Genomic DNA, 144,179 nt, shown 5'->3' with positions numbered 1-144,179 from the left:
GTAAATTCCGTTTTTTATGACTGGATTCCGCGATTCTTGCAAACGAAACACACCACGGCGTTCTCTTTATGTTTGCCTGAGCCCTCAAATCAAAACACTGCTGACTCCTTGCAGTCTGCGATTTCTGATCTGCGTTTTCCTTATCCCGTTAAAAAAAAAGACATATTACAGTAACCATATTCCTTCCGTTCTAAAAAAAAAAGCAGAGATCACTTGACCTGGTTGGCCTGCTGCTGTCAGCGACAACTGAGAGGGGCCCCCTTGAGGGGGATCCCGATAACAGTGTCATTACATGTTACTGCATTGACGATCAAAGGGGCGCTCACACGGTGTCGTTGCATTTTATTCTTAACCAGTCGTTGTCTTGGGGCCCCAGGTCAGTTCGGGGCCCCAAGCAATTGCTTGGTTTGCCTGCCTTGTTGCGATGGGCCTGACTGTGGCCCCACATATGTGTTTGTTGATGATTGTTTTACAGAGCTTCTCTAATAGTGTTCATTTTTATCTTGTTGTTGCGGCGTGTGCCGAGCTCGTCGCCTATGCCTGAACTTTCAGGCGAGATTCTTCCAGCAGTGGAGAAGTGGGTGCCAACCTGCCACTTCATCATTCTCGTCAGCTTCTGCTTGTAGCCCTTGCATGCAAAAAAGTAAACAAAGGGATCCAGACAGGAATTTAAGTTCATAAGACACACCGTAATATGCAGGGATATCTGAAAGGACTGTAGCTCCGTGCAGTCTGGAGCGTAGAAAAGTTTTCGGATCATGTATTGCAAAAGGTCTATATGGTATGGGCTGAAGCACACCACAAACACAAATACCACTCCCGCGATCACTCCTCTTGCTTTTTTGGTTCTTCCAGAACGTTCTGTCAGTCGGTTCGACTTTGCTGCTAGACGTAGTTTACGGGTCAGAATGGAATAGCAGGCGATGATTGTCACCACTGGGACTCCAAAGCCTAAAACTACCCCCACGATCAGCATGTAGGGCAGCCCTTTGAAAAGACCCTCGAAATTGGGGTATTCCATACAGGTGATGCTGTTGTCATGCTCCGTTTTGGTCAAGTTAATGGTCAGGAGAGGCAACGTCTGAGCAAACACCAGCAGCCATATGGCCAGACACACCAATCGCACATTTTTCACCTTTCTCAGTTTCACCAGACTCTGAGGAAACACCATCGCCACAAAGCGATCGACTGCCAGGCAGGTCATGAAGTTTACTCCAGCATAGCAGTTCAAATAGAAGAGCAGGGTTATGGCTTTACAGAGTCCTTCCCCCAGGGGCCAGTGGAAGCCAAGGCCGTAGTAAACAGCTCGGAGGGGAAGCGACAGGCAGAACATGATATCGGACACAGCCAGGTTGGCGGAATAAAGCGTGATGGAATTAATTTTGGTGATGTTGGAGAAGATCACATGAAGAGCCAGGGCATTGCCTAAAAGTCCCACTGGACATATGATGGAATAGGCCAGAGGTATGAGGACTCGGGCCACTGGACGATGGTCATACAAGTTGGTGCAGTTCTCTAAATCTGGGCTCATCATAGTTATACACAGGAGAAGTCACTGCAGAGAGAGTCAAATGGTAAAATAGAAACCAGTGTTAAAAAGATTGAGTTTGATATTGTTTGAGATGCACATTAAACACCAAACATTAATTTATCTTTTAATTATTGAAAATTAAGCAAACTAAAGTTTTTGTTAAGAGCAGTCCTGTAGATGTTGTTCATGTGTTCACATCCTTATTTAGTGAGACATCAGACGCGAGACTGAAATCACCGCGAGCGTCACGCGCGCTTCTGCTCCTTTCATTAACAGAGACACGCAGAACATGCAGGATTCATATTTAAACAGACTGTTCCTGCTTAATATTTACAGATATTAGTCTGTATCGTGGTTTGATGTAAGTGCAATGACCTATTTTTAATTCATTCATTCAAAATTTGGCAAATTACGTGTCATTCTGCGTTAAACGGTAAATTCCGTTTTTTATGACTGGATTCCGCGATTCTTGCAAACGAAACACACCACGGCGTTCTCTTTATGTTTGCCTGAGCCCTCAAATCAAAACACTGCTGACTCCTTGCAGTCTGCGATTTCTGATCTGCGTTTTCCTTATCCCGTTAAAAAAAAAGACATATTACAGTAACCATATTCCTTCCGTTCTAAAAAAAAAAGCAGAGATCACTTGACCTGGTTGGCCTGCTGCTGTCAGCGACAACTGAGAGGGGCCCCCTTGAGGGGGATCCCGATAACAGTGTCATTACATGTTACTGCATTGACGATCAAAGGGGCGCTCACACGGTGTCGTTGCATTTTATTCTTAACCAGTCGTTGTCTTGGGGCCCCAGGTCAGTTCGGGGCCCCAAGCAATTGCTTGGTTTGCCTGCCTTGTTGCGATGGGCCTGACTGTGGCCCCACATATGTGTTTGTTGATGATTGTTTTACAGAGCTTCTCTAATAGTGTTCATTTTTATCTTGTTGTTGCGGCGTGTGCCGAGCTCGTCGCCTATGCCTGAACTTTCAGGCGAGATTCTTCCAGCAGTGGAGAAGTGGGTGCCAACCTGCCACTTCATCATTCTCGTCAGCTTCTGCTTGTAGCCCTTGCATGCAAAAAAGTAAACAAAGGGATCCAGACAGGAATTTAAGTTCATAAGACACACCGTAATATGCAGGGATATCTGAAAGGACTGTAGCTCCGTGCAGTCTGGAGCGTAGAAAAGTTTTCGGATCATGTATTGCAAAAGGTCTATATGGTATGGGCTGAAGCACACCACAAACACAAATACCACTCCCGCGATCACTCCTCTTGCTTTTTTGGTTCTTCCAGAACGTTCTGTCAGTCGGTTCGACTTTGCTGCTAGACGTAGTTTACGGGTCAGAATGGAATAGCAGGCGATGATTGTCACCACTGGGACTCCAAAGCCTAAAACTACCCCCACGATCAGCATGTAGGGCAGCCCTTTGAAAAGACCCTCGAAATTGGGGTATTCCATACAGGTGATGCTGTTGTCATGCTCCGTTTTGGTCAAGTTAATGGTCAGGAGAGGCAACGTCTGAGCAAACACCAGCAGCCATATGGCCAGACACACCAATCGCACATTTTTCACCTTTCTCAGTTTCACCAGACTCTGAGGAAACACCATCGCCACAAAGCGATCGACTGCCAGGCAGGTCATGAAGTTTACTCCAGCATAGCAGTTCAAATAGAAGAGCAGGGTTATGGCTTTACAGAGTCCTTCCCCCAGGGGCCAGTGGAAGCCAAGGCCGTAGTAAACAGCTCGGAGGGGAAGCGACAGGCAGAACATGATATCGGACACAGCCAGGTTGGCGGAATAAAGCGTGATGGAATTAATTTTGGTGATGTTGGAGAAGATCACATGAAGAGCCAGGGCATTGCCTAAAAGTCCCACTGGACATATGATGGAATAGGCCAGAGGTATGAGGACTCGGGCCACTGGACGATGGTCATACAAGTTGGTGCAGTTCTCTAAATCTGGGCTCATCATAGTTATACACAGGAGAAGTCACTGCAGAGAGAGTCAAATGGTAAAATAGAAACCAGTGTTAAAAAGATTGAGTTTGATATTGTTTGTAGTAAGATTGATACTGTTTGTAGTAAGTAAGTGTAGACTGACTTCCATTTCCCTTTTTTCACGTGAGGCTTGTTGCTATTTGTTTTCTGTTGTGTTAACATGTTTCTGCTTTGTTTAAGAGGCATTTGGAAATGTGTTTTGAATGAAAACTGATTTATATGTTACGACTACCTTAAATTAGCATTTTGTAAAATAGATTTTGTAAATATTTATGAATTCAGTTTCATGTCTGAAAAAGGACAAATGCATACAAATTTGAAATGAAATATAATCAGTAACACTTTACAACGAAGTTCCACTTGTGAACATCAGTAAAGTGCATTCGTTCATATGAGCTAGTACTTAAAAATAGTAAATCATCAATTAATTTTAGGAAATGTTAATTTCAGTATTTACTGATACAATTTTTATCTTTCTTAATAACAAAGATAATTACCAAAGATTAGCTGAATAGCTGTTCATAAGCTTTTAGGACTTTACAGAAATTTGTATATTTTGAAAAAAAAAAAAAAAGAAATTATAACTTCACACATGGTCAACATAAAATTTTAATAATCCTTTACAGATTTCTTTTTTTTTATGTTTGGGATTAATTTCATACATTAATTTTCCAAAACGTGTATATTTTAATTAATTCTTCTCTATTTTTTTTATAAAAAATTACATGAATGCACTTACCAGATAGCAGAGCAGATTTTCAGACATTCAGACATTGATGCTACTCTAAATTTCTATTTCTCACTTCAGCGGTATGAAATGCAGCAAAAGTGAAAGTTCAGCATCTTTTCGTGCCTCTTTCTCACTGTCTGTTAGTCTCTTCCTCTCTTTCCTTTTATAGCTCTCTCTCTCTCTTGCAGCGTGGTGAATCTGCTTAAAGTGAGACCTCACCTCAAAATAATTCTGTCAGCATTTACAACAGGATGTTCCAAACCAGTATAAATGTATTTCTTCTGTTGAACACAAGAAAAGATCTTCGTTGGTAAGCAAGCAGTTGCTGGTAGCCATTAACTTCCACAGTATGGAAGAAATATGGAGGAAAATCAATGGCTACCAGCGACTGTTCGTTTACCAACAGTCTTCAAAATATCTTCTTTTGTGTTCAGCAGTAGGAAGAAATTCATGCAGGTTTGAAACAACATAAAGGTGAGAATATTTTTTGGGTGAACTGTCTCTTTAACTCTATGGGGAATTGAAATTATCTTGTGGCTTTCACTGAGACATTTAGTCATTCTGATGTCAGACATAACAGTTACCGTTGATATGTACTGAATCTGCATTTAGGAACATGTTTAGACACAAAAAAATTACATTAAAACTAAGTAAGGAAACAGTACAAAAGAATTGAAGTACTAGTTTGGATAAACTGTTAACCCATTTGTCATTTCAGCACTTCTTAAATGGTTGATAGACCATATTCAGAATTTTGTAATGATTGTTGCGTCATTGTAATATGTTGTACTGAGGATTTGAAATTCATGTTGTTGGCTTATCTGCTTTACTTCACCTTGCATAAGCACTTCTTACCAGAGAGCTTACTTTGTCAATAGATACATTCTGAAACAGATACATTTTGCAATGCAATGAAACATCCTACAATTATGACCTCTTTTATTTCCACTTGTATGTGTATAAAAATATGTGAAGTGTTATCAGTATAACTATTAAAACAGGTTACTGTTCACCAATGCATTGTACATAACAGTGTTTTAGTCTGTTTTACATTAAAACATAATGATTAAAGGGGGGGTGAAATGCTCGTTTTCACTCAATATCCTGTTAATCTTGAGTACCTATAGAGTAGTACTGCATCCTTCATAACTCCAAAAAGTCTTTAGTTGTATTATATTTATAAGAGAAAGATAGTCTGTACCGATTTTTCCCGAAAAAACACGAGCCGCTGGAGGCGTGACGTGTGGGCGGAGCTAAAGAATCACTAGCGCCAGTAGGCTTTTGCGTTGAGAGCGTTTGGAAGCTGTGACATTACCGTGAAGGAAAAACCATCATCCAAAACAAACCATGGCTAACAGTCAGATTCAGAGTATATTTATGATCCAGAATCAGATCCAGAGGCTGAAATTTAACAAGAGCAGCAGCAACAACAACGTCTCTATGTGGTGTAACTGGATATATTTGCTTAGCGGTTTTGGAAAATGACTAAGTTCCACTTTATGTCGTCTTTTTTTTTGTTTGTTTTTTTTTTTAAGCTGTAACGTTACATGTGGAAAGTGCAGTTTGATGACAACATCACATGTTGTTTACTTGATGTGCTTACGCGGCGATAGCTAAGTTAACAACACAGAGATATTTGAAACAGTTTTACTCACCGCCTGCGGTTCCAACACACGATCGTGACCCTTTTTCGTTGGGACTGCATTAACCTTAAGAAATAAACGATATGCAAATCCGGCGTCAAACTGGGCCTTGTTTGTAAAACAAGCATCTTCGAAATGCAGGGAACAAACAAAAACACTTGCACAACCCTGTTGATGCTCTGTAAAAATAAACTCCATCCACTGGTCCCTTAATGCTGTTTCTCTTTAGGTAATCTGTGCAGGGTTGTCTTGCCCTGGCAACCAAAAACACACTCCTTTTGTGACAATTCGGTCTCTCGCCACAGTTGCCAACTCTCGCGAGACAAATAAGCAACTGGAGCTTCAAAAACAAGCCCAATATTATTTGATCATTTATTTTCCGCATTATCATTTATTAACAATAAATGAGCCTGCAACATATTAAACTGAAACCACTGCTTTATTAGAAAAGGATCAACTGATTAGGAAAAAAAGGATAAAAATAATTAAAAATCAGGGAACTGCAACAAAGCAGAGAGAACGCACTTTCCTCATCTCCGATCACCTGTGAGGCTGAATCGGATTGGAGAGATGGAAAAGGACAAAAAGACAAGAAGGGAAAGACAAGAGCATTAAGGGTAGCTATAACATTTAACTTAATAAAATGAAATTCTCCACTTCGTTGGAGGCATTGTTTGTAGAAATTGAAATACGTGTATTTCTGTAGATCATATAGCGCGTCGCCTGCATGTTGAACGTGATATTACTCCAATGAGGAGGATAAGGGGGCGGACACCACAGCACTTATATGATTGCACTGATTTGGCTATATCTGTAAGCAGACAGTGTCAACCAATGTATCAGTATCAATGTACACCATAGATGTAAAGAAAACAAAGTTACTTGTCAGATTTTCCTAACAAGCAACCATATATTCTTTAATAAGCCCCAAAAAACGCAACCCGCAACCCGTGCTGTTTTAACGCGACTTACAAAAAAATAAAGCCCAAAGTCGCATATTATAAGCAGACTTGGCAACTATGTCTCTCGCTCTGATCAGTGAATGTCTCTGCTCTCAGTGCTCTGCTCTACGGGAGCGCGCGCTCTTCCTGCAGAAGCGCCCTTAGGACCCATATAAGGAAATTCCGCTCCATCTACAGTCACACAGAGCCATACTCGAAAAAAACTTTCCAAAACTTGTGACAAACCGGAAGGAGTATTTTTGGAACAAATTGTTTGGTTACCAACAATCTTCAAAATGTCTTCTATGTTCAGCAGAAGAAAGAAACTCACACAAGTTTGGAACAAATTGAGGGTGAGTAGATGTGGACAGAATTTACATTTTTGGGTGAACAGTCTCTTTACTGATTACACAACATGACATGTTCATTTCAGAGTCACTTAATTTAAACATACGAATCCAGCATGTATACAAAGTGTATATTTCTAAGAGCTTGGCACATGTTGTTTTAAACTAGACTTTAAAAAGATTTTTCCTTTTCTTTGTCATTAGCACTATTTTATTTCATTGAAGATTTTCACAAATGCACATTTCAGTACTTTATTCTTATCTGAGTGTCATCCATCCCACGTGTTCAGGTCACTCAGCTGCTCGACCACATTTCAATCACAAACAAGTCTCTGACGTACATTGTGGGCGCACAGGTAAGAACAGACTACTTTCACAAATCATCTTCACTTTAGTTTTGTGTAGTTTTCAAAAAGATTTCCCATTCTGCAAGGTTATTGCAGACGCTACACTCAAAATTAAAAGCTATTGCTGTATGACATATGGTTTAAGTGGCATTTACACTCTTTTGACAAACAAGTGGAAACAAAATGTGAAGATCAAATGGCTAATAAAGCACAGGTTTTTTTACCCCTTTCTTTTCAAAAACAAGAGTGTTGCAAGAGTGGAAACCACAGATAAAATGTTTGTAGCATAACAGAGACAAGACATGACAAACTCTCTCAGCACCTGAGAACCTATTAATTGTAGACTTTGCTCTGGTCATGTTTTGAGCTGTTCTTTGATTTCAGTGATAAAAGATGAAGTTGCACACCCACTCAAAAAAACAAACAAAAAAAAAAACACTAAAAAAACCAAAGGTAGATGACTTTCTATATGCATTCACAAACATGGCTTTAACATAGCCACTTACACTAACTGTAATTAAATATCTTAATATTAAATAAATTCACTAGGTTTCATTAAGTTAATGTTCACAATTTTCCACTCCTGCATCAAATAAGATGTTTCTTTCAAACACTTGTTTATGGATTATTGTAAATTAGTGCTGCTGGTATGTAATGCTTCAAATATATTTTGTGGATGTGAAAGTGCTTTGTTCACGTTATTCTGAATTTCTTGTATCGCAGAAATAGCAGCGACTAGTTAGCTAACATTCAGTAGTTTAAAGGGCTAGATCACTCAAAAATTCTCACGATGCTAACATACTCTCACCAGAGTTTACGCTACACCCAGAGCCATATATAGAGAGAGAGAGTTGCGACAACGGAAGTTCGAAATGTTTGGTTGTCACGTGATTCGTGTAGACTTCAGATAGTTCCAGGAAGTGCGTTGGCGGCCATGATAGAGTATAGTGACAGAACTGCGATTTTTGGAAACAAGGAGTCAATAAATGCATTTATTTTATATATTTATATACACACCGACATATGTATGTAGCATTTGTATGTAGTTACAGCGATGCTGTTTTAAAAATATCAAATTAGGTAATTTTTGAAGATTAGTGTTCAATTACTGTTATTTTAAAAACTTAACTTCAGGCTAACGTTAAGTTGTATAAACACGTGTTGCTGTTGCCTTTTTACGTTACATATTGTTCTTTTTTTCACTGATCTCATGTTAACTAATGTCATATTGATGACTTTCAGTACAGAGACAGGTGATTTTCAGCTCGCACCACACTATGGGTCAATTAACTATTAGCAGCAGTAATTAGCATGTAAACGTAAAATGAAGCTTATTGTTTCCAATTCTTACAATTACATATAGTAATATAATTATATATTATAGATATTATATATCTAAATCTAATGTATAATTATTACAATACTTATTCATATAAACAATATATTCAACTGTCACCCCGTCCCGAATACGGGACGCCTATGTTTACTTCACTATATTACAATCAAATTTAATCTAATCTTGACAAACTATCGTTAGAAAGGTCTAAGACTCCCAAATATATATTTTACCAATGTTTTGGTTAAAAATTATGTAGGAAAAGTAATAGATCAATTTATGATAAGAGTGCACCCTCAAAAATTTAAATTATAACAGGAGTTTTGACCTTTGCTTTAAAAAAAGACGCCTTTTTCTCTATCACATTTTAGAAATCATCAGAAGTTATATATAAACTGAAAACTTAAAATCTCAAAATTCATCCTTTAAAACCAATTTTAAAATCAAACATTCCATTACCATGTAAATGGTAAATCAATATCATGCTACAAAATATTTTCAGTCTTGAAATATAAAAATTCAGGTTTGTATCATGCCCATTCTAGTCTATCTTCAAAAACGTGAATGACAGTTAAGGAGTTAAAAAAACTAAAACATTCATATATAAACGTTCAAAAGTAATGATGCTGAAAATTAGCTTGGCATCTGTCATGATCATTAGATGGAGTGCCCATGAGCTTCAGTAGAGGGCACTCCACTCAGGACCTTTCCACCCATCAACCACCAGATGTCACTTGGACACAAGCACCTTTCATACTGTTGCACCACACCCAAACTACATTACCCATAGTCACTGCATCACAATCACCCTGCTACACCTGCACCTCATTTACACACACATATAAGCAGCACACTCACTCTCACTCACTGCGAAGTCTTGATTTGCTGTGTCTGTCATTTCTGAGCGTTTCCCTTGTGTTTGATCTCTCTGTACCTGACCTTTGGATGGTTTATACCGACTCTGATTCTCTGCTGCCTGCCCCCGACATCTGCTTGTTCCTGTTTTCGATTCTGGTCATCCCTATATACCTGACGCCGTTGCTGATCATTGCCTGTCTGACCAATCTCATTAAAAGTTCTGCACATGGATCCGAACCTCTCTGTCTCATCATTACAGAAGACTTCGCCAAACCAGGATCCAGCAGCTTTCTTCAACCCCAGACCAGGTATGGATTCAGCTAACAGTTCATGCAACCCTATAAAGGTGCTATGCTCCATCTTTCAATATGGTAGACCAATTGAGCTCTTTGTGGATGATTTCATTCAGTATAGTCACCCTTTGCCTGGGGATGAGGATCTGGTAAAGGACTGTTTCTGGAGTGGTCTTGATACTAGGATAAGCTTGAGTTTACCGGAGGGAGACCCTAGCTGGACCCTGGGACAGTTTATTGACTTTGTGTTGGAGTTTTGTGGCTCTCCCTTTACAGTTGAGGAGGTTACTTCCCCAACGTATCCAGCTCCTATCTACAAGATGGCCGCCAGCCCAGCGCCACAGCACAAGATGGCCGCCAGCCCAGCGCCACAGCACAAGATGGCCGACTCAACGCCTGAGTCGCCAGTCCAGGTGCCACCGATTCACCGTCATAGAGGACGGAGGACGAGGAGACGGGCGCCTACTGTTCCTCAAGGCCTGGAGAGCGTTCCCGAGCAGGCCGCTGCCATCTAGGAGGACATTCCCGAGCGGACCGCTGCCGTCCCCGAGGTGGTGCCCGATGCTGTTCCGGTGACCGAGGTGGTGTCCGATGCCGAGGCGGTGCTCGTTGCTGTTCCAGAGACCGAGGTGGTGCCCGATGCCGAGACGGTGCCCAATGCTGTTCCAGAGGTCGAGGCGGTGGCCGATGCTGTTCCAGAGACCGAGGTGGTGCCCGATGCCGAGGCGGTACCCGATGCTGTTCTGGAGGTCGAGGTGGTGCTCGATGCCGAGGTGGTGCCCGAAGCGGTTCCGGAGGCCGAGACAGTGCCCGAAGCCAAGGCACCTCGGGTCTTCACAGACCCTCCAGAGTCGAGTCAGTTCCCAGTGGTCCCTCCAGAGTCGAGTCAGTTCCCAGTGGTCCCTCCAGAGTCGAGTCAGTTCCCAGTGGTCCCTCCAGAGTCGAGTCAGTTCCCAGTGGTCCCTCCAGAGTCGAGTCAGTTCCCAGTGGTCCCTCCAGAGTCGAGTCAGTTCCCAGTGGTCCCTCCAGAGTCGAGTCAGTTCCCAGTGGTCCCTCCAGAGTCGAGTCAGTTCCCAGTGGTCCCTCCAGAGTCGAGTCAGTTCCCAGTGGTCCCTCCAGAGTCGAGTCAGTTCCCAGTGGTCCCTCCAGAGTCGAGTCAGTTCCCAGTGGTCCCTCCAGAGTCGAGTCAGTTCCCAGTGGTCCCTCCAGAGTCGAGTCAGTTCCCAGTGGTCCCTCCAGAGTCGAGTCAGTTCCCAGTGGTCCCTCCAGAGTCGAGTCAGTTCCCAGTGGTCCCTCCAGAGTCGAGTCAGTTCCCAGTGGTCCCTCCAGAGTCGAGTCAGTTCCCAGTGGTCCCTCCAGAGTCGAGTCAGTTCCCAGTGGTCCCTCCAGAGTCGAGTCAGTTCCCAGTGGTCCCTCCAGAGTCGAGTCAGTTCCCAGTGGTCCCTCCAGAGTCGAGTCAGTTCCCAGTGGTCCCTCCAGAGTCGAGTCAGTTCCCAGTGGTCCCTCCAGAGTCGAGTCAGTTCCCAGTGGTCCCTCCAGAGTCGAGTCAGTTCCCAGTGGTCCCTCCAGAGTCGAGTCAGTTCCCAGTGGTCCCTCCAGAGTCGAGTCAGTTCCCAGTGGTCCCTCCAGAGTCGAGTCAGTTCCCAGTGGTCCCTCCAGAGTCGAGTCAGTTCCCAGTGGTCCCTCCAGAGTCGAGTCAGTTCCCAGTGGTCCCTCCAGAGTCGAGTCAGTTCCCAGTGGTCCCTCCAGAGTCGAGTCAGTTCCCAGTGGTCCCTCCAGAGTCGAGTCAGTTCCCAGTGGTCCCTCCAGAGTCGAGTCAGTTCCCAGTGGTCCCTCCAGAGTCGAGTCAGTTCCCAGTGGTCCCTCCAGAGTCGAGTCAGTTCCCAGTGGTCCCTCCAGAGTCGAGTCAGTTCCCAGTGGTCCCTCCAGAGTCGAGTCAGTTCCCAGTGGTCCCTCCAGAGTCGAGTCAGTTCCCAGTGGTCCCTCCAGAGTCGAGTCAGTTCCCAGTGGTCCCTCCAGAGTCGAGTCAGTTCCCAGTGGTCCCTCCAGAGTCGAGTCAGTTCCCAGTGGTCCCTCCAGAGTCGAGTCAGTTCCCAGTGGTCCCTCCAGAGTCGAGTCAGTTCCCAGTGGTCCCTCCAGAGTCGAGTCAGTTCCCAGTGGTCCCTCCAGAGTCGAGTCAGTTCCCAGTGGTCCCTCCAGAGTCGAGTCAGTTCCCAGTGGTCCCTCCAGAGTCGAGTCAGTTCCCAGTGGTCCCTCCAGAGTCGAGTCAGTTCCCAGTGGTCCCTCCAGAGTCGAGTTCCCAGTGGTCCCTCCAGAGTCGAGTCAGTTCCCAGTGGTCCCTCCAGAGTCGAGTCAGTTCCCAGTGGACCCTCCAGAGTCGAGTCAGTTCCCAGTGGACCCTCCAGAGTCAGGGCTAGTCACCGATGACCCTCCAGAGTCAAGTCAGGTCACCGTTGATCAGGTCCCCGCTGATTTCCAAGAACCTAGTCAGGTCACCGTTGATCATTTCCCCGTTGATTTCCAAGAACCTAGTCAGGTCACCGTTGATCATCCAGAGATGGGTCAAGTCACCTCTAACACCCAAGAGTCAAGTAAAACAACAGTTAAACTTCATGAGCACAGTCAAGTCACCCTTAACCTCCGTGAACTAAGTCAAGTCACAGTTGATCCTCAGGAACCAAATCAAGTCACCAACGATTTTCATGAGCACAGTCAAGTCATCGTTGATATTCATGAACTAAGTCAAGTCACAGTTGATCTTCATGATCCCAGTCAAATCACCACAGATCTACCACAGCCTCGTCACATCTCAGCCGAACTCCACGAGCCAAGTCACATCTCAGAGCTCTCGTCCTATCCCATCATGGCCACGGAGGCCGCTATTAACCTGTTTTTGTTCACTCTTTCAGTCCCACCTGACCAGACTTGCTTTCCTGTGCCATCAACTCCACTGTGGTGGTCCTCTGCTCCGCCCTGGTGGGCCTCTGTCATGCCTGTTCAACTATGGTGGTCGTCTGATCTCCATGTTAGGCCCAGTTCTGCCTGCTCTGCCCCAGTCCTCGACCACTCCACTTCCTCATGGACCTGGCCCTCCGTCCCTCCCCCTGTTCCGCCTCCGCTTCACCGCCCTCCTAGATTGTTTTGAGCGTCTGGAAGCCGCTCCTTTGGGGGGGGGGGGGTGGCTGGCTATGTCACGATCATTAGATGGAGTGCCCATGAGCTTCAGTAGAGGGCACTCCACTCAGGAACTTTCCACCCATCAACCACCAGATGTCACTTGGACACTAGCACCTTTCATACTGTTGCACCACACCCAAACTACATTACCCATAGTCATTGCATCACAATCACCCTGCGACACCTGCACCTCATTTACACACACATATAAGCAGCACACTCACTCTCACTCACTGCGAAGTCTTGATTTGCTGTGTCTGTCATTTCTGATCGTTTCCCTTGTGTTTGATCTCTCTGTACCTGACCTTTGGATTGTTTATACCGACTCTGATTCTCTGCTGCCTGCCCCCGACATCTGCTTGTTCCTGTTTTCGATTCTGGTCATCCCTATATACCTGACGCCGTTGCTGATCATTGCCTGTCTGACCAATCTCATTAAATGTTCTGCACATGGATCCGAACCTCTCTGTCTCATCATTACAGCATCACAGGAGTAAATTACATTGTAAAATAGAAAACTGTTATTTTAAATTGTAATTATATATTACGAGATTACTTTTTCTTTGTATGTTTATTTACATAAATGCATTTAACTATTTCCAGCAATTCATGAATACATTTCTAATAAATTTAATAGCATGCTAAGCATTTGGTATGTGTCCTTTATTTCATGTTGTCCTTGCATAGTGTTAGATTATATCATGATCTCTGTCAGAAGTATTTGTGAGTTTGTCTCATTAGCCGCGTTTCCATTGTCGAGCTTAAACCCGGAATTTTATCTGTCATAAGTCTCGTCTTGAGAGTTTAGCTCTGTGTAGCCTGTCATAAAAAGTATAATGTTTTTATAAAAATATAGAGCATCAGCATCGCGGATCATTTCAGAAAGATAACAGCTATAACACCAGTTCATAAAGGCAGTTCATCATTGAATTCAGTGATGTCATCTCTGTTCAGTTTAAATAGTGTCTGTGCATTTATTTGCAATCAAGTCAACGATATTGCTGTAGATGAAGTGACCCCAACTAAGCAAGCCAGAGGCGACAGCGGAAAGGAAACGAAACTCTTTCGGTGACAGAATGGAAAAAAAAACTTGGGAGAAACCAGGCTCAGTTCTGGGGCCAGTTCTCCTCTGACCAGACGAAACCAGTAGTTCAATTCCAGGCTGCAGCAAAGTCAGATTGTGCAGAAGAATCATCTGTTTCTTGTGGTCTTGTCCTGGTGGTCATCTGAGACAAGGTCTTTACAGGGCATCTTTACAGATCTGCATCTGGGGCTCTAGTTTTCCTGGTCTCCGCTCTCTTTCAGAGATGTTGAGGTCCTTTCTACGTGCTGATCCACCATCTGGTCTGGATACGTACTGGATCCGGGCGACTGCAGTGACCCTCTGATCTGGATACAGACTGGATCTGGTGGCTACGGTGACCTCGGAATAAGAGAGAAACTGTGACGATCGTGTTCAGTGAGAAACAGGAGAGAGTAGGTCCAATTGCAGATGTTCTTTATTTAGGATAATCCAAATCGTGGTCAAAAAAGCCAAGGTCAAAACCAAACAAGCAGTCCAAAATAAACAAACAAATAAACAAAAGAGGGAACAGGAAAGGGAACGGAACGGGAACTCTGAGGATGAAAGGACAAAGGAGAATCTCGAAGGAAGAGAAGACAAAGGAGAATCTCAGAGGAGTGCAATTACTGTGATGAAAGGACAAGACTAGAGGAATTCTAGTGCCTACGGTGAAGTGCCTAAAGGGAAGTGAGCCCACTAGTGGACACCCAGGGAAACAGAGACTAGACAGCATGACAGAAACCGACTAATATTAGCGTAGATGCCATTCTTCTAATGATGTAGCAAGTACATTGGGTGTTATGGGAAGTGTTCCCGGTTCCGGTTTACCTCATTTATGCAGCCTAAAAATCCTTTAACGGATTTGGATATTAAAAGCATATTAGTATGTTATGTGTAAGCCAGGTTAAAGAGATGGGTCTTTAATCTAGATTTACACTGCAAGAGTGTGTCTGCCTCCCGAACAATGTTAGGTAGGTTATTCCAGAGTTTAGGCACCAAATAGGAAAAGAATCTGCCACCCACAGTTGATTTTGATATTCTAAGTATTATCAAATTGAGTTTTGAGAACGTAGAGAATTATAATGTAAAAAGAGCTCATTCAAATACAGAGGTGCTAAACCATTCAGGGCTTTATAAGTAATAAGCAATATTTTTTTAAAATTTAAAATCTATGCAAAAGAATGTTGTGGTCAATTGTGTCAAACGCAGCACTAAGATCCAATAGAACTAATAGAGAGATACAACCACGATCAGATGATAAGAGCAGGTCATTTGTAACTCTAAGGAAAGCAGTCTCAGTACTATGATACAGTCTAAATCCTGACTGGAAATCCTCACATATACCATTTTTCTCTAAGAAGGAATATAATTGTGAGGATACCACCTTTTCTAGTATCTTGGACAGAAAAGGGAGATTCGAGATTGGTCTATAATTAACTAGTTCTTTGGGGTCAAGTTGTGTTTTTTTTTTTGATGTGAGGCTAAATAACAGCCAGTTAGAAGGTTTTGGGGACATATCCTAATGACAATGAGGAATTAACAATAGTCAGAAGAGGATCTATGACTTCTGGAAGCACCTCTTTTAGAAGCTTAGATGGTATAGGGTCTAACATACATGTTGTTGGTTTAGATGATTTAACACGTTTATACAATTCTTCCTCTCCTATAGTAGAGAATGAGTGGAACTGTTCCTCAGGGGGTCAAAATTTACAATTTTGGCTATATGAAGTTTGCACAAAACTAAATAATGATCTGATATATCATCACGTGGCTGCATAATTCCAACACTATCAACATCAATTCCATGTGACAGTATTAAATCTAGAGTATGATTTCGACAATGAGTAGGTCCTGAAACGTGTTGTCTAACCCCAATAGAGTCCAGAATGTCTATAAATGCTGATCCCAATGTATCTTTTTCATTATCAACATGGATATTAAAATCACCAACTATTAAAACTTTATCTGCAGCCAGAACTAACTCGGATGTAAAATCACCAAACTCTTCAATAAAGTGCCCTGGTGGCCTGTATACAGTAGCCAGTACAAACATAACAGGGAATTTATCATTAACATTTGTTTCTCTGGATAATGTTATACAAAGCACCATTAGTATTCACGGAGTTACAGTTCATTTTAATGAAATGTTTGTACATGACGATCAGCGGAGACAAAGACTGTAGACAGCGCACCTTGTTTGTTATCTTTATTTTATAAGTGCACAAAGGTTTTTTGTTGTTATGTCTGTATCCAAAAAAAAACTAGACCCTTTACAGATTCGATTGATGTATTGCTCTTATCTGTACGATTAAAACTGAGAGTGTAATTTAAGTTCTTTTCGGGGTTATCAGGTGAAAATGACTCAAAACGCATATATGCGTTAATCGACTCGAAAGGGTTAAAATGCAACAAGTCCTCCAACTCATACGACCGTATGGGTCGTTTGTCACTATCCATAAATACGACCCACACGAGCGTTCTCTAAATTAGCGCCCCTATTGGCAACAGGAGGTATGATAAATGAACTTTCGCCTAAATGCATTGTGGGTTTATTTTAACATGTTTGCTATTTGCGTTTTGAATTGTTTGATTTAAACTCTCCCAGATGTTCGTGGATTTTGATGATATGGATTTTAGATGACTTCGAGACATGTACAGGTAAGGTTTTCTCCCGTCTCATAAAGTAGTCGATCGTTTATGAATAATATGAGTTTTTATTTTCAAATCGATACTGGACACTGTATGTCCTATTAAACCAGTTTGACGTTCAAATCATTTAATCGAAATCTGCAGCTTTATAAAGTTAGTTTTCATTGTGATATTCGTTTGAAATTCGCCTGTGGTGGAAAGAGGTCATGTAAAAGTCGCGCATTTACCATGTTTTTACCATAGTAACATGTCGCTGAACCATGTCACGTGTTATAAAACCTCAGTAACCACAACTCAATGTATCTCCCGTCATAACTGTAGTTTTACTTTGGTATTTGTAGTATAAACACGTTACCATGCTTTTCACCACAGTAACTGTGCTTATTGTGTACTCTTTAGTTAAGTAACACATTTGCCATGCCTTTAATACCTTTTTGTAATGTAATTGTGATTCAGTGTTTTTTTTCTTTTCAGTTTTGCAGTTTCTTCATATCACATACATCTCCAGCTCCTACAACAACATTCAGTGTCCAGCAGCTCTTTATGATGCTCTCTCTCTCTCTCTCTCTCTCTCTCTCTCTCTCTCTCTCTCTCTCTCTCATTTTCCTTTCCTATTTTTCTGAACTGTAATTCATAAATAAGTCACACATATTTTTCTTTCTTTCTCTTGTTCATCATGGCATATTTTCACAGCTCAGAATCAGATTTTGATCAGTTCTTGTATTAACAGGGAACTTGTACTCGAAGCTCAACTTGAAGAAGTTTCCAGTGAAGATGAAGTCCTTCAAAGGTTCGACACAGGTAATGTTGAAGATATGTAGTTATAACTGATTTACTTTAATTAATTTATCCTTACTTTATGTTAATAACCTTCCTTATAGTCCTTCCTTTCAAATATTTTGTTCACAGATCATTTCTAACACACTGTCTAAACATGTATGTATTAAAACAACAACAACAACTTGTTACTTTTTCTTTATTCCAGCTGAAAAGGAAGACCATGGGCCTGTCAAACCTTGTTTGTGGAGAGGGATGAATTTGACCATCTTGTGTGTTTACGGAGAAGACCAAAAGCTGCTAAGGCAGATATTTCCAGAGGTACGTCTGTGTTGATCTGAGCACCTCGACAGAACTTTACTGCAGTTACATTTTGCACCGAATTTTATGTTTTTTACTTTTTTAAATACCTCACGACCCCATCAGTACAAACCCTGTGCTATGTCAAAGTATTAATAATTCAAACAATTTCAGCAAATTCATATGATATTGTACAAGCGTACTCTCCAGCTTTTCCTCCTGCTGTCATTGACCATCGCCTCAGCTCTCATGCAGACTGTGTCCATTTTAAGTAGTCAGAGCGTTATATCCTAAAGTTTATATTGAGTCCACTGTATTCTTTATTAGCACCGTCTTAACCCGTTCTAACAGTACATGATATCTGTCCGCACCTCACAGTCTGCCTTTATTTCCATGTTGATTTTAATTGAACACGTCTGTTTAAAAGCAAGTCAGGAAATGCTGTGTAACTTGTCATGTGACACATCAGATCTTCAGTTAATTTGGCCAAATTAGATCATTTAAGGCTGTTCACACCAAGAATAGTAACTACAATAACTATTTTAGCATCCACACCAACATCAACCAATGATAAAGTTATGTTTATTAATATACACACTGCAGCGACGTTGATGTCTGCCACTTTAAATGATCAAGCTTTTGAAATGTGCATTTTGATTGGCTGTTTAATGTTCATCAGCTGGAAAATATATTCCACTGATGTTGTTCCTCTGTGTCATTAAGTATGGACTCATCCTTGGTATGAAGAGGTCTTTAAACTGCTTACAACAATCCTGCTGCATGTTATAGTGTAGAAAATAATTGAGAATAATATAGCTTGAAGATACAGCTTTCTTCCCTCTCATTTTGTTAAACTCAAACGCAAGATTTTGCCTTTCTTTGCTTGTTTGTCTTCATCTTAGTCCTTTACTCTCTCCACTCACTCACACATTCTCTCTTGCTCTGTTGTAAGGTACAAACAGAGCGGATGGTTGCATGATGGCCTCTTTCAGGTTTGTCAACTGAATGTCTACTAGTGTGGCTCAGCAAGTTCCTGTCATGATCAGCCCTCTCCAAGAAAGGTTTGTAGAAAATTGTAATCAATATTCATTTAATCCTCTAACCTGAATCTTTTGGTGAATTTACTTAATTATATCTGTCTTAATTCATATGTAATAAGCAATAGTAATTAAACATGGGGTTAATAGACATATTTTTGTTTTACAGCTGAAGAGCAAAAACACAAAGAACATCAGTCCTGTTGGGGATGAGGAATGAACATGGCTCTATTGTGCCCAAACAGAAAAGAGTGAAAAGGTGCTCATCCCCATTGATGTGTCTGTATTCAAGCAATGCATTAGTACAGCATATGATGTTGATCTCTATTCAAGTCAGCAATTATCATTTTTCACATATACATCTTTTTATAAGTCCTAGAATGAACAAATCATCAGGGCATCATTTCTGGAATTTGGGCAGAAAATGACTGAATATGGTGAGTACTGACACCTGCACCTGTATTCACCAAAACTATTTTTCTTATGGACTTACAGTTTTTGAAGGAGGATGAAGTCAGTTGATGGAGAAATGAAGAACGAGATGTGTTGTATATGAAGACTTCAGATGCAAAAGCCTTTAAGTTCTGTATGAAATGTTCTTCTAAGAAGAATTTTAGAAGAAAACTTCAGGTGGAACTTAGATGCCTTTGCATCTGAAGTCTTCATATGTACTATGAGTTTTCAATACATAACTGATTTGTTATGACTGTTTTTATTATTTTCTACTTGTACAGAAAGACTGCAGTAGAAGGAAAGCTGGTACTGAGAACATTTGTCTTCACTCCAGACTAAAGAGAAGCGGGTCTGAGGCCAGAGATGGAGGAGTCAATGGTCACCAAATGCAGCGCTGCAGCCTGAAACTGTGAAGACTGAATTCCCAAACAGCTGTGTGACTGCACAGATGTTACGGCCATAAAAGAAACTTCACAACTGAGAGCCCATACCTCCAACAACCTTCAACAGGAATCAATGGTATGTCCATTACAACAATTCTAAATAATAATAATATATAATTGACACAATGATTTTGTCTCTCCAGGACATCTACGCAAGGTTTTTCTTTTGTTGAGGACCGTCAGAGACTCCAGCCACACGAGCCATGGATTGCTCTCAACATCACCATCAGACAGACATTATCACAGAACCAGCACCAGCAGACTGCAAAACAAGTTCCTTCAACAGGCAATCAGACTGAACTGAACTCGTACCAGTAACACCACACACACACACACACACACACACACACACACACACACACACACACACATACACACACCAGCAGCCTCATACTGTGTGCACTGCACTCTATCAGCTACACTGACTGGACTCTGACTCACTATTATTCTGCAACCTGATATTCTGTTTGCACTAATTCATACTGTACTGAAAGTGAAAGTGACGTGACATACAGTCAAGTATGGTGACCCATACTCAGAATTTGTGCTCTGCATTTAACCCATCCGAAGTGCACACACACAGAGCAGTGAACACACACACACTGTGAACACACACCCGGAGCAGTGGGCAGAGGTATATCTACAGTATACAGTGATTGTTGTTAATTGTTTTCATTTTGTTCTCTCTGTATAGTATAGTATTGCACTATATTTTCTACCTGTATTGAGCTCTTATGTATACGGTTTATATTTTTGATACTGTATATGTGTTGCAAATATATTCAGTACTTGTCATGCTGCAGTTTGCAGAAAAGCATTTTACCACCTGTATACTTGCATTCATGGTATTGTGATAATAAAATGATTTGATTTGAATTGGTCACATGACTTGTTCATCAGTTGTATTGTTGTGCTGGATAACAATTGCAAATTGTTTATGACTTTGAAGAAGATCATGATAGAGACATGGATTTGAAGAAAACCAGGAGAGCTCTGATGATGAGAAGGAAACTGGATGTGATTCTTTGGTGCTCAAGACATTTCACCATGCCTTCATCTGGGTTTCTTCATCTGATTAAAATAAAATGGTTTTAATGTAACCCATTTTTATTTCACTTGAATATAATTTGTCTTAATATGCTTCTTTATCTGTCTTTATGCTGCATCCTAGTAAAATATTGCGTATGGTGTTGGATAATCAAGTATGGTGAATATTCTGTACTAGAGATGGTTTTTTGGTAGATACACCATTTAATTTTGTAAACAACACATATAATCACCATGGTTGTTTTGATGAAGACATGAACATTTAGTAATATTAATGAAATTCAGTTAGATGAAGAGCTGCATTAGAAGAGACTGCATGGACTTCATGCACAACTGAAGGTGATGAATCAAGGAAAGATCAACATGAATCCTGTTCTGTATTATAATGAAGATGTTCATGCACATTACTGATGTCTAGCTCCTGAGCAGGACAAAGATGAGACATTCTTTACAGAGATTTATGAATTAGGTATTTTATATTATGATTCTTTAAATTGCATGAATTGTATGGAACCATAAACTGCACACTGTCACACATTGTCTTACTGAATGACACATTGGCCTTGTCTGATGAAATGTCAGAATATATGTATAATGTATTTGTTGTCTTTGTTTACTATTAGCACTGTATTATTGCTCTTGATCTTATGAAATAAATTGAGCTCTTTCCAAATGGGCACTTATGTTGATTTTCTGGTGTCTTAATTCTAAGATAACTATGACTTCCAATTTACATAATGGTATGCTTTTGAAAAGACAACCTACAAAATGTGTCTCAACAGTTTGTTGCCAATGATGAGAATAGAGCTGTGCATTTTTTTCCTGCCCTTCCATCCCCAGGGGCCCAGTAGAGTCCCCTTGAAGAGCAAAACAATTAACATTCCAAATGGCTGTAAATCAAAATCTGATTATAGTTTCAAAAAGAAAATTGGTAGGACAACTCATTATGCTATGTTTACTAAATAATGTTTGGCACAGCTTTCAAACATTCATAGAAAAGTGCTATACATGTGTTTATAAAAGTACTCTTAGTAAAATAAAAAATGTCAGCCTGCCTCTCACATATGTCATATAACTTTGCACAATAAACATGCTTAGATATCCCTTTGTTTAAAAAAAGAAGTATTTTTCACAATTTCATTATTAAACATTTTAAACTACATTGCCCATAAGCCTTAGCCATTCTATCGATGGAAAGTGAAAGTCATGGCGCTGTTTTTTGTAGTTCAATTAAGTTATGTTCAGGTTTAAGGTTAGGATCTCGGTAAAGAGGTAATTTCACAAAATATAGCAATGCACCATTGTTAACTGAAGGTACTATTGACGTAATAATTACAGCAAAATTTACTTTGCAACATTAAACGTTTTTTAATTTGGGCTAAAAGAAAGTCCAGTCACAGCGAGTCCTCGAGTGCCAAGTGGATTTCAAAGCCAATGAAAATCCAGTTGAGCAGAAGCGACACCCTTACTTGTCCATATACGGCCATTCATGACAGGCTTTTCCGGGTTCTTGTGGTGAATTTATTTTCACCCACTAAATATAAAACTAAAATGACGGATTAGCATTGTGGGGTAAACCTGATTCAGCAATAGATTTGTTGATTACAGTTATTTATTTTCAAACAAGGGCCTCATATTTGCGATTATACACATTCTTTACCCTAATATTAATGTACAATATTTAAGCTCAACATTTTTGCATATACTGTATGAAAAAATAATACTATATTTATATATTTATAGTGTATTAAATGTATACATTTAATCACTTGTGTGTTTTTTGGAGATGTATTTACAATCTTGCAATTTTTAGCTCTACCAGTTAAACTACAGAAAAAAAGGAAAATAATAATAAAAATAAATAAATAAATACAATTTAAAAAACACAGGGATAATTTTTTTTTAGTAATTTCCATATCAGTGTTTATTGATATGTCAAACTTTTCAGACAAACAATGCAAATAACACCATTCTTTCTCTCTAGTTTGTCACTATGAAGAAATAAAAACAAAAAAATAATATATTATTGTGAAATATAACAACTTTTAAAAATTACTGATTGATAAAGTAACTAATAGGTACAGACAGAATTATGTAATAGAAAATCCCTTTAAAACTAAATTGGCTAATATAAAAATATATATATAAAATAAAAAAAAATGAATAAATAAATAAAAATTGTCAATTTGTTTGCAGAGAAGTTTATAAAATGCCAAATAATATTTTTACAAACCAGGAGTTGCAAGGCACCAGCTGAAATCATATTCTTTTCTTTCATTTAAAAGTGATTAACTAATTAGAAAAATATTGTTAAGACTAATATTTCACATGATTACCTCTTAATCTCCTGTAATCACTGATCGCTTCTGTTGTGAACATATGCAAGACAAACTAAAACGGTTATTAATAATTATATTTTATAAATCATTTTCAGCTGGAAAATGCATTTCTATCATTAAATGACCTTAAAGGTCACACACACACACACACACACACACACACACACATATATATATATATATATATATATATATATATATATATATATATATATATATATATATGGCATATAGAATACAGTAGGTGGGATGGTGATAGTGACAGGAGTGTTCACAGTAGAGATGGGAGTGTTGACTAGAGGAGAAATAATACAAGTAGACATGCTAACGACTGAGAGCAGATGTGCCACACAAGAGAGAGTGATGTGGATGCTTTTGGAAGGGCTGCTATTGTGGAGAGCTGATGGAGAAGGACTCAGTAATCTGTCAGAAATCCTGCAAGACAGGAAAAAATTGAATTTATAACATGATGAATAATTAAAACATTGACAACAAATGAAAGTGACGTGACATACAGCCAAGTATGGTGACCCATACTTAGAATTCTTGTTCTGCATTTAACCCATCCAAAGTGCACACACACAGCAGTGAACACACACACACGGAGCAGTGGGGATCATTTATGTTACGGTGCCCGGTGAGCAGTTGGGGGCAGCGCAAAAAAAGTCGTATTGCCGGGCCGAGACTCAAACCCACAACTTTATGGTTAAGAGTCAAACTTTCTAAGCACTAAGCCACGACTTCCCCCTAGCAACAGGCTAGTGGTTAAAGACAACATAACTGCAGCGTGTATAATAATAAACAGAACTTTATAATTTGTTGGTAGCGATGCTAAAATAGTCATTATAGTTATTGTTCTTGTTGTAAACACCTTTAAATGATCTAATTTGGTCAAATAAATTAAAGACCTGGGGCCGGTTGCATAAACTGCTTAAACTAATCTTTAAAAAAGTTAGCCATATAATTTGATTTACTCTAGACTTGTCATAATTGTTTAAAGTCAGTTACAAAAACATAGATTGGTCCAATTTTACTAAGAAATATGATTATCTCTTGGTTAACTGCTAGTTGGTCACAGTCTTAACATAATAGCTATGTTTACGCAACCGGCCCCTTTTGTGTCACATGACAAGTTACACAGCATTTCCTGACACAGTCTGCATGAGAGCTGAGGCGATGGTCAATGACAGCAGGAGGAAAAGCTGGAGAGTACGCTTGTACAATATCATATGAATTTGCTGAAATTGTTTGAATTATTAATACTTTGACATAGCACAGGGTTTGTACTGATGGGGTCGTGAGGTATTTAAAAAAGTAAAAAACATAAAATTCGGTGCAAAATGTAACTGCAGTAAAGTTCTGTCGAGGTGCTCAGATCAACACAGACGTACCTCTGGAAATATCTGCCTTAGCAGCTTTTGGTCTTCTCCGTAAACACACAAGATGGTCAAATTCATCCCTCTCCACAAACAAGGTTTGACAGGCCCATGGTCTTCCTTTTCAGCTGGAATAAAGAAAAAGTAACAAGTTGTTGTTGTTGTTTTAATACATACATGTTTAGACAGTGTGTTAGAAATGATCTGTGAACAAAATATTTGAAAGGAAGGACTATAAGGAAGGTTATTAACATAAAGTAAGGATAAATTAATTAAAGTAAATCAGTTATAACTACATATCTTCAACATTACCTGTGTCGAACCTTTGAAGGACTTCATCTTCACTGGAAACTTCTTCAAGTTGAGCTTCGAGTACAAGTTCCCTGTTAATACAAGAACTGATCAAAATCTGATTCTGAGCTGTGAAAATATGCCATGATGAACAAGAGAAAGAAAGAAAAATATGTGTGACTTATTTATGAATTACAGTTCAGAAAAATAGGAAACGAAAATGAGAGAGAGAGAGAGAGAGAGAGAGAGTGAGAGAGAAAGAGAGAGAGAGAGAGAGAGAGAGAGAGAGAGAGAGAGAGAGAGAGCATCATAAAGAGCTGCTGGACACTGAATGTTGTTGTAGGAGCTGGAGATGTATGTGATATGAAGAAACTGCAAAACTGAAAAAAAAAAAAACACTGAATCACAATTACATTACAAAAAGGTATTAAAGGCATGGCATTGTGGTTAATGATTTTTAACTACAAATACCACAGTAAAACAGTTATCATGGTAAAAAAAAAAATATGGTAAGTGTTGTGGTCACTGGTCATTTCAGATTCGTTGCGATTGCCACACATTCGTTCACTGGCATTCACAACATATTTGTAAAGAAAACGTCAAACTGCACTTACTTTGACATTAATTGCAGACAATCAGAACAGTACCTTAAAAAATAAACCATAAAATAAAATTGTTTACAAACCTGGACAACAACGCATGGTAAGATGTTGGGTCACGCCTCCTTTTTTTGGGTGGTAACGATGGTAACGACAGTCAAAGGTCATTTGATGACGACACACCCGACAAACGAGACTGTCGTAATACGGCCGCTAGAGGGCGCTTGATTTTAAAACGTAATAATAGGTCGTAATATGCTGCTTGCACAAACGACCTATGTGGTCGTTTTTAAGAGGAGGACAGTCTCGAGTTATACTTGAAGCCTGCCCTCTGAGAAATCCTGAAAACGTTGTTATAAATTGAAGCAACACCTTCCCCTTTGCCTTTTAGATGCGGCTCATGTTTATAACAATAATCTTGGGGGGTGGACTCATTTAAAATAATGTAATCATCAGGTTTTAGCCAGGTTTCTGTCAAACAGAGCACATCTAGATTATGATCAGTGATCATATTATTTACCAAAATTGTTTTTGTAGAAAGGGATCTGATATTCAATAAGCTTTATCATTTGTTTATCCGTATTGCATCTGTTTTGTGTTTGTTGAACCTCAATTAAATTGTTAATCTTAACTTGGTTTGGATGGTTTTTGTATTTTCTAGTTCGGGGGACAGACACAGTCTCTATAGTGAAATATCTAGGTGAAAGAGTCTCTATGTGCTGAGAATTAACTGACCTCTGTGACGTGAGGCAGCTAGCAGATGGTCGGTTTAGCCAGTCTGTCTGCTTCCTGACCTGGGCCCCAGTTAGTCAAGTATAAACACTAAGACTATTTGCCATATTTCTAGAGAGAAGAGTGGCGCCACCCCAGGAGGGATGAAGACCATCTCTTTTCAACAGGTCAGGTCTGCCCCAAAAGCTCATCCAACTGTTTATGAAACCTTTGTTATTCTGTGGGCACCACTTAGACATCCAGCCATTGAGTCATGGCAATCTGCTATGCGTCTAATCACCACAGTAAGCAGGGAGGAGACCAGAGCATATTAAAGCATCTGACATTGTGCTTGCAAGTTCACACACCTCTTTAATGTTATTTTTAGTGATCTCCGACTGGCGAAGTCGAACATAATTAGCGCTGGCATGAATAACAATCTTACTGTATTTACGTTTAGTATATGCCAGCACTTTTAAATTTGCCAAGATGTCAGGCGCTCTGGCTCCCGGTAAACATTTGACTATGGTGGCTGGTGTCTCTATATTCACGTTCCGTACAATAGAATCACCAATAACTAAAGCACTTTCATCAGGTTTCTCAGTGGGTGCATCACTGAGTGGGGAGAACCTGTTTAATGTTTTGATCGGGCAGGCCCGTCGCAACAAGGCAGGCAAACCAAGCAATTGCTTGGGGCCCCGAGCTGACCTGGGGCCCCAAGACAACGACTGGTTAAGAATAAAATGCAACGACACTGTGTGAGCACCCCTTTGATCGTCAATGCAGTAACATCTAATGACACTGTTATTGGGATCCCCCTCAAGGGGGCCCCTCTCAGTTGTCGCTGACAGCAGCAGGCCAACCAAGTCAAGTGATCTCTGCTTTTTTTTTTTAGAATGGAAGGAATATGGTTACTGTAATATGGTTTTTTTTACGGGATAAGGAAAACGCAGATCAGAAATCGCAGACTGCAAGGAGTCAGCAGTGTTTTGATTTGAGGGCTCAGGCAAACATAAAGAGAACGTCGTGGCGTGTTTCGATTGCAAGAATCGCGGAATCCAGTCATAAAAACAGAATTTACAGTTTAACGCAGAATGACACGTAATTTGCCAAATTTTGAATGAATGAATTAAAAATAGGTCATTGCACTTACATCAAACCACGATACGGACTAATATCTGTAAATATTAAGCAGGAACAGTCTGTTTAAATATGAATCCTGCATGTTCTGCGTGTCTCTGTTAATGAAAGGAGCAGAAGACGCACTGAAGCGCGCGTGACGCTCGCAGTGATTTCAGTCTCTGATGTCTAAATGTCTGTCTGATGTCTGATGTCTGATGGTAAAACGTCTGATGTCTCACTAAATAAGGATGTGAACACATGAACAACATCTACAGAACTGCTCTTAACAAAAACTTTAGTTTGCTTAATTTTCAATAATTAAAAGATAAATTAATGTTTGGTGTTTAATGTGCATCTCAGAAAATGCTTTATTTAAAAACCCACCTGAATGGCACTTAAATGCACTTCATTCATCTGTCAACTTTATTGTCATTGTTCAAAGTACAAGTACAGACAGAGAAACAATTATTAATAATTAAATGTTTTTTATGTATGCATTGCATTCTATGCATTTAAAAAAAAAAAATCTAAAAAAGTGTAGCAGAAATGAGTCGAATCAGACAAATCAAAGAGTCTATCAGAGCTGTGTGCATTGAAACATGAGCTGAATTCCTCAGGAAGTCATAAATCAGTTCTAGTGCCACAAGAACCAAGCAAGATAACCAACCAACCAACTTGTTCACACAACAGCTTTCAACATTAACACCAATATAACAATTATTGACAATTTTAATTCGAAGAAGAGATTGTCAAATTTATTGTTCGTGATTGAAATGCAACGCTGGACATCACATGTAAACCCAGGAGATCAAGTTAAATACTTGCATTGACTTCCCCCCACCCAGCAGAACCAGACTGAAATTCCTAAGGGGGAAGGGCTTTAAACCTTTGTCTTCACAGAAAAGTCCTTTGCCAGAGAATGGCAAAGAAACCCTTTTTATACATTATATATGGACCAGAATGAACTCAAAAAAGACTTATGAATGAATCATTCCATTGCTTAACTCCATATTCATTTACGTGTAACCCACACATTTGACTATCATGTATAATCACTTATTGTGTATGTCTTTTGATAACTATAGGATACCTAGTCATGTCTAGTATTGAGGTAATCGAATTTTCTTGCTTGATATTGTCCTGACAATCATTTATTTGTAAAATATATCATAATCATGTTATAGGAATCATGTCCAAAATTAGACCCTGTGAGGCAAGAACCACATGCTTGGTAAGATAAACAAATGATTTATGATACCCCAGACTCAAGACCATATCTGATTGGTCAAGGCAACATTTGAGGGGTGGCCAACAAGGAAGTTTAAAAACTTTGGACACGATTAAGTCTGCTTTTAGTTCTAGTCTGCCTGCTGCTATTAGCCATGTCGGCTTTTAGTCTGCTTTTAGTTCCAGCCTTGCTCGTGCTATCAGTCATGCCTGCTCTTAGCTTGTAGCTTTGCTACCTAGCTTTAGCTTGTAGCATCTAGCCATGTGGTTAGTCATCATGGTTCTTTGAGCGCGGTTCCAGCGTGCCTGCCTGCTGCTACTTATGCCACAATGAGAAGGAACACAACCTAGTCTCGTCAAACTTTATTTCTTTTCTTTTCCGTTTGAGAGTTTCGTGTTCTGAGTTAAGTTTTGTAACGTCGACCTCGTCTGCGCGTTTGAACTCCGACCAGCCACACAACTCCAGCTTCAGCCAACGCCCAAGCACGGGCTCCCCAAGACGTCACTTCAGCCAACTGAACTTCCAGCCAATCAGCGACACCGGGATACCCCTTTCAACTGGAGTCCCTTTCATAGCAAACGAAGGCAACGTATTCCCAGATATTTGTTGTGCTGGTGTATCTAATATAATTTTAACCCCATTGAGGAACTCAATGCGAGCGCTAATTACGTGATTGATGGTTGTTCATGTCTATGCAATTTAACGTATTGCTGTTAACTTGGGATTCCATATTTCCATTCTCTTAAACTCATCTTTCCTTAACTTTCGACCTTCCTGCAACTTGTGTGAATGTGTGTGTGCGTGCGTTTATGTGTTAGATTAGTTTATATGTCTTAGATTTATCTAATAAAGCCTTATTCATATTGAAAAGAGAAGTATCTTGTGTTTTGTGCTTACAAGTTAATGTCTTAAACTGCCGATCTTGTTACTGTGCTAATTAATAGTGTTTTCACTATAGTTTGGATATTAGTATCCAGCGCAGATTTGATGTTAAACGGCTCGTTCACTGAACCGCAGGCGCGTCTCCGTGAACAGCCGTGAAACAGTGATTCTGTTCAAATTCCCTTTAAAATCTTAAATGATTCCCTTTGAGCTAAATTGACCTGTTTCCCTTACAAAAGGAAACTTAGTTGTTAATTTAACACACCCCTGAGCTGGTAATAGTGACCTCTTTCAATATGCTAACAGTGAAATGGTAAAACGTACTTCACAGGTAATTTCAGATTTTTGTTTCAATTATTTCCCAGCTACACCATCAACTTCATCCTCAACATCAACAGATGCATCACTTCTCAGTGCTGATTTTTCCGCTATAAAGCACAAAGTACCAAAAGCTCTATAATTATAGCTGATATCCTGCACAGCCCTCTATGTCCATTTTGCTTGGGGCCCCCAAATTCCTTCAAACGGCCCTGATCGGAACAGAATAGTGGTGTTCTGACCCATGACTACGCTGTCTCACTGTCACCCAGTTGCCCTGCTGCAAGGGCTCTGTTGCCGGAACCAAACAATGTACAGGAATCCCTGAGCTAGACGCATCCAAAGCCGTACCTAGAGCCCTAACATTCTTACTGTCCTCAATTAAAGTTTGGATGCGTGTCTCCAATTCTGAAATCTTCTCTGTCAGCCTAACTATTTCCCTGCATTTATAACATGTGAATCCCTCGTAGGCGACAGAGATAGATAAACTGTACATGTGACAAGAGGTGCAAATAACAATAGCAGGAGAAGCCATTACTCACCGTGCTTGATGAAATATTCTTACCACAGTTGCTTGATGAACTTGTGAAAAACTGGAGTGAAAGAGAGGAGAGGGGAAAAGAAAACAGCGATAGTCAGCAGTGAGTGTTTGAAATAATTTGATCTGATGTGGATTATAATCACCATACAAGGCAGAAATATTTATTAACGATGGTAAATATGACTTGAAGAAATCAGACGTCAGCTTCTTATTCTCTATCACATTAGTTTATTTATTTAGTAACTTATATTATCTGTCATAAGTCTCATCTCGGGAGTTTAGCTCCACGTAGCCTATCATAAAAATATAATAATGTTTTTTGTTCGGGAGCTTTTATAAAAATACAGATATTATCATTCATTCTAAATGTGACTCATAGGCTATAAATAAACATAAACAGACTAGACTGAATAAGCAGGCTATTTTCATAACGCTTAAGCATTAAAAATAAATAAAATAGAAATTAATATATTTCTGTGTCACTAATTTTAAGTACTGATAAATCAACTCATTATGATCAATTTATCACGTATTCTATAGTAAAACATCGATGCTTTTGAATTTAATTATTTAACAAAGCATGCAAACAAATGGCCACTTTTATCGTGTTCATTTTGTGATCGCACTAGTTCCAGTGACTTATTTCTTAGTTTTCTGATAACTTTTCTTTGTTGGTGAAATGATGAGGTTAGTGACGTTGTTCCTGAGAGGCGTGTAAAGGGCGTGTTTTAGTGAAGCTCAGAGGAGCTTCAGGCCCTGAGTGTGGAAACCCTGCGCTATTCTAGCCTCGGTGCTACTGGCCCGGCCTGTTTTAAGCCCTGGCTCGCACTGGCCCAACAGTGGAAACACGGCTATTGCAATCCCTCCTCCCTTCTTACTCGCTCTCTTTCATAGATGTTTCCTTTTAAGGTTGGGTGTGAGTGTTGTTGTCCTCTGCCTTCCCTTTCTGTCTCCTTGGTTTTCTCCCTCCTCCCATCTATTTCCTCTCTTTATTCTCTATGTCTCTTTACCTCAATGAATACCCGCATGCGCAGATGATACATAGAGTTGAATCGGTGAAGAGTGGTGGAGGATCCTTTTGGGCTCAGGTTGTTGAGTTGAACCAAAAATGGTTGGCTCAAGTCAGCAGGAGCAATCTAAATATAAATAAAAATTGCAACAACAAAAAAAATTTGTGAGATGTTTATACTTAAATTTATTTGCATTTTTTACATGGAAAAATTATTTACTAGAAATAAGGAACAAGCAAAGCCTTGCAAAACCCAGGGAGCTGAGACTCATGGTGAGGCATTGCAGGGAGTCATCAGTGTTACCTATAACTGTGCATTTAACCACTATGTGATATGTACCGTATGTGTGCAGACAAAAAAAAAAGAAAAAGTTGTGTGTGGAAACTAAACTCAAGTCACTCTGCAGGCACATTTTGAGACAAACCAATTTGTCATGACCAAAAATTTCAAGAGTAGGCTAAGACCAAGTGCTATTCCCACAATCTTTGTGCACAATGCACCCCTAGTCCTGTAAACATACTGCTGATCACAGCTATATTATTTCAGGTGATATATATATAACTAGTACAAACTTTTGTTTCTAGTTTTAAAGTGATGTGACATTTTCAAAATTTAAAATGAGCCATACCATGTATTCTGCCTATCGGTTATATCAGTTTCAAGGGTTGAGGAAAAAAAGAATGAGGACACTCAGAGAAGGGAAAGTGACTGTGAAATTAAACAGTAAACAGCAAGACAGCAACCCAGTGAACCATCAGCCAGTTACCTGGGTCTATTAAAAAAATTAAAGAGACAAGGAAAATATAAAAAATTGCAAAGACAGCACTAAGAAAAATAAAGAATGAAAATGCAGCTCTCAAAAAAATTGTCCCCTCAGCACTCCTGACCTGCATCATCAGTGATGCTCCATCACAGAACAGTTCAGTGGCACCACTAATCCTCCACCTACCACATTATGTTACAATAAGTTACTTTTATACACTAACAAGTTTAATTATATAATACAGTAGTATTATATAATATAGACAGGTAATAGTCAAGGAATCACAATGCCTAAAAACACTCCACTCATGTTTTTGCAAAATCAATTCACTCTAAATTTATTATTAAGGAATATAATTATTTAATATGTGTAATAAGGAACAAACTTTATAACTTCATTTTTACCACTTCCACTCACCACTGTCACATGCGGTCAAATCTTATATTTAACTAATATGTAACGTTAGCTTACTTTCCCCCCTGCAAAAAAAAAATATATATATATATATATATATATATATATATATATATATATATATATTTTTTTTTTAGACTCCTTTTCTCTAATTCCAAACACGATGGATAAAACTGAATTAAGAGAACAGATTTACAATTAATAGAGTGTTCGTTACTAACTTTATTCAGCTCCAATCCTAGTATAATCTGTTATCTGTTATCTGATAACATCCCTTAAACCTATTCATTTAATGAGTAATAATCTACTAGAAGGTTTTAATTTACAATTTTTTGTTATTAGATGCACTGATAATATACTGTAAAATCTTATTATTTAAATGTCTTACCTTTTAATAGTGCATCGCAAACGGTTTGTTCTGCTGCATCTCTACGGTGTGGCATCGGTTTGCTACTACTTCCGGGAACTATTGAGAGGCTCCACGAGCTGCCATTGCTGTAAACAAAAGGGTTCCATTGGAGTCAATGGAGTTGTCCCAACTCTCTCTATATGGCTCTGGCTACACCTATGCAATCTGCTGGAACGCCACTCTCTCGTGTACGCATCTATGACAGTTAGAGGAAACTAGAGATTACGGTTTATAAAGTTTTAAATATGGATATTGTTCTTAATACAAACTCATCAATTCGCTTCAGAAGGCTTTTATTAACTCCCAAGTGCCATGTGGAGCACTTTTTATTAGAGGTCAACCGATAGTGGATTTTACCAATAGCTAGGTTGGACCACACTGGCCGATACTGATTAATCAACCAATAGTTCTTTAAATGCATACTGAAAGACTAAAAAAGGAATTTACTATTTAAAAAAAAAAAAACATTAGTAAACCATACTTTGTATATGAATTAAAATATTAATATGAAATATTAAATATTACTGATATATTGATAAGTAAAGTTAGTCCATAGTTCATTAGCTAATGTTAACAGATATTGTATGTATACTCTCATACTTTAATTGTCTCTGTTCTAGAACACGTGAAGATTATCTAATCAAAATGACAACCTATTTTAGTCGCACACTGGGTAAAAGCACAGCGAACAAGTCTAGAGAAATCGCAGGTATCACACACATACACACAGGACGCGTCATGTTCAGTTCAAGCAGTGGTCTAAAACAGTTTATTTAATCATCAAATGGGCAAACGTTAACTTCAAGAATTATCAAAAAAGTGGCATAGATGAGTTTGATGTTTGGGGTTTTAAGAAAAAGTATAATATATATTATAGCTCTCTATATGAAGCATACAGACTTTTTTGGGCCACAGAAAAATAAACGTTTTACTGAAAAAAGGAAAATAGACAATTTTACAGCCCAGGGTGAAGTCATTATGCATACATAACAACAACTTGGGACAAATCTAATGTGATTTAATGGAAAACTGTGTAAGTGGTGTTCTGAGGCACAGCATATCAGTTCCCTGTCGATACTTCACTCGTACTGAGTCTGCTAAGATTGCACTATTTTCCAACGCATTTTTTATTAAAACAGGAACTTGGGTGAGAAGACTTTTTTATTTAAAATGAATAGTTTTGTTCTTGTCACAAAAACATACAATTTTCTAGTGCTAGTTGTGGTATCAGAAGGAAAGTCTCACTTTAAAAGCACTGGTTCTGTAAGCCAAATAAACTGCCGGTATGCATACAAAAACATGTTTACTCCATTTTCATGGAAAAGGAAAATATTTGTGTCAACTTTTAGAAGTGCACTTACATATACAGTAGATGGCTTCAGAGCTTGTAGACACGGGCTAAAAGCGTTTAAGTTTTTCATATTAGAGGTATAGACATCAAAATCCAGTGAGTGAACTAGCTCCATTTCTTTATTTCTGTTATTCATATTATTATTTGGATGTTAAGCGATATGTCCTGTTTTTCTTTTCTTTTTTTAGTCTCTCATAATGTTTCTGTACAAGAGGAAGTTAATGGTTTCCTGTGCAAAAACACAGAAAACCACATGTTTTCATTGCAGATTCCTGATAATATCACAGATCATTTGTATTTGATAAACATGAAACTGAAAATTTGAAAAGCTGTTATTTTCTGGAAATTATGGGAATAATTAGCATAGGACATTATTGTTATCAAAAGTTCTAATACTAGGTGTCACTCTTGGGAGCCCAGACACTTATGATATCATTGAGAAATTTACATAGCTGGCCACACCTCAGTCACCCCGGTATAAACAGGCCAGCATCTCTCTGTGAGAAAAAGCCCTTCATGCACCTTTTTATCTCCTCGTTATTGGATCTATAGCACAGGTCTAGGTCCCCTCCCCACACACAGCTTGTCTCACAAGTGTTGTGAGAGTACCCCTGGATGCTTCAACTGTGATCTTTAAGATCAAATTTCCTCCTGCAAGACTAAATTCTCAACAAACAAAAAAAGCTTCACGGGTGGAATCGTGTTTATATATCATACCTTTCCATCTGTGCCCTTTTGGATTCGGTTTCTACATCTCTCCCAGTTCTTTTCACACTTATTCACTCTCACACTGTCCTTCAGTTGACCTTGCTGATGAGTTTAAAAGCTCAGGGCGAGTCCAATTTCTCATTCAGGTGGTGTGAAGAGGATGAGCTGTCGATCGCAGCTTCAGAGGGTGGGCTAGAACCATCAGAATCTAATGACTTTACAGAACCGGTGACCTAGACGTCTTCTTGGTCAAGAGATGATCACCAACCTCTACAGTGGTCCAGAGAGGGGGTATGTGGAGGACAATCTTCAACCTAAAGTAATGGACTTGCTTGCTGTTCAGAATACCTGACCCTCAAGCACATGCAAACTTGTGTCAGGGACTCAAATTGGTTTGCAGCAATAAACCTGAAGGACACCTGCTTTCATGTTTCAGTCCTTCCAAAGCACAAGCTATTTCTTTGGTTTGCCTTTGGAAGGCAGGCATATAAGTACAAGGTTCTTCCCTTTGGGCTGTCCCTGTCTCCATGCTTCTTCAAAAAAAGTTGTGAAGGCTGCCCATGCCCCTCTCAGGGAATTGGGCATTCACATTCTCAGTTACCTTGATGACTGGCTAATTCTAGCTCAAAGCAGCTTTACAGTGTCAAACAGAAAAAAAGTTTTTCAGTAATGCAAGAAAAAAATACCAGAGTCATTTTTCAGCTAAAGTCAGTTCATTGATGATTCAGTGATGTCATCAACCAGTTCAGCTCTCATCGAATAGTGTCTGTGCAATCAGTCAGTAAAGCATCTCTAACTAAGCAAGCCAAAGGCGACAGTGGCAAGGAATCAACAATTCAGCGGTGACAGAAATGGGGCAATTCTCCAATGGCCAGAAGAAACCAGCATGGCGTGGTTTAATTCCAGGCTGCAACACAGGAGCAAAGGACTTGTCTGGTTCCCATGATCTTGTGGCGATGGTCATCAAATTGGCAAGGTCTGTCTTTGGGACGCATCAAGCTGATGTAGCAGGACATTGATAGAAGAAAACTACCTCTTCATATACAAGACTACGCCACCCTGTTTACCAGGGAACTATTAATCCTAATGAATTCAACCACTTACAAGGGGCACGCAGGAGCGTGGTTTTCGAAAGGAGGGCCAGAGACGTGGATACAAAAAGAAATAAAAAATACAAAAGCTTTATTTCAGTAATTAAACAGCAGTCTAAAAAAACCCAACAACACTTACAAATTGTGGTACCAGGTTAACATACAACATTCACGACAAAGAAACAAAAAGGAGGCAGAGGCTTAACAATGGCAGGTACATTATTTTAATGAGCACAGGGCTCCTATATCACTCTTACCACCCTGTGCACCGTCTCAACACACGCAAACCAATAAGGCCAAGCATGAACACACAGCACTCAATGACAGAACCTCCACCACGGCACGTGAGGGCCTACTAGCGGTCTGCCTTGAAGCCTTGGCTCCTCTAACGAAGGACAAAATTAGGGCTGCTCCCATCACGATCGGCCGATCGTTAATGCGCATCTCGTCAGTAAAGCCGGTTCTCTAATCAGCGGTAAATTCCATCAGGTGCCTGATTTCACATAGAGCAGCTGTTACTACACAGAGTCGTTTTGTTAACTGAGAAGATGCACAAATAAACGCTGAAAATGAACGTGGATTTGCGCAGCTTCTCAGTTAATAACGGCTCTGTGTAGTAACTCCTGCTCTATGCGAAATCACGCACCTGATGGAATTTACCGCTGATTAGAGAACCGGCTTTACTGACAAAATGCGCATAACGATCGGCCAATCGTGATCGGAGCACCCCTAGACAAAATTACCAAAAATGGTCTCAACAAAAAAACAAGGACACTTAATTACAAAAACAATGATAAACATTTAAATTAATAAACCAGAAAATCATGAAACAAACTATGATGATGTTCAGGATTTGGCACCAAAGCTGGATGTCTGGTCAACTCAATTTCCTTCTAACAGCACCCTTAAAGCAAAATAAAGATAAAGCAAAAACACTGCAAAACAACAAAACAAGCCAAATACAAAACTACTGAATGCAGCTAAGGAAACCAACCGAATACACAAAAAATAGGGAAAATAAATACCAAAAGCAAAAAAGCAAAATCAGATACAAATTATAGGACTAGTGAAGAAAAAAACCCAGCGATCACAGGTACAAATGCTGGAGAGCAGGTGTCACACAAAACACTTACGTTGACCACGCACATGTTGACGAGAAAGTTTTTCACAAGGAAAATCCGGATACACAAAGCAGCAGCACCAAAACAGCGTACCTCCCGAAGGCTTCGGCGAACAGCCAGTATTGGGGAACAGTCTATTCTTCCTAAAATAAAATGAAAAATCATATACTTACGCTCTAAACAATGAGCACTGCACAATAGTGGTAGTCCCACATACCTTCATTTCATAACTAGTCGCACATCCAAATCACACACACACCAAAGGATGCCACCACATCACAAAGCATGGGACTGCGAGAAGGGCATGTAAGGGAATAGAAGCCCACAACAGCGAACTATCCTCAACTCGTCAAAGATGAAAAGATCCAGAAGGGGCGGTCCCCAGGCAATGATGCACAACACAGACGGTAATCACACGCAAACAGTTACTAACATCCCCTTTTATATGGTCCCACACGATTCATACCTCGATTCATACCTCGAACCTTGATGATCCAAGAGCATTAGGTTGATTAGGGACGCAACCATTTATCCCACCACAATCTACCCCCCATGCTCAGATCATCGTCCCGACGATCCCAAAACCAGATCACAACTACTTAATCCAACGGCCTGTTATACCTTGTATTTGCTGAAGAGAAACTCCACCCATCTCTCCCACCAAACGGGGAAGGGGTTTTCAAAGTCGATTTGGGTGCAGCCCTGCTGTTACGGGTCTCGTTCTGTGCAAAACAACCTCATCAGCCCTAGGCAAGCCTTCAGGCTGGGGTTCCGGAGTACTAGCTGTACCTCCTTCTGGACACAATTGTCTTGGCCCAATCACAGGAACTGGTCCCATAGTATTGATCCACTCCTGTGGGCCCAGTCCCATCTCAGGTGCCCGCCCTATCGGCTCTGGTTCAACAGTGAATTGCACCACAGCCAGCATATCCACCTCATCCTCATCCAATGAGGACGGGTCCACAACTGGGTCATGCAAAGGACTACCACAGTCAACAACCACAGTGTCCTTACAGACGCGACTCTGTACCAGTGAACGGTGCACATTCCTGGTCTTGGTGAGGTCATCTACAGGTGCAATCATGTACACTACCCCACCCTCCTTAGGTGCCCTCATCACTTGATAAACCACTGGGCTCCACAGGTCCTGGATATTATGATGGCCCCTTACCCCATACTCCCGGAGGTACACCAGCTGACCCTCAACCAGTGGTCTCAGACATACTGATCGTGATAGGCCTTGCGCCTGTCGGCCATCACCTGCAAGCGTTCATGTGCACCTGCAAAGGCTACCTGTAGCCTGGTTGATGCTCCAAGACCCAGTCATGCACACTACCCTCTCTTGGCTGTGGGTCTCTCCCCAACAAGAATTCCACTGGTAGTCGCGGATCCTGACCGAACATCAGAAAGTGTGGTGATTCCCCTGTGGCCTGATGAGGAGTACTATTATAGCTGAACACTACCTGGGGAAGACAAGTTACCCAATCTCATTTCCTAGACACTGGCAGTGCGAGTAACAGATTGTGTAAGGTGCGATTAAAATGTTCACACTGGCCATTGCCAGCCGGGTGATATGGGGTCATACGGGACTTCGCCACACCATAGAGCTCACATAATTGACGGATTAACAAGGACTCAAAGTTCCGACCCTGGTCAGAATGGAGGCCCGGAACACCGAACCTATAAAACCATTCTGTCACCAGAGCTTGGTCCACTGTCTCAGCTTGCTGATCCCTTGTTGAAACAGCTAGGGTATTTTTATTAAAAACGTCTGTCATTACCAAGGTGCTTTCAATGACAGAGTGTGTGGACTCCAAAACAGTGAAGTCCACAGGGAGGATGTCATTTGGCCTAGATGACAATAACCGCCCCATAAATCCCTGAGCAAGTGGCTGGGTGTCCTTTGCTGCCTTGGCACCGATCACACTCTTGACACCAGCTTGCCACATCAGTACAATCCCGGCCAATAGCACCCCTGTCTCACTAACTCAAGGGTACGCTCTCTGCTCTGATGTCCGTGTTGCTGATGCAACGGTCTCAGAATCTCTGACTTCAAGGCCGCAGGTAATACTAATTATAACATCTCTTCCTTACCCGCAGGGCAGTGAACCCGCCGATAAAGCATACCATCTTGCTCAATCAGATGGTCCCACTGATGGAGCAACGTTAGGGCTGCCTTAGTCAGTCGGCGCCGTTCATCAGGACTTGGGCGGGTACCTCGTCTCCCAAATCGCAAAACCTCCTGGATAACAGAGTCGGCTGCTTGCAGCGAACCTAACTCACCAACTGAGTACCTGGGAAGCATAGAGACCACACACTGGGTCACTACCACAGCTGACTTAAACCCGACCAATGACCCAGGAATCGCAGAGCTGGGGGCAAACCCGTCCAACACACCAGGATCCAAGGGATCTCGCTGTGAAACAGCATCTGCATTTTTGTTACTCTTACCTGAACGGTACTTAATGTCAAAATCAAAGGCAGCCAGCTGAGAAGCCCAACATTGCTCAGTTGCACCAAGCTTTGCAGAGGTCAGGTGGCCAAGGGGGTTATTATCTGTGAATACCACACACTTATTACCCAACAAGTACTCGCAGAATTTCTCAGTCGTGGCCCACTTGAGCGCAACAAACTCCAGCTTCATAGAGCTATAATTGGACATTGCGCTCAGTGGGCCGTAGACTATGGCTGGCATATGCCACTGGTCTTACCTTGCCTTCATATTCTTGGGAGAGGACTTCTCCCAGACCCTGGTAGCTGGCATCCACCTCCAAGATGAAGGGTTTAGAGAAATCCGCGTATGCAAGGACTGGGGTGGTAGTAAGCTTCTCTTTTAACCCCTCAAAGCTCACCTGACATCATTCACTCCAGGCATCCGCAAAGACCCTTCCCGTCTGTTTACACTTTACACTGGCAAACTCTCCTACCAGCTTATGCAGAGGGGCAGCCAACTTGGCAAACCCCTCCACAAACCCCCGGTAATAGCTGAAAAACCCAAGAAAAGATCATAACTCTGTGACATTAGAGGGACGGGGCCACTGGGCCACAGCCTCTATCTTACTTGGATCCGTTGCTACTCCCCTAGAAGAAATAACATGACCCAAATATTTCACTTTCTGCTGGAGAAAAGCACACTTCTCCAGCCTAACCTTTAACCCTCCCTGCTCCAGCCAGTCTAAAACTACCTCCAAACTCTCCAAATGCTGAGCAATAGAAGTGGAGAACACCACAACATCATCCAGATATAATAGCAACGACTGGCACTGCTGGTCTCTGAATATCCTCTCCATAAATCACTGGAAGGTAGAGGGGGCATTGCACAACCCAAACGGCATTCGGTTCCATTCGAACAAGCCAAATGGTGTGCAAAAAGCAGTTTTAGGCTTATTCCCCTTTGTGACAGGGACCTGGTTGTACCCACTAGTTAGATTCATGGTAGAGAAGCAACAGGCCCCAGTCAACACATCCAGCGACTCCTCAATACAGGGCAAGGGAAATGCGTCTCATCTAGTCTTGCCGTTTAACTGACAGTAGTCCACACACAAGCGTAGACTACCGTCCTTATTTTTAACCAACACAATTGGGGAAGCGTACGGGCTACAACTCTCCCTGATTACCTGAAACTCCTACAGCTGATTAATGGGGGCCCTAACAACCTCGTACTCAGAGGGAGGTACACGGCAATGTTGCTGCCATACAGGAACATCGCCTAACACTGGGATATCATGAGAGATGAGACTGGTACAACCCAAATCACCATCATGTTCAGAAAAGTCTTGTTAAGCAAGGTCCTCACCTTTCCCTGCTCTGACTCTGGCAATGCGGTCAAGTTCAATGCTGCAATCTGCTCTGGAACAGTGGAACTAGCTACTTGAGTCCCTTTGAATAGGCACTAACTGTAATGGGTCTAACTTCAGTAATACCTGTCAGCAAACTAACAACAAGGGTACCCAGTACTCGACGGGGAAAAAGTAGGACATCAGAAGTGCCCATGTTGACCACCAGCACATAAACTGAGCCTCCAATCACTCGCACCAAGGCAGGAGAGGCTAACAACCCCTCAGGTAGCCCCAACTCAGAGGGCTCAAACAGCACTGTACTACCTGCCAGCTGTTTTGCACAAGTTGCCGCAAAAAAAACTTAATGGTACCGCCTGTGATGCAACATGCCCAAGTACGACGCACCCTTACTCTAGTCATACCCTCAACAGCAGATTGCTCACTACCTTGATGGCAGTGTTGCAAGGCTTGGAGACTGAAAGTGGCGCGTTAGAAGCCGGAGGAAAATTAAACAAAGCAGGGCCATGATGTCCAAAGAGCTCCTGGTAGCATCGCCCGAGTACGTTCATCCCCAAAACACCAGGGATTCGAGAGTGCAAGCCACCAGGAGGATCCCTGACCACCAGCACCCCACATCGTCTCACTATCCTACCACAGAGTTCGACGTCCAACTCCATATAACCAATATATGGGATGGAGAGCCCATTGGCAGCTCTCAGCTGCAACCATGAACATGACCTAAATTGCTCTTGACCCCATGGCTCAAAATGCTGAACAAAACAACTTTCCGTAATGGTTGATACCATTGAACCCGTATCAATTAAGCACTCCTAGAGACACACCACCAATTAAAACATCCAGATGTGGACAGGGGGACATTAAATTTGGAATAGAAATTAATTTCTTACCATCTGAGCCAATCTTTTCCCCAACCGAGCCGTGACTTTTCAGCACGGCAGGAATTCGTTTTCCGACACATTGTTAAATTGTGGCTTTCTACCTTCACCAACTGCCTGATCAGCACGAGGACAGCACATGACACGTTCCCCCTCACATTCATGTGCAATGTGGCCTGGTTTTTGACACTGCCTACAGATAATGGGCCCGTTACGGACAGTCTTTTGTGGTAGAAGTGAGGGTTCTAGCATATTTGTAACAAGGAGTTGAATTTGCAGTTTTTGCTACATGGAGTATACATAAGACTAGATAATAATCCGAGATATCATCACTCTGCTGCAGAATTTCAGTACCATGAACATCAATTGCATGTAACAGTATTAAATCCAAAGTATGATTATAACATTGAGTAGACTTTGACACGTGTTGTTTAACCCCAGTGGAGTTCCGAAACTAGAAATGCTGATCCCAATGCATCTTTTTTATTATCAACATAGATATTAAAATTACTAACAGTTAAGACTTTATCTGCAGCCAGCACTAACTCAGATAGAAAATCTGCAAATTCTTTGATAAAATCTGTATGCTGCCCTGGTGGCCTTTATACAGTATCCAATACTAACGTCACAGGGGATTTATCATTAACAATTTTTTCTCTGGACAATGTTATATGACGCACCATTACTTTAAACTAATTATATTTGAAACCAGATTTCTGAGAAACACTGCAAGAAATTTTAACAAGACCTCCTTCTTTACCTTTTGGACATGGCTCATGATTATAACAGAAATCTTCGGTTCCGGTCTCCAGTAAGCATTAATCCACAAATTACTTAAGTTATTTACTTTTTTAATGTGGCTAACACTCCCTCTGAGTCAAAATAATCCAATATCCCGGAGTAATTAATTTACTCAAACAGTACACCAACTGAACTGCTCTGAAGAGGGAACTGAAGATGAACTCGATGAACTGTTCTATGTGGACTCGGAGGAGAAGGGTCTGGCTGCAGACTTGCACTTGCACTCTCAGACTTGCATTCTCAGACTTGCACTCTCAGACACTTGTGCTTCCACTAGCGATGTCACTTGCAGTCTTTATTTATTTATTTCTATTTTTTTTCTATTTATTGATATTTTGTTTGAATCTCTCAACATTTTACAACAGTAGCCAGGTGGTGAAGACAAGAAAAAAAGAAACTAAATTACAATGTCACTTGCAATCGCTACTTGCTTTGTCAGACTTGCACTCTCAAGCCCCTTCCACACTGCACATTGGACCCGGCATATTGCTGGAACATTGCCGGGTCGCCTTCTGTGTGAAAGCAACCACGTCCCGGGATTGATTCCGGCATTGAACCCGGGTCGGGGACCTAGTAACATTGCCGGGTTCAACCCGGGACGAGCGCTGTGTGAACAAAAGCCAGATCTAATACCATGTCGAAGTGATGACACGCGTTATTGCGCGACTCTTTTACCGGCTGTTTTGAAGGAAGATCAACGTTCGTAAAAAAAATATGTGCAAACTGTAATGAAGCAGAGATCAGTTAGTTCCTCACTTTCTGCGCTGATGCCGAGATCGTTTGCTTGCTTCAGTGAAAGTATAACATGCCTTACGTTTCGACTCGTACATTACACATCACGCCCTGATGTCATGTGACGTTACGGGATCTTTACTGGTTTTTGTGTGAAAGCACTCACATTTCCCGCGTTATCACTGGCAGTGTGAAAGCGCAAAATCTAGCGACCCGGGAACAATTGCCGGAACACTTTACCCGTGTATTTGCCAGAATGGCAGTGTGAAAGGGGCTTCAAACAGTTGTTCTTCCGCTAGCAACGTCACTTGCATTCTTTATTTTTTTAACTATTAACTTTTTGAGTTCATTCTGGTCCATATATCTGTACGAAAGAAGTTTCTTTGCCATTCTCTGGCAAAGGACTTTTCTGTGAAGACAGAGGTTTAAAGCCCTTCCCCCCCTTAGGAATTTCAGTCTGGTTCTGCTAGGTGTGGGGGGGGGAGTCAATGGGACCTGTGCAGTACTCTCATGGGTTTTCATGTGATGTCCAGCGTTGCATTTCAATTACGAACAACAAATTTGACAATCTCTTCTTCGAATTAAAATTGTCAATAATTGTTCTATTGGTGTTAATGTTGAAAGCTGTTGTGTGAACAAGTTGGTTGGTTGGTTATCTTGCTTGGTTCTTGTGGCACTAGAACTGATTTATGACTTCCTGAGGAATTCGGCTCTCGTGTTTCAGACATCGCTTTGATAGACTCTTTAATTTGTCTGGTTCGACTCATTTCTGTTACAAACGTCACTTGCAATCAACATAAATCGTGCATGTTGCCAATGGAGAGAAGACACTGCGGTGGTGATTAAACGATTAAAACTAAATTAGTAGGCGTACTACTATAATGTACTGGGTCTTGCAAGAAAAAGACAAGACCGGCAAATCCGTGGCAACAGAACAGCAGAATTTGAATGCAATGCACAAAGTTTTTCGTTAAGCGTTTTCCTCCTGTAGAAAAAAACAAACACTTAATATGGCATAATGTATTAGGTTAAGTTAAGTTCAATTAAAAGACCAAATTCAATATATAGATATTATTTAATGTACTACAAGGCTAGCAGATGGCTATGAACACAATGTGAACGCTTAATGTGGCCTAATAACAGACTAAGATGATAAAGACAATTCAGTAGGCCTAGTCTGTATGTGTTGTTGTTGACTCTACGCATATACAGACCAGCAAATATGAATGTGCATTATGAAATGCATTAAGCGATTTTAAAAGGATCAGCTCTGTACAGGCAAGCAGATGAGTACAGAATGCAGTGTGTTAAATAAAATGCTGGGAAATTCAAACAAAAAGTACAAAAAAAATCAATCAAAATTTAGCAGAAGTGCAAGTGTCTGAGATAGCAAGTCTGAGAATGCAAGTCTGAGAGTGCAAGTACAAGTCTGCAGCCAGACCCTCTTGGCTCGGAGGGCTGCGCAGCCTGCACACTGTGACTACTCCGTGTTGTTTCAAGCTTATCATTCTACGCACAAGCACTCTGTGCAGCTCTGGCACCTTTAGTACAGGGTTCCCACGGATCCTTGAAATCCTTGAAAGTTTGTTAATCTGAAAAAAAAAAAATTAAAGGCCCTGGAAAAGTTTTTGAAAATAAACATACGTTGATGCAGGTCCTTAAAAGTGCTTGAATTTATTTTGTGCAAGAAGTTTTCTGAAAAAAATTCCATATCCCTCCTGCTCCCTGCAAACATTCTGATATTGCATAATTTTCGCGCATCAGGGAGCTGCTATCAATACACAGAGTATTTAAATCTCTTTTGATCAGCCATCTCTCTCTCCTCAACCCGCCGTGATCAGTCAAATCTGATTCATACAGCTCGTGCTGAATGCAGGGTTGCCAATTCTGTTTTTTTTTTCTTCTATGGCTACTTTTAAACTGTTAAAGGCCCAGATATACTTCAAACAAAGTATGTTTTAGTTATTAGTTTCGGGGCAAAAAGAAGTTCAAAAAGGCTGAGCGACAGTATACTGTTTCTGAACATTCTGAAACCCCTGCGCTGCTGGAGGCTGGGAGTAGATTACACAACAACAATAAAATGAAGAAGTGTAGGCAATCTGTGAGATGTGAGATGGGCCCCAATGGTCAGAATATTATAGACAAAAGAATAATGATTAGCAGCAGTTCAGAGTCAAGTATCATGTTTGCAATACAAAAGAACCATTCCATAATCAGTCTATTATGGGAAGTGTGAATGGCTCATAGTCTTAAAACTTTAGAATTATGTATTGTGAAATATTGGAATCAGTTAGGTGCTTTATTTGATTAGTGTTCATTTATTTTATTAAACTGTATAAATTGTTTTGATAAAAAACAAAGGTTTACTATTATATGTTCGTTTGTCATTTCATTTATTGTATACCCTTTAAATGTATTTGGAGCTTGTATACCTTATATCTTTACTTTCATTCTTTTCATGGCTTTGGAAAACTTGTCTCGGATGTTTCTCTGCTTTGCATAACTCCGGATCATCAACATCAAGCTTCATTGTTATTTCTTTTAGCAATGAAATGCTGTCTCTACTTCTTTAAAGTCTGTCCGTGAGTGATCGTACAAGTGTGGATACATTTGTGCAGCTCAGCTATTCGACACTCCAGTGTATTCAGCAGATGTTGATCTCCTTAAATGTCTTCCGCAGAATGAGGAACGAACTGAGGAAAAAAAATTGTGTGTCAAAGAAGGTGGAGTTTCAGAACACACCCACCTACTGTGTAACCGCCACAGACAAATGGAATCTCAAAGATAAACACCGCTCTTCTGTTCCGATCAAAACATTAAACAGGTTCTCCCCACTGATGCACCCACTGAGAAACCTGATGAAAGTGCTCTAGTTACTGGTGATTCTATTGTATGGAACGTGAATGTAGAGACACCAGCCACCATAGTCAATTGTTTACCGGGAGCCAGAGTGCCTGACATATTGGCAAATTTAAAAGTGCTGGCTATTGCTAAATGTAAATACAGTAAGATTGTTATTCATGCCGGCGCTAATGATGTTCGACTTCGCCAGTCGGAGATCACTAAAAATAACATTAAAGAGGTGTGTGAACTTGCAAGCACGATGTCAGACACTGTAATATGCTCTGGTCCCCTCCCTGCTTACCGTGGTGCGAGATGCAAAGCAGATTGTCATTACTCAATGGCTGGATGTCTAAGTGGTGCCCACAGAATAACATAGGTTTCATAGACAAGTGGACAAACTTTTGGGGCAGACCTGACCTGTTGAAAAGAGATGGTCTTCATCCCTCCTGGGGTGGCGCCACTCTTCTCTCTAGAAATATGGCAAATAGTCTTAGTGTTTATACTTGACTAACTGCGGCCCAGGTCAGGAAGCAGACAGACTGTCTAAACCGACCGTCTGCTAGCTGCCTCACGTCACAGAGGTCAGTTTATTCTCAGCACATAGAGACTCTTTCACCTAGATATCACACTATAGAGACTGTGTCTGTTCCCCGAACTAGAAAATACAAAAAACGTCCAAACCAAGTTAAGATTAACAATTTAATTAAAGGTTCAACAAATGAAAAACAGATGCAATATGGATAAACAAATGATAAAGCTTGGCTTATTGAATATCAGATCCCTTTCTACGAAAACACTTTTTGTAAATAATATGATCACTGATCATAAAATGGATGTGCTCTGTTTGACAGAAACCTGGCTAAAACCTGATGATTACATTATTTTAAATGAGTCCACCCCCCAAGATTACTGTTATAAACATGAGCCGTGTCTAAAAGGCAAAAAGGGAGGTGATGCTTCAATTTATAACAACGTTTTCAGGATTTCTCAGAGGGCAGGCTTCAAGTATAACTCGTTTTAAGTAATGATGCTTCATATAACATTATCCAGAGAAACAAATGTTAATGATAAATCCCCTGTCATGTTTGTACTGGCTACTGTATACAGGCCACCAGGGCACCATACAGACTTTATTTTTTTATGATTATTTATTTATTTTCCAAGGTTGAACAAGGTCCAAAATTGTGACCACAAATAACTATGTACAAGAGCAGGGTTTGCTTGTACAAAAAAAAAAAAAAAAAAAAAAAAATTAAGTTAAGGGGTGGAATAACAACAACAACACAGCTCCAGGATTTCCACTGCTCCTCCTTGATAGCGCCATACAGACTTTATTAAAGAGTTTGGTGATTTTACATCCGAGTTAGTTCTGGCTGCAGTAAAAGTTTTAATATTTGGTGATTTTAATATCCATGTTGATAATGAAAAAGATGCATTGGGATCAGCATTTATAGACATTCTGAACTCTATTGGGGTTAGGCAACACGTTTCAGGACCTACTCATTGTCGAAATCATACTCTAGATGTAATACTGTCACATGCAATTGATGTTGATAGTGTTTAAATTATGCAGCCAAGTGATGATATCTCAGATCATTATTTAGTTTTGTGCAAACTTCATATAGCCAAAATTGTAAATTCTACTGCTTGTTACAAGTATGGAAGAACCATCACTTCTACCACAAAAGACTGCTTTTTAAGATATATTCATGATGTATCCTTAGCATATCCAAAACCTCAAAACAACTTGATGATGTAACAGAAACTATGGACTCTCTCTTTTCTAGCCATTTAAATACAGTTGCTCCTCTACGCTTAAGGAAGGTTAAGGAAAACAGTTTGACACCATGGTATAATGAGCATGCTGTACTTGCACCCTAAAGAGAGCAGCCTGAAAAATGGAGCGCAGCTGGAGGAAAACAAAACTAGAGGTATTTCGTATTGCTTGGCAGGAAAGTAACCTATCCTACAGAAAAGCATTAAAAACTGTTAGATCCGATTACTTTTCTTCTCTTTTAGAAGAAAACAAACATAACCCCAGGTATTTATTCAATACACTGGCTAAATTAACAAAAAATAAAGCCTCAACAAGTGTTGACATTTCCCAACACCACAGCAGTAATGACTTTATGAACTACTTTACTTCTAGAATCGATACTATTAGAGATAAAATTGCAACCATTCAGCCGTCAGCTACAGTATTGCATCAGAAAGTGCACTACAGACTCCCTGAGGAACAGTTCCAGTCATTCTCTACTATAGGAGAGGAAGAATTGTATAAACTTGTTAAATCATCTAAACCAACAACATGTATGTTAGACCCTATACCATCTAAGCTCCTAAAAGAGGCGCTTCCAGAAGTCATAGATCCTCTTCTGACTATTATTTATTCCTCATTGTCATTAGGATATATCCCCAAAACCTTAAAACTGGCTGTTATTAAGCCTCTCATCAAAATAACACAACTTGACCCCAAAGAACTAGTTAATTATAGACTAATCTCGAATCTCCCTTCTCTGTCCAAGATACATACAAAAGGTGGTATCCTCACAATTATATTCCTTCTTGGAGAAAAATGGTATATGTGAGGATTTCCAGTCAGGATTTAGACCGTATCATAGTACTGAGACTGCTCGGTACTTATGATACTTATGCATTATTGACACACTGTTTTTCTAATGAATGTTGTTCAGTTGCTTTGACGCAATGTATTTTGTTTAAAGCGCTATATAAATAAAGGTGACTTGACTTGACTCTCCTTAGAGTTACAAATGATCTGCTCTTATCGTCTGATCGTGGGTGTATTTCTCGATTAGTTTTATTGGATCTTAGTGCTGCGTTTGACACAATTGACCACAACATTCTTTTGCATAGACTTTAACACTTTGTTGGCATTAATGGAAGTGCATTAGCGTGGTTTAAATCATACTTATATGACCACCATCAGTTCGTAGCAGTGAATGAAGATGTATCGATCACAAGTGCAGTATAGAGTACCTCAAGGCTCAGTACTAGTGCCGCTACTCTTCACGCTTTATATGTTACACCCTTGGGAGATATTATCAGGAAACATGGTGTTAGCTTTCACTGTTATGCTGATGATACTCAGCTCTATATTTCTTCATGGCCCGGTGAAACACACCAATTTGACAAACTAATGGAAAGCATAGTTGATATAAAAAACTGGATGACAAGTAATTTCTTACTGCTAAATTCTGAAAAAAAAAAAAGACTTGATGGATGCTCTGTCAATTCTTCGTCATCAGTTAGGAACCTAGGTGTGCTATTTGATCGCAATCTTTCCTTAGAATGCCATGTTTCTAGCATTTGTAAAACTGCATTTTTCCATTTCAAAAATATATCTAAATTACGGCCTATTTTCTCAATGTCAAATGCAGAAATGTTAATCCATGCATTTATGACCTCAAGGTTAGATTATTGTAATGCTTTATTGGGTTGTTGTTCTGCACGCTTAGTAAACAAACTACAGCTAGTCCAAAATGCAGCAGCTAGAGTTCTTACTAGAACCAGGAAGTATGACCATATTAGCCCGGTCCTTTCAACACTGCCCTGGCTCCCTATCAAACATCGTATAGATTTTAAAATATTGCTTATTACTTATAAAGCCCTGAATGGTTTAGCACCTCAGTTTTTGAATGAGCTCCTTTTACATTATAATCCTCTACGTCTGCTATGTTCCCAAAACTTAGGCAATTTGATAATACCTAGAATATCAAAAATCAACTGCGGGCAGCAGATCCTTTTCCTATTTGGTGCCTAAACTCTGGAATAACATACCTAACATTGTTCGGGATGCAGACACACTCTTGCAGTTTAAATCTTGATTAAAGACCCATCTCTTTAACCTGGCTTACACATAACATAATAATATGCTTTTAATATCCAAATCCGTTAAAGGATTTTTAGGCTGCATTAATTAGGTAAACCGGGAACACTTCACATAACACCCTATTTACTTGCTACATCATTAGAAGAATGGCATCTACGCTAATAGTTTCTCTCTTATTCCGAGGTCACCGTAGCCACCAGATCCAGTCTGTATCCAGATCAGAGGGTCACTGCAGTCACCCGGATCCAATACGTATCGAGACCAGATGGTGGATCAGCACCTAGAAAGGACCTCTACTGCCCTGAAAGACAGCGGAAACCAGGACAACTAGAGCCCCAGATACAGATCCCCTGTAAAGACCTTGTCTCAGAGGACCACCAGGACAGACCACAGGAAACGGATGATTCTTCTGCACAATCTGACTTTGGTGCAGCCTGGAATTGAACTACTGGTTTCGTCTGGTCAGAGGAGAACTGGCCCCCAACTGAGCCTGGTTTCTCCCAAGGTTTTTTTCTCCATTCTGTCACCGATGGAGTTTTGGTTCCTTGCCACTGTCACCTCTGGCTTGCTTAGTCTGGGTCACATAATCTACAGCGATATCGTTGACTTGATTGCAAATAAATGCTCAGACACTATTTAACTGAATAGAGATGACATAACTGAATTCAGTGATGAACTGCCTTTATCTATCATTTTGCATTATTGACACACTGTTTTCCTAATGAATGTTGTTCAGCTGCATTGACGCAATGCATTTTGTTTAAAGCGCTATAGAAATAAAGGTGACTTGACTTCATTTTGGCCTGATTTTGTTCTAAATTATGTCATATAAGTTTATTCTTTGATTTTGTTTGAAGTATATCAGGGCCTTAATGAGTTGATTTTCCCCATGGGTTAAAGGTTTGAAATGTTGCTTAATTACATTTGACTAAAATGCTTGTATTGAAACATTTAGCATTCTGCCTATAATAAAACTATAATAGCTAGATGTTAAAGTTTGTGAAGGAGGGCAACTGGTAGGAAGCTTTTTAGCTGTGTTTATGATCAATATGCATAACAGTGTTACGTAACACAGAGACAGGATGTAATCGCAAGGCGTGTTTATTGACAAACAGCACAAAAGTCAGAAATGCACAATGAATCACAGGGAAACACAGGTGGGCGGACACAAGGCTGATGGAACGGTGACACAGGGACTTCGGTGGACAACGGATGATGGTGCTTGGTCCCGTGATGATCCCTTGAACCTGGTGCGTGTGTAATCCTTGTGACGGTGCTCGGTAATCCAGTGCTGGGTGAAGATCCAGGAACGACGACGATACAGGAAGACTCAGGCAGGAACTAGGGACACAGGAACAGGTACGGGAGCACATGAAACACCAGTTACTGAACTTATATAGGAGACAAACAATTGAAACCAGCTGGCGCTGCTGATCATCGCTGATCAGTGACCATGCCCCCAGACACACACAACAGCACGCTAGACCAAAGAGAGAGCGTGAATTCATGAACCGTGACAAACAGTGACTGTAAAACATGTATTTTAGGTATGTAAATTACATTTTCAGTTTTAATATTTGGGATATGGTCATTGCAATACTTTGGGCACTACTTTAACCACCAAGCAACCAGGCCCAAGCCCCTGTCCCCGCCCACACCCACTGTCCCCTTTCTGGAAAACTAAAATATGGTCACCCTATATGGCGTTCATGTCAGGCGGCAAGGAAGTCGACCGGAAGTTGAAGTCGGCTGCGTGCTGCCATCTTGTAGCAGAACTTCACTTGCGTTAGCATTCCCATTAACTCCCATTCATTTTGGCGTCACTTTGACAGCGAATAACTTTACATCTGAGGCGTTTAAAGACTCAGTTTGTCCATTATTTATTTCTAAAGATACACGACAATGTATAAAGGGCTCCATTACCTTCTATGTTACATTATGGCCCCGTAGAAACAGTTTTTGTAAAAAAAATAGGCTAACGATTGCGTCATAACCACTCGACTCTCTGTTGCATTACTGTACAGACAGGAGGAGAAGCTCGCAGGCAATTAACTTAATATGGCGTACTGGCGTTACATTTTAAAATACTTTACAAAATAATTAATCAGAATACTTACTCCTGCTCACTCACGCCAAAGAACTCCCCGCTCAAGCTCGGCGTCTCTGCAAGAATAACGATGGCAGTTTGCACGTCGTCAAGCTTCGTTTGAGTCTGCGCGTCAGAAACGGAAGTGCTAAAAAACACTAAAAATGGGCTTCAATTGTCTCAGTTGAGTTCCAATGGGGTCGCTGTGTCCATTTCTTTTACTGTCTATGGTTCATGCATGCACAAAACTATTTGGATGGATGGTACCTCTATGTTTCACAGACACACCCAGAAATTAATGTTGAATTGCTTTGCTTGTTAAGATAATGTAAACCCATGAGGCAAGAAAAATTCAAAAGCATATTCATATGTTCTCTTTTCAATAAAATCCATGCAAAAGTTAATTTCAGTTTAGCTGAAAAGTTTAGCTCCGACTCTAATTAGACACACCTGCTTGTGATTTTCTAATGATCCTGAAGACACTGATTAGCAAACTCATGCGTGTTTGATTAGGGTTAGAGCTAAACTTCGCAGGAAAGTGGATCTCGCAAGCCAGATTTGAGGATCACTGGTATAGGATGTACCGAATATTCTTCAGTTTTATGCAAAACAGAAATACAACTAATAGAATATCATGGCGAGAGTGAGCATCACGGACAGTGATGTCATCGACCAGGAAATTATACAGCACCCCAGAATTACAAGCGCATCAGCTTTGACTGTACTGAACTGAAGCGATCCAAGGAGATGCTGAGAGTATGGCAGGACACCGCACCACAACCTGGTAATGCAGGGAATGGAGCGTCCATTCCCTTCGAGGAACTAGTGTTACATACGTAACCCAGGACGTTCCCCTTCAGGAACTAATGCTGCGTGAACTCGCAGTGGGAATGCTTATACCCACGTCCCATACGAGCCAGTCCCAGTAGTGTGGTTAGGAAACACAAGCTGACGAGAGACCCTGTGCCCCAGGAGTAGAGCTAAGATCAAGACTATAAAATCTGACGAATGTGTGCGGTGAGGACCATCCTGCCATATCACAAACATCTTCAAGATCAGCCCCTGCAAGAAGAGCTTTAGAAGCGGCCATACTCCTAGTAGAATGTGCTCGTACAGCCAAAGGTGATGGCTGTCCTGCCGACTCACATGCGAGTGAGATGGCCTCAACCACCCACTTGCTCATCCTTTGCTTAGATGCAGGGCCCCCCTTGTTGGGTGACCCTAAACAGATAAACAACTGTTCTGATTTTCTCCACAGGGCAGCTCTATGAACATGTGCATCTAAAGCCCTCACTGGGCATAGCAAATTGAGTTTCTCCTGGTCAGATGTCAAAAAAGGAGGAGGGCAGAAAGCCTGCAGTATGATAGGTCTAACTACCATAGTAGGAACCTTAGGAACATATCCTGGCCTAGGATGAAGAAAATCCTTAGCCATGCCAGGAGCAAATTCCAGGCACGAGCGAGCCACAGAAAGTGCTTGAATATCTCCCATTCTTTTTAGAGATGAGATAGCAAGAAGAAAAATGGTCTTTAGAGTAAGAAACCTTTCTGACACTTCTTCAATGGGCTCAAAGGGAGCTAGGTAGAGGCCCTCTAGAATAATGGCCAGGTCCCAGGATGGCACCCACGTACATACTACTGGCCTCAGCCTCAAGGTGCCACGGAGGAAGCGAGATATAAGAGGGCATCTTTCCACACCAGAATGGAAGAGTTTCCACCTTGTGGCATAAAGCTTCCTCGTGGCAGGAGCTCTGTAATGGAGGATGGTGTCAACAACCTCAGTCGAGAGACCAGATTCTATGAGCTGGGCCCCCTCAGAGGCCAAGTCCACTGCTTCCAGAGTTCTGGGCAGGGGTGAAGGATCGACCCACTTGCCTGAGAGAGTAGGTCTCTCCTGACTGGTATCTCCAGGGGAGAGCTGTCGAGGAGAGACACTAGGTCCGCAAACCATACTTGGGCCGGCCAGAATGGGGCTATTAACAAAAGCGTGAACCCGTCCTGGTGAACCCTCTCCAGAACTCCCGGGAACAGAGCAATCGGGGGAAAAGCATACAGGCGATGCCTGTACCATGACATCCTACCCCAGGAGGGCTGGATGGCTGAGAGAGAACCACAGTGGACAGTGTGATGACTCTCAGGAAGCAAATAGGTCTAGCCTGGCACGACCAAAGTGTTCCCACAGGAGCTCCACCACCTCGGGGTCTACCGTGACAAACCAGTCCTCGGACCTGATTTGTGACATGATTTGTTTGTTTGTTAGCATCTTGAATTTGAGCTTCCCTACAGAGTGGTTCAAGAGACACAGATCTAAAATGGGACGCAACCCCCGTCTTTCTTTGGAACGATAAAGTAACTATCCTGACTCTCTGCTGGAGGGAGGAACCTGTTCTATAAGTTCCTCAAGAAAACACTCACCGGGCCCTTCTATGACTGTCCTCAGAACAGCCCTGCCCTCACGAAGACCGCGCCTGAGAGCGTCCCGCCTCGTCCCTCCAGTCTCTCTGCCCTCGACCAGCAGCCCCAGAAATCTTAACTTTGAGTGGGATAAATTTATAAAAACTGGCAGACTGTTTCTTCTCTTCTTGGAGTCTCTCAGTGACAGATTGTAATGCATCACCAAAGAAACTGGGGCATTTAAAAGACAGATTTTTCTCTCTCATTCATTTTAGTCTAGTTTATCCATAAATGCCTCTCCGTGGCCATAGAATGGCCAATAGATCTAGCTGTCTCCTTGGTGGCCTGGAGAGAAAGATCAGCAGTCTGCCTGAATTCTTTAATAATATCAGCTGAAATTTCTCCCTGCTCGTTAGCCTCTTTAAGCAGATCAGCCTGATAAGCCTGCATCATAGCCAGGGTGTGCTTGCAGGCTGCCGCTTGGCCAGCTGCCAGGTAAGCCTTCCCCACCAGTGTTGAAGTATTTTTTAAAGGTCTGGTGGGGAGCGCCGGAGCTTTAAGTGATGATGCCGATTCGGGAGAGAGATAGCTCATGAGTGTCTCTTCTGCCCTCTGCATCTTCACATAACCTTTATTTTTAGCACCCATAATATTAGAATAAATATTTGAAGTGTGGGTGTAAATGCACGCTGACATCGGTCTAACCCAGGTCTTTGACACCTCAGTGTGAAGATCCGGGAAGAACGGTAAGCACCGGCGAGAAGGCTGAGTGTGTTTGGGCAGAAATCTGTCATCAAGTTTGCTTTTAATAAAAGACTCCTGCCTGTCAGATGGCCACTCAATGCTGAGCTTTTCTACAGCATGGGACAAACATCAATAAGCTCCTCATCAGGGGGAGACCGGAGTGACGAGTCTCCAGCCTCCTCTGTTCCCAGTCTTTCAACATCCAGCTCCTTAGAACTGGACAGCCAAAGCTCGGGAACATCATGCTGTGTCTCAACGTGGGGAAAAGTAGCGGCGAACCACGCTTCCACAGCTGGGATAGAGACACTGGATCCCATCGGTGAAGGCCGAGATAGGGCGGAGCTCAAAATGGAGCCTGCCTGAGCAGCGGGAAATGTGCATCGAACCGCTTTCCTCAAAGAGCGATTGACGGGAGCGCAGCGTCCTTAGGGGCAGACGCTCACAATGCTCTCAGTCAGCCTCCTTGAGAACTGCATGGGCATGCTGCACTCCTAAACAAGCCACACATAGTTGGTGTGAATCCCCATCCATTAGAAATCGAGTACAGGGGGGAACATACTTTCTTGTATGTTTATAATTTCCTGGTCGATGATGTCATTCTCCGTCACGCTCACTCTCGGCATTGACTGATTTCATTCATGCTTCAGATGCACTACTTTGGGGGCGTTCCCACTGCGAATCCACGCAGCAGTAGTTCCTGAAGGGGAACTATGCCTTACATGGTGGCTCTCCTGGGTGTTGGAGAGCAAGGTCATAAGTGTTGAGCATTGGATGGTTATGAGGAGGAGAGGTGCAATTTCATTGTGACACGCTAGGCTGGGAGGGGATGTTTTTGATTAAAAATTATAAGGATGCATGAATAATAATAATAATAATAATAATGATATGCACAGATGATTTATAATACAAAATATTCACACTTCACGACTTAAAACATTGGCAGATTGCTGTGCTGTTCAGACTACCAGCCTTCTTGGCTGTCTTGAAGTCGTAATGTTCACACTATGTGACACTATGTAAATGATCCATAACAGGGGGTCACACACTTCACGAACTGACAACAATTCGGTCACCCAATGACTCTATCTCATCCCCAAACCACATTTTGTCACGAAAACACACAACACGAAGTTGAATGGGAATGATGTGAAACAACAAGTGAAATGAGTTATTTGAAAATGAACAACAGGAAGAAATATTGTTTGCGCAATGAAAAAAATTGCTCCATTTCTTGTTTCCAGACTTTTCTTAAAGCCATGTGGCTGCTGCTGCTTTTCTTCTGCTGACCTCAAACCCATGCCTTTCTCTCTCATTGGCTGTAACTCGTTGTGACACCTGAGACGACGTGATGTCCCACAGATGATTTATAATAAACAATTGCTTTATTCCATTTTTTTCCATGGTGACTTTAAAGGGGGGGGTGAAATGCTATTTCATGCATACTGAGTTGGATTCCCATGCTAAACATGGACAAAGTTTCAAAAATTAAGTTGTACGTTTGAAGGAGTATTTTTGTTCCAAAAATACAAACTCCCTGTGCTCCCTGTTCCAAAAATACTCCTTCCGGTTTGTCACACGTTTCGGAAAGTTTTTTTCGGGTATGGGTCTGTGTGATGTTAGATGGAGCGGAATTTCCTTATATGGGTCCTAAGGGCACTTCTCCCGGAAGAGCTCTCGTGCGCCCGTAGAGCAGAGCAGAGACATTCACTGACCAGAGCGAAAGAGTTTTTGGTTGCCAGGGCAAGACAACCCTGCACAGATTACCAAAAAAAAAAAAAACAGCATTAAGTGACCAGTGGATGGAGTTTATTTTTTTACAGAGCATCAACAGAGTTGTGCAAGTGTTTTTGTTTGTTCCCTGCATTTCGAAGATGCTTGTTTTACAAACAAGGCCCAGTTTGACGACGGATTTTCAATACATACCACATAGAGACGTCCTGCTGAAGTGGTTGCTGCTGCTTCTCTTATTCAATTTCAGCCTCGTGATCTGATTCTGGATCATAAATATACGGCTGAATCTGACTGTTACCCATGGTTTGTTTTGGATGATGGTTTTCTCCTCACGGTAATGTCACAGTTTCCAGACGCTCTCAACGCAAAAGCCTACTCGCGCTCGTGATTCTTTAGCTCTGCCCACAAGTCACGCCTCCAGCCGCCCGTGTTTTTCCGGGGGAAAAAAAAAAACGGTACAGACTATCTTTCTCTTATAAATATAATAAAACTAAAGACTTTTTTGTTGCACTTTATTTTACAGTACGTGTACTAACATGTACTTATAGTGTACTTACAGTGTATTTATCTAAGAAAGTTCTGGTAACAGAAGGTAACTACAATGGGGTTGGGTTAGGTTCAGGGGTAGGTTCAGGGTTAGTACCTAGTTATTACATAGTTATTGTAATTACTATAATAAGTAAATAGTATGTACATGACAGGTCTCCTGAATGGGAACCAATTCTTCCCCACTCAGAGGATAGAGGACAGAATCAACCAGCAACAACAGCCCTATATGCACCTGCCGGATAACACCGCTGTGGCTGAGGAGCAGGTGAGATTATATGCCAATTAATTACCCAAGCAGTTCACCCAAAATTGGAAATTTGCTGAAAGTGTACGTTCAACAGTTTAAAGTTAATTTCACAATATATTAAGCGATGGTCTGGAGTTGTGTGGATTACTTATGAATTATTGTGATGTTTTTATCAGCTGTTTGGACCCTCACTCTGATGGCACCCATTCACTCAAGTTATGTAGTGCTAAACTTCCCTGAATTTTGTTCTGATTAAGAAACAATATCATATACATATTCAGTGGCCTGAGCAAGTCTACATTTTAAGCAAATTTTAATTATTGTGTGAACAATTCTATTTCTAATTTCACCTTCAATCAGGAAGATTTGTGTCATGGGTTGCTAGAATAAACTTTTTTTTGCCAGATACTAACTTTTTTTTTTTGTATTTTTTTTTTTTACCAGGTTGCAAGATTAATGGAGATGGGTTTCTTAAGAATGGATGCCCAAGAAGCTCTCAGAGCATACAATAATGACATTAACATCACAACAAACTTCTTGCTTCAGTACTAAGACAAAAAAAAAAAAAAAAAAATTGAAAAGGAGAATGAGTTTTTAACCTCTGTAAGATTACTAACTTGAAAGTACTTAAAGGGTTAGTTCACCCAAAATTGAAAATTAAGTCAATAATGACTCACTCTCATGTCATTTCAAACCTTTGAGACCTCCTTTCATCTTCAGAACAAAGTTTACGATATTTTAGATTTAGTCCGAGAGCTTTCTGTCCCTCCATTGAAAACGTATATACAGTATACTGTCCATGTCCAGAAAAGGTAAGAAAAACATCATCAAAGTAGTCCATGTGACATCAGAGGGTCGGTTAGAATTCTTTGTAGCATCGAAAATACATTTTGGTCCAAAAATTACAAAAAGTACGACTTTATTCAGCATTGTCTTCTCTTCCGGGTCTGTTGTGAATGCATTCACAACACTACAGTGACGCTGCTGATGTACGAGGCTGCTGTTATCTTTGTTATTGTATTGGGCACACCAGATAACACATCAGCAGCATCGAACATCAACTGTCACAGCAGTCACACTCACAACAGACGGTCTGAGAAGTTAAAACAACTCTGTTGTGCTAAAGTCATCACTTAAAAAGGATTCATGTCACAAAAACGTTTAACTTTATACAACAATATGTTGAAGCTACTCTTAAAGCTGCAGTAGGTAACTTTTGTAAAAATATTTTTTTTTACATATTTGTTAAACCTGTCATTATGTACATATTAGATAATCTGTGAAAAAATCAAGCTCCTCTGGCTCCTTCCAGTGGTCCTATTGCCATTTGCAGAAAGTCATCTGCTCCCGGTAAAAAAAAAACTATCAGAGCTGCGGTCCGTAACTTTGTTTGTGTTCAAGATCTAGAAAAATGTATATAATAAGCGAGTACACCATGAATCCATTTTCCAAACCATGTTTTTAGCTTGTCCTGAATCACTAGGGTGCACCTATAATAAGTGTTTATATTCGGACTATTTTAGATTGCTTCGGGGGTACCGCGGCGGAGTAACCCAGTACCTTTGTGATTCTTCATAGACATAAACAGAGAGAAGTAGATCCGGCTACCATGTTCTTCCGCAAGACACAAGCAGTTCTGTTTATTAACCGCTAGAGCGTCAAAAGTTACCTACCGCAACTTTAAGTAATGGATAAATATGTCCAACTTTAACAGTAAAAACAATTAAACTCTCTGCATCTTTGTTATTTGTGTACAATGCGAGTAAAAGAGGATTCTTAAACCGTGTACCCTTGTCAAGCCATAGATGACAGTGTTTCACTTATTGTACAACACTGAGCTGGAGACAGAATACTACTAGAAAAATTATTGAACGTTTTAAATTATTTTTTTATTATTATTTATTTTTTGTTTGTTTTATTAATTTGACAAAAAGTTTGATTTGAGGTGTATACATAAAAAATGAGAAACTTCAGAAATTAGAAGATAATATTAATTAATTTGACCTGTATATTGCTTTTGAAAATACTTTCCAAAGTAGCTTTCCAAAGTTTTCTGCCTTACAAAATCCAAAGGCAAAAGGAAAAACTCTCTGACATATCTCAAAACTGAAGAAAACATCTGAATTGAACTACATTTTATTTTCGCACAGTGGCTTTTATTCTTTTGAGCTCTAAAGCTGTGTTGATACTACTAAAATTTAGTATTGTACTTAAAGTGAATTATATCTGATAAGTTGTAGTGCACAGGTTTAAATCAAGTTGTTTTACTTAGTTTGGTGCAATAGTTATAACAGACAGTAAACCTTTTGATTACAGGTCTGTCAGTCCTGACCTTGAAGGACATTCTTGGTTTCAGTGGTCAGAATTCAAAGGTTAATGTGGCTTAGTAAATGTCATGGGATTTGTGAAATTACAATAGCCAGGAATTTTTTGAGAATAAACTCTAGAAAAACAACTTAATTATAGGGGTCAAAGTCATTTATATAATATCTGAATGTCTTGAATCTTTTGCTTTTAAAATTGTTTCCTTTCATTTACACATTTATAGCTGTGCTCTGCGTTTTTTCTTTGTATTTTCATAAATCACTCTGTGCCATAATATTAAGTTTAAATATACTTAAAGGTGCAATGTGTAACATTTACAACAATCTATTAACAGAATAACTATATTTTCAGAGGAGTATAAAGACCTTCCTAAATGAACCGTTATGTTTTTATTACCTTATATTGAGCTATTTCCATCTACATACACCGTGGGTCCCCTTACACGGAAGTCGCCATCATGTTTCTACAGTAGCCCTAAATGGACAAACGACTCTACAGAGCACGTTTCGTCACTTTGTTGTTTTTGCGAATAAAACACTGACAGTGATGAACAAGTACATTAATATTCACAATAACATTGATTTATTACCTTTGTAATTAAATCTCATTGCTCTCTGCTGTCTCGACGACATCTTTACCTCTGTCGGCCACCTAGCTTCTGTAAAGAGAGGGGTGAACGGGGACTGAGCCGTTGGCTGCAATTCTCACCACTAGATGCCGTTAAAAATTACACAGTGCACCTTTAAAGGGGGGGTGAAATGCCTGTACCGATTTTTCCCGGAAAAACACGAGCGCCTAGAGGCGTGACGTGTGGGCGGAGCTAAAGAATCACGAGCGCAAGTAAGCTTTTGCGTTGAGAGCGTCTGGAAGCTGTGACACAGATCCAGAGGCTGAAATTTAACAAGAGCAGCATCAGCAAAGGCGTCTCTGTGTGGTATGTACTGAAACTGTATATATTTGCTTAGCGGTTTTGGAAAATGACTAAGTTCCACTTTATGTCGTCATTTTTTTTTTTTTTTTTTTTTTTTTAAGCTGTACATGTGGAAAGTGCAGTTTGATGACAACATCGCATGTTGTTTACTTGATGTGCTTACGCGCTGATAGCTAAGTTAACAACACAGAGATATTTGAAGCAGTTTTACTCACCACATGCGGTTCCAACACATGATCGTGACCCTTTTTCGTTGGGACTGCATTATCCTTAAGAAATAAACGATGTGCAAATCCGGCGTCAAACTGGGTCTTGGTTGTAAAACAAGCATCTTCGAAATGCAGGGAACAAACAAAAACACTTTCACAACTCCGTTGATGCTCTGTAAAAATAAACTCCATCCACTGGTCCCTTAATGCTGTTTCTCTTTTGGTAATCTGTGCTGGGTTGTCTTGCCCTGGCAACCAAAAACACTCTTCTTTTGTGACTTTTCGTGACGCTCTCGCTCTGATCATGGAGTCTGTGCTCTCAGTGCGCTGCTATACGTGAGCGCGCGCTCTTCCGGCAGAAGTGCCTTAGGACCCATATAAGGAAATTCCGCTCCATTTAACGTCACACAGAGCCATACTCGAAAAAAACTTTCCAAAACTTGTGACAAACCGGAAGAGGTTTTTTTGGAACAAAAATACTCCTTCAAACATACAACTTAATTTTTGAAACTTTGTCCATGTTTAGCATGGGAATCCAACTCTTTAACAGTGTAAAAAACTCAGTATGCATGAAATAGCATTTCACCCCCCCTTTAAGTAATTTAGGTAAGCTACTTCAGTCGACAGGTTACATACACTCTGATTTGGAGGAATGAATGTAAAGCAATCACAATATTCCTATTCATGTATTTGGCCAAATATCAGAGGCAGGAATGCAAATTGGTTCTGCTTAAATGTGGAAGATGTGTTTTTTTTTTTTTTTTTTTTTTTTGTCATATAATATTGTATACAGAACTGGAAAGAGCTCCAATGAGATGACCTCTTCCATGTGGCAGGATGTTTTTACTAGTTCATTACTAGGCTGCTATGCTGCGTTTCATCTTCAGTCAGTTATTTTCCCCACAAGCACTTTGTTGCAGCTAACGTTCTTTAAAGCATTAAAAGAGTGCCACATATGTTGTGAAACCCGCCAGTCTAACATTGAAGATATTTTCTACAGCTGTTCAGGAAGTTGACGGATTGGCACCACCTTGTGGCCTTATAGTATCCATTCACTGCCAGAACCTTTCATCTGTCGCACATTCCACTGACCTCCTGTTCTAAGTAACATTGAATTGTTAAAGTGTCAGGATCACTCTTATATTAGTCACTTTGGATACAGTAACATACGCTGTATCCTGGTTCACCTACTTATACAACTTCCTAAAAGTGTGTACTCTTTTTGAGAAAAAAAAGGTACTTTTGAATGTGTAGCAGAAGAGATAAGCTTTTGACCATGTCATAAAACCGCACTCTGTCGCAGTTATGTTCATTCTGATACCATAATCCAGCCTGTCAATCATGCTGTCACGGTGAACATCCTAAGAGACTCTACATTTTATTTTGTTAAAATTACAGTACTCAAACAATACTTCATTTTGTATTGGAAAGAAAACATATGTAATTGTTGTCCGTGGCTCTTTGGACAGAGTATTCATGAATTCTGCATATTGCTGCGTGAGCAGAGGCTGCTAACAAGGCATGACAGAGGAGAAAATAATTATTGCGACACTGTTGTGCAGCATGTTGCTTCAGGACTTTTCACTTGAGTTGTACATGCAGTTTCTGCTAAGGAACGGTGGCCAACAAGTGCATGTTAAAATGAGAACAAAACATAATTTCTCCAAATGTACATGATTTTGAACTACCAGTCTAATGGATGTTGTTTATCTGCTTTAGCTTCGATATTCAAATCCTTTTCAGGGCATCTCTAACCACCCATCAGTCTCACAAACATCCAGCTGTCACAGTCACTATCTCCATTCATCAATTCACACTAGTTCTAACTTTCTCCATAACAGGATTTTTATTTATTTATTTGTTTATTTATTTATTTATTTTTGCCCGTTTTAACTGCTAAATGTTGTTTTGTTCAGTAATAAGAGGCAGTATTTTTTCAATTAGAAAAAAATGTACTTCTCTTTACCAGCATTTGCAGTTCACAAGCATAGTTACTAGTTGTTGTCCATCAGTCTCTGCAGGTTAAAGGTCATTCATGTACAGTAGATGCATTTGGTGCTTCCGGAGATCAGTCTTAACAATCCAAATGCCAAATGGAAAGATTCTCATAAAATAATAGCCACTCTGCTCTATATAAGAAATAGGAAAAAGCAAGGAAAACCTTATTATATTATAGGTTATCATATGATACAGGTCAACAAGCCTTTAGGCAGCAATACAACATTTATATACAGTCTGTAAAGTACAGTGTGTGGAATTACTGGATTTTATTTATTTATTTATTTATTTATTTATTTATTTATTTTTGCTCATCCTCATCAAACTTTAAGAAATAAAACTTGACCTAAGTTTCTCATGTAAATATATTGCAAGCTTATATTGATATAAACAAACCCTACTTTAAACAAAATTGTATATAAAAAATGCATTTTTTTTTAAAGGTTTTGTATTTATTTATTCATTGACATTTTAAAGTAGTTTCAAAGAAAACTCTAAACCAGATTTTTTTTAATACTGTAAGAAAATGTCTTGATGAGCATACATTTTGATTTTTAGTTCCATAGCAAACATACCAAATACATTTCGATAGACAATTGTTTTTTTAAATCATAAAACATATGCAACAAAAATATATACAATTTAAATAGTTTGATAAGGCGAATTTCTTAATATGGTTGGGGTTTTGAGTGTTGTGCTATTCATTACATATTTACTACAAAGTATGATCACATTGTTTCAACATTTACTTGTTTCTCAAAAGTCTGTGATTTTGAGTAAGGTCTGTTTGTATTTGACTATCACTAGTTATTTTGAAAGATTAAAAGACTGTATACAGCATGACAGCAATAATATTAGCAAAGATATTACTCATTGAATAAAACATAATGCCTCTTAGTGCTAATATGCATTTTTCCATAACCTTATAATCTTACCTCTTCTGCACAATGGTAAAGATAGAAACTTCAGCATAACAGAAAATATTTCAAATGTCAAAATTAACTGAACATTAAACATTACTATATGTTACCCTTTACTCAAAAACACATAAAGTAGCTCTGAATTTCCATATTTATTCTCAACATCCAGCCAAATGCAAAGCATGCTGGGAACTAACAATCACGCCAAATTAAAACTGCAAAATGGTAATTCACTTCAAATACACAGGTAGCCTTCTTTCCTTATTTGTTAAATTTTTTCAGTCTAATCAGTTCCTTAATTTAAGCCTAAAATGGCTTATGTTTCCTTAAATAATAATAATAATAATAATAATAAAATAATAACAAAACATATCTCTTGGTTTTATTTGTGAAAAATTCTCAGTATTTTCTATACAACACTGAACCACAATTTCAAATAAAATATACACACTATTTTAAATTACCACCTTAATTTTTTTTAAATAAAAATTAGAAGACCCATGGTTCATTTTTTTACAGTGTTGAAACAGGCGTAAGTCTCTGCCCCTCTAATGGACTATTTAGGTTTCTTATTTATTTTCGTCTCCTTACAGTTTAACTTCTTTGCTCTTGGCTATGTGCACTCATATTTACAAGTGGTCAGAAAATTCGTGTTAGGATAACATCTACTCAAACATTCAATAAAGAAATGTTAATATTTCTGAATGTTTACATACATTTCTTAACTATAGACGATATATACGACAACACAAACACTAGGGGGCAACAGGTATCAGTACACCAACTGATGGAGGCCTAATGTAATGGATGATTACAAAACATTTTTGCAGCTTTCTTTAATTCTTAGTTAAACATATATTACAAGAACTGTGTCAGGCGATACTATAGTAATAATTACGAAACATGCATGCACTAATATACTGGCATTTTAATACAGGCTAATGTCATGAATATTTTATACTTTCACGATAAGATTCAGTCTCAGTCAATTTAAATAGCCATACCTGAACTGTAAATATTGTCATTATTTTTTCAAGATATAATAGTAATTTTTACAATACAAGACTGAATTCAAGACTGAATTTTTTTTTTTTAATTTTTTTTTATTGATTGTCATTTTCTGTCATAAAAACTATACAGCAAAATAAAGCAGCAAATTATTCAAAAGTGCAACTTCATAATTTGTTACATGATTGCAAATTAAGTAGTTCACTAATCTATCAATATACAAAAGATTAAAGTAATGCATGCAATGAAATGTAACGCTTCAGGTTTTCCACCATGCCATTGGGACACTCATGTTCGTTCAATTTCTGTAACAAAATTGAAGAGAAATATAAAAATAAAGAGGAAATTAAGGGTGCACTTTAGAAAATTACTCAAATCTACTCAAAGTCACAGTCATTCAAGATGTTGATGGACAACGCTAAATGGTTACATTACAGTGTTATTATGAAATTTATTTTGAATAATTTATTAAGAAAGAAAGAAAGAAAGAAAGTCACATTGTAAATAGCTGTCATAAATTACAGTAATTGATCAGCAAATCTAAATGTATATTAATTCTATTTGAAAAGGTTAAATCGAAAGCACTTCTGGTTTTTATTTGATCTAGCTGAGAGTTTCAGTTTGACAGAATGGGGAGGCGCTATGAAGTAATGCTTTACGGTGAAGAAGGACAATAGTTCTGATTGGACAGAGTCCATGTACCGTCGTGAAGCCAGCCCCTCCTCTACTACCGTGAAACGACGCGAAAATCTTATTAACCACGTGAATATATAAGCGAACAAGTTCTTTCCACGCTTTTCAGTTATCCGCATCCAGAGGAATGGTTTTATTTCATAGCATACGATGCAGTTTGGATATTTCCGCCTTGTCACGGATTTCCCGCAGAATTAATTTTCTGTAATATCTTGGTGAATTTATTTTAAAGACTTCACAAGGCGAAACGGTATGTTTATGGGTTTGCCAAGTTGGTGCAACATCTGATTATGCTTTTACGAGGTGGATTGTGATAAGGTTCTGTGGGGTTGAAGAATACATGATAATATAGTTCAGCTTGTGATTGCATGGATCCTTTCAGTTAACGCAGCCCAAATATAAGAAATCATTCAATTGAATTTCGAATATCAACAGGCTGTCAAGAGTAAGTCACTTAAATAGTAGCCTAAGTATATATCGTTTAAGGTCTATTTTAAAGGAAAGACGTCCAGATGAGCCAGTTTAAGTGGGAGGGAACAGTTTTGTTTAGCTTGGCACCCTTGTTCATTTTGCGCCCGTTTCTCAAAATGATACTGAGTATTGGAGATGGTCGTTTTTTGTAACCTTTATTCTTAAAATTGGTTGAACAGAAAATGTTCATATATTTTTATCATCTGAACTAGACGTGTGTGGAATTACAGGGTATATATATATATATAGAGAGAGAGAGAGAGAGAATGTTTCTGGCCTTTTTACTACTGTTAAGTTGTCTGCTCTGTTGTTTTCTCAGGGAATTGCACAGGAAGGTGTTCAAGGTTTCCCAGAAACTTAAGGTATTTTTCTGCTTTTTTTTAATAACTAGTTAATTGCTTACTTTTCGGCTCCACTGTGCGTTTAGAGTTGTCTGTATGATCGTGTGGGCCTAATCTTACTTGTTTATATCCTAAGTTGTTATCATTTAACGGGAAGTGTTGTTTTGCTCATTCGATCAAAACATATGTAATAGCTTTTTTTTTTTTTTTTTTTTTTAGGGAAAACATTATAATATTCAGTCTTTATGAATTAGTTTAGTAATTTAGAGATTACATCTAGAGGCGTGCAGAATGTCACAATTAAGCCAAACTTCCTGTTTAGTTAGAGTGCTTTGGCCATTGCGTCAGAATAATTGTGTCATGTTGATTTCTGACTTAATTGTCTCTCAGAAATGTTACAGTTTATGGAAAAAATATCTAATGGGCATAGACTTGAAATGCCATATAGGTGAGTTTCTCTGAATACAACTTTATACTTTATTACTTTATAATTACTTTATTCAGTACAACACTCTCCAAAAGAGTATCGCAGTTAATTTTTAAGTGTTTTTTATTTTTTTATTTTTTACATCTAATGTAAATTAGATTGGATATGTAAAAACACATGCCGAAGTGCTTGAATAGCAGTTAAAGGTCACTGCATAGAGCACAACCAACTGACCAACTTTACATTCTTCCTGTTTGGCCACCCTCTAGTTTTATGCAAATGTGTTTCTACACAGACAACTTTTTTTTAAAAGAAAGCTTGTAGCAAAGCACATACTGTGCACTTATACTTCCACTTTTAGTTGCATTAAAGTGGTTGTTTTTAAATAAATTATACATGTGTTACTTTCACTATGTACATTATACAAGCATATTATTATAATATACACAAAGATTATTTGCATATTGATATCTTCCACTGTGGTTTGTTGCAAATGATTGTGATTTCCCCAAAAAACGTCAATGTTTTAAGAATAAAATCTTAAATAAAAACAAATAAAAACTCTAATTGAAATCAAAATTCCAAAAAGTAATGTCAGCATTCATTTGATCACAAAGGAGCCACTCAGCTTTTCAAGTGATAATATTTAAGTAATAATTAGGCTAAATGATAATGAACTTTTTTCTTTTTTTGTTTGAGTTCAAACATGATAACATTTATGTAGTTGATAATTATGTATTCTCAACTATTTAAACAAGTTTATTTTCCAGTGTAAGTACTTACAAGCACTCATGATGTAAATATTCCAACGGACTAAAAACACATCAGATAGCAAACTACTGTAAATCAATAAACTAAAAAAAGCGTAACCTAAAATGGTAACATCTGTATTAACTGGTCTGACTCAAGACAGAAATTAACCGACATTCTTTTATACCAACAAAACTACGTTTTATTGGTTAAATTAAGTAGAACTTGCTAACAGTAGCAGGTCATCAGTTTTGAATCATTTATTCAACCCCAACTGTGTTGCTAATCATTACAAAATTATTTGCAAAACTAGTGCTTGAATTTGAGGATATATTAGCTGTTGATTTATGTAACTTATATATTTGTTGTTCGTGTAGTAATTTTTCTAAATGTTCACATGTAAAACAAATATTGTACATTTGAAAAGGCAGCGTTTTCTGTACTAAAGGCTATTTGTGTTCGATGGTGATAGAAGATTAAAATATAGAGACCCAGGGTTTTGTAGATTTAGGAGAGCTTATAAATAGTAATTTAGTCAAAATCAAAGACAGCCTTTTAACAGCTTTAAGAGTGATTATCAACAACGTTTGACAGAATCAGTCAGTTCTAAATGTAATAAGTATAAATTTAAACACATCTTAAAAATACATTAAATAAAATTAATAAAGATAATGCAGTTATAGAATTTTAGGGTAGTCTTTGTATTTTTGTGAAGCTGTTTATGATTGTTTGAAACATTATTTGTTATAGGTCTCAATTTCCTGGTTCTTTAATTCTTTAGTAAATTAGATTTATATGATGTTATTCAACAGATCTGTTTATTTGTGTGTCAAATTGTCTTTCTTTTGGAAACAACACAAAACAAAAAAAGAACTGGCCAATTCTTTCTATACTTTTAAGGGAAAATATACAGACTAAATGTAAATTAAAAGTTAAAATCATGTCATTAATTTCATTAAAAAAAAAGAAAGCTCATCAAAGTTCCTGGAACAAAATAATTGGGTGTTTCTGAGGAGGGAGCTTGTTTTTTGTATGCGTTTGTGTGCAAGTGCTTTTTCGGCATTACTTTTGATTAAAATTGCATAGAGAAATATGGTAGTTCAAAGACAGTGGATTGTTTGTGTGTGTGTGTGTGTGTGTGTGAGCTCTTGTTTTTGTGACATATCAGGACACAACTCTGTATTATTACATGGGTATGACACAGGTATTACAAGGAGAGGGTGACTTATGAGGACATAACCTATGTCCCTATTTTTCAAAACGCTTATAAACCATACAGAATGAGGTTTTTTGGGAAAGTAAAAATTCACAATGTTTCCTGTGAGGGTTAGGGTTAAGTGTAGGGTTGGTGAAGGGTGATAGAATACACAGTTTGTACAGTATAAAAGCCATTACGCCTATGGGATGTCCCCACTTTTCGCAAAAAACTAACGCGCACGCGTGTGTGTGTGTGTGCGTATGTGTGTGTGTGTGTGTGTGTAACCAGAGCCAAGAAGATCATATGCCACACTGTGAACAGGGCTTTGGTTCTGTCACCCTGTCATCTGATGCACAGGAATTCTGTCACAGAACACATTGAATGTACTGTTGTAGTTATCAAGCTTAGAATAGCAGATACAGAGCAAGAAAATGTTTTTAATATATATATATATATATATATATATATATATTAGTGGTGGGCATAGATTAATTTTTTTTAATCTAGATTAATATCACTGTGATCTTGAAATAAATCTAGATTAATCTAGATTAAATGGCTCATTCGAATTCTGAATATGTGTGTTACCCAAATAAAATTAACAAACAGTAAGTCTTTGAGAAGGGGTTTATCAAGCTAGGTGGTGCATTAGAAAAGGGGCTCATCTCCTGTTTCCAAAATGCATCACAAATAGGGGTGGGCGATATCTCGATATTTAAAATATATTGAGATATTTTTTAAACACGATATGGATTTTGCCATATCGTATATATCGATATATTGTTTATATTTAATTCTGATTCCGCCACTTTGCTGTGCTCGCCCCCGCTCGCTCGCCCCCCGCCTCTCTGCTTTTGTCCCCCCTCCCCTCGCGTGTAGAGAACTAGTCAAAAAAAAAAAAAAAAAGGACAACTGGTTCCATTAATATTGAGATACTTCGGTTTTAAGGCGTTGGGCGAACAGCAGGCAGTCTACTGTAGGGCCCTTTGATTTCCGCGATGCAGAAAACGTGGACGGAATCGCGGAATCCAGTCATAAAAACGGAATTTACAGTTTAACGCGGAATGTCATGGAATTTGTCAAATTTTGAATGAATTAAAAGTAGGTCATGCACTTACATCAAATTGCGATATGGACTAATATCTGCAAATATTAACCCGGAAAAGTCTATTTAAATATGAATCCTGCATGTTCTGCGTGTCTGTGTTAATGAATGGCGCAGAAGCGCATCTTCATTCATTACGGAAGCGTGCGTGATACTTGCGCTGATTTCAGCGTCTTTCCTCTAACTAAATAAATATGAGAACATCTCCAGAACTGCACTGAGAGTCACTTCATGAGCATCTGACAGTTTGATTTGAGTAAAACTAGCTCATATCACATCATAGACTGCAGTATCACATACACAGAACTGTAAAATAAAAGTATTTGCTAGAAATCTATTACTATTTTTCAGCAGAATGTACATAGCCCACTACTACTACTATTAAAATGAAACGAACATAATTTTTTAAGGAATAATCACACAACATTTCTTCCATGTTTTATTTTTAATAGTAAGTCCCCTTTGTTTACCAAAAAAAATTAAAGTTTGCTTAATTTTAAATAATGAAAAGATAAATTACATGAATGTTTTATGCCTTGGTTTGATAACCAGAAAAATGTAAATACACAGAATTTCTGAAGGGAAAAAAAACATTTCACATAAGGCTATTTTAAGATTTTAAGAGAGTGTTTTTTTATGCATTTAAATAATTACACATGCTAAAACACAGAATTAGGTAACAATAAAACATATGGTGAAGAAAAAAAATAAAACGTTTCATAGGGCCCTAAACATTTAATATTTGGCATATTTGTTTTTGCAGTAGTTTTTGGGGGGTTATATTTCCTGTAAAGATATCGAGATATATATTGTAAATCGAGATATAGCAAAATATATCGAGATATATTTTTTGCTCCATATTGCCCAGCCCTAATCACAAAGTGCTTGAAGAAGCTGTAAACTAATTCCACATTGCACAAGGTGCAAACAACCTTACGCCTGTTTCAAACCAATGTTTAAGTTTTTTTCAAATTTGTAGGTGTCAAGGTACAGAAACCAAATAATTAATTGTAAAATAGCACTGGATAGTCTTCAATGTAAAAATGAAATATACAATCAAACCTACATTTATTCAGACACCTTCAACATTTCTCACATTATTAAAGTTTTGTTATATATAGAAAAAATTATATCTGGTGTCTGAATAATTTTTGGTTTGACTGTTAAAACTACAAAGTAATTCAGTCAAGAGCAGTGAGTGATTTTCTTTCATTTTCTTGGATTAACATTACAGCAGCCATTAGCTAAATTAGGCGTGGTCACTTTAAGAGACGATGAACGCATCCAATATAATACACATTCCATTTTTTTCCTCAACTGTTTACTTTCACTTAAGAAATAACTGACAGTTTTTTCGAGCCTAATTTCCAAGGTGGATATTTTGACATATTTTGTATGCATTTGTCGGCACAAGAGCAAAAATAAGTAAATTCCGTGTTCAAGCGTTTTGAGACGCCTTTGACCATGGGCCCTGAAGACCAGAACACCGCGAGTACTGAATTGGGCTCTTTCACATCTTTTTGTTTGTTCAAACTGCAATTTGTATTTGTTTGTTCAGGTGCAGAAGGGACTTCGAGAAGAACTTTGCAGAAGAGAGCTCAGTTCAGTGTCGCTGTCCGTGATACGCGGCTCTCTCTCTCTCTCTCTCTCCGCACCGAACACAGCGCGCGAGTAACCAGCTACTCTGTTCAGCTTTTCCACGTTTTGTGTTTGGATGCTTTAAGGTTTAAATCGACAAGCGGTACGGCTTAAAAACCTGTTAAAAGATAAGCTTTCGTGACGATGCGCAGCAGTGGCCTGTCAACTGTCCTAAGCATCTTTTTAAGCTGGCCTCAGCCAGTCGGTCATATAAAATATCAAGGTGAAAGTCATCAGAGCTTGCTTAGTATAGACCCAGCTCCCAACCCAACTTTGAGAATAGATTAACACCGATAACGGCCCACCACTAATACATGTATGTATGTATATATATATATATATATATATATATATATATATATATATATATATATATATATATATATATATGTATATATATATTGTGATGGGGTGAAGAAGCACACGACACGAGGATCAATGTAAGTTCCCCGAAGGGTGGATTTTATTGAGGTGATGTGGGGAAAAATAGCCAACGTGAGGGGTTTCCGGTGCTCAGTGCTCAGCCTTCTAGTCCTCCTTTGGTGCGCAGTGCTGTGTGGGTCCGAGAGGTCCGTGTCTTGAGGGGAAACACAGAGAATGGTTAGCCGAGTCTTCTGGAGACATCTCTCACCTCTGTGTTCGACGACGCTGCTTATAAAGCCCGTTTCCAATAGGCTGCAGGTGTGACCGCTCAGCCCGTAATGAGCAGGTGCAGGTGTGTCTGCTCTGTTTCCAGGGCGACACTGATGAGTGCTCGGGACTGGCGTGACACTCAACCCCCCCCAAGCGTCGTCCTGTCCCTGTGGAGACGCGGGGAAATGGGGTCGAATGAGTTCCGACAGCACCTTCTGAAGCTGCTCCAGGTCCGCTGGAAGGTGGCGGGTGCCCCATGCAGGCCGAAGGGTAGGACCCGGTATTGCCAGTGGCCATTAGGGGTCGAGAATGCCGTCTTCGGCTTGGTCTGCTCCGTTAGGGGGACCTGCCAGTTGCCTTTGGTGAGGTCAAGAGTCGAAATATACCGGGCCCTCCCTAGGCGATACAGGAGTTCGTCCACCCACGGCATTGGGTAACCGTCAAACTCCGAGACTTCATTCAGGCGGCGCAAATCGTTACAGAACCGGAAGGTGCCGTCTGGCTTTGGGACCATCACAATAGGGCTGGACCAAGGACTGCGTGATGGTTCAGTGGTTCCTAACCTCAACATCTCCTGTACCTCCTCCTCAATGGCATGGCGCCGAGCCTCCGGAACATGATAGGGCCGCTGCCGGACGATCACTCTGGGTGCTGTGCGGATATCGTGTTTGAGTACGTGGGTCCGCCCTTGGCTGGGGAGAGAACACATCGGTGAACTGACTGACCAGGCGTTGCATCTCTGAATTTTGGGCGGCCGAGAGGTGGGGGTCCATGTCCACAGCCACCGGAGGTCGCTGAGTGAGGGCTGCAAGCTGGGGCCCGGTCCGGTCCCGACCCATCGCTTCAGAAGGTTCACGTGGTACTGTCAATCTTCTTCCACATCTCCCGGACATGCTCGATGGTGGAGTGGTGGACTGCCGGCTGCTGTTTCCAGGCTTCGGCCGTGGGGCTGTCTGCCAAAAAGGAGCTCAAAAGGGGTGAACCCGGTGGATGCCTGGGGTACTTCCCAGATGCCGAAGAGGACATAGGGCAGCATCTTGTCCTCAGCAACCACCCGCCGCAGCATTTGCTTCAGGGTCTGGTTGAAGCGTTCGACCAGGCCGTCCAGGAAATTTGTGCAGCAGAGCCAGATAACGAACGTACATGCCCATTGCCGGAGCGTTTCTCAGGCGGTATTAAGAGATTACATGGATGAAACCCATCTCCATTCATCTTTCTCTGTCTCAGCATCCATTAACATCTCTTGTGGTGGTTTCTGGACATTGTGCATGGCATTAGTAGTCCATCAGGTGTTTACAATCTCTTTCTGTATCCATCTCTCTTTAGACACACACATACTAGGGCTGCACGAAGTGTCGTTTAAGCATCGACATCGCGATGTACAAATCCACGATAGTCACATCGCAGGATGTGCGATGTAGGCTGTCATAGTTGCTCCGTTATTCATGAACCGTACGGGCCAGCTGCTCCCCGGCCCTTGACGAAATTGATCTGCGGATTAATTGCACAGCTTAACCATCATAGAGTGAAAGTTTATCATTTGCATGTGTCTTTAAGTCCTGTAATTTTTAACAGGGCAGAGAGAGAAAGAGCACGGGAGAGCGCGTGCTAGAGAGAGAGAGAGAGAAAGAGAGAGCACGGGCGAGAGAGAGAGAGAGAGAGAGAGAGAGCAAGCGAGCCCCGGCCGTACGCTCACCGTCTTCAAACAACACGAGCGCTGTCTTGCTCTCTCTCCCTCGCGCATATTAATCAATTGACACAATGGTGTCGATGTTTAAATCATTTAAAATGAAAATTAAGAAATTTCAAAAATTTTATTAGATTTCATATCGCAATATATATAGCAGAAAAATTAAATATCACAATGTAATTTTTCCCCAATATCGTGCAGCCCTAACACACACACACACACACACACACATTGTCTTGATCACATTCAATGCTCTTGCCCCGTACTGTACCTAGACTGAGTCAACACGGATGTCTTGGGGATGGTGCAAGAGTTGCCATGGTAACCACATAGCTGGAGAGTATGGAGGTATAGGGAGTTTGGCTGGGGCTTTTGTTATGGGTGGAGTATGTGAGTCTAGAGCAACACAATAGCCCACTGAGACCAGCTCACAGGAGATGGAATTTAGTGGGAAAATTGTGATCTATAAGCACTGTGAGAAACATTGGCAAGCAGAAATAATAACGTGCTGTGAAAGCAATGTGAAAGGAACACTCCCTATCTGCTGATGGGTGTCGGCTGTTCAACGGGTTAGGTAGCATGTTTAAGAAGATTGAGTGTTCATTTCTAGCTTTATCCAAAATAAATACTGAAACTACTGTTTAAATATAAAATACACTTCATCCTGTTCAGAACTTCATGTACTATATACTTCTTGAGTGTCAGTGAAGGTTTCTAGCCTCAGTGTGAAAAGATGGATGTCAGAATCATGTTCTAAAATGTCTCAAATATAAAGAAGATCCTGGAAAACCAAACACTGTGCAGGACCTGGAGGACCTTTCTGAATAACTGTAGGCAGTTTTCTGACAAACAAGGCAGTAATCAATTGATGACACTTTGAAATTCAAGAAAAAAGAAAAAAAAGAAAGATAGAAAATAATAATAAAAGAAATGTGTGGATCACTATTTCCATAGCACTGTATATGTATGAATGTTTAATGGATGTGTTCAATAAATATGTAAATAAATGTGTGTGAGAGAGGTTTTTTTATTCAATCCAGAAACCACACATAACATATATCACATATATTTCACTGCAGTTCGACAACCAGTCAGTATTTACACTGACTGACAAGCCTTGAGTACACAATAACTGATGTGCGACGGAAATTATGACTTGTCTTGCACGTCATGAAGTTAGTCTTATCTCTTAAAAGAATTCATTAAATTGACATTTGCAATGTTTTACTTTCTTGAATCCACCTTTGGAAATTGCAGTTCAGTTATCCACTGACCATCTGCCCTGTGACAAGGATACTGAGTAACAAAGGTCATTGTGTTGCCAGTGTTTCGGAGTTGGTATTATAAATGTGGAAGCTACGCTTCAGTGAAATTAAGATACTACTCCCTAAAAGTGACAACTTCCGTATACAAGTGTTGTAGTGTTCCTTTTGCAGTGACGGAACAATGCAGACATTCAGAAATGGATGGTCATGTGATTTATTTGCTTCTATTATTTCTAACAATTTCTTGTATTTTGTTAACAAGAACCAGTTCAGCATTCCCAGCATTGATGTTTTGTAAATTGAATCAGTCTTATCACGTGCATTTGTATGCTGTTCTGGAATGCAAACCTTTGTGCTGGTCTGTAACTTGTTCTAACAATCATATTAGAAGAATCACTCATGGTTTTACTCGGGCACTCTGTATCTTCAATGGCACGACAAAATAAATTTTATTTTTCCTGACTGATGAGTTTTTTGTTTGAATGAAAAATGCAGTGTACCATGAAAAAAAAATGAACACAATGCACCTTTTTATTGCATTGTCTTCACTGGCTGCACTCATGAACAGACATACCTGTCAAGTTTTAAATGCATTTTTGTATTTTAAAACACAAGATTATAATTTGCTCAAAGCAATTTAGTTAGAATTAATGAATTAATGTCTGAATCTCTAATTCAGCCTCAAGTCTTGCTTTCCGGTTTGACCTCAAGTCAGAATTTCCAGTTAAGCAAAAAGGTTCATAAATCTTCCATTAATAAATCTTCCATCTAATAAATAGAAAATAAAAAAACATCAATGATTGGTTAATGTTTTTTTATATGATATCAAAATAAAACTTCAAATATAGTACCAAAGTAATATTGTTTGTAAAAATTGATGTCTTTAAGAAATATGGTACCACCACACACAGCTCTTTAGATGCTGAGCTACAGGATATGGAGACACACACTGGGTCAGGATGGGGATCAGGTTGTGATGAAGATAATGCTTCTTCAGCCTCTTGTGAATGACGTGATAGTCAGTGATCTGATGGCCAGGTTAGATCTATATGCCATTCTAATATGATTAAAACACTTGGCAGTGGATTGTTAATTAGTTTTTAATTGCTTCCATTGAGGCAAACGGTATTAAACATCAATATATATTGAATGTTTGAAATGGTATATGGATAGTGTATGTGCTGTATTGTCTCTTTTTAACCCCTTCAGGAGGATTGAAATAAGCTGAGTATGTGTGCATGTTTCAGGGCAGGGGGTGTAACCACACTTAACTTAATAAAGGCCTTGCCTGTGTCTAATAATCCCAATCCCCTCAGATTAAGGGATGACGTACATGTCTTGTAGAGCGCTACTTGGCTCAGACTCCAGCCACTTTGTGTCCTGTTGAGCGAATACACCATTCATGAATTACTTCAGTATGTGGGGTTTGATAAAGCGAGAGTCTGGAACCCAGAGCGTTGATGTCACAATTTGTGGAAAACCTTTTTTCTTTTTTCTTTTTACATCTAAAGAGGAATTTTGGTGTCTCATCTGTAATGACTGACTTGCTGCTTCGTACCAAATCTGTAATAACTTAGCGATGAAGATCTAGAAGCTAACCTAATTAGAAAAGACAACAGGAGTTGTTGGATAAACACATTTCTCTTATGACAACACTTTCTAAAACTATTTTGTTCCGTCAGTCTTCATGATCAATGGACCATCTGCGGCAAGTTGGGAAAAGGTATCATACTCCCTATTGTCAAAAGATTGGAATCAAGATCAAGATATTTTTTTTATGTATTTTAAAATGTACATTTTGGATGCAAAGCTGAACTTTCAGTAGTTGTTATTACTCCAGTCTTCAAAGTCACATGATCCTTTAGAAATCATTCTGATCTGTTGCCGAAGAAACATTTCAGTATACCATTAATGTTTGGTTAAGTAATATAAAAATAAAAAATAAAATAATTACTTTTATTGAGCAATGATAAATGCTGTTCTTTGAAACAGCAAAGAGGATGAAATGATGAAAGAATCCTGAAAAAAAGGAATAGCTGCATAAAATAATGTTTTTCATTGTGGGAATAAAATACATTTTTACAATATATTGACATAGAAAACAGCTAATTTTAATTGAGATAATGGAAGTCTTCTTCCAGAAACATGAAAAAATCGTATTGATTCCAAACTTTTGGAGTAGTTCAGGTATCAGTAGTTTTTCTTTGTCACACTGAGTCTTGTGTTTCCGAGTTCCTCTCTTCATTGTTTTGTTTTTAATGAGACAGTGAGGGAGGGGAAACTCATACACATGCAAATAAGACATGTTTCCGTATATTTATGCAGTAAGTATGCCTTTCATGTATTGAAATATGGATGTTAGTCTTTAAATTCTATGCCCACAAGGTCTCTGACCAGTAGGCTACTATGGAAATGCTGTAGATTAATTTGTGTAAGCTTAATTTATTTTTATTTTTTTTACTATATCTACAGTATGATACACCCATATATCCATGTAGACACAGATAAGGTTAGTTAAATGAGGACATGTACATGCATTTTGCAGACATTTGTATCCAAAGCAACTTTTGCATTCAGGGTATATATTTTATCCTTTCATGCAATCCCTTGGAATCTACCCCATGTTCTACTGTTTGATCTCCAGGAACCATCCATCCATCCATTATTCAAGTCATGTATCCTCTGTAGGGTCTTAGCGAATTCAATAGATTTTTCTTTTCACTGTTGGAACAAATGGGAATGCAAAAATGTGATATCTTTTGGCAGTGTGGGCAGGCGCCAAATCCAGCTGGAAAATGAAATCAGCATCTTAAAAAAGCTGGTCAGCAGAAGAAAGCATGAAATGCTCCAATAATTCTTGGTACACAGGTGCAGTGACTTTGTTTTTGTTTTTTTATACAATGGACCAACACCAGTAGATGACATTGCAACCCAAATCATCACAGACTGTAGAACCTTAACACTGGACTTCAAGCAACTTGGGCTTTGAGCTTCTCCACCCTTCCTCCAGACTCTATGACCTTGGTTTCCACATTAAATACAAAACTTGTTCTCAACTGAGGCAACAGGCACTGGGCAACAGTCCAGTTCTTCTTCTCCTTAGCCCAGGTAAGAAGCCTCTGATGTTGTCTGTGGTTCAGGAGTGGCTTAACAAGAGGAATACGACAACTGTAGCCAAATTCCTTGACACGTTTGTATGCCTTGACCCCAGCCTCAGTCCTTTCTTTGGGAAGTTCACTCAAATTCTTGAATTGATTTTTCTTGACAATCCTCATAAGGCTGCGGTTTTCTCGATTGGTTGTGCATCTTTTTCTTTCACAATTTTTCCTTCCACTCATCTTTCTGTTTATATGCTTGGATACAGCACTCTGTGAACAGCCAGTTTCTTTGGCAATGAATGTTTGTGGCTTACCAGCGTTGTGAAGGGAGTCAATGATTGTCTTCTGGACAACTGTCAGATCAGCAGTCTCGCCCATGATTGTGTAGCCTAGTGAACCAAATTGAGAGAACATTTTGAAGGCTCAGGAAACCTTTGCATGTGTTATGAGTTGATAAGCTGATTGACATGTCACCATGTTCTAATTCAAAGTTTTTGAGAGAGTGAATTGTTTTTTTTTTTTTTTGTATTTGTTTTTTTAAATGTGAGCCAAAATCATCACAATTAAAAGAACCAAAGACTTAAACTACTTCAGTCTGTGTGCATTTATGCATTGAATTTATTTAATACATGTTTCACAATTTGAGTTGAATTACTGAAAGAAATTAACTTTATGACATTCTAATTTATTACGATGCACCTGTATTTCATCTGTGGAACACAAAGAAGAGACTCAAAATATCCTCATTCATTGTTTGTTTCACAGATGAAAGTAAGTCAACAATTTGAAATTGTTTAGTCTGCAGTGTAATTTAATATAAGAATTTCTAAGTAGAACTGAATTGCAATACATGTTATTTCTCTGTATCAGGTAGCCATAAATCCTGCAGCATTGTCTTTAGCTAATGCATTTTTTGTACTCACTTTGTCAAGTATGCTAATTAATGCTGTTTACTCTTAAACAATTTGTACTGTAAAGGGCATCAGAATGAAAATACACAAAGCACATTTCAGAATGCTAATGGATTAGCCACTGGGGGCAGCAGGATGCTGCTGTGGTAAAATAGCGCATGTTGAATGCTAATGTGGCAGCGATGTCTAAGTGTGTGCGTATGTGGAATGTGAAGAGAGGCAGTGATTTTATTTCTGGCTCTTTCGTATTCAATAAAGAGACAACACAAGGGGGGCAGGGTTTCATATTTTTTTTAAAAACCCCTGGGCGCTGCCATTGGCTAGCGGACCCCACCTGCTGTTAGCATTCCATTGACTCCCATTCATTTTGGCGTCACTTTGACAGCGAATAACTTTACATCTGAGGCGTTTAAAGACTCCATTTGTCCATTAATTATTTCTAAAGAAACACGAAAATGTATAAAAGGCTCCATTACCTTGTATCTTACGTTATGTTCCCGTAGAAGCAGTTTTTGTAAAAAAAAAAAATAGGCTAACGATTGCGTCATAACCAGCGACTCTCTGTCGCACAGTAGAGAAATTACTGTATGGACAGGAGGAGAATCTCGCAGGCAAACTTTTACTGTCTATGAGGCTATCGGGGGGATGTGGAAGCATAAAGTCAAGGGAGATTATTAATCAGAATACTTAAAATGTGCTCCTGTTCATGATCGCCTTTTCTGGAAGAGTCGGTGGTTGATTTAGATTTCTCTTGGCACAGCGATTAGAAGACATACAGGTTGCTCACGTGACATTTACGTCATCAAGCTCAGTTTGTCCAATTCTTTTACTGTCTATGGACAACACCAGGGGCTTCAGAATGAAAGCAATGTTGACAGTAAATACTGGTTTAAAAGCAACAATTCTGGAACACCAATCTGCAGGATACATACAGACATTTGTGAAATTTTGAGTGAAAGTTTTTTTTTTTTTTTTCATAATAAAGCAAAATCAGATTCAGTTTGATTAATAGGTACTTCGTGGTGCAATGTTACCTAATGGTGCAATGTTACTGCACAAATAAATATTGGGTTAATAATACATTTGTAATTATATTAAATTAAATCAAAACAAATGTAGTTTTTATAAAATCATTCATCTTGTTTTGTGAGTACATGAATGGTACCTTTAAATAGCAAAAAAGAAGCGACTTACATAATATACTTCCATATTTTGACATACATAAGAATGTAACACATTATTTGGAAAAAAAAAATAATAATTTAAGGTGCAGGTTGGTTCTATCCATCAGTTATTGACTGGATTTTGAGATTCAAGTATTATATGTTTAATGCTTAAATATATATTTATGGTAAAATAAATAAATAATAATAATTAATTAAACAAATGCGTTAATAAATCGATGCAATAATATTGTGGTTTAAAATTAACATTTTCACTCAGCAGCCAATTTAGCTACTACATTAACAGCCATTCAAACTAAAATTAAATCGTAAATGACCAAGATTATCAAAGTCATACTGTATATATTTAAAATTATTTTGAAGTCTAATTCTGAATCAGCAAACGCCTTTCAGTTTTATGACAGTCAGTCATTGTTTAAAATAAAATATTAGAGATAAATACAATGTTCCGTGTGACTCTTACAAAACAGCATTGATTTCTTTTTTATTTCTCACAACATTACCCAAAATGAATGGGCTAAGGCTCGAGGGTCCTGGTTGGAGGACATCATTTATGAACCATAATCAGTTGGGCTATTGAGTTGATACTTATTTCCCATGGTTATTGTCACCTACATTTGGCAGGCATTCATTTCAAACCCTGGCATATTATAAAATGTTTCTATGTGCAGTTCAGTACTTTTTTATTATTATTACTAATGTAATCATGCAATGTTTGGGGACTAACATTTGAATTTTTTGGTTTCTAAAGCAAATCTTCCCAGTACTATCAAGTGGTAAGTTCAAAGTGACATTTAAGTTCAGACTTGACTAGTATAGATGCATCTAATGAGCTAAGGTGAAGGTTCACATGGATCAGTATTAAGGGGTCAGTAGTGTCTGATTAGCAGTAGCTCTGACTGAGATTGGCAATGGGACAGAAAGGCCTCGTCCTCTTCAGGGGGACCCACGCTCACTAGAGCAGATTGTGAGCTGATTAAGACCTCCAGATGTCATACTGATAGTATAGATCAGTGGTTCCCAAAGTAGGGGTCGCGACCCCACGGTGGGTCGCGGGACCCCGTCGCAGGGGTCGCGAGATGATTTCGATATAGGCTTTATATATTTTTGTTTCAATTAATTTAACTCTTTCGCATCGCACGTACGATCACACCGGTGTGATCAGTCTAGGCCAGTGGTTCCCAAAGTAGGGGTCGCGACCCCACGGTGGGTCGCGGGACCCCGGCGCAGGGGTCGCGAGATGATTTCGATATAGGCTTTATATATTTTTGTTTCAATTAATTTAACTCTTTCGCATCGCACGTACGATCACACCGGTGTGATCAGTCTAGGCTAGTCCCTGGAGTGTACGACCACACCGGTCAGTGCATGACGTGAAATTCAAATGTGCTCTCGCGAGTTGGCTGGCGCTGAGCCAGAGACAAGTGCGCTCAGAGCTGTCATCACAACTTTTCAGTGTTTTCAACCACATAATGTTTATTTTAGGTTTCAGACATATAAGTACTAGAAAAAACAAAAATTTGTTTGTAAAATACACACTGATGTCAAAGGAAGAGGCAATAATAATCTTTTTCATTATAATTAGACACATTTTATTCATATCAGATACACATTGTGTAAGTAACTTTAAAGTTTACTCCATTATTCTCCCAGTTCACCAGCCACTTACTTTTATGTATTTCGGGAGAAGTGGATGAATTCACGTGTTGTAAATCCAACAGATCTGATTCTCTGAACTGCGTCTGCGGCACAAACTAAGATGGCGGCGCCCATCGCGCATACAGCTCAACTAACGCGATCATTATAAAGGTGTTTAAACAACAAAACACTTCCACTTGCATATACTTGACAATCGGAATACCAGCTATTTGATGCCATATCTAACAAATTTGTTAATATTTTGAATAAAAAAGGAAAAATGACAAAAGCAGATCATTCATTCAGCTCTGTTGTTGCTGCGGTATGTCACGTGACAAGCAATGACGCGTCACCATGGAAAGCATATAAAGTGACACATCTAGCGGATTAGCATGAGTGTGTGTGTGTGTGCATGTGCGCGCGTGTGTGTGTGTGTGCGCGCGCGTGTGTGTGCGCGCGCGCACGGGTGTGAGCACGCGTGTGAGCAGCTCAGACTTACTCGACTGGTTCCTGGTGGCAGAATAATGAACGAGTTCGCAGAACAATAAAATATAACTTCGTGTGCTTTGAGACTGGGCATAAAATCGATTTGCTGTACATTTCACGCGCCGAGAGGTGTTTTTTTTGGGGGGGGGGGGGGGGGGGGGGGGATCGCGGGGCAGCAGCGCATTTATCATGGGGTCGCGGGCTAAAAAGTTTGGGAACCCCTGGTATAGATGACTAGATATTGCAGATCTGATTAAGGTGAGGCATTAGATGCTGAGGAGGCAAAAAAAAATTCTCTACACCAAAGCACTGAGTGCGATTATACCTAGTGCTTGGCTGTAGAGACCTTTCCATTTTTTTTTTTTTTTTTTTTTTTTTTGTCATTCCACAAACAGCTGATATACCTTTGCTATAGCTCATAATACAAAATCTTTTGTCCCAGTGGAAGAGACATTTGCTCTGTTTCTTTGCACACTTTCAGGACACTTATGTACTTAAGTGATTAAGAGACGAATTGGGGAAAGTGGGTTAATTCAGCTTAAAAGTGTCTCTATAGGTGGGTGGTAGCCACTGCCACTTCAGGGTCCCTGGAGCCTCAAACATATCCTAAATCTACCTGCAGGAGTAACTGCGTTCAGCAGGTTCTAGATTTGGTTTTGGTTATTTTGTGCCAGTTATTCCAGATTTGTTGGAGATGAAAGACTTTGGGGCTGTTCATCCATCATCCTGCTGTTCGTTTAGAGCCCGAGGCTCAGATCACCAAAGCTAGAGCTGTTTCCTGTAGCCTTTGTCTTGATACCTTTGTTTGTTTTGAAGATCTCACGTCATGTGTGACGTGTCATGTGCAGGCTTTCAAACACGCTCTGTGTGAATGTTTAGGCTCATTACAGTTTCATAGTTGCCTGTATTTCTCTGGTCATGGCCCTGATGTGCTTAGACTATGGCTGTACAACTGGCTAGGTTTAGTTTGTGACTCATTACAATAGATCAAGTTTTCTTGGCTTCTCTAAACACATGGGTGGAGACCTGTCCTGACACCTGTCTGGTCCTGAAACCTCTATTACATGACCAACATTGATCTGTGACACCAAAAACTACGTGGCTGGTGGAGCAACTGTCATGGCACACTGGTATCTTTTACACCCTGTGAGGACAGTCACATTGTTGCATTCTATGAGAATACCAATCTCTGTAAGAAGGTGTGCCGCTGGTGTGTGTTTAAAATAGTGGAACTTGACTGGAGTCTCAGTATTTCTGCAGAACTGGAAAAGCAGGGTGTTGTGCGAAGGTGATTTTCAGCAGCGCTAACATATTCAGTTAGCACAGGTAATGATTATATCCGTCTCAGCAAACGTGTTGACAGAGTGAGGTACGTCAATGACTTTATCTTTAATATCAAACATTTAACTATCAAAACCAATTTAAAGGTTTAATATTATGTAATTATATGGTATATAATACAAAATTCCTGTTGGATGGTTTTTAAAAGACATTGGTGTGAAAATGGATTTTGAATATTTGTAAATGTTTTGATGCTATTATTGTCATCTCATTATTGATATAATTCTAACCCTGTACAAAATTTCTTAACACAGTCTTAAATGAACAATTACATCATTAATTATGGCTTAAGGGAGGAACTGAAAAAATGTTAACATAAAAAATGTGATCAAGTAACTTAAAAATGAAACACATACAGTACATTACTGTTCGGAAGTTTGGGTTAAGTGAGATTTTTTAAGTCTCTTATGATGCATTTAAATAACCAAAAATACAGTAAAAAAAAAAAAAAGTAGTATTTTGAAATATGATTACAGTTTAAAATAAGTTTTTGATGTGAATATATTGTAAAAGGTAATTTATTCCTGTGATCCAATGTTGAATTTTAAAGCAGCCATTTCTCCAGTCTCCAGTTTGCATGATCCTTCAGAAATCATTCTAATGTGATGATTTGCTGCTCAAGTATCATTTCCTATTGTTATCAATGTTAAAACCAGTTCTGTAGCTTCATATTTTTGGTAGAAACGGTGATACCGATTTTTTGGAGGACTGTTTTTGACTATTTGAAATATACATTTTTGTAACATTATAAATGCCTTTTGTTTCACTTTGGTTCAACAAAATGACTGACCTCAAACTTTTAAATGGTAGCGTAAATTAACTGGTTTTATTCAAGTCAAAATATATGTAGGCTGATTCTGCCATATGAAATGTTTTGTTACACCAACTAAAATAGTTTTAAGGGTTAGATATAGAAGGGTTATATTTGAAAGCTACGTAACCACTCTTTACTAGGGATGGGCATTTTGGGAAATTTCTCATTTCTATCATCGATAGGTTTCGAAAATGATTAATCGATTAATCGGGGGTGGGGCTTATGGGGGGGGGGCATGGTCATAATGTATATAATGAAAAAATTTGAAGATTGTTATGAAAAAAAAAAAAAAAATACAAATAAAAATCTGACATGACAATCTGTTTATGAAAATATGAACACATGATTAGAACAGGTTATAATGATTATGATGAAGCAATGTTATTAATAAAGGAGCAAGAAAAATCTGCGTGAAGAGGTGAAGAGTATACCAATAAACGGAGGCTAATTCTATGACACATCCTGTGATAAATCAGATAATTGAGATACATATCAGACGTAACATTGCAACTTGTATCAGCACAATAGGATGCTAAGTTATGCGTTAGACAGAGAGACAGAGAGAGAGAGAAAGAGCGAGCGAGAGGGAGCGCGCGCAAGCTCCCGCTGATACGTTTTCATGACAGCGCGCTGAAAGATGGGCAAGGACAGATTTGACTATAGATTCCTATAAAGTTCTCATTAAAAATGTATGCCAGATTTGTGCTATATTTTCCATCTACGTTATTAAGTGTAATAGTTGTAATTAAGTTTTTTTTAAGTTAAGTTTTATTTTCCATAAACCTGCGCGTTTTCGAAGCCATATGAATTTAATTATGCCCACAAATATGACAAAAAAAAAAGCTCGGCTAGATTATTATAACATCAGAAATAAAATATCAATAATAATAGAAAAATAAAACATTTAAGAGCAATATCATTATCGGGCATTGCTTATATGAGCATGAAACGAATCGATGATATGCAGCGATTTCAGCATAATTGTTCATGTTAATTAATCAGACGTAGACTAGCTCTTGCAACTTTTATCTGAAAAAAATTTGCCAATGCAAATGTGAACTTGACCGAAAGTGTAACTCGATCGGATTGTGCTTTACAAACACGAAAGTACAATAAATTCACATTAGTGTCACTATCGTTATTTTTTATGTATTTTCATATTTAATTAATATTTTGTATTCAATTTGCACTTTCTGATCAACCAAAATATTATTTAAATATTATTTAACAGCATGGAAATCACTGATTATTGCTAAATAATTGAATGAGATTTAAAATATATTTAAGATAAAAACTATGACAAACAAATAATTTTGATTTTCGTCATCTCTACAAATATAATGTAATTAGGCTACAAATATATCCAGTGCATTTTTATTTTATAAAGACCATTATCTGTCTGTGATTTAAAAATTAACACACAAAGATAGTTTTTCTTTTTTTGCTACTTTATTCAACGGCATTTTTTTATTGTCTTCCAGTATAACTTTAGCAGCATATTTTGATCCAGCGGTGAAACGTAGTTTTTAAAAGATAATAAAAAAGTTCACCAAGTTTAACCAAACAAGGCTATTATAAGGTATAAAACAGAGACCAAATAGCCTAGATATTTTAACTATGGCTAAAACTCAAAACTAAAATAATAATATTATAAAAAAAAAAATGGATATTATATTTACCACGACTGGTGAAACATTCGAATGTCTATTCAAAAAGATAAGGCGGTCTACGTGCTCAGATGAGAGCCGAGTGCGCAGCCTGTTCACATTTAGTGGAATAAATTCACTCCGCTGGAACAGATGTTGCAGGAACAGCCAGGTACCACTGGACAAGTAAACCTTCTCTGTCCCTGAAACTAATGGGCAGCACATCTTTCACCACCATTTCAGCGAATAGCTTTGTCGTCTTCTCGGTTCTGCCTGCGTTGCATCTAGGTCTTACGGCACGTGATTCAATGCTCGTCTTTGCCGCTCTGTTATCGCCAGATATTTTATGTAAAAATTTTAGATGATAGCGCATTGTATTTGTTGTAGATTTGTGTGAAAGCTTGGCGCTGCACAGCTTACCCTGAACTGTTTTTTCATCGTTCTTCTCAAAGGGAATCCAGCCATCACTACGTGACTTTGAGGCCATTATTATGTTTTCTTACGTCTTTTGAGGCATCAAGTGGGAAGCTAACCTATCAGAGATCAGGGCGCCGCCCAACGTGCTGCCATAACCAGTAAATAAAAATGAATAATAATTTCGATCATCGTTTACGTTATCGATCATCGCTGTCGCGGTCGAGTACTCGAGTACTCGATCACTGTTGCACATCCCTATTCTTTACAGTGTGAACTGTGGTATGACCCAAAAAAAGCTGAGTCAAAGGTTATGTCAGAATAGTGACTGCCACTCTTCTGACCCCATTAGTGGAGGTGATGTAGCCTAGTGATCTTCTTATGGCCAGTGATGTCATTTGGCCCACAAGTGCAGCATGTTATGACACCCTGCTACAGTCACTTGTGATTGATAGTGAGTTTTGTTTTTTCCTTTTTCCAAGCTGCTGGGGATCTTGGTTTTAAGGTACTGCAAATATAGTGGTTGTCTGTGAATAAAATAAGCAGTCCCACCCCATCCAGCATTCTGGACAACACTTCAGATAGTTGTTGATGTTGCATTTATAGCATTACAATTGTGAATGAATGGACATCAGCTGAGAGATGCTGAGAATATTTGCTCCAGGACTAATGCCTGACTGAACACTTGGCCTCAAACAATAGTAACTGTTTCCCAGCAGCTGATAAAAGTCCTCTGTGAATGTGTGCATGTGTGTGTGTGTGTGTGTGTGTGTTGGTTTAGTTTAGTCTCCAAGTCCTGCCAGCTGGTGTTTAACCCTTAACTTCTCTCATATGGATAACACACAACATGCACACTTTCAAACAACTTTTTAAACAACAGATCTCCAGTCCTCTATTATTAAATGTTTCCTTTAACTTATTTCGATATCTGGAGTGGTTCCAGATCAGTGAATGTGGGGATTTTCTCCCCGTGGGATAATACAGATAATAGGTTAACGGATCTGTTTGTAATTATAAGGACTATTCCTAATGGCTCATTCAAGCAGTCACAGTTTAGGTTGCAGTTGTAAAAGGTGGTTCGACTGTGCAGTGCCTTGTTTTATGTATCTTAGTATGTTGTACCAGCATTTGTAGTGAGCAGGGTTGTGCACCATTCAGAGTTGAACTGAGATGCTGATTCAGGTCTAGCTCATTTCCTGAATTTGATTTCAGCTATATTTTCAATAAACCAACTGAATTCAAATGACTTTTAAAGATTTTATATATATATATATATATATATATATATATATATATATATATATATATATATATATATATATATATATATATATTATGTACGTTCTACTTGTCACAAGTTTGGGATAAGTCAGATTTTTTTTAATCCTAAATGAATGAATGCTTTTATTTAGCAAGATCCATGAAATTGATAAAAAATTACATAAATCTTTTATAAAATTATAAATTTATTTAATATTTCAAATAAAAAATGTGCTTTAAAGTTATTATTATTATTATTATTATTATTATTATTATGTAATTTTTTAATTTTTTTTCCTCCAAAAATGGGTATCACCGTTTCCACCAAAAATATTAAGCTACAGAACTGTTTTCAACATTGATAATAACAAGAAATATTTCTTGAGCAGCATATCAGCATATTAGAATGATTTCTGAAGTATCGTGTGACACTGAAGACTGGAGTGATGATGCTAAAAATTCAGCTCACAGAAACAAATTGCATTGTAAAATATATTCACCCAGAAACGTTATTTTAAATTGCAATACTATTTCACAACTTTGCCGCTTTTACTGTATTTGATTAATTAAATGCAGCCCCTGTGAATGGGTAAGACTTCTTAGTTTAAAACATTAAAAAATCTTATTGAACCCAAACCTGAACTGTAATGCATTTCATGATTTTGAGCTCATATATTTAAATTCATTTTATGCATCATGCTGAAGGAAAATGTAATATAGTAGTGCTTTAATTTACATATTTCAGTTAATAGATTCAGTTTTTGAAAGTGAATATTATAATTTATAGAATTTATAATTTATATATATATTATCTGAAAATAATATGATAGACATTTTATGGAGCTTTACTGTTTCTGTTATTTTGACATCGAAAAGTTTAGAGAAATATGTCTAATCAAACAATGTTTTTTTGCACATCAAGAGATACGCAAGCATGAATAGTCCAAATTAGTTGTGCAATTATATGTTTTGTTGCAAAATTTTTGTGTTGCACTACTGAAATTCTTCTGCTCCATGACTGTTCACATTAATTGATTTTGAATTGCCCAACCCTAATAGTGAGGTGGCTATCACTTTTATGTAAAATGTGAGAGATGTTGACTATGCATTTTACCTTTGAAATTTGAGGCAAGTGCAACTCTGGAGTTTCCGCTGTTTGTGCGTAGTGATGTGATGGCAATTTAAATAACAGATTTTCAAACAATCCAAATATTAAATAAATAGGCTATTTATTAGAATAGTGAATTTGAATTCCATTTTATTAATCATTTCACGGCAGTAACTGAAGTCATAGAGCCAATAGCTGGGTTTCTTTCTTTTATGCGCATTTTGAAGTATCGCATCAGAATCGAGTGATGGAAATGCTGAATCTCGAATAAAAATGACTTAATTCACAAAAAAGTTTTTAAGCTCACTTGATGTGGTTTTTGACTTGTGCGAAAAAGGGTTAATGTGAATAATGGGAGATGGAAATTCATTTTGCGAATAAATTCTTCCAAGCCAAAAGCATCAAAAAAAGTAATGTGACTTTGCGCTATGGTAAATACTGACTAACCAGCGGACCAATCTCATTCCACAGCATCTAAAATGTTATGGTCATTCGGAAATGGCCGAGCAAAGTCTGTCATCAAAGTATTCCTGTATAATTTCTTCCCAGGACTGTTAAACGAATGCATTCCCAAACAGCAGCATCCACCTCCGAAACCAATAACCGCATTCATTATGTTTTGTCTGCTCGCTCTAAGGTGCAAGTAATTTATTATATAGGAAAATTATTATATTCAGTAGCTTCTCCTACTTTTCTTAATGATATATATAGTGCCAGTTTATCAGGAACTGACAATTTTGTTCTCTTTGATTCGTTGGATGGCAACGGTGCTTGTTTGCAAATGTTTTGTGCTATATTACAATTTTGCACATAAGTTAAATCCGCAACTTTGGATGTAAACCCGGCTAGTGTAACTTCTTTTTTTCTCATTGCATTGTTTGATCTAATGATTGACTGATCTTTTTCTCTCTCATTCTTCGCCAGGGCTGTTGAGAAGTTGACAGATCACAGTTTTGACAATCACTCTTTCAGTCTGTCGTACATACTGGACGAAGAGGCAGGAAGGGACGGGGGTGTAAGACCCCAGGTCCAACGAGGGGCATCTAAAATGGGGACAGGAAATCATGAGCAGAAGTTTGATCAGCCAGGGGCCATGGGACGCCCCAAGGGGCCCAGGCATCGTCAGCAAGAGCTGCCTTTACGAATCCTAGTGCCCACTCAGTTTGTGGGAGCCATCATTGGGAAAGAAGGACTCACCATAAAGAACATCACAGAGCAGACACAGTCCAAGTAAGAAGTCTTGATATTTTACAAATTTTAACCAATGTTTGTTTGATTAGTAATGAATTCCATTTAATTATGGCCCGAGCACCAATTAATCGCCCTGTTTACAAAGATGGAATAAATATTATAGTTTAATGTCACTAAGACGAATACATTGATGGGACATTTCTAGGCTGATAATGAACATCTATAAACAATTTAACCGCAAGTCGTATTTCTACCCCATTTAACCTATTAAAAATAGTTTTGCTTGTATAAATTAAAGGGTTCATATGACGGTGCTAAAAAGAACATTATATTGTGTATTTGGTGTAATGAAATGTGTTTATGTGGTTTAAGGTAAAAAAAACCTAATTATTTTCTTCATACTGTGCATTATTGTTTCTCCTCTATGCCCGCCTTTCTGAAATGCGCTGATTTTTACATGGCTCATCGGTCTGAAAACAATGTGTGCTCTGATTGGCCATCTATCCAGTGCATTGTAATTGGCTGAATACCTCAAGCATGTGACGTAAATGTTGCACCCCTTACTATACTGTGATGCCGTCTCCCAGGACGATGATACGAAACCAATAAAACCCATTACAAACTAGGCATTTGTTGCATCCAGTGGGGACATAATTACTGATTATGACTTATACTGTGTTTTTACGCGTTGCATCACACCGCATAAACATAAAACCATGTCTACATTTGTGATCAGAGAAATGACAAACAGCAAGCTCTACTCTACATTGCTTAAAACTTGCGTTTGAATGATCAGTGGCAGTGAGTCAGAAGCACCAGACTGTCTTTGCTAAGTTGGAACTGCCCCACTTTATAGAACAGCCTTTGATCACAGACCCATTGTAGTCGAGACCCATAGTAACCGAGCAGGTTCAGGTAACAGCCATAAAATGCGTCACACAGTCCTCTTTTGGAAGACCAAACAAAGTAGTTTCGCTTTCACATTGAAACACAGCGTCTCCACAACATGGCGGCGACAACAAAAATACTACAGCAAGAATTAAAGTAATGCCTTCTTTCTTTGCGTGAACATTTGGGCGGCATTACACAAATATTTCCACATAGTGAATCAGACATGTGGGGGCATGTTTAAATGAGCCGTTTTAGGGGGGTGTGGATGAGTCTTAACTTTTATAAAGAATTTGGATCTCTTTGGATTCAATACTTTAGTCTTTGCAACTTCGCAGATCTTCTTTATGCACTAAGAGCTTGTAACACTCCAAAGAGAAAAGAAAAATTTAAATCACATCATATGACCCCTTTAATGTGTACAGGTTGATTCAGTGATGTTGAGTCCTATTTATGCTTTGAATAAAACCAGTTAATAAATATTTTTTTAAAATGTCAATGTGTAGCTAGCTAACTAAAAATCACTCACTTGATATTTTTAAAAAGCGTAGAATTTGGGCCTCTTATTAGTGGTTGACCGATATATCATCAAGGTTATATCATAAGCTTTTCTTTTTGGCCAGTAGCAGTAGGAAGTGGGACTTTTATGATGATCCCAGCACCTGAGCTCAGACTAACTTTGTTTAAAAGTTCTGTTCAATAATAAAAAAGTGAGAAATATAATACTTAAGTCTAATGTCTAAAGAATATGTAAACATTTAATACCCAAACTTCATAAACTTTTGGCAAAATTAGGTGTTAGATCTTGGAGTGTGCAAAAGTGTAAAGGACACTGTGTGTGGTGCTCTGTCTGTGCAAAAATGATCTAAGCCTGGTAAATTAAATGCAGACAGGGCAGCTATGGTCACAACTTCTGTCGTTACCAATAGAATTCAATGGAACTTGTGAACATAGTTAGCTAAAAGCTATCTAGCATAGTTAGTGTTTGGGGAAGGAGACCCTGGAGAGATGTGCTGTCACTGGACATGCATGAGCAAGAAACTTTACATTTTGTAAAATTCAAAACTGAGCTGTACCATGTCCGGTAATCTTATACATAAGAAAAACATTAGTATAATACTAATACATTAGTGTTTTCCTAATGAATGTTGTTCAGTTGCTTTGACACAATGTATTTTGTTTAAAGCGCTATATAAATTAAGGTGACTTGACTTAATAAATCATTATTTTCCAGTAATTATTTTAATATCATCGAGATACTTATAATTTGAAATAAAAATTTGAATCCATAATTATTTTTTTATTTTCTTCATTTTGATTTAAAAGTTTAAGTAATTTTGTTGTTTTTCTCTCTTTTTTTTTCAAAATAAATATAAAATATATTGTTTTGTATTGATTTTTAATTTCACTTTTCTGTTATTTTAATACATTAAGTTAAAGTAAAATGATAAATATATTTCAGGTATATATCCAGTTATGTATTTATTTCAGAGTTTTTTAAATAACAAAAATGTTAGTTAAAGAAACTAAATAATATTTTGGCTAACAATATATTGAGCACTACTAATCAATAACATTGCACAGGTGTTCTTATTTCTGAGATCATAAACTATCCATCTATATCCATCTTGCTCTATCCCTCTTCATTAGTATGTGACAGTGAGGTTCAAAAATGTGATCTCTTTCTCAGGGTAAATATCCATCGTAAGGAGAATGCAGGAGCAACTGAGAAGTCCATCACTATCCACTCATCTGAAGAGGGCTGTTCACAAGCCTGCAGGATGATCCTGGAAATAATGGAAAAAGAGGCCAATGACACCAAGACGTCAGTATCTTTTCTGACAGCACAATAAAGTTTTACAAGCTTCATTTGCTTTAGGATTGATTTAAAAACCATGTAAATAAGCAAATATACTCATGTTGTTTTGAGTTTTATTTAAAAAAAAAAAAAAAAAGTATTAATATTGTGTGCTCTGTCCCTGAATCAGTGTTGAGGAGGTTCCTCTAAAGATCCTGGCAGACAATAGCCTTGTTGGGAGGCTCATAGGGAAGGAGGGCAGGAACCTGAAGAAGATAGAGCAAGATACTGAGACCAAGATCACTATTTCTTCGTAAGTTTGCTCTATACACAGATCATTTAATGATTGGGGTTAAACAGTATCTTATAGGATGGGACCCAGTAATGGGATTGAGGGTCAGTTGCTTACATATTGAATGGTCACCTTAAGTAGCAATGCTAATTTCCTTCATTTTTTTTAGAATACAAGACCTGACTATATATAACCAGGAACGTACCATCACAGTGAGAGGAGGGGTGGAGGAGTGCTGTAATGCAGAAGTGGAGATCATGAAGAAACTTCGAGAAGCCCATGAGCATGATGTGGCTTCACTTAATGTGAGTAAATCATAGCATTTGAGGTTTATTGATGGTTGGATGGTAATTTGTTTGTTTAGTTATGAAGGAACAGTTTTTTGTAAAGTCTCTTTGAAACAACAGGGATTGTGAAAAGTATTGTATAATAAACGTTAACATAAGGCCAATATTTTTTTTTCTCTTCAATCTGTTTTGCCGTGATTAATAAAGGAAACATTTAACCTTTAATTGCAAATCAAATCCAGATGGAACTTTTAACTGAAGAATTTATTATTATCAAAGCTAAAAGCTGAAATATCATTTTAGGGCAAGAAAGTGAATTAGTTTGAGAAGACCAAATCTTTGTGTTTTGATTTGTTTGAAACTGACCTGACCCGAACTGACCTCCGTGCAGTTATCTGGAAGTTTGTCCTCTATGAAAATATTTGAGTTGCTGTCAAATGTAAAAGGCCATGTTTACAGAACTTTACGCCTGTATTTTTAGAAAGAGTTTTTATTTAAAAAAAATGTGTAATTATAAAGCTACTTTGGTTATAGAAAAAATACTTTTTCTCCAAACTTGTCCTGGGAGTGAATGCGGTCAAACAACCACCCAAAGAGTTCCCTTTCTGTTCTGTATTGTGAAATATTCTTAAAGATACATTAAATGACTTTGGTAAAACAGGAGCAGGAGCAGTTTTAAGAACAAAGATCTCCCAAGATGCACAAATTGAATGAGATTGATTTATTCCACGTGCTGCATACTCTCTCACTTTTACTCTCAGATTCACATCTCTCTCTATATTCGGTTTCAGCAGCAGAGTAACATGATGCCAGGTCTAAACATGAGCCCATTGGGGATCTTCTCCTCTGGCTTGTCTGGTCTCCCCTCAGCCTCTGGTCTGAGAGGATCTGACTACAGCCCCCTGCTGGTGAGCATCAGGACGTGCATGTGTATATCAGGACACTTAGCTGTCAATGACTTGACTAAACAATGTGTGATCTTTAAAGGGTGTGTTTGTATGAGACAGTGAGATGTCTTTCATCTTAGCGTATATATTATCTTAAATATCCATCTGTTTGAGTTACATTGGTCTCACCGCATTCTCCATGTGTATGTTCTCCACCACAGGGCCCCCCGTCAGTATTGGGTAGTATGTACGGGGTTCCCTCCTCTGGAGCATTCTCTCATCAGCAAACAGTGAGTACTGTGTCTGTATACTTCTCTCATAATGATGTTCTGTAACTCTGTAACACTGTATGTCAAGACAATCTCAAGCTTATAAAAAGCTTTTTTGCTCCCTTGACCCATTTAATGGACAGATATTTCATTATATGTATATCATTAACTTTAAAATGAAAAAGTTACAAATTCTAAGTTGACTTTAAAGGGAAATACAATTATACAATAATATTCAGTCAGTGTGTTAATGCATTAGGTATCATAATTTAAAAAATTAATTTATCATTTAATTTACCTGAAATTAAGCTGTAATTTTAACTGAAATTATTGTATTTTGATTGAATAATTTTGTGAAGCTAATGGTGTTTACTACTATAAAGCTGCTTTGAAGCAATCTGTATCTTAAAGTCATTACACACACACACACACACACACACACACACACACACACACACACACACACACATATATATATATATATATATATATATATATATGTATGTGTGTGTGTATGTAACTGGGAGGAGTCACAGCTGTCTGTGTGTGTTTCAGACTGCTGAACAGGAATTGGTCTACCTCTTCGTTCCCACTCCAGCAGTAGGAGCTCTAATCGGGAAGAAAGGGCAGCACATTAGAGAACTGGCACACTACGCTGGAGCCTCAATAAAAGTGAGCCACTTCTGATTCCTACGGCAATTTATTCCCTCTCATTGTCAACATTAACCAGTTTGAAACGAGGCTTGAATGAAAGAATGGTTTGGATCGATGGTATCCTAAGACTTGTTGTTCAGGACTAAATAAACCTTGATGTTTTTTTACAGTTTTGGGCCAGCTGATTGAACTGTTGAACTAATTTCACCAATGCTGCAGTGTCTCTGAATCTTACATTTGTTGATTTAGATTTGTTTTTGTGCCTTGCAAACTTTTTAAATTCCAAATGGTTTATTGTGAATTCTGCTGAATTCTGCTCCAAGGTAGCGTCATTTAGCTGATTGACAGTAGTGGTTTTGGTCTAAATTATAGCTTGTGATTAGAAAAAATTAAATGTAAAAAAATCTGTAATATCTCGAATTGTGTTCGTTTTCCAGCAAAAGTGTATTGTAGAATAATGTACACTTGAGCTGTATACACTGTAAAAAGTGATGACCTGCAATTGTAACATTAAAGGGCTATTTCTAACTGGCATTAACTTGATACATTTAGTTTTACTGGTATATATTGATGTATATAGGTTGGTTTTTCTGTCTATAAAGGTATCACTCACACTTTTAGCAGTTTAAGTCATCTTTTGTATTTAAATCGAGACCGAATGGAAAAAGAAAGTGTTTTTTTGTCACTGCAGATTGCTGAACCAGACAATCCTGATGATCCCGAGAGGATGGTCATCATCACTGGACCACCAGGCGCTCAGTTCAAGGTAAAAGCCATAATTCAGTCATACAGGCTCCTGATCTTCAGGGGACAGATTCCATTAGGCAGGACCCAGTGTGTTTTTTATTCATCCCTCATTTCTCCTTCACTCATTTCTGTATGTGTATGTGTGTTGTGTCTGTAGGCACAGGGGAGAATATATGGGAAGTTGAAAGAGGAGAATTTTTTCACAGCTAACGAAGATGTGAAGTTAGAGGCACATATAAAAGTGCCTTTGACTGCCGCTGGACGAGTCATCGGGAAGGGTGGCAAAATGGTATGTGTGCTTGCTTTATGTACATGTGATAGGAATACCAAAGACTGATGTGAAAACCATGTGTAAACATACAAGTCAAGTGAGACAGATTGTTTTTTACACCTGGTAGTAACACGTTCCTTGAGATCAGATTTTCTAGGAACTATCACTGAATGTTACTTTGTGTAGAAAAAGTGCAGAAAAGTTTTTACTTGGTGGAAGAAAGTTTCTTCTTCTGGTCTCCCAGACCAAGTGTCAGTCTCTCTGCATTTACACTGCAGGTCTTAATGCACTGGTTCGATTTTTTTGACCTTTGACCGATTTTTGTAATTTTTTGTTTTACTTTTTCACTTTAGAAAACTGGTATCTGTGGGTTAAAATTAATTCCCGCACAAAAAGATTGTCTGCAGTTATCGCTTTACTATGCACATGGTTAGACCTTCGTATTTGAATGGCTGTGCTATATAAGTGTATATAATTCCCGTCAAGTGGCCATTATTTGACAGCATGTACAACAGCTGTCATGATTATCTTGCAGCATAAAATCTGATTGAACAGATAAATAATGAAAAATAACAGTAATTCTCATATTTTAGGCTATTTTATCTACAGCTTGTTAGAGGTAGAATTCTTTATTGAAGTAGTGCCAAGATGATATTTATTATAATGAATTTGAATAAACTGAGAGAGAGAGAAGTGTGAAGCTTGTGACAAAGCTTGTACAAAAACTGCAAAGTTATTTGCTCATTGCTGAGAAATATATTGTAGCTTTAAGCTGTTGTATGTATAAAATTCACGGGGCAGGGGTTGAAAACCAGCTCCTGAATGTACAATTTCTTACATATATAAAGTTTCCATATCAATAAATGTGAGCGCATACAGTACACCGGTATTAAAACACAATCTTTATGGGCAAACGTGTCACCCTCGCATTGGGAGGTCTGCGGGGAATCAGATTTGTGTGGTTAGATGTAGGTCGGATGTCCAGATATTGGATATGTATCTGATTTAAAACCATATTTGTAAGTGGCTCAGATCGGATGTGGAAAAAATTGGATCTCGTGTGCAACAAATTCCGATCTGTGTCCAAAAATGTGATTTCTTGTGTTTGTGTAAATCCAGCCACAGTTCTCTCAGTTACTGTGGCTGACAAGTGCATGATGAACCTAATAGTGTAGAAAAGGATGGATGACAAGAGAATATTGAATAAGTGTCTCTCCAAAAAAAAAAAAAAAAAAATTACTGATTTGTCTTATTTCTAAATACAACAAAATATTCCATCAAAAGATATTCCAAAAAAAACTGAAGATGGCTCAACTAAAAATATTATCTTCAAACAACAACATAAAATATAGCAACGTCTAACCAGGAACAGGCAAAAAGAAACTATAGCCCTATTCAGAGAGCAATTGTTTATCATGTGGACGTCTGTAATAATTAATTTACATGGCACCTCAATAATAAAAATCATGGGTTTGAATGGCAATTTATTCATGGTGGAGAAGAAAGTTCTGTGATCCTACGAACCCGGGATTCTATTGAATTCCTGTTGCTATAGTACCCCATAATAATGGCCAGTTTCAAAGGTTTACATGCTCTCTTTTTTTTGTTCCTAACAGCTGCCGCTTGCTGTGGTGGTGCAGTTATGAAATATTGTTCTTGTACATACTTTCCAGCATTTAAATATTAAAACTGCATTCAAATGCAAGTGCAATGGTCACTGTACGGTGTATGGCAGTGTTAAAAAAAATTTAATCCATTTCTTCTTTTAAACACAGAGATGTGGATTTGGAATTAATTTACCAGCAATTAAATTACCACACAGCCTTGGTGTTTGTCAAAAGCAGTATAGGCAATAGAGATTTTTAAGCAAATGGTGTAAGAAAACACAGACATTGTAGATTGGGACAGTAATAAAGTCAGTTACTAACCCCTGTAAATGTTGAAAAAAGCTTACCTCCTTTCCAAATCGGGATTTATTAATTTCTCTGGAAAACCATGCAGACAGGGTTCAAGACTGAACAAAGGCAAAAGAGTGAGACAGAGCTTAAACAAGGCAGAAAACAGCTGAACACAAATCTTTCTGATTAATGACAGATCTCAGACCTCTCTGGGAACTTAGAGTCCTCTGGTGGAAAGGAAGAGTTCATGCTTATAGGTTACACCCTTACATCCAAATTTTAATCTGACCACAAAAAGGGTTAAACAAAAAGAGTCATTTTAGTGAGGTTCTTTCGTGGACTAAATTTAATTAGTAAATTTCAGTGATATGTATCATCAGGTGTTGTTGGCAGCACCTAGGAAACATGGAGCACTGCTCTTGTGATTGCAGTGTTAATTCCAGGTCTAAATGGAATTTGTGTGTGTGACCTCTGACCTCTTACCACCCACAGGTCAATGAGCTGAAGAATCTTTCCAGTGCTGAGGTCATTGTACCACGGGACCAGACCGCAGATGAAAATGATGAAGTGTCTGTTAAGATAATTGGACATTTCTATGCTAGTCAGGTATGTGATATGTGATTGACATTCTCCTAGGCCTTAAAGCGATAGTTCACCCAAAAATTACCCCCAGGGCATCCGAGATGTAGGTGACTTTGTTTCTTCAGTAGAACACAAACCAAGATGTTTAGCTCAAACTGATGCAGTTTATCAGTCTTATAATATAAGTGGATGAAAATCACATGACTAAAACATACAATTAAAAAAAAACATACACAAGCAAAACCAAATTAAACCATGTGGCTTATGATGATACATTGATGTGTAAAGACACAAAATGATGTGCAAGAAATTAAACAGTATTTATATTGCTTTTTATCAAACTGTTAGAACTCTCCTGAGTAGCAGGCGTGTAAGGCTTCTTCTTGCTTTACGGCGGATCACAGACTTATAAGTGCATTACCGCTACTTATCTCTCAAATGGACCATTAACACTCCTAATTGAGATTGTAGATAGTGTCAATGGTCCATTTGAGAGATATTCACACAGCAAGAAGAATATATTAAGATACTTGATTTATATAATTTACTCTTTTTTTGTTTTAATTTTTTTTAAATATGAACATTGATCTGACCGCATATATGGAGCCCATCATATGTGGTAAACAGAAACTCAAACATGCTTTCTTGATGCACAAAGAATCATTTGATGTGCCTTGTTGTGATGGTTAGATGAACCGGGTATCCCTCGCTAATCATTCACCCTCCTTATCCCGTTGTGCCACTTGTGCCGCTTCTTGACATGGGTTTAACGTCTTCAAAAAATTATGTCATACACTTTTATATTAATGGTAAGGTACTTTACAATCAGAATTGATTGGCAAGCAGCTGCAGTTACTTCTGTTTAATGTGGTATTGATTGCCATTGAATGTTTTCAATATAAAGCAACCTATCTATAATGAACAGAGAGAGAGTTAGATACAGAATATGCTGGGGAAACAACGTAAAAAAGGGCACCAAGCTTCTCATCAGAAGTTTGAAGTTTTGCTGGACCTTGCCACCAGGTCAGAGATCACACCCTTATGGTCCACCATAACCTGCACTTTTATGGCCGCGTATCCCTTTCGCGATAAGTACGCCTGATCAATCACTGATGGATTGGCGATAGGGATAAGTGTGCCATCCCAACGCCACCAGGATGTAAAAAAAAACGCAGGTATGAGAAGGTCCAGCATCTCCATAATGAGCTGTCTTGGGGGGCAATTTTTTTTAAATATAGCCACGTCAGGCAAAGTGTCAAAAGGGCTTAAGTTTTGCCGAATAAAAAAATTTACATGGACTAAACGGCTCCGCGTCCGGCTCCGTCTTTGATTCAATAAAATAACACGTTGGATCGCTGCCATAGTTGGTTGCTTACTGGACACCACCATGCCATTTATAGATCTTAGCAATATAGAGACAAATTGTTTGCCAGATTTTAATTATCAAAAGTGATTGCCAATTCGCTTTAATTACGTTACGAAAAAGCCAAGGCTAATTACCACCATTAGTTCTGATACCACATAAAGTCAACTTCATAGATAGGCCTGTATCCATTGCGAACATAATTTATTATGCGTCTTAAAATATCCATAACATAAAATCAATGTAAGCCACAATATTGTCAACAAACCGTAGTTTGACTTGTACGTACTACGCATCGCTGATTTCTAAAGACTAGCGTCTTGAGCTCAAACAACGCTAAGAGAGAGCTTACGAATGGTCCGGACCAACCTTACGAAATTGTGACTTACAGAAGATATACTTAGCGTACGAATGTGTCGGGAATCGTGCCATAACGTTAAGAGAGAGGTTAAAGAATAGGTTAAGAACTACTTAGCGATAAGAACATTTTGGGGAACTGGGCCCTGATACTTAAGTATAACATTACATGTTTTAGACAATTGATTTGCATAAACTTCCAGGCTGAGACACTTTCAGACACTTCTGATTCCCACTGCAGTTCACTCTCTCATTGTAAACATTAACCAGTTTTGGATTAGGCTTAAATGAAATAATTGTGGTAGCACTTTATTTTACAGTCCTGTCCATGTACTTATTATAGTAATTACAATAACTATGTAATAACTAGGTACTTACCCTGAACCTACCCCTAAACCTAACCCTACCCCATGTAGTTACCTTCTGTTACCAGAACGTTCTTAGATAAATACACTGTAAGTACACTATAAGTACATGTTAGTACACGTACTGTAAAACAGTGCAACCATTAATGTTTTGACTTGTCTGTGTCCTAAGGCTTGTTATTGGGACTACATATGATTTGTTCACCTTCTTAAAATATTAGCTGCTGATATAAACAATATATTTGCATGTGTTCTCCAGTCACCTTTGGCTATGGTGTGTTTTGTTTGCAGACGGCCCAGCGCAAGATAAGGGAGATCGTTCAACAGGTCAAACAGCAAGAGCGGAAACAACAGCAAACGGTGCCCACACCCGCTCAACCGTCAGAATGATCAGCAGATGCCAACAAGCAGCAGCTAATGAATGTAGCTCATGTGAGGACAAATCGACATTCAAGAAATATTTCAAGAAATTAACAAAGGGAGAGTGAGACAGAGCGGGAAACAGAGAGAGACAGAAGCTGATGAAGAGGACCAGCGGTTTAAAACAACCAAACAACTTAAAGCACAAAAAATCATATCCATTTGGGAAGTGTGGATATGAATGAAGATGTTCGAGTTTGTTACCAGGTCAGAGACTGACCTGATATTTCATATTGAGCACTTTTTATTATTGATTAAGCTGTGCACTACATCTACTAATTTATTAAGAGCAAATGTTAAAAAGATTTTAAAAACCATTCCAAATGTTTATTCAACACAATTTTCTTTGGAAACTCATTTCAGGCTATTTAATGTGAGTAATCAGATTTGTTTGTTAATCTTCTCTAGTAACTAAATAGTAAAGCATTATAACTAAAAGCATTAAGTGATCTCATAAAGGAACATAAATGTATAAGACTGCTAGCTGTGTGCCAGCATTTCACTTCCAGTTCTTCTTTACCACTGCTGAGTCCCAGCTTTTCTCCTCTGCTTGCTGCCCTTTTCTCTCTTCTTTAAAAAACAAGTATTTTTTTTTTGTTTCCTTGTTCCTGACTTATTCATCACACAAAATAAGAGCTGTCTGTGTGCCAACTTAAAAAAAAAGTACAGTCTCTAAACAGAGGTAGCTCTAGATTCTTACTTTGGGAATATAATGTTGATATCCTTTACTGCCCATGTATCATATTACACGCTCTTAATATTACCTTACACTTACCATTCAAAAGTTTGAGTTTTTTAAATATATTTTCACATTTTCTGATCAAAAGTGACTAATGACATTTCTAATGTTGCAAAATATTCCTATTTAAAAAAAAAATTTTTTTAACTTTTCTAATCATCAAAGAATCCTGAAATGAACATTGTTTTCACATAATAAAAATATGAAGCATCACAACTGATTTCAACATTGATAATAATACGTTTCTTGAGCAGTAAATCAGCTGCTCAAATAAATGCAGGCTTGGTGAAAAAGACTTCATTCAAAAACATTAACCAATCTTTCCATCCCTGAACTTTTGAATGGTAGTGTACGCACATAGAAAGGTATGTGTGTTTTTTTTTATGATGTTCAGTATATAGGAGACATGCACAAAGTACAATGAATTAAATATTGGTTTCAGTATTTCTTGACTGATCAAATGCAAGCAGCCAGCACTGCAGTACAGTACAGTCATAGAGTGTAACATTGATATTAAGCAACTGATAAATTCATGATTGAGTCCATGCTGCTTTGTGTGAAGCAGTACAATATAACATTCTACCTCAAGAACAGGGTACCTCAGTCTGAATTTATATACCTTATAAAGCTCTCAAACATTGAGCATTTTGTATTTTTCTAAATAAAAAAAAACATGAAGAGAAAAAAAGGTTTCGTGCAAGGCACCAACACGGCCTGCTTGTTCTTGCAAAAGGTTTCAGGACATGAAACCTCAGAAACCGATTGTTGCTTTATGAACCGTTTGACTTAAATGAGCTCTTGAGGTCAATACAACTCTTGGGCAACTGAACATTTGTGTTGATGGTACTTTGTTTCTCACAGTTTATGTTTGTACTGAAATAATCATCTTGACAGATACTGTATATAGTGTCTATAAGAATACAGCTGAATCCAACTATATGCAGTGTTCTTCAACCTGAATAGGGACATTTAGAAGACATTATCTTTGTTATTCTGTTTCAAATGGCTTGGTAATTTGTCTGTGTTGGAGGTCATATCAAATGAGATGGCCAATAACAAGTCAGTTTTGCATTTTATTTTAACCGTGTTTGTGTGAGGTTTTAGTATAGGAATAATCAACACTGCTGAATATTAGCATAATGACATTAGACACGTTTAGATTTGATCTTTTCAATTTGAGAATCTGTAGTACATTTTTGCTGTGTCAAATGAGAGGGATGTCCAGCGGTCTCTACTCATATCATTTACAAAGACAAAATATACATGAAACCTGAAAATTTTTGGCGTATTACTTCTGTTGCTGTCTCTGTGTTTTTTTTTTTTTCTTTACATTCTACCATGTTTCTATATGTCTTTATTGACCACTTTTACCGTTAATACTTCTGGGTGTTTGATAAGCCTGTCCCTTTAATCCTTATTTGAGATGGGCTTCTGATATAAACTTTGTAATGACATCACACAATGTAAAAATGGGTAAACAAACTAATTTCAGATCTGGGCAAAAGAGGGACATATTCCACTGGTGAACTATGGGCTCTAGCCAAGTGTGGGGGAGTTTAGGGAAAATGAGAATACACAATCATGAATACACATCTGTTTTTATGTTTTATGGGAGGGTCTCAATATACTTTTCACATGGATAAAGCAATAAAGAGTCTTTAAAACAATGTTTGTTTTTTCTTCATCTTTATATCAATACATAAAGTTTATTTGTGTCAGCAATAGATTAAGGATTCTGTGGAAGCTTGTTTCTGCTACAGGATTCACAGTTATGGCTCTTCATTTTCTCGAAATTGTGAAGAAACTCAGAATTCAGACTTTTTTTCCACTCGCGATTTTAAGTCTGAAATTTACATTTATCTCATAATTGTAATTAATCAGAATTGCAAGTTTATGCAATGACTTTTTATCTCAAGCAATGTCTGGATTGTGAAAAAAAAAAAAAATAATAATCTTGTTGCATAAATGGGCTTCCATTATATTCTGAATGCTAAAGTGAAACCTTGATGTCTGTTGGAAAATATGATTACATAATATTATATAATATTGCAATATTCTTATCCTGCTTTTATGCAACAATGTTTTTACTTGTAAGTAGCTTGGCAATGAATATGCACCAGTAAAAATAGTTTGGATAATTTTACTATGCATACAGCTGCCAATATAGTATAATTATCTCACTCATTTCAGCAATTTATAAATCCATTCGACATAATTTAGCAGTCAGTGGCTGCATATACTGTAAGTTATAATAAGTCTGATTGTTTTAAATGTTTTTGTAATCATTAAATGAACATTTCTGAACCTTTTAAAGCACTTCTTAATTGTGAACAAGCAGTTAAAATTTGGTTATAACAAAATTATACATATCAAGTGCTTTTAAACAACAGTTTTCTGTACACAACAACATCTGTACACGTTAAGACATTGATTCATTTTTCCATATGTGATTCAAAACAGGAGAGCTTCAGTAATGCAGTAATTATTCAAGTAGCACCTGAAGATGCAATTCAGGAAATTGCATATTGCACTAGAAATTCATTTTGGTGTTTAAAGGATACATATCATATTCACCATAGAAACAGCACCAGAATCTACAGTTCCCTTTCAGTCGGTCACGTTCGACGTTACGAATGGGATCTCGCCCGAGAGCCCAATCACCTTCGAGTGGTACAAAACGAGCCAATGGTACACAAAGTACCTTGGTCTGCGGAATTTGCATCGCGAGCTCCGCCCCGCAGAGCGGGTATATAAGGAGCAACGCGAGCAACTCGCATTCAAGCTTTCGCTTCGGAGCCGAGCACATCGCTTGCTGCAATCACCGGAGTGTTTACAAACAAGAGCTGGTGTTGGTGTGACGGCGCGATTCAGCGGTTCGTCTGGGTTTCCTGCGACAGCTCCCGCGTTCCCCTGAGCGCTTCAACACCTCTAAAAGAGACAAATTTCTCTCACAAAAGAGTTACGGGCCGATTTGCGTCTTTTTAAAGATGTCATTTCGCCCGTGTGTTTCTGGGTGCGGTCGATATATCGCTCCTCGTGACGGTCACGATCGCTGTGTCACGTGTCTGGGCTTCCAGCACGCTGAGACTGCGTTCGTGGATGGCTCATGTTCTCATTGCGGGGACATGACCATCTCGGCGTTGAGATCGAGACTCGATTACCTTAAAAGGTATAGAGTCCCCTCTGCCACACCCCGTTCTAGCTCTTCTTCTCGTAAGAGAGCTACTTCGGCTGGTGGCCAGGGTGATCTGAGGGTTACCGTGTGGGCTTCCCCGACGAGCGAACCTCCTCGGGCCACACCCCCCTCACATACGCCGCAGCCGGTTGAGTTCCCGGATGAGTTTGCTGGACCCTCTCAGGCTCCTGACATCTCATTCGGGGCTCGCGAAGAGGACCGTATGTCGATCGCCGCATCACAAGGCGGGCTTGAGTCCTCGGGAGATGAGGGTTCGGCTGCGTTGCCTCCCTCGGGAGTGCCAGCGTTGTCCGAGTCTGATCCCGAGCTGACGGCCGTGCTTTCCCGGGCAGCGGAGAGCATCGGGCTTGAGTGGAATCCTCCGCCCTGTCCTGAGCGCTCGAGGCTGGATGATTGGTTCCTGGGGGCTGCTCGTGCGGATCGCCAGCACCCCCCTCTGGTTCCTTTCTTCCCGGAAGTGCACCAGGAAGTAACTAGTTCATGGAGGGCACCCTTAACTGCCCGAAACCGTTCTGGTTCTTCCTCCGCCTTCACTGCCCTCGATGGCGGGGCGGCCAAGGGGTATGTTGGGATTCCCCCGGTGGAGCGCTCTGTTGCGATGCAACTGTGTCCACAGAGCGCCTCCGCTTGGCGTGGTGGTCCCAAGCTGCCCTCCAAAGCCACGCTTGTGGCCAAGGCTTACAGAGCTGCGGGCCAGGCCGCTTCTGCCCTGCATGCCATGGCCTCTCTGCAGGTCTATCAGGCCAAGCTGCTCCGGCAGCTGCACGAGGGCAGTGCTGACCCAGGGGTTTTGCAGGAGGCGCGCACTGCAACCGACCTCGCTCTCCGGGCGACGAAGGTCACTGCGCGCTCCTTGGGTCAGGTGATGTCCACTTTGGTAGAGAGCTTTGCCCAGCAGTTCTCTGCCGCCCAGAAGCAGTCTGAGGCCTTCAGACACATCCTGCCCCGGTGGCCCTCTGCTGCTTCCACCCCGCCGCCGGCGCAACCTCAGCCTGCTCGTCGCCGAGGGCGCCCCCCTGCGGCCTCCTCCACTCCCGCTCGGCCACAGCAGCAGCCTTCACCCCGGCCGCAGCGAGGAGACGGCCGCAGAAGGGCGGCGCAACCCGTCTCTGCCCCTAAACCTGCCAAACGCCAGGCCAAGCGGCGTTCCTGAGACGGGCGACCTGGAGTTGGAGACGTCAGCTCATCAGGAGATGGTAGCAGGACCACTCCTTCCCCCGGAGTGCCGGGGGAGAATCCTTTGTTCTCGTTTTCCTTTTGTTCCGCCACTGGCCCTGCGGCCAGTGGTACCCATATCTTCACTAAAAGAGCTGTTTCCTCTACCTCCGGGTCCCAAGAGGCCACGAATGACAGCTAGCGACGTGCTTCCTCGCCGCTCTCGTTCCCCTCTCCCCTTGCCAATTTCCATGCAAAGACGGCTCAAGAACGCTTCGCCTTCTCATGCCCTCTTTGCCACTTGGAGTCAGACGAGTGCCCGCACTCCGCCCCCGCTGAGGGACGCTATGCCTCCCATGCCGGGGCTGTCTGCTCCACCACGCTGCCCCACTGTGGGTACGCCTGTAGTCCCCAGGCCTTCCCGCTGGCTCATCCGGACGCTCAGGCTCGGCTACGCGATTCAGTTCGCCCGGCGTCCCCCCAGGTTTCGGGGTGTCCACGCGACGATGGTGGGCAAAGATGCCCCTGTCATGCGCGCGGAGGTCGCGACCCTGCTGGCAAAGGGCGCGATAGAGCCGGTCCCTCCAGCCGACATGAAGTCCGGCTTTTACAGCCCTTACTTCATAGTACCCAAGAAGACAGGTGGGTTACGGCCAATCCTGGACCTGCGTGCCTTGAACCGAGCTCTACACAGACTCCCGTTCAAGATGCTAACGCCCAAGCGCATTTTCGAATGCATTCGTCCGATGGATTGGTTTGCAGCGATCGACCTGAAGGACGCGTACTTTCATGTCTCCATTCTTCCTCAACACAGACCGTTTCTTCGGTTTGCTTTCGAGGGGCAGGCATATCAGTACAAGGTTCTCCCATTCGGGTTGGCCCTCTCTCCCCGCGTCTTTACAAAGGTTGCGGAGGGGGCCCTGGCTCCTCTCAGGGAACAGGGTGTCCGTATCCTCAACTACCTCGACGACTGGCTGATCCTAGCTCACTCTCGAGAGCGGTTGTGCGAGCACAGGGATCTGGTGCTCAGACACCTCGCCCGACTGGGTCTTCAGGTCAGCTGGGAAAAGAGCAAACTCTCCCCTGTGCAGAGGATCTCTTTTCTCGGTATGGAAATAGACTCGGTCGCCATGTTCGCGCAGCTTACAAACGAGCGCGCGCAGTCACTGCTGAGTTGCCTGAGACAATTCGTGGGCAAGAGAGCGGTTCCACTGAAACTGTTTCAGAGGCTCCTGGGGCATATGGCGTCCGCGGCGGCAGTCATACCGCTCGGGCTACTCCATATGAGACCGCTTCAGCACTGGCTTCACGACCGAGTCCCGAGATGGGCATGGCAACAGGGCACGCTCCGAGTGACCATCACTCCGGCCTGCCGTCGATACTTCACCCCGTGGTTGGACCCCTCGTTTCTACGGGCCGGCGTGCCCCTAGAACCGGTGTCCAGACATGTTGTTGTGTCAACAGATGCCTCTGCCACGGGCTGGGGTGCCATGTGCAATGGGCATGCTGCGTCAGGCTCCTGGCCAGGACCCCGACTTCAGTGGCATGTCAATTGCCTCGAGTTGCTAGCAGTACGTCTTGCTCTGCACCGCTTCAGGGCCCTGCTGAAGGACAAGCACGTTCTGGTTCGTACGGACAACACTGCGACCGTAGCGTACATCAACCGTCAGGGTGGTCTACGCTCCCGCCGCATGTCGCAACTCGCTCGCCATCTCCTCCTGTGGAGTCACAAGCATCTGAGGTCGCTTCGTGCCATTCACATTCCAGGCAGGCTCAATCGTGCAGCCGACGAGCTCTCACGACAGCAGTCTCGCCCCGGGGAATGGAGACTCCACCCCCAGTCGGTTCAGCTGATTTGGGAACACTTCGGAGACGCCCAGGTAGACCTGTTTGCCTCTCCAGAAAATTCCCACTGCCAGTTGTTTTACTCCCTGACCAAGGGCACCCTCGGCACGGACGCCCTGGCACACAGCTGGCCGCTGGGCCTGCGCAAGTATGCGTTTCCCCCAGTGAGCCTTCTTGCACAGACGTTGTGCAAGATCAGGGAGGACGAGGAGCAGGTCCTCATGGTTGCGCCTTTTTGGCCCGGCCGGACCTGGTTCCCCGAACTTGTACTCCTCGCGACAGCCCCTCCCTGGCCAATTCCTCTGAGGAGGGACCTTCTTTCTCAGAGACGGGACACCCTCTGGCACCCACGTCCCGATCTATGGAACCTACATGTGTGGGTTCTGGACGGGTCACGGAAGGTTTAGGTACCTTGCCACCACAGGTGGTAGCTACCATCACTTCAGCTAGAGCCATGTCCACCAGACATGCCTATGCCTTGAAGTGGAACCTCTTCGTCACTTGGTGTTCTTCACGGCGTGAGGACCCCTGGAAGTGCCCGATTGGGTCAGTGCTTTCCTTTCTTCAGGAGGGGTTGGAACGTAGGCTGTCTCCTTCCACCCTCAAGGTCTATGTGGCTGCCATTTCGGCTCACCATGACCCTGTTGAAGGTAAGTCTCTTGGAAGGCACGATCTGATCATCAGATTCCTGAGAGGAGCAAGGAGGCTCAATCCGCCTCGCCCTCAGCAAGTCCCCTCTTGGGACCTCGCAGTGGTTCTATCAGCACTGCAGAGAGCTCCCTTCGAACCCTTGCTCTCAGTAGAGCTAAAGTTTTTATCTTTGAAAACTGCGCTCCTGACGGCTTTGGCTTCGGTGAAGAGGGTCGGGGACCTGCAGGCATTTTCAGTTGACGAAGCGTGCCTGGAATTCGGGCCGGCTAACTCTCACGTTATCTTGAGACCCCGGCCTGGGTACGTGCCCAAAGTTCCCACCACTCCTTTTAGGGATCAGGTGGTGAACTTGCAAGCGCTGCCCCTGGAGGAGGCAGACCCAGCCCTGGCGCTGCTCTGTCCAGTACGTGCGCTCCGCACCTACGTGGACAGAACTCGGTGCCTTAGGACCTCAGACCAGCTCTTTGTCTGTTACGGAGGCCAGCAGAAGGGAAAGGCTGTCTCCAAGCAGAGGTTATCCCACTGGATAGTGGATGCTATTGTCCTGGCTTATCAGGCTCGAGACCTGCCATGCCCCCTAGGGGTGAGAGCTCACTCAACTAGGAGCGTAGCTTCCTCCTGGGCGTTGGCGCATGGCGCCTCGCTAGCAGACATCTGTAGAGCTGCGGGCTGGGCGACACCTAACACATTCGCAAGATTTTATAATCTCCGTGTAGAGCCCGTGTCCTCCCAGATACTCGCCCCTTCGGGCCAGTAAGGACCTGCTCGGTGTCAATCCGCTTGCTGCGCCATTCCACTCCGCGGACTGGATGCATGCGCTATTCCCCTCAGGTGAGTTCCTCAGTCAGAACCCTGGGTTCCTCCAGCACTGTTGATGTCCAACACTTGCGTACATGCCCTTTGGTCAGCCATGTGTGGGACTAGGTGCCTCCATGTGTCGTGATTCCCCTTCTGGGTAATCCCACGTGTGTATGTCCACAGTAAGTCTCTCCGCAGCATGTGTCTTTCCCTTGGCAAGCCCTTGCCAGCTCTGTCGTTGAAAATTCCACCCTGCGGGCTGGGTACCTCAGAGTTCTTATGTATCACCACCTTGGTAGATACCTACTTCTGTAAGTCCTCCCACGGGCAGGCAGCCTGCTAGCATATGTCCAGCTGGAATGTGCTACCCAGCGTATTCTGTGCGAGCTGTAGGCCCTCACTCGTGCTGGCCTCACGACAGGGTGCTATCACTCACACGGGTCGCTGGAAGACAGCCATGTGGCGTTTTGTAAGGGACCCCATTCGTAACGTCGAACGTGACCGACTGAAAGGGAACGTCTTGGTTACGTATGTAACCCTCGTTCCCTGAAGGAGGGAACGGAGACGTTACGTCCCCTTGCCACATCGCTGTTCCGCTGAACGGCCGGGTCACTGGCTCGGCTCCTCAGCGAAGACTTGAATGCGAGTTGCTCGCGTTGCTCCTTATATACCCGCTCTGCGGGGCGGAGCTCGCGATGCAAATTCCGCAGACCAAGGTACTTTGTGTACCATTGGCTCGTTTTGTACCACTCGAAGGTGATTGGGCTCTCGGGCGAGATCCCATTCGTAACGTCTCCGTTCCCTCCTTCAGGGAACGAGGGTTACATACGTAACCAAGACGTTTCTGCCAGCTGTCATTAGTAGTGTGCGTTTTTGTACCTAGAGATGAATGCACATGCAACAAAATTGTTTATGTATGACAAGATCAGTTATCAATCCCTGAATGTACCGTGCAAGTCCAGAAGATTTAGCCCATTATATTAATTATCAGTGCACAAGGCTATATTTAAAGCATTATACTAACTTTCAAATAAAAGTACAACCTGACAGTAGGATGCATTAAGTTAATAAATATAATAACATCAAAAATATTTTGAAGGTTTGGATACAATACAAGAATACTATTTTCAATGAAAATATTTGTGTGTAATACATTTGATTAAATCTGTATGTAAATGTATTACATTTGCATGTATTAAATCCATTTGAGCATGTATTAAATTATTTGAGCAATATTAAATTATATTTTTTGGATAAATAAAACCAGTAAATTTTTAGGTAACTATTTTATCACTGTATATTTAGAGGGAAAGTAACTAATCATTAGTTCTATTTTAGTAAGGTGTGTAAGCATACTCAAAAACACATAATCATGAAACATGACAACAATAAGTATGTTTGCTTCAATAAAACTTAAAGGCTAAGCTGTCAGATTCCCTTTTTTCCTATAAAATGTCCAATGCTGTGTACAGTGGGTAAAGAATATAATCACCCCCTTTAAAATAATACCATTTTGTTGCTTTGCAACCTGAAATGACTGGACTGGACACGGCTTTTGTTTTACTCTGTGGTATTTACTTATAATATCCAAATGAAAGGCCGCTGGATAAAACAAAAAGTGTATATCCAGCTTCAATTCAGGCTGTAATGCAACAAAATGTGATTATTTTAAAGCATGTGATTCTTTTCTATACCCACTATATGTAACATTTCAGCAATCTAAGTGTGCTCTCTTTTAAGACATTAATAGTCTCTTCTTCTGCGCTTTATCATCATTATAGACATTCAATATTTGTATTTCTGTCCATGTCAGTTCCACTCTGCATTCAGACATTCACAACCAAATCCTCAGCTGTGACTCCAGACCAATAATCAGTGTTATATTAACAGACTGCAGACTCCTCTTCTGTCTATCTTTGAGTCATCTAGTCTTGCGATCATTCTGGACCTTTTGGTGTCCATTGGCCTCCAGGCCATCAAGTTTGAGGTGGGCCTGGCTGTAGTGGCGGATCAGAGCTCCAGGAATTAGAGCCACACAGGCGATCAACAGGAGCTGCAGCAAGGTGCCCCACGAAAAGATGTTATCCAAAGAGTGGATCTCAGACAAGATGGCACCCGTACGGACACAGATAAAATTATAAGGGATCAGACCTGGAGAGAACATGAGTATTTGAGATCATGAAGGTTGTTTTTTAGGGTCAAAATGGAATTATTAGGACAATTTAGGTGGGGGCGGGGGGTAGGGTGTGCAGAATTGCAATGTGTATGTGCAACTATAACACAGAAAATACATTAATGTATAACTAAACATGCACTGTAAGCTTACCAATGAGGATGGAGAAAAAGAATATGGGGATGGGGATGTTGAGGATTGGAGAGGTGACGTTCAGAAACCAGTTTGGTGTCATGGGAAAGAACCGCAGAAAGAGCAAGAAGAACAACAAACTACTCCTGTTCTTTTCCACCTAATAGAGAAAGATTCATCATGGGCTCGTGTTGCATGAAGTTTGAACTCCAAAGTTTAAAACAGATGAAAATAATGATCATGGTCATGATTGGGCAACTTTTAAACATTTTTTCATCACAAAGTATGCCTTATATATATACAGGTGCTTCTCAATAAATTAGAATGTCGTGGAAAAGTTCATTTACTTCAGTAATTGAACTAAAATTATGAAACTCATGTATTAAATACATTTTCAGCACACAGACTAAAGTAGTTTAAGTCTTTGGTTCTTTTAACTGAAATGATTTTGGCTCACAAACCCCACCAAATCCCAATCTCAACAAATAAGAAAACTTCATAAGACCAAAAAAAAAAACAGTATGTTCATAAAAGTATGTTCATTTACTGTACATGTACAGTACTCAATACTTGGTAGGGGCTCCTTTTGCTTTAATTACTGCCTCAATTCGGTGTGGCATGGAGGTTATCAGTTTGTGGCACTGCTGAGGTGGTATTGAAGCCCAGGTTTCTTTGACAGTGACCTTCAGCTCATCTGCATTGTTTGTCTCTTGTTTCTCATCTTCCTCTTGACAATAACCCATAGATTCTCTGGGGTTCAGGTCTGGTGAGTTTACTGGCCAGTCAAGCACACCAACACCATGGTCATTTAACCAACTTTTGATGCTTTTGGCAGTGCAGGTGCCAAATCCTGCTGGAAAATGAAATATTTTACTGGAATCAGCATCTTCAAAAATCTGGTCAGTAGAAGGAAGCATGAAATGCTCAAAAAAAAAATTGGTAAATGGGTGCAGTGACACAATGGACCAACAGCAGATGACATTGCACCCCAAATCATCACAGACTGTGGAAACTTAACAATGGACTTCAAGCAACTTGGGCTATGAGCTCCTCCACCCTTCCTCCATACTCTAGGACAGTGGTTCCCAAACCTGTCCTGGCGTACCCCCAACACTGCACGTTTTCTTTGTCTCCCTAATTAAACACATCTGATTCAACTCATCAGCTCATTATCACATGGGTTAATGAGCTGATGAGTTGAATCAGATGTGTTTAATTAGGGAGACAAAGAAAATGTGCAGTGTTGGGGGTACGCCAGGACAGGTTTGGGAACCACTGCTCTAGGAGCTTGGTTTCCTTGTCACATTCCTTGACACGTCTGTATACCTTGACCCCAGCCTCAGTCCATTCCTTGTGAAGTTCACTCAAATTCTTGAATCAAATTTGCTTGACAATCCTCATAAGGCTGCGGTTGGTTGCGCATCTTTTTCCTTCCACTCAACTTTCTGTTAACATGCTTGGATACAGCACTCTGTGAACAGCCATCTTCTTTGGCAATGAACGTTTGTGGCTTACCCTCCTTGTGAAGGGGGTCAATGATTGTCTTCTGGACAACTGTCAGATCAGTAGTCAAAAAAGACTTAAACTACTTCAGTCTTTGTGCGTTGTAATTATTTAATACATTTAAGAGTTGAATTACTGAAATAAATTTACTTTTCCCTCAACATTCTAATTTATTGAGAAGCACCTGTATATATAATCACTAATATAGTTATATATCTTTACTCTGTGTTGTTATCATCGTTATTGTGGTGTGGACTCTATTCTTTAGATTTAAGAATGATTTTTAAATCTGTATCTTTGTTATCATTATAGTTATCCTCCTTGAAATCAAACCCATAGCCTTTACGTTGCTAGCACCATATGCAACTGTTTAGGCTAAAGTAGATGCAGAGTATAAAAAAAAAAAAGCAAAGTCATAAATACAGTCACTGTCTATTTTTAGAACATTCATTAATGGAAAATCCCTTTATCATGTGCTCATGATACCTAGAGGCAACCCACCATTCTCTGTAGCATCGCCACTTTCTCAGGGAAGAGCCTGACGATGTGGCGTTTGCCAAATGTACGGGACAGCAGGTAGCAGTTGGCGGAACCCACTGTAGTCAAAGTGCAGGCAATGAGGAGTCCATGCCATGGCCCAAACAACGCCCCCGCTAGCATGTTCTAGACTCGACAGGAAATATTGACAGTGAAAGTTGTTTTATTAGCTCATAAGCAACATATAGTCACAACTGTTGATCAATCGTTTATTTCAATCTTATGAGTTGGTTTCAGGCAGGTCTAGTAGACCTCTTTTACCAACCAAAAAGAACGAGCCTGGCATGGCGAAGGACTGCTTGTAAAGGTAGGCACTGCAAAAGAGAATGAACACATAGCCAGTGTGTTCTGTCTTATAGAACTGCAACAGCTCGGCTAGTTCCCTCAACTCGTCCAGATCAGACGGGAACTTCAACCTGGAGAAAACATAAGACATTATGGAATCAGTAAATAATGGCACTGAATTTGTGAGATTCTCTTGTCATGTCTAACCGATTGGAGTGTGGCTGTTCTCTTCCCATCAACCAAATTGCTTACCCTTATCAAAATCAGCACTAAAGAGACTGCTTTGAAGGAGGACAAGGGTTTTAATCATTGGATTTAGTGGGTACTGTGGGCTTTAGTAATATGACTTAAGCGTAATAATCTGAAAAAACCCTTTTTTGCGCGCAAAATGTGATGACCAGCTACTGTTTGTTTAAAGAGATATTTGTACACGATTTAACTGATATAAAGAAGTTTTGATGGTATAAATGAATGATTCAGTGATATTAAATCATATTTTTGATAAAAAAACAGTCAATTTAGATGTCGCTATTTTAAGGTTACCCCATTTTTTCAAATTTTACAAGTGTCTAATTTTTGAGTGGGTAATAAAATACAGTACTTAAAATCAGATATGTTTGAAGCTTGAGAGTTTTTTTAATCATTTATTTATTTATAAATAAAGGACAAATCTCATATGCCTCTTTTACATTCTTGTAATTAACAAAATGACCAGGATTTTCAATGAGGGTAAGGGGTCTGTGACCACAAGGTGGAACCATGGTGGTTCTGCAGGAAGTCTGACAAAATGGAATATTCTTTAAATAAACACAATATTACATTAACCAAAAACAAAGTTAAAGGGACAAATCACAATAAATATATACTGTATATACATACATTACAGTACTGTTAAAACATACTGTATAAAGCAGTGACTTATTTAGGTTTATATATATATATATATATATATATATATATATATATATATATATATAATTTTTTTTTTTTTTTTTTTTTTTTTTTTCAGATAACAACAGGCTTGAAATCACCAAAGGGTTTGTAAAAATCATTGAAGGCCCCTGATCAAGACAATAGCCTGTCAGCAAGATGAGAAAGACTGAAATCTGCTCTCAGCATGAGTGAAGGAATGAAATATGATACACCAACTGAACGGAAATAGCCTCTCAGCTTTGGAAATGTGCGTGTGTGTGTGGGCATGTTTTTGTGACACTTCAGGACACAACTTTGTATAATGACATGGGTATGACACAGGTATTACAAGGAGAGGGTGCCTTATGAGGACATAACCTATGTCCCCATTTTTCAAAACGCTTAAAAATCATACAGAATGAGTATTTTTTTTTTTTTTTGAGAAAGTAAAAATGCACAAAGGTTCCTGTGAGGGTTAGGGTTAGGGGTAGGGTTGGTGAAGGGCGATAAAATATACAGTTTCTACATTATAAAAACCAGTACGCCTATGGGATGTCCCCACTTTTCACAAAAACAAACATTTGTGTGTGTGTGTCTGTGTGTGTCTGTGTGTGTGGCTGTACTTGATGGCCAAACTGTTTTAAATGTCTTTAAACACATGATCACATGATCGTGTGGTGGTACCAACTGATGAATCACATCTCGGGCAGTAGTGAGTAATCTAAGCTCCTTACTGCCGACCAGGGGGTAATTTGGGCATGTAGCGGGGCGGTACTCCCCACCCAAGTGCCAAAGCAGAGGTCTTCATTTCACATGCGTAACCAGTGTGACGAATATAAACATGTGATATGCTCCAAATTAAACTGAGTGCAGACTGAGTATGTTCTCACAAGTACAACAACACGAGAGAACTTCAGTGGAGGAAACTCACCAGATAATAAACAAAACAGTAATAAGCAAAACTACTTTTAAAAGTAATGACATATTCAGCCTATTTTTCTTTAAACAGCAGATTTTTAGGCTACACCACTGTAAAACATGATACATGCATGTTAACACAAAATGTCCCTTCTCTTATAACCATGGGAATTTCCATCCAAAGACTACAGCTGTCTCTGCCATCACTTCTGAACAACATGTGAAAAACTTCATCCCAGTCTCATCAGCAGATATTTTCCCAGGGTACAGAAGGGTGAGCTAACCAAGAAATGAACCAAGACATACAGGTCACAAGACACTATGGAAAGGTCAGATCTTTGGACTGAATGTGATGATGGTAGACATACAGCAGATCCGTTACCCAATTTGAAACTTTAGTGTCCTTTCCACTGCTTTTGTTTATAAGTATCTGGATGACTTCAGAAAGTGACACAAGTGTACAGGGCTTTTGAGACCTATCTGCTCTCCTTTTATTTATTTGTGATTTATTTCAGCTGGTCATGCCAGACAAACAAGTTGCATATGAACCATCCAGATATCTCTTTCTTTCCCTCCTCCTCTATATTGCACAACTCAGCGAATTCAAGAAGTCCACACTCGAGAAGGCAGTTGTCTGATCTTATAACTGTCACCTCATGTCCTCTGCTAGGCTCCACTTCTGAGACATGACTGCTAATGTTGATTTGCATTCAGAGCAGACAAGGTTATAATTAATAAAGAGTTAAAAATGAAATTAATAATTAAAATAATTATATTTAAAATTGTATATGATAGGCTCCAACCATCCCATGAATTCTACAAAGGACAAGCAGTTTGGAAAATGGCTGGATATATATTTTAAACTTTTGAATACTATATTGAATACTATATTCATGTATTTCCAGTGATATATTTAAATATGTGGAACATATTAGGGCTTTTGTTTTTTGTCTAGTCAATCCTGCTACACTGAATTTCGTTGCACACACACACGCACACACACATGTTTGTTTTTTTGAAAAGTGGGGACAATCCCAAAGGCGTAATGTTTTTTATACTGTACAAACTGTATATTCTATGGCCCTACACCAACCCTACACTTAACCCTAACCCTCACAGGAAACTTTGTGCATTTTTACTTTCTCAAAAAAACTCATTCTGTATGATTTATAAGCGTTTTGAAAAATGGGGACCTGGGTTATGTTCTAATAAGTCACCCTCTCCTTGTAATACCTGTGTCATACCCATGTCATCATGATACAGAGTTGTGTCCTGATATGTCACCAAAACAAGAGCACACACACACACACACACACACACACATCTATATATATATATATATATATATATATATATATATATATATAATACAGGATCTAGAGGACTATGTGCGGATCTAGGGGTTCTTAGACTCCTTAATTCACTCATTGCATACAGTCACACACATGCAAAGCAGACGATATCTGAGAACCAGATGCATAATAAGAACTGACTAAGGATCAGGTCCTTTAGGAGACATGAAAGGACAGATGAAACGTTAGAGAAGAAAAATTTCTTGATGTGGATTGCATGTGAAACACCTATGATCTGAACATTTCTCACCCCGGGCCAGAGCTGCTCCTCACACGATATAAAGTAACGCTAAGGAGGAGAGAGCACAGGAGCTGAATGTACCAGAATATTTGCCATCATCACAGAATAACTGCCAAAGCTTCTCTCTTTCTACACTACACATCCATCTCTCTCTTCCATTTATTATTCTCCCACAACTCCTTGTCAGAATTGAGATAAGGATGTATATATTATAATACTGTACATAAACCAACACTGAGTCAAACAGACATGCAGGCAAATAAGGAAGAATGTGAAATTAATGAAGATAGAGAAAACTAATAAAAAAGAAAGAAAGAGGGAGTTGTTCCACAAGTAAAAGTAAGAGCTGTCACAAACTGCATGTACAGTGACTGTAGAAACAGTGTGAACTTACTGCTACATTGCAACATATTTATGCATGAGTTTAATGACAATGCATCATCCAATATATTATCAGGTGAAATATATTAATATTTATTTCAGTTATTATCAGCACATCTAAGATTATTAAAATAACATATTCAGAAATGACATGTAAGTTTGTAAATTGTACGAAACAAAGTACGAAAGATAAGATGCAGTGAGATCTTATTCGAATTGTTCTACCTGAGTTCTTCCTCCTCCGGTTCATCGGCAGTGTGTTCAGGTTCAGTGTCGTGAACACGGACGGCACGAGGACCCGGCGGCAGAAACGCAGACAGCAGATACAAGTAGAAAGTTGCCGCGGCCACCAAGGCAATTAAACCCCAGATTGAGCGCATAGTCCCGGGCTAGATCTGTCTAAAAACGACACGATTGCACTTGGTGCCACACCTGTTAAATAGCAGATCCGCTCAGTGGGCAGTTTATACATGTTACGTCTCCAGCCCATGGAAGTACGTGGACCTACTGTATTGCAACAACGTGAGATAGTGAAGCCCCCCCATGAGGGTGGACCTATCTGTCACGAGACCCCCAAACATGAGCCTTTGGTTTTGGGACTCTGGGAACAGTATATGTAACTTTAAAAAAACATTAAATAGAACCCCGTTTAAACTATGTAACAAAACATTGTAGGCTATTAAAGGCTATATAAATACTATCAGTGGATTATTTTCAGAAATTGAACCATTGTCTTTAAGCCATTATATTGTGAGCAGGTCACAAAAGACCTAATAAAAGACAATTACTTATTCATTTTTTTAATGTTATGCATTGTGGTTTGCTATTGTTATTTGTGAGCAGGATGGTGTGGTTAGTATTCTTTATTGAAAGAACTGGAAGAAAAAACAGCTGCCTTCAATATCACTAACAAAGGTATAATATTATTTATCAAAGTCAAATGTGCTAAAACAGCAACAATGGTAGCTACTTCATAACCGTGAAATACTTCTACATTATGACCAAAAAGATATTAGGAGTACTGTAAATAAAAAGAACATGTTAATAAAACTATGCGACTCTAAAAATGTAAAGTGACGTGCAAAATATAAAAGTGATAGTTAAAAAGAATGCCTAGTAATAAAGAATAAGATTATTTAAAAACAAGTGGACTGAGCAACTGGGTAAAAAAAAAAAAAAAAAAACGAGTTTACTCAGTTTCTATAAACTGTTGGCAAAGAACATCCATTCACTACATATTCCGTGGAAAGATTGGGAATGGTTTGAACAAATTTCAACTGTTTGGAACCAATTTTACTCAAATGAAGTGAACAATTTAATTGAGAGAATGGATCTTATACTGGCCATTACACGGGCTTTCGTTGAGTACTGTACTGTCTTAAAACATGTAAGTAGTTATTATAATGCAGCTTCTGTCATGATGATTTATGACTTTGACCTTTGACCTTTTGACAGGTTGAACTTCCGGTAACCTTATGATGGATGGGCGGAACTTTCCGACTTCAAGGGTTAACCTATGGCCTTCCCACGCATCGATCATGCGTTTTGACAGAAAGTTTTACCCTATTGACCTGTTAGTTCTAAATCATGGTTTTGACGGCTAGTTTAAACGGAAGATGAAAGACTCCTCACGCATCGATCATGCGGTTTTGACAGAAAGTTTTACCCTATTGACCTGTTAGTTCTAAATTAAAACGGTATATGAAAGACTCCTCACGCATCGATCATGCGGTTTTGACAGAAAGTTTTACCCTATTGACCTGTTAGTTCTAAATTAAAACGGTATATGAAAGACTCCCCACGCATCGATCATGCGGTTTTGACAGAAAGTTTTACCCTATTGACCTGTTAGTTCTAAATTAAAACGGTATATGAAAGACTCCCCACGCATCGATCATGCGGTTTTGACAGAAAGTTTTACCCTATTGACCTGTTAGTTCTAAATTAAAACGGTATATGAAAGACTCCCCAATCATCGATCATGCGGTTTTGACAGAAAGTTTTACCCTATTGACCGTTAGTTTGTTTGAAGTCTGTGCCGGTTGTTTGAACTCTGTGTCAGTTAGCTTGTTTGAAGTTTATCACAGTTATAAGGTTATGTGTGTGTGTGTGTGTGTGTGTGTGTGTGTGTGTGTGGTTATAAGGCTTCTCCCCCTCCCATTACATTTATGAGCGGTGTATAAATGGGGTCGGTGTGTTCTACATTTTTATATATATATATATATATATATATATATATATATATATATATATATATATATATAAAAACATTATATATGAAACATTATATAGTTTATATAATATACATAATCTAAAAACAATTGAACTAAGGTTGAAAAAGCTTACTAAAGCAATCCACCTACCTTATTTAGACAGAAGCTTCAGCTTTGTGAGAAACGGGCTCCAGCTCCATCTGTCGGACTCTCTCTGAATGATAGCACACGGTTGATCCGCGCTCGTGCCCCAGGAGAGATACGGAGAGAGAGCGCGCCTGCAGGCGCGCGCTCGTGCCCCAGGGAGTGAGACAGAGACTTTGTAGTAAAACAGTACAACAGAGTTTGAAAACACGTAGTTCTTTATATAATATACATATTCTAAGCTTGAAAAACATTCCGTTCTTTTAAAAAAGGTTATAAATGAAACCGTTATAAAAAATATACTGAAACCGACTGTTTTCAGATAAAACGAGATCCATGTTTAGAGAGCTGAAAGGAGTTGTTTTCACATCACCTTCCTGACCCGCAAGTATTCACAGCGTCTTCGTTTGCACGCTACACTTCACTTTCTTCCGAATTTACTACAAAATCATAATATCTTCAAAGACATTGCTAATTAAAACTAACGTATCTCACGAAGGAGTACCATGTTTTTGACAGTTTTCTGACGGCTGCATCTGTGAATTACGGTGGGCGAGCGGCTAGCATCTCTTTGTACCCCTCTAATTTATGACGACATGCCCGACCCTAGTTCAGTTTCCCACCTTTTGAACAAGTTCATTCATAGAACAAGGATGACACCTAGTGGTCACTCAACACCGATTTTCTTTCACAGCGCCCCTTATAAACCTATTTATACGCGTTACAAACCATCACTTTGAAGCAGAAAAACTTTTTGGACGACTCTCCAAGACATTTGCTTTCCAAGACAATGGATCAAAGTGAGTATTTTATCATTTCATGTTATCTGATGGTAGTGATATTAATAAAAAAACAATTCATTGATCAAATTATGTTATGCTATCTTACAGTCTATGATGGTTTTAAACCATATTTCATGTCATTCCTGTAATTTTCTTCATGTTAAGCAGATTACACAGACATCTGCTGATAGTGTTATTTTAAAAAAACTATTCATCGATCAAAGCCTGTTATGTTATTTTTACAGTCTATGATGGTTTTAAACCATATTTCATGTCATTCCCCGTAATTTTCTTCATGTTAAGCATGATATTAATAAAAAAAAATTCATTGATCAAATTATGTTATCTTACAGTCTATGATGGTTTTAAACCATATTTCATGACATTGCTGTAATTTTCTTCATGTTAAGCGTGATATTTAAAAAAACTATTCATCGATCAAAGCATGTTATGTTATTTTTACAGTCTATGGTGTCTTATTATTTCATGTCATTCCCCGTAATTTTCTTCATGTTAAGCAGATTACGCAGACATCTGCCGATAGTGATATTTTAAAAAACTATTCATTGATCAAAGCCTATTTTTACAGTCTATGACGTCTTTATGGCGCCTTAATATTTCATGTTAACCAGATTACGCAGACATCTGCCGATAGTGATATTTAAAATAAAAACTATTCGTTGATCAAAGCCTATTTTTACAGTCTATGACGTCTTTATGTCGTCTTAATATTTCATGTTAAGCAGATTACGCAGCCATATGCTGATAGAGATATTTTTAACAATATAAAGTATGTGTTATTTGACTTAATATCATGAATGAAAAAAAAAATGAAAAAATACTTTTAATTTGCAAATATCACCATATCCTGTTGAAAATACTTTTATTTCGAAAATATGACGCCATCCTGTTAAAATACTTTTATTTTGAAAATATGACGACGTCCGGTTGACGCGCGCTTAGTTTTGTCTGCTTCAATGCTATGTATACGGATTTCAGAAAAAAACAATTCTGCTCCGTTAAATCTACGTTTTGCCATCGCGTTATCCGTTTGTCATCTATGAAGACGACATCGCGGGAGGTGTAAGCGTAACTAAGCGTAACTCAGAAAAACATTTTTCCCGTTTGCTAACTCTTCACAGTGAAACGACATATGAGGATATGATGGTGAAATGGCTCCCCCCGGTGAGTCTGGATGAAATGACGCCGTTATAGTGAAAATTGCGCCATCTGCTTGCGGTTTAATGTTATGACATCACGATTTCTTTGTCACACTGCGTGTATGTGTGTGTGTGTGTGCTCCATTAAACTGTAAAATAAAAACCCTCTCCATGTGTTTGAAATCATAACACTTTTTATTTTTTATCTCAGGTTCAAATATTGAGCACCAAGCCTTTGACGGTATTAATACACGTAAGTACGTATTAACTATTCTTTTTTTTATAAACTAAAATGAACGTATTTTAATTTTGTATATTATTAATTAATTTTTTTTTTTTTTTTTATCATAATTTTTTTTTTTTTTTTTTTTTTTTTTTTTTTTATTCACAGAGGCCGCGATTGATCCAGACAGCGCAGTCGACGGTAAGACAAGATCCATCTCCATAATTTTTTTATGAGAAATCAAAATTGTAACTTTTTTATGTTTATGAGGAATCTAATTATTATTTTCTTTAGATTTTATCCAATTCATCACACAACCCGCCTTTCAGACAGTTATCGATCTCACGCAAGATGGCGACGAAGATCCCACCGTCAACGTAACAGACAACATCCCGCCTGATTCCGCTCCGGCCCACATCGAGAATCCAATAGGATCCTGCGACGAATCACTCCCTGGACCCGCCGACGAACCAGCGAGAAAGAAGACTAGAAAAACGAATCGCCCCACCTCTCCGGTCAGTCCTGGACCGTGTGACGAACCACCAAGAAAGACTTATCGTTTTACACCGGTGGTCCGACCTGAATCGAACGGCGAACTACCGAGAAAGGCTTATCGTTTTACCCCGGCGATCAGTCCCGAGAGCCCTCCAGAGAGGAAAACTCTCTGTCCGGTACCAACGAACAGCCCCGCGACCAGTCCTGAGACCGATCTGTTTTATGGTAAGACTAACTATATTATTTGCATTTAAACCAGATGGTGTCAAACATTAAGATTTTTTTTTTAACATCCAGCAGACTCGAGTAGAAGCCATAAGGATGACGTGACTACCTGGGGCATGTCTCAAATCGATGCCTGGGACCAGAGTTCTTGGACGAGCGAGCGTGACGAGGTGTCTACCACCAACGTGGGTCAAACGCCATATCCTTTTCCCTCACCGTCGTCCGAAGAAGTAGAAGTGGAAGAAGTGCCGGCGCCTCAGCCGCTTGATGAATCATTCGACGATCTGCCTCCGTTTCATAGCCCCATTAATTCGATACAATCATTCGGTCAAGAGTTTCGCGACGCACAGGTTGACATAAACAACAAATACGTCGAACTCCGCAACGTACAAGATGATATTAACAACAAATTGATCGCGTTGGGCAACGAGTCTCGCGACAGACAAATCGAAACCCTTAGCAGATTAGATGCGCTGCACGGTGAGCTCCGTGCGTATCACCTCGAGACACGCAGTCGATTCGATGCTCAGGATCGCTTTATTCAGGATCTGGCCAATGAAATATTCCAACGCGTCAATGCTATGAGATCGGCGATTGATCAGCAGTTTGATAGAAATGATCGTACGGTGACTCAATACCAAAGGGAATTGATGCTAATATTGCACCACCTCATTCTCACCATCGTATATGAGACTGCGGAGTCAAATTGAATATAGACGTATTCAGAGTAATTCTTATATTCCATCTATACTTTGTTTACATATAATCAGATATTTCAAGTATTTCTTATATCTCACGTCTGCTATGATTGTTTAAATATTTCATGTATGCTTTTTATACTTTGTTTTACATATATAATCCGATATCTGCTTTTATACTCTGATTTGTCATATATGCTTTTGTATTCTGATTTTGTAATAGTTCATGTATGCTTTTTTATACTCTATGAAATGTGTAATAGTTCATGTATGCTTGTTTTAACTCTATGATTTTGTAATAGTACGTGTTTTGGTCTGAAATCTAAAAATGGACGGTTCAGACGACTTACGCCAATCCTCCACAGAACTGACGCCGGACGAGATCGAAATGCTAAGTTTACTTCCGGACTCTTTAGAACAGTATTTGTTTAATCAAGAATCCCCTCCTATTTTGGATCTTTTTGAATTAGCCGTAAATCCAAATATGAATTTGTTCGATCCTCTGCTTAGCCTAGACACCGATCCCGTTGTACAACACGGCGGTGTTTTAAACAACCCACCGGCGCCGTGCACCGATCCTGATCCTGACAACACAGAGCACCCCACCGGTAATGATACTCCGCAAGCGTCCACATCAGGTAACGTCGACCCTACTACACAGACTCGATTAAGCCGTACAGACGTTGACAGGTTGATTCGCGAGGGTGGCGACGTAAACGGATATCATGTTTTACCACGACCTCGTTTCAATAGCGTGACATTGAGAAGGACTACGAATCTGAGAGAGATTAACTCTACAGATTTGGCCTCTTACCACGCCCGCTTACATGACATGCTTACCGGAATTGTGAATTTCGCTAGGGAGTTTGACCAAAATTCTCCGGTGATCAATATCACATTGACGGCTCCCAGTTTACAGACCCCCGTTAGCGGGATTTTAACCCGCGGTAATAATTACGACGCGGATGGGTTTATGGATCAAATCGAAAAAGTTTTACAGAGCAACGACCGGTTACTATCTGACCAAACCGTAGAATTTGAAGCTTCCGTAGCCATGAACAGACAAGGCGGGGGTCGTCGTCGGAAACTCACGGACTTGGCTGTTGATGAGGTGATCAAAAGGAAAAAGACGAGTTTATTTTGTCCGATCAATATTTCAAATAATTTGTGCTTCTCCATCTGCCTCGCCCGTTTTCTAAACCCCCAACGCCCCGAGAGCGAGTTAGAAAAACTGGCTTCCGTCATCCAAAAGAGCGTCGGCTTCTCCATCCAAGACCGAATCGGTCTCGGCGACATAGCCTCGTTCGAACGAGCGCTAGACATTAAAATCGTCATATTTCACAGATCTAACGCCATGATCTTAGAAACCTACAAAAATTCTGACGAACCCCATCCAAAAACGGTCTTTCTGTATCTCCACGACGACCACTACTACATGATAACTAGTTTGAATGCGTTCCTCGGTTCAACATATGTGTGTCCATTTTGCTACAAATCTTACACCAGCCTCAGAGACCATCGATGTAAGCACGTCTGCAACATCTGTTTCGACGCGGAATGTTACAGGTTCCAAGCGAGAAACCTACATTGCCCCGATTGTTTGCGTTACTGTAAATCGGCTTATTGTTTCGAAATGCATAAAAAAAACCCGCCTCCCGGTCAGGAATACCCCGCCTGTGATATGATCAAATACTGCAAACTATGTAACCGACGTTACGACGTTAAACCGGGCAACCAGAAAACCAAACACACATGCGCCCCAGACAAATGTGTGCATTGTCGAGAGTCTCTGACGGACGATGGAGCACATCAATGCTTTATACAACCTCTAGAGCTTAAGGAACCGTGTGAAAAGTATATTTTTTACGACTTTGAATCACGTTACGAAAACGGACGCCACGAGGCTAATTTTGTCTGTGCCATGACGTTCAAAGGTCAGAAATTTACCGCCTACGGCACGGACTGTATCGCTAAGCTAATCAAGCGCTTCAGACAACCCCGATACAAAGGCTACTGCTTCATCGCTCATTACGCCTCCAGATTTGACGCCTTTCTAATTCTGGAGTATTTTTGCAAAGCGGGGATCGTGCTCGAGGTCATAATGCAAGGGTGCAAACTACTCCTGATGTACGATGACGCATTTGCCCAACGATACATCGATAGCTACTCATTTTTCCCTTTCGCTCTCGCCAAAATGCCGGCGGCGTTAGACTTGACGACGACTGAAAAAGGCTATTTCCCCCATCTTTTCAACAGGGTGGAAAATGAGAACTACGTCGGACCGTACCCTGACAAAAAGTTCTACAACTACGAGAACATGTCGGATAAAGCCCAAGAAAAGTTTGACGCGTGGTACAGCACGGTCAAGGGTGAGCTCTTTAACTTCAAGAAAGAACTGTACGACTACGGCGTTAACGACGTCGTGTTATTACGTGAAGGCTGTATGAAGTACAGGACGTCATTCCTACAGTGCACCCAACTCGACCCTTTTGCGTTCACGACGATCGCCAGCTGCGCAATGGGGGTCTTCAAAACACATTATCTCAGCAGAAACACGCTAGCCCTGACGCATAACAAGGCGTACATCCATCAGAATAAGTCCTACTCGAGCGGATCGATCCAATGGCTCGAGTATATAAAAAAGACGCGAAACGTGGACGTTCATCACGCCGTAAACCACGGCGAAGTATCGATCGGTAAGTACTTTTTAGACGGCTACTACGAGCAGGACGGCGTCAGGCACGGTTTAGAGTTCTCGGGGTGTGTTTTTCATGGACATTGCTGTCGTTTTGAACCCAATCAGACGCACCCCCTGTCCGGAGTACCCTACGGGGTTCTCAGGAACCAGTTTGACGATAAGATTGAAATTCTCCGGAAAGCGTACGGTTTGCAAATCGAGGTTCTGTGGGAATGCGAATGGAATCGGATGAAAAAGACCGATCCCTCCGTGATAGAATTTATGGCCGATTATTCCGCCCCTGAGAGGCTGAATCCTCGCGAAACGCTCTATGGAGGCCGCACAAACTCCTATAAGTTATACCACAAAGTGAGCGGCGATGAGAAAATAAGATATCTGGATTTCACCAGTCTGTACCCTTTCTGTCAGGCCAGGAAAAGCTACCCGATCGGTCACCCCGAAATCATTTTCGCAGATTTCGAACCGATTGAAAATTATTACGGGCTTATCAAAGCCACCGTGTACCCTCCCCGCAACTTACTCCATGCAGTCCTTCCTTTCCGTTCGAACGGGAAGCTGACGTTCGCGCTATGTAGAACCTGCGCTCAAGACCAAAACCAGACCTCGAGCTGTACCCACACGGACCAGGAAAGATCGCTCTCGGGCTGTTGGGTCAGTATCGAGCTTTTAAAAGCCATCGAGAAGGGCTATGTGGTAGCCAAGATAGACGAGGTTTGGCATTTTCCACAACGGTCAGACACGTTGTTTACCGAATACGTAAAGACCTTCTTATGTTTGAAACAACAAGCTTCGGGCTACCCTCCGAACGTCGTCACGGATGCTGAGAAAGAGGCTTACATTAGTGACTATTTTGAAAAAGAGGGTATTCAACTCGACCCGGAAAAAATCAAGTACAACGCCGCCCAAAGGGCGATCACTAAATTAATTCTGAATAGTTTGTGGGGACGCTTCTCTTTAAGACCAAACTTACCTCAAACGATTCTGGTGCGCGAGCCCGAAGATTTCACCAGAATCGTTTTTGGCAACACCGACACCTTGTCCTATTTCTCATTCGTCTCAGACGACGTAGCTCTAGTCCAGCATAAACCCGACAAGGACGATGTTTGCAAGGCGCGCGACGTCAATGTTTTTGTAGGCGCTTTCACTACAGCGCACGCACGACTGGAATTGTACGAATTGATGGACAGACTAGGCGAACGACTGCTATACTCTGACACCGACAGCGTCATATTCGTGTCTAAGGACGGCGACTGGGAGCCTCCTCTGGGTGATCATTTAGGGGAGCTGACGAGCGAATTGGACCCCGACGACCACATAACGACCTTCTGTGCCAGCGCTCCCAAATCTTACGCGTTTGAGACGGTCAAAGGTAAAGTCGTCATGAAAGCTAAGGGCATAACTCTGAATGCTAAAAATTCCAAAGCTATCTGTCTCGAATCCCTGATTGGTCTGGTCGACAGCTATGTGACGTCTCACGATAGATCCAAATACATCCTGGCTCATACGGAAAACATTGTGAGGGATAAAAAGACTCTCACATTACAAAACAAATCAGTCGTTAAGAGGTTTAAGGTCGTCTACGATAAACGTCGGCTTTTAAGCGATTATACCACGCTTCCTTACGGCTACTGATCAGATGGCGATGCACAGAGGTTCTCAGGATGTGTCCGATTTTGATTTCAGACTTCAACACCCTTTCAGCTGCGTTGTATCTGGACCGTCCAATTCCGGAAAGTCTTATTTTGTGAAACTTTTGTTGGAAAAAGGTTTGAATATCATTTCGAAGAAAATTGAAAACATTGTTTGGTTGTATGATTGTTGGCAAACTTTGTACGATGATTTACTTCAATTGTATGACATTAAATTTATACAAGGAATACCCCAGAGTCTGAATGATGATGATTTACTGCCTGTTACCACCGCCAACCTTCTCGTCGTCGACGATCTCATGGAACAAGCTAGTGCTAACGTCGAACTGCAGCGCGTGTTCACTCAATACTGTCACCATCGTAATCTCAGTTCTATTTACATAGTGCAAAATTTATTCGCGCAGGGAAAGTCGAGTCGGACCATCAGCTTAAACGCCAATTATATGATCCTGTTTAAAAATCCTCGGGACGTCCATCAAGTGGCGATGCTAGGTCGTCAAATGTACCCCGGAAACACGAAATACTTTATGGAGTGTTATCACGACGCGGTCGACCGACCTTTCGGATATCTAATGATAGACTATAAAGCGAAAACTCCGGAGCAGTACCGTCTCAGAACAGGATTGCTTTCAGACCGTCAAGTGGTTTATATCCCGAAAAAAAGAAGAACGTGATCGCCATGTCCGCGAGGCTTTGTAAGCATCTGCCGGTGTTAAAAATGCTACATAAAGCCACTCCTAAACAACGACGCCTTATATTACAATCGGCGTCCGACGAATTCATTTTAGCGCTCTGCGAAGTGGCTCTAAACATCCTCTACGGGGTCATTCCGGTCAGCAGGCAACAGTACCAAAAACTGAAAAAGAGAAGAGCGGCTATTAAATTTGTAGCCGATAAAAAAATCGGCATAGCGGCCAAGAAACGAGTCTTCAACCAGAAGGGAGGGTTCCTGCTACCGCTCCTCAGCGTCGCCGTGCCGTTTCTCACGAGCTTGATAGCGAAACGTTAGGATGGAGTACGCCGAAAAGATGTATTTAGTCCCTCATCATCAACTGGATAAGCTCAAGAGTGAAAATGCTCGCGAGAACATTCAACAGACCGTGGAGAGCGATTTGGACGCCGCCATAAGAAATATTTTACGCCGCGACGATTTGAATCCTTATGAAAAAGTCAAACTTTACAGCCAAACCCTGAACAGGTTTTTGACCGTCGTTAAACAAGGGGATCGTGAGAGCGGTGTTTTAACGCTTTCGTTACCCCATCTTGACCCCGGTCCTAAAGACGAATCGCCGACTGCCGCTAACGTCGAAGACGGTAAAGCCGAGGAGACCGTCGTCGCCGAAGTTCTGAAGAACGTCCCGTCGAGAAGCGTAAAAAACAGCAGATACATATTAGACAAGATGTCTAAAGCTAAAGGACTAAGCTCGTGGAACGAATCCGGGGAGTTTGTGTTCAGGGGTAAAGTCGTACAAGGTTCGCACATGGTCGATTTGTTAAAAAATGTTACGGCTCCGCAAAACGTTAGGGATGAACGGAGACCTCCGGGATGGTCGGAGTTTCTACATGCCTTTGGCGAATTAAACATCCCTTTTTCTACGGTGCCGAACCAACAGGTCAGACGTACGATTAACTCTCTAAAGAGTAAACCCTTAGAACCCCCATCACCGTCCGTTAGACCTTATAAAAGAAAAAAAGGGAGGAGATATTCACCTCCCTCGGGTGGAGATTTTGAAGACTCGCCGTTTAAATCGCCGACTATCGACCTACGACAATGGCTGGAAATGTAACGACTCCTTAGATCGAGCATTCATTCATTTGTATCTTATGATTAAATAAATAAAAGACGATGAGAAATATAATGGTTTAAGCTTTTTTTTTTATTTATACGTCAAACATGTCTGCACACAATGAACGCACGATAACATTTTATCATTACAGACATGCGGTCTCAATCTCTTCACAAAGAGGGACACCATTTTATCATTTCTAATATAATCATCGGTGTATAGTTTCATCACGTGGCTATAGTCGCGACCTCTGGCTAGATGATATAGAAAAAACACACAGTGCTGTCCGCAGGTATCCGATGAATAATCCTGGACGCGTCTGTCGGAGTATAATACGTCTACGTCGTTGACGTCTAGAAAGTTATTGATGCTGATTGGAAAGCGGGGGCTGTCGGGCGGATTGCCGAAGCTGTCGAAAAAACAAGCCGTCCCCTCTCGCGCTAAATAAACGGCTAGCCAATGCTCCCCCCGCGATCGAGAGGGGTGGGTATTAACGATGCAGAACGACGGTAAGATCCCCAACGGTTTTTTGGGTAGTTGATCGCTCGGCAGAACCCCGAGAAAATGAGTCCCGCACGCTATTTTATCCGCGATAGCTGTGAGTTGTAGCGTGTTCATCTCTCAGTAGTGATCGATCAGTACCTGTCTACGGTTAGACACTTCAATGAGGCTGTCGAATACGGCGTAGATTATTAAATTAACGGTATTCGGCAGAGCTTGTCTGAAACGAGCTTCTACTCTGATGTTCCCGGACTTGATGAGGGAAATGTGCTGACCGCAGTCCTCGTCCGGCGTCAGGTTAAATGCGTAGAGCGTGTATCCGTTCAGGAAATCATTCCTGCTGATACAGAGGGGTCGATCTTTAAGGTGTCTCCCGGTCGTCATCGCCAGCTGATAATATTCGCGCACCGCCAAACCGGCGTCGAAATTAGGTTGTAGGGGCTTGGCGGGAAATTGTTGACCGTCCACGTAGACCGCTAGGAATTCCAGATTGTAATGTTTGAACGCGAATGGATTTTTCTCGTAGGAGCCGGTGAATGCGTCGTTATCGACCATACCGATAACGATAGACTTTGGCAGCGTTCCTAGAAACAGATTTTCTTGATTGGAAACTCGAGAGCCCGCGGGTATGGAGAACGATTTTAGACAGACCCTGTCGATGGGGTACTTGGCCGTGGTCGAGAGCAGCGTTTGGGCGTGAGCCAGTCTCACCGGGGGTGATACGGAAACTTTTTTGACAAATAGGGACGCGGCCGCTATATGTAATTTGTAAGCCAAGTCGTCGGACCTCATCAGACAGAATTCATCCTTAGCCCGTATGAACCGTAATTTTAAATCCAATCCATTAATTAAAAGTTTCTCTTGAAAGAATATATCGCTGTGTATGGGGGCTAACAGTTCCACCTCGCTGCTTCGCCCGGTGTAGAGCGATCTCTTCGTCAACCCCTCGTTACGACCTGCGGGGTCATGTACGTCCATGTGACCGGCCGTGTCTTTGTGAAACAGCCCGGCGCTGAAAATACTTTCCAACGTATCTTTACCGTAGTTGAGCAGACTTTCGATGATGCAGCGATACGGATGAGTTCCGGAGCTCTGAGATATCAGACGGTCGCCGAGGGTTACGTCGACCTGTGAAAACATGGTAGCTGCCAGGTAATTTATCGGTCCCACCTTAGCCGGGTGAGCGATATCTGCTCCGTCAGGCCCCGTGATTTTCACCCGTAGATAGAGCATCGTGTTGTTAAGATCCAAATAATCGTCGCCGTTGCCGGCGATAAAAAACTCCAACGGTGCAGAGTACGATATGGCCGATAATGGGGCTACTTCTAAATAGCCGTTTTTCTCAATAACGGTCTGCGTCAGCGGGACCGTAAATAGGTCCAACTCGGACTTGATGCACTCCCCCGACATGCGGTGCAATAACGCCATGTTAGAAGATGGTTTTTACGACTCTCTTGATCGACGCCTTTCGTCTAACAGCCGCCTTACGCTTTCTGCGTACGACTGAGCGTTTCTTCGGTCCGAGTGTTGTTTTCTTCTTTCCCCACTGACCACGCCTCCTCACACCGGGTGGTTTAGACATCCTCTTACGGGCCATGACCATCAGACCGGATCCGTCTTGAGCTTTATCGTTATGAGACCGCGTCAATACGTTTGAGACGACGTCGGATACTATATTTTTAGCGGCCGATTTTAGATGGGGTTTCGCGATGCTAAATCCTCTTTTTAACAGAGGTACAGCCATCCTGAACAGGCCTCTGAAAAGACCCCCTAACCCCGCTCCGTACATAACCCCTCCCCCGGCATAGCCCGGCAAATCCCCGCCGGCCTGATTTCGGTAGTAGCTGACGTAGTCGGCGGTCTCTCCGGGTCTATAATAAACCATTTTTCGGTTTAAAGTGTAGTTTTACGATGACTTTCCCGTAAGAAAATGGTACTCTGCGGTTTTGATCGTCCTTCAGCTCTATGGTGATGTCGGTGATGTGATCCTTGCTGATCGATGCGTAATGTGGGTTGTCGTATCTAGCAATGACCGAGTCGTTGCTTTTACCCGATATATGTACGCATCTCAAAAGAGGAACGTAAGAATCGCCGACCGTTTGATATTGGATAATATCGGTGTAGACGTACATCGTGTAGAACCCCCCGTTGATATCGCATTGATGAGGGGCGTCCGCGACGGCGTTTACGGTAAAATCTGGTTTTTTATGATAGTTTAAACCTCCTAGAGGTTTTAGCGTCGTTCCTAAAATAGTGGCTAGCCTCCCTCGAAAACTTATCGAAATGTTGGGTTTCGCGGTCAGATTCACCTTGTTTTTGAATTCGTCGAGACTCAATACGGCCGCCGGTGCGGTAAGTTGATTTATAGCACGCAGGATTGTACGAATGTTTGCGTAGTACCCGCCGCTTATGTGTAATTTCGTAATTGCAGAAAAACCGCTATAAGATCCTTTGGAGGTCTTGCTATCCGGGGGTTCCGGGACCGTATGTAGGAAGAAATGACCGTCTTCGTCATCAAAGTTGTACCAACTTCTAGGATATTCGATTTCGGCGAGTCCGACTTCCCATTGTCCTTTCAAGTCTATAGCTTTTGCTAACCTGGTCGTATAGGAGGATATGCGATTTTCAGGATAAACCGACGACGACGCATTGCACGGTAACGTGACGTAGAACCCTTGATCGTCCATGGCGGTCCTTCGCCGGTATGATCTCATCCGTTAAACGACGGGGTGTTTTAAGTCCAGCAGAGTTTTTTTATCTATGTAACTATTAAATTTTGAAGGCCACCCTAGCCATTTCACTAAAACGAGCGTAGATTTCCCTTGTTTTTTCTGGCCTAAAATCTTTTCCACCTTAAAAGATTTGTTTTTACTCACAATTATTTTTTGCAGCTCTTTTTCGTAAAAAACCCCCTCGATGACATCGCCGTCATAATCGGTGAGTTTGTAGACCGGGGGTTGACGCGGAATACGCGAGGATACGGTGAAAAATTCCTCCGTGTAGTTCTGCTCATAACCTTTGGCGAACGGACCTCTCACTTTAGAAATCCTGACGACGTCGCCGACTTTGAAATTAAATACGGATCTCTCGGTCTTCTTTATATCGCCGTACAAGTTTTGAAACACTTGATCCTCGTTTACTTTACCGACGTCCACGGGTCTCATTCTGATACTTCGATGATAACTGGTATTGTACCCCTGCACGATGTCTTGTAAAACATCTATGTATCGACGGGAATTTGTAGCCGTTAAAAATCGCCACATACGACTTTTTAAGGTTCTGTTAAATCGTTCCACGACGCTGGCTTTCAAATCGGTAGCGGTAGCGAAATGATTAATGTCGTGCTTTTTCATCACATCTTGAAATTGTTTGTTAAAAAATTCCTTTCCCTGATCCGTCTGCAATTTCTGAGGCACGCGCCCCTCTTCGAGGATAGACTCGAACGCTCTAGCGACCTCGAGACCGCTCTTATTCTTCAACACACGAACCCAGGAGTACTTGCTAAATACGTCTATGCACGTCAGCAGATATTTATGACCGTCGTTATCCTTAGCGTAGGCGATCATGTCGACGAGATCGGCCTGGAACTGAGTATCGACCCCGTACACGACCACTCTGTTTCGTTTGTATTTTATAGGCGCTGGTTTGTGTAATGTGTAAGCGTCCTCACCAGCCAGCCATTCTGAGACCTGTTTATCGCTTAGACGGACCCCGGTGTCTTTCAAGACGGCGTCTTTTAATCGTTTTTTACCGCCTAAAGAGCCAGGGTTGGAGGGGGTGTAATAAGCCTCTTTCATGAGCTCCGACATGGTGCCGTCGCAACCGTCAAAAAGAATGACGCGTACAAGCGGTTTGAATCAATCTTTTATTAAAAAAAATGTTACAGGATATAATAAAAGATAGTAAACATGGATATAATAAAAGATAGTAAACATGGATATGATAGAAATACTATAAGTAAAATGGATATAATAGAGGATAGAAAAGATACTATAAGTAAAATGGTATTAATACAACATGTAAAAATAATACATACTCTCTGATTAAAAAAAGAATGGGGTTAATACGATTCAACATGCAAAATGGATATAATGATGTTACATACACAGACTAAAATGTACAACGGTTATAACAGGGGTGTTACAGGATACAAAATGGATTAATAATACCGTCAGTGGTAATCTAACCAGAAAAGAAAATCGCGGCAGGCCATCATGTTTTTGTCAAGGATGTAATCGACGTACATTACGACAATTTTGTCCACGTTTGTAATCACTTCGACGATTTTGACAACGTCGTCCTGATCATCGGAGTCATATTCTTTTGATTTCTTCATTAGCTCGGTGCAGACATCTGCCACGTAGGTACAAGTACTCAGCAGATCGGTGATCTCGAGCGGGGATCGTGATTCACACAACATATCTAGAACCTGTTTTATCATTACGATGGGTGGATCGTTACCGTCAACACATTTGTCCGTCAAATAGTCCCACGAGCTAACCAGTCCTCTTATATACGCCATATTTTTCTTTAGATTTGCCTCGCGCACGGTATCGTGACACGGAGTATCGGGGTGGGATGCGTCCATAATAATCTTGCTCACGAGATTCGTCATCTGCTCTCTGTAATGGTCTTTAAACAATAATTCCATACAGTACTTTAGGCTACAGGCTGCACCCATGTTGGAGGCGGTTTGGTCACTGGCCATTCGCGTTTGGGAGATTTTCCCAGAGATCAACGACGTCGCCGACTATTTCCTTGCAGGGTTTGTCCAGAAGTCTCGCCCTGATTTCTTCCACCTTGGAGACGATGAATGGTTCGTCTTTTAATTCGCGCAGAATAGTCCCGACTGTTCCTTGAATACGATGGGGTTGAGATTTTAACCCGCACCGCTCCAGGAGGGTAGTGATGATGGAATGAAAAGAGGGTTTAAACAGCTTGCCCGAAAGTTCGTCAAAGTGTGTGTCGAAGTAGTAGTTGGGAGGGTCAAACAGACAGGAATGTTGCAGCTGACTAGGATGGTCAATCGCGCAACCCTCGCACTCGTCCTTCTGCTTATCGTTGATGAGATGTTGCAGTAAAACCACGGTCGCGGCTTTCACGATTTTGAATCCGACGTCGGTGAAACATCCGTCTACGACGTCGAAGTCAGGATTAGAATGAGGAAGGGTTCGGTCGAATGTAGAGGAGTCTTGCGATTGGACCCCTAAACTTTTGTCCCCTCTGTGGGGGCTGGGGGTCCCGATCATCAGATTTGAGTCTAAGCTACGTTTGATAGGTGGTCCGAAGTAGTTTTGGAGGTCCGAGGCTTCAGCGGTGACGATGTTGTTGGGAGCCCAATCGTTTTCAAGGCACGATTCTAACTCTATGCGCCGTCTGACCGTTTTAGCCGAGACCCAGTCGTTGTGGAGGCCCGATGGACCGCCGGCGTCAGTCGGAGTATGTAGGGTTGCGTCGTCGGGAGGGTCGAGAATGCTGTCGAAAGAGATACCGCAGCTGCATACGTGGTCTTCGGCCATGGTTTATAAATGATGCTCGGGAGGGTCGAGTCGCGGTATTTTATGATCGCTGTGGAAAAGGGGAGGGGGCGTTGGAGCGCTTCAGCCTTGATTTATACACGGCGCTTGACGAGGTCCGACCGTGGAGCTTTAGAATGGTTGTAGTGAATGGGCGGGGACGGCAGAGAGTATGTGCTGCTCCGAGCACATCTCTCGGGGTGGAACAGCTGCACTTTAATTTTGTTGTATCCGTCATGCATGTCACACCATTTGAACATTTTGTTGATGGTTGAAAAAAGCCTATTCAGTAGATCCAGATCGCACCACTTGAACAAAAACTGCATTTCATACAGATCGTGATGCTCGTTAGGCAGGATGCGTCCAAACCGTGTGTTGTTGAGCTTTGTCTTGTCTTTACAGCAGAATATGTAAACAGAATCATTCGGTCTCTTTTGAGTATGGTCACCCACCACACGGTACCGGACATTCGGGGTCGTCCCGTCCCACTCCGCCACGTACAAAGGCTCCTCGCCGCCGTCATTCAGATCATTCCAGACACGTTTGTAAAATAGAGACCAGTCTTTTTCAGGAAATACCAGACACTCGTCTTCCCCAGCCTGAAACTCACCGAGGCCGTCGGTGGTGTAGAGCGTAACGACTCGAGTTGGTTTGTGAAATTTGTATCCAAATACGCGGTTACTACGCATCATAAATTCACCTTTAGTCCATTCTGAAATTTCATGGAGAAAACTTGTCAAACGGATGTGTCCGAAAGGTTTTCTCGGCGCCATAGTCAGGCTATTCAACATCCTGTTGCTCGGCCCCAAATCTGACGATTGAGGGGAGGATAAACCATCCATGCTCATGTAGCTCATGTTTCCCTTTCTGGTGATGCGTGTAGAACACACCGACCCCATTTATACACCGCTCATAAATGTAATGGGAGGGGGAGAAGCCTTATAACCACACACACACACACACACACACACACACACACACACATAACCTTATAACTGTGATAAACTTCAAACAAGCTAACTGACACAGAGTTCAAACAACCGGCACAGACTTCAAACAAACTAACGGTCAATAGGGTAAAACTTTCTGTCAAAACCGCATGATCGATGATTGGGGAGTCTTTCATATACCGTTTTAATTTAGAACTAACAGGTCAATAGGGTAAAACTTTCTGTCAAAACCGCATGATCGATGCGTGGGGAGTCTTTCATATACCGTTTTAATTTAGAACTAACAGGTCAATAGGGTAAAACTTTCTGTCAAAACCGCATGATCGATGCGTGAGGAGTCTTTCATATACCGTTTTAATTTAGAACTAACAGGTCAATAGGGTAAAACTTTCTGTCAAAACCGCATGATCGATGCGTGAGGAGTCTTTCATCTTCCGTTTAAACTAGCCGTCAAAACCATGATTTAGAACTAACAGGTCAATAGGGTAAAACTTTCTGTCAAAACGCATGATCGATGCGTGGGAAGGCCATAGGTTAACCCTTGAAGTCGGAAAGTTCCGCCCATCCATCATAAGGTTACCGGAAGTTCAACCTGTCAAAAGGTCAAAGGTCAAAGTCATAAATCATCATGACAGAAGCTGCATTATAATAACTACTCATGTACGTCTTTTTTTTCCTTTTCTTCTTTTTCCAAGGTTAACTCTGGCCCTCAAGCTCTACTTTCCTGAATAAGCTAGTCAAGGTCTTAAGGATTACTAGAAAGTTGCCGGCAAGTGAGTTTGATCAGGTAAACTCTATTCTATCTGCTCTGAGGCAACAAAAGTTTGTTTAATTTTGTTACCACATGATGGCAGAGTTTCCTTCATAATCTAAAGCCCAAAGAGGAACCAACACAGGGTGGGTTTTGGAGAGATTTGGATTTTTTTTAACTACTTGTTTAATAAAGAAATGTCCAAACTCCTGTAATAAAAGAAAGAAATAAAGGTATGAAAAATGAACAGTTTAAATATCAACATAAAAGTTGTAAAACATAATGTCATCTTGCTGTGTAAAAAAACATGAGAAGTGTCTGAAATCACACATGTCATTTAATCAAAATAATATTCTTGTTGACCTATCAGGTTTTAGGGCTCAGGTTTAAGCTGCAGTTATGGCTAAGCGAGAAGATTGATGTTTGTTTGACAGGAATCTTGATTCAGAAACAAGGCCTTGGCACCACTTACTGTAGGCAAGAAAAATAAAAAAAGGAGAGTGACAGACTTTGAAATGTTTGATTAATGTTCCCCTTGAGGAAGTTGTTTCATCATCAAAGATTAAAATAACCTTCCCAGCATACTGCAGAGGCAGATTCATTGATAAAATACTGCTGTGCATGTTCTCTACAGAGCTGCCGTGCCTGTGTGTATACAGTTATACAGTATATTGATAACAGGCATATTTGTTTCCACATTTTCACGATTGGTTAAGGATCCACCGATTTGAATTGTGTGGAACATCTCTAATCAACTGATTCCCATTCACAGATGGGGAGTTTGAATGCACGTGGTGCACACACACAGACACAGCGGGCTGTGCTGGATGCTGAGTGGACTTATTGATTTATCTTTGTGGAGTCACAATTTTGTCAATGATCGTGACACACAAAAGAAAAAAGCTGAGATTTCATGCTTGATATTCAAGTCTTTAACTTTAAGGAATCATTCAGAGGAAGGAATTGTTCGACAACTTTTCCAGGAAAGAGAGTGATGATGTTATAGCTTGTTCATCATCAGTGTTATGTCACTGAGTCTGTGCGAGCGTGATGTAAGATACGAGGATGCTGTCGTTCACACAAAAAAAGATAGACTTTGGAAGATAAAGGGATTTAGATGTGATTAAGAGAGAGATGGGTGCACTCTCAGCTCATTTTGATGGTCCCCTTTACAGGACGCTGTGCTTTTTAAAAGGACATACAGTACTAGGAAATAGGAGGCAATGCTGATATATAGGGACAAGAAAAAAGTAAGAGAAATGCTTGAAAATAAGTATTTTATTAATAATCTTTTAAAAAATAAACCAGTAAAATAACTCAAATTAAAAAAAATTGTTTCTGTTGTTTGCGACATTATTTCATATATGGGTTCAATTTTGAAAATGTATGCAATATTTTAAGATAAGAGATATTTTTCATGTTATCTCTTCATTTCTCTTCTGCTATTGAAAGTCTAAACAACCGATATTTTCAAGCTTCAAAACATACATAAAGACATGGTAAACATAATCCATATGAATCAGCATTTTCTATAATGAAATGATTTAAATGTAGGCTTTAAAAACATGATCAGTGCACATACATAGAGCACATCAAATATGTTCAAAGGAAGCTCACACGTACTTGCTTGATGCATGAGAACGAAACTAACTGATTCTCACACAGCAAACAACCATATTTAATATGTTCTGTGTATGTGCATTCTGAAGATAAACAAAAGTATTATTGGTTTAGAATGACACACGAGTAAGTAAATGACAGAATTTTCACTTTTTAGTGTACTATTCCTTTAAATTGAAGTCTGTTCCAAGTCCTTATAAACAAAGCTATTGTATGGCTTCATAATACCAATTTTATAATACTTTTTGAAAACTTGAAAGCCACAGTCCCCCTTTTATTGTATTTGCATGGAAAGAGTGACCACTACAATTGTTCCTTCACAGGACATGAAGTCAATGAGTAAATAATGAAAATTTTCATTTTAATTCCACTTTATTTATTTATTTTTACAGTACCTAGATATTAGCCCACCACATAACTAGTTTTACCTAAATAATCTTAAAAAGATGTATCCAAACCACAGTTTTAAATCCTCCAGTAGAAGCTCTGCTAGCATGTTCACACACAGACATACTGTATGCACACTCATTGTACCATTCCTTAGCATATCCAAAACCTCAGAACAACTTGATGATGTAACAAAAACTATGGACTCTCTCTTTTCTTTTAAATACATTTTAAATACATTGGCTTCTTTTATGCTTAAGAAAGGTTAAGGAAAACACCATGGTATAATGAGCATACTCGTACCTCTAAAGAGAGCAGCTCGGAAAATGGAGCGCAGCTGGAGGAAAACAAAACTAGAAGTATTTTGTATTGCTTGGCATGAAAGTAACCTATCCTACAGAAGAGCATTCAAAACAAACGAAGAAAACAAACATAACCCCAGGTATTTATTCAATACGGTGGCTAAATTATTGAAAAAGAAAGCATCAAGTGTTGACATTTCCCAACATCACAGTAATAATGACTTTACAGTATATACTTTACTTCTAAAATCGATACTATTAGAGATACAATTGCAACCATTCAGCCATCAGCTACAGTATCGCATCAGACAGTGCACTATAGACCCCCTGAGGAACAGTTCCACTCATTCTCTACTATAGGAGAGGAAGAATTGTATAAACGTGTTAAATCATCTAAACCAACAACATGTATGAAAGACCTTATACCATCTAAGCTCTTAAAAGAGGTGCTTCCAGAAGTCATAGATCCTCTTCTGACTATTATTAATTCCTCATTGTCATTAGGATATGTCCCCAAAACCTTCTAAATGGCTGTTATTAAGCCTATCATCAAAAAGCCACAACTTGATAAAAATAAATATTTAATAAAAATAAAAACTAATGTAATGTAATACTAATGTATATTTATTTATATATATATATTATATTAATACTATTTTATTTTCAGGATCAGGATGGAGCAAGAGAGCAGTCATGTACTGCAAGCATGTAAAATCATTCACAGGATCGTGTTAGATGGGGGTTTCCCCAGATGGGATGCTGCACTGCTGAAATAGAAGTGTGTAACCCAGTTTTGGTGATGGATATAACTCTGCATCAAGCTGAGGGTCCAATTCCTGTCTAGATCTCATTACACTGAGAAAGCAAGACAACGTTACACACACTGAAAAGATTCAGAGATGAACCATCCTGCCAATAACAATCTCAGTGCCTCGGGCAGTGTGTGTTTGGTGGATGATAGCAAATGTGATATTGAAGTTGTTCAATAAAATTCAACGTCTGAGTGTGAGAAAGATTTCTCAAATGTTAAAAATGTATGTGTTTCTGCTATGTGAGTGTGTGGAGGAGAGTGCTTTTACCCTAGATATATAGTTATTGCTGCAGGCTTTGGTAGTTATATATTGACATACATCCCCACCCCTATGTTCACGTGACAGACTCAAAGAGCATCCAAGGGGGGGCAATATTCAATCAGACAGAACGTCTAAATCACAAATCTGGTCTAATTTTAATCTCAGTTTCAGTGCATTCATCTTCTACACATCAGAGGGCGAGTTTATCTCATGATTTATTGTCACCATGATCCCTGAGGCTGAGCTCTACACATCTGGAATGCCTGAAATCATTGTTCTAGTTCATTTCCCAGCATAGTGCGTGACATGCAAAAGAAAGATTAAGCTTTGTTGTTGCTTTATCATAAAATTAATGATTTTCAGAAGTGGCATCCTTGCCAAGACACAGAAGCATCAGTTGCATGAGGATTAGGTAAAGCTGACTACTGTATAGAACATTTTATTGATTACTCTTTCATAGGTCATGAAACTAGTTTTCTCATTTAAAAATGTCTTTACAATTTAAAATCTAATAAACGTGATTTTGCATACCTCAAAAGTATCAAAACACATAAACCCCCAAAACATGTACTGTATGTATCAGATTGTGATATGTTATAATAGTCATAAGTGATTAATAATATTCCCAGAGCATATAATAAATGATAAACACACACCAGAATCATATTCAAGTCAAAATAAAATAAATTCACGTACAGTCCAGAAAAGAAAATCATCTGGGAAAAGAATTCTATCAAAATATGTTACATTGCAAAGATTATTGTAATCCTTCATCATGAATAATAAGTTAATTTAAAGCAAACACTGATATTTGAATTTGTGTTTATGTGGGTTTTTTTTATTCTTTCTTTTTGTCTAATAAACCTGGCACAATATATTATGCCTATTATTGGGACTTTGGCAAATTTTGTTGTTCCTCTTAGTTGCCTATGATAAAAGCATCAGCTAAAGGCATAAATGTAAATGTGTCTTGCTACCTGATTATGTACTAGGAGGTATAGTGTTTGTGGAAACTAGAATGCCACTATATGCATGCCTCTGTTCTCTGTCACTGTGTATCACTGTCAAGTCAGCACGTGATACACACCACAACACCACACAACAGGTCTTTTCCATCAGAGAAAGAGAGAAAGAAGAGGTTTATGACAGGATGTATTTTGTTTCATATGTGCTCAGATTGTCTCTGGCAGAAGCATATGCAGCAGTGCTGAGCAGAGATGGCACACTGCCCTTCTCTCAACCTCAACACAGAAAAGCAACCAAAGCTGCAGCAGAAGCCACACACCCACTCTTACATCCTCAGCGAAGAGCTGCATTGAGGCCTTGACTGTGATCGAAATAGTTTCAACAAACTGGTGAAGCATAGTCTGCTTAATCTAATATATACTGAAATCCGTAAAGTATTCAAAGTGTGAATGCAGCTGACGATTAGGAATAAATGACAAATGTTTTTCTGACAGAAGATGATTCACTGTGAAACAGAAACTGAATTTACACTCAGAGGGACTTATCAAAGTTAAAAGAGTAAATAGTTCAGTCAAAAATGTCAAAATGTACTCACCCTTATGTGGTTCCAAACATTGAAGTGTTTCTTTCTTCCATGGATCCAAAAAAATCTTATTTTTGAAGAACTTGGTACCAGGATATAGGTTAAAAAAAAAAAAAATGTTGGAAAAACATTTCTGTAAAAAATAAAAAAAAGTAGATATGTTTTTGTTACACAGAATTAATTAATGGGTAACAATCCATCTAGGTTATTCTAAACCCTGGGTTATTTCATGCTTCAGACTTCAGTCTGAATTAGGAATAAATCCTGGGTATGGTTTCAAGATTTCACACTGCATATTTGTAAACCATGGGTTTATTTGTGGGGTCAATTACTGGATGAACACAACACACGACCTCTTGAAATAACTGAATTTTCAAACCTTAGGATTAAAACTATAGATAACTATAAATATAGATAACTATATCTATACTATGACCTATACATATGACCTATACATAAAGTCTATTTTTCAGACCAGCTGACAGTTTTCCCGTCAGGTTTTGACATTTCATTTGACATTCTCTTAAAAGCTGAAACATGTGAAAGTCTATGTGACTGTACAAAACATATGAATTGTTAATTCGGCAAGCTGTTCAATTTCTGATTGGTTGTTGCTAAACAACTACTTCACACTGCATCATCAGCAGCATAGTGCCAGACCCACAAAAGGTTAAAACCAATGGTCAGATTACAAGTGTAAAAACGTTGCTTTAGCAGGGTTTAAAAAGATGATAACCCAGGGTTAAGTGCAGTGTGAAAAACCCAAAATATTCTGTCCACTTTTATTCCGATCTCAGATATCTTACTCTGCATAAACTCCGGAGGGTGCAGTCGCATGAGGGACATTTTCTGTAAAGAAATGAATTAAGGAAAGTTTCCCATCTTTCTGCCTCTAGCAGAATCTCTCTTTGACAAAGAACACCAAAGCAATAACACGGAGAATAACTGTGGCCCGGGGCTTATTCAGAAATATGG

At 40.0% G+C, this 144,179-nt stretch overlaps 5 protein-coding genes and 2 long non-coding RNA genes across 18 annotated transcripts; 3 read left to right on the top strand and 4 right to left on the bottom strand.

The window, feature by feature from the left end:
- Nucleotides 1-213: 213 nt before the first annotated feature.
- On the bottom strand, nucleotides 214-5,351 carry LOC113106298 (G-protein coupled receptor 183-B). 3 transcript variants are annotated; one of them, XM_026268076.1, is made up of 3 exons: nucleotides 4,264-5,351; nucleotides 2,653-3,519; nucleotides 1,443-1,555 (listed from the first exon to the last, which is right to left on the bottom strand). In XM_026268076.1, the coding sequence occupies exons 2-3, from the start codon at nucleotides 3,496-3,498 to the stop codon at nucleotides 1,553-1,555; spliced, it is 849 nt and encodes a 282-aa protein (XP_026123861.1). In that variant the 5' UTR covers nucleotides 3,499-3,519; nucleotides 4,264-5,351; the 3' UTR covers nucleotides 1,443-1,552. The 3 variants fall into 3 exon arrangements, with proteins under 3 accessions (XP_026123852.1, XP_026123861.1, XP_026123842.1); XM_026268067.1 differs by lacking the exon at nucleotides 4,264-5,351 and having other exon boundaries at nucleotides 214-1,555; nucleotides 2,653-2,787; XM_026268057.1 differs by lacking the exon at nucleotides 1,443-1,555 and having other exon boundaries at nucleotides 2,178-3,519; nucleotides 4,264-5,350.
- A 12,593-nt stretch (nucleotides 5,352-17,944) lies between these two features.
- LOC113067809 (uncharacterized) lies at nucleotides 17,945-20,182 on the top strand. Of its 2 annotated transcripts, none has more exons than XR_003279513.1 (5): nucleotides 17,945-18,006; nucleotides 18,938-19,046; nucleotides 19,396-19,459; nucleotides 19,757-19,994; nucleotides 20,062-20,182. It is a non-coding gene; the product is annotated as an uncharacterized LOC113067809 (long non-coding RNA). The 2 variants fall into 2 exon arrangements; XR_003279481.1 differs by lacking the exon at nucleotides 19,396-19,459 and adding an exon at nucleotides 19,192-19,281 and having other exon boundaries at nucleotides 19,810-19,994.
- A 9,552-nt stretch (nucleotides 20,183-29,734) lies between these two features.
- LOC113106293 (uncharacterized) lies at nucleotides 29,735-34,575 on the bottom strand. The gene is made up of 4 exons (XR_003292469.1): nucleotides 34,330-34,575; nucleotides 32,948-33,054; nucleotides 31,383-31,508; nucleotides 29,735-30,424 (listed from the first exon to the last, which is right to left on the bottom strand). It is a non-coding gene; the product is annotated as an uncharacterized LOC113106293 (long non-coding RNA).
- A 31,407-nt stretch (nucleotides 34,576-65,982) lies between these two features.
- Nucleotides 65,983-102,558, top strand: LOC113106270 (insulin-like growth factor 2 mRNA-binding protein 2). Of its 4 annotated transcripts, none has more exons than XM_026268032.1 (13): nucleotides 65,983-66,226; nucleotides 66,767-66,809; nucleotides 90,319-90,624; nucleotides 93,164-93,298; nucleotides 93,462-93,584; nucleotides 93,733-93,868; nucleotides 94,645-94,758; nucleotides 94,959-95,027; nucleotides 95,562-95,678; nucleotides 96,352-96,426; nucleotides 96,565-96,696; nucleotides 99,069-99,182; nucleotides 101,535-102,558. In XM_026268032.1, exons 3-13 carry the CDS (start codon nucleotides 90,443-90,445, stop codon nucleotides 101,631-101,633), a joined length of 1,296 nt encoding a protein of 431 aa, XP_026123817.1. In that variant the 5' UTR covers nucleotides 65,983-66,226; nucleotides 66,767-66,809; nucleotides 90,319-90,442; the 3' UTR covers nucleotides 101,634-102,558. The 4 variants fall into 4 exon arrangements, with proteins under 4 accessions (XP_026123817.1, XP_026123790.1, XP_026123807.1 ...); XM_026268005.1 differs by having other exon boundaries at nucleotides 65,984-66,226; nucleotides 94,642-94,758; XM_026268022.1 differs by lacking the exons at nucleotides 65,983-66,226; nucleotides 66,767-66,809 and adding an exon at nucleotides 78,583-78,602 and having other exon boundaries at nucleotides 94,642-94,758.
- Nucleotides 102,559-111,492: 8,934 nt separating this feature from the next.
- On the bottom strand, nucleotides 111,493-119,000 carry LOC113106285 (transmembrane protein 41A-B). Its single transcript, XM_026268040.1, has 5 exons — nucleotides 118,707-119,000; nucleotides 114,658-114,808; nucleotides 114,357-114,518; nucleotides 112,374-112,512; nucleotides 111,493-112,198 (listed from the first exon to the last, which is right to left on the bottom strand). Exons 1-5 carry the CDS (start codon nucleotides 118,859-118,861, stop codon nucleotides 111,969-111,971), a joined length of 837 nt encoding a protein of 278 aa, XP_026123825.1. The 5' UTR covers nucleotides 118,862-119,000; the 3' UTR covers nucleotides 111,493-111,968.
- A 3,422-nt stretch (nucleotides 119,001-122,422) lies between these two features.
- LOC113106239 (uncharacterized) lies at nucleotides 122,423-128,996 on the top strand. Of its 6 annotated transcripts, none has more exons than XM_026267993.1 (5): nucleotides 122,423-122,805; nucleotides 122,992-123,033; nucleotides 123,172-123,204; nucleotides 123,298-123,723; nucleotides 123,796-126,488. In XM_026267993.1, the coding sequence occupies exons 1-5, from the start codon at nucleotides 122,793-122,795 to the stop codon at nucleotides 124,431-124,433; spliced, it is 1,152 nt and encodes a 383-aa protein (XP_026123778.1). In that variant the 5' UTR covers nucleotides 122,423-122,792; the 3' UTR covers nucleotides 124,434-126,488. The 6 variants fall into 6 exon arrangements, with proteins under 6 accessions (XP_026123778.1, XP_026123770.1, XP_026123762.1 ...); XM_026267985.1 differs by having other exon boundaries at nucleotides 122,992-123,037; nucleotides 123,799-126,488; XM_026267977.1 differs by having other exon boundaries at nucleotides 122,992-123,037.
- A 2,180-nt stretch (nucleotides 128,997-131,176) lies between these two features.
- On the bottom strand, nucleotides 131,177-132,484 carry LOC113107907 (uncharacterized protein F54H12.2-like). Its single transcript, XM_026270768.1, has one exon. The coding sequence runs from the start codon at nucleotides 132,482-132,484 to the stop codon at nucleotides 131,177-131,179; it is 1,308 nt and encodes a 435-aa protein (XP_026126553.1).
- Nucleotides 132,485-144,179: the final 11,695 nt, after the last annotated feature.

This window comes from Carassius auratus, chromosome 1, assembly GCF_003368295.1.
Source record: "Carassius auratus strain Wakin chromosome 1, ASM336829v1, whole genome shotgun sequence".
Taxonomy (NCBI): domain Eukaryota; kingdom Metazoa; phylum Chordata; class Actinopteri; order Cypriniformes; family Cyprinidae; genus Carassius; species Carassius auratus.
This window is presented reverse-complemented; position numbering and strand designations above follow the sequence as displayed.

Excerpts from the sequence above, each read along its gene's own strand:
- LOC113106298 (XM_026268057.1), bottom strand. The coding sequence starts at position 3,498 with ATGATGAGCCCAGATTTAGAGAACTGCACCAACTTGTATGACCATCGT.
- LOC113106270 (XM_026268005.1), top strand. The coding sequence starts at position 90,443 with ATGGGGACAGGAAATCATGAGCAGAAGTTTGATCAGCCAGGGGCCATG. Across the intron at positions 93,299-93,461 it reads GAGGCCAATGACACCAAGAC|TGTTGAGGAGGTTCCTCTAA; the intron begins GTCAGTATCTTT and ends TCCCTGAATCAG. Across the intron at positions 99,183-101,534 it reads GACATTTCTATGCTAGTCAG|ACGGCCCAGCGCAAGATAAG; the intron begins GTATGTGATATG and ends TTTTGTTTGCAG.
- LOC113106285 (XM_026268040.1), bottom strand. The coding sequence starts at position 118,861 with ATGCGCTCAATCTGGGGTTTAATTGCCTTGGTGGCCGCGGCAACTTTC. Across the intron at positions 112,513-114,356 it reads TGGCGATGCTACAGAGAATG|GTGGAAAAGAACAGGAGTAG; the intron begins GTGGGTTGCCTC and ends TTTCTCTATTAG. Across the intron at positions 112,199-112,373 it reads CTTTTTCTCCATCCTCATTG|GTCTGATCCCTTATAATTTT; the intron begins GTAAGCTTACAG and ends TGTTCTCTCCAG.
- LOC113106239 (XM_026267951.1), top strand. The coding sequence starts at position 124,750 with ATGGACGGTTCAGACGACTTACGCCAATCCTCCACAGAACTGACGCCG.
- LOC113107907 (XM_026270768.1), bottom strand. The coding sequence starts at position 132,484 with ATGGCGTTATTGCACCGCATGTCGGGGGAGTGCATCAAGTCCGAGTTG.